Below are 144,179 nucleotides of genomic sequence, written 5' to 3'. Positions count from 1 at the left end.
TTTGGTACGGTGTATAGTCTTGTAAAGATTGCCCACCTTGCCCCCTTATAGTTCAAACAAAAAAATGCAGTTTATTTTGGGATGCTCTGGAAAATTCTCATCTCTTCTCAGTTTCCCTTGGACATTTTTGTGTAACTTCTAATTGTCATCACAATTATGTTAATTGGCGTTTGGAGAAATATTTTAAGGCTTTTGTGCTAATGTCTTTTCCCCATAGATAAGTAGAGAATTCTGCCCAAAATAATGCATGTTTGTAAATGTTTGATACAAAAATTTCTCACCAGGGGTCTTGGGCATGGTGCTTTTGGTGAAGTGTATGAGGGGTTGGCAGTGGGAATACCTGGCGAACAGAGTCCGCTTAACGTTGCAATCAAGGTGATCTCTCTCCTTTCCCAAATGCTTCTGTTTTTCTTTAAAAAACACTTTTGATTTTTTTTTAGATTATTGAATACAACCCTTTAATTTAGATTTCATCTTGGCACACTTCCCAATGAGCTGATATGTTTTTGTATGAATACTAGACTCTCCCTGAGGTTTGCTCAGAACAAGATGAACTGGACTTCCTTATGGAGGCTCTAATCATCAGGTACTAGACAAGTCAATTCTCCAAAATATTTACTCAAGCAAAGTCAACATATCCAGGGCTTTCATTCCCTATGTTTTTGCTTCTGCAGTAAATTCAGCCACCAGAACATTGTGCGCTGTGTCGGGGTCAGTCTGCAGGAAATGCCTAGGTTCATCCTGCTGGAGCTGATGACTGGTGGAGACCTCAAGACCTTCCTCAGGGATATGAGACCTCGAGTGGTGAGACATCAAGTAGCTCGTCATTGTTCATGTGGCAAATATAGATGCAATGTGGACAAGTAGTGGGACACTTTGCCTTGACATATTTGGAAATTGCCTGAAGAAAAACAGCTATTCAGAAATCACGTGTGTTGGTCATAATGGCCTGGCTCAGAAACTTTGTTGTAGTCCACCTGAAAGGTGTATATATATATATATATATATATATATATATATATATATATATATATATATATATATATATATATATATATATATATATATATATATATATATATATATATATATATATATATATATATATATATAGTGATATCATGAGAGTCTAGCTCTCCGCGGGACAGGACAAGTAGCGCAATGGGCGACAGATTTGGATACAAACAAAGGTTTTAATAAAGGGTTTCAGGGGAAATTCACAAGCAACAAAGGTTTGAATAGTGTCTCTTCCAATACTTAAATCAAGATAAAGTCTATTCTGAGGTGAAACTGAAGACAGAGTTCTTTTCCATGTGGTTCTAGGCCTCACCCCTCGTGACGTCCTTCTCAGGTAGCCTAGCCACCTTTAGCAAGAGTCCAAATCCAGTGTCTGTCGTATGGTCGCAACTGGCGATGAGTTTCATGCAGCAATCAGTTTCTCTACAGAGCACAGCAATCGAGCTTGTCTTCCCCGGCCTCCACACTCAGAGGCTCTATGCCTTAAGAGCCTTGCTTGCCAATCAAGCACTGATCAGCCACAGGTGTGTGGTTTGAATTGCTGCCTTCCACCAAATGGGGCCAAGACTCTCTCTGGGTGGAGCCATCTTAGGGGGATGTATTTGCCCTCTCGTGACAGCACAATATATATATTAAACCTTATAATAAGCACTATTTTCATAATACACACCCACCACGGCTGGCGGAGTGATATTCGGCAGAAGCACACGACCGAACAGCACCAGAGGTTAAGTTACCAACAGTCCTTATGGAAGGTGACTCTCCTTCCATAAGCCATCAACGACCATCATAACGGTAAATAAAACTTTATTTTACAGCACAGTTTATTTCTTTAATTGCAGTCCTCATGTAATGCGCCTCTTTCCAAAAAGCAATTCCCTTTGACCTTCGACCTCCAACGCCATTCCATCAAGCCATAAATGACCATCACAAATGTAAATAAAGTGACTTTATGATACAATGCAGTGTATTTCTTTCATTACAATACAATAGCACATTTATTATACATAGAATAAGGTATGTTGTGTGTAGTTTTATATATATATATATATATATATATATATATATATATATATATATATATATATACAGTAAAGTCTCGTTATATCGATATCGGATATATCGATAGTCCCGGTTATATCGATACTATTTCGATGCACCCACGGAGAAAATTACATGCAAACAGGGTCGGATATATCGATAGTCCCGGTTATATCGATATTTTTTCGGACTCCCTTGAATATCGATATAACGAGATTTTACTATATATATATATATATATATATATATATATATATATATATATATATATATATATATATATATATATATATATATATTCTCATCTCTATATATATATATATATATATATATATATATATATATATATATATATATATATATATATAGAGAGAGAGAGAGAGAGAGAGAGAGAGAGAGAGAGAGAGAAGCTAAACAACAATCACACTCATTTTCACACGCACAGACTACTTAATGTCTGTTGACACAAAACACAACATTTAATGCAAACATGTGGCACGTCAAAAATGCACTCTTTTATTTGCACTCATGTAAAAAAGTATAATAATGTATGAACTCAATGCACTGGTATGGCTGTTTCTCAGGAGCAGCCATCCAGCCTGACCATGGTTGACCTTCTCAATGTAGCACGAGACATCGCCAAAGGCTGCCAGTATCTGGAGGAGAACCAATTTATCCACAGGTATCTCAATTCCCACATTTTTTAAAGGCAAAACATTTGGCATACAGATGAGTTTCAGAATTTGTATTCTTAAGAGATCCCGCAAATAGGAAAACAATAATGCATACATTGTGAATATGGAATGCAAATGAGGGAAACAATCTTCCAAATTGCATGAACAACACTTGCTCTTCGGTTTAATGTGACGACACCTGTTCAAATGGAACAAAAGGACACATTTTCCCACGGATTCTATCGTTAAACAGACCGCCAACTGGGGGTTCTTTTAAATGGTTTATCTACAAGCCAACGCACAGTCTATTTCTTTTATATCCAGAGGCATTGTATTCAGAAAAAAATGAGTGTAGCCTCAAGATTTTAAAGAGCCTCCCTTTGAACCGCCAAATCATTGTGATGGAAACTCATGTGGAAGGTCAAGTATAAATCAATATAGGGAAAGGTCAAATTTCCTCCTACAATCACATCAAGACAGTTGAAGTCTATCTCCCTTTCAGGTCATGTATTAGCCATTGACAAACAAGGCCTATTAAACCGGATTTGCTCCCATGTGGAGCCGGAAATCCCCATCAATCCACCAAATGACTGCGTCTTCAAACAGAGCTCACTCAACCCATCTTTCTTCATGTATAGAAAAGGCACTAATACTCTCCTTGTGGACACTGACCACTTTTATGAAGGTGTGTTCACTTGGAGGGAAGAGTAAATAATTGAGGTCAGATAGACAAATATCAATGGAGAAGATCCCATCTTTCATTTGAAAAGGCTAGAAATTGGAATGAATCACTTCAGTGGAGTGCTACACTCAAGGCAGTAAAGTGCTGTGTGGTGCAGCCAAAGCTCTTTAAATAGTCAATAGTTTAACAGCAATCACAAAGAGAGTTCTTTGCAATGCTGCTTTAAAATGAGCCTTTGAAACTCGTTCTAATTCACTGTGTGTAAAGTCTCGAGTGAGAGGCCTGTTGACATTGTTTTATTAAGTGGCTGGGCTCCTATTACTGTGCCGCACGCACTCCTGTTCTGTGCCCTTCCCTGAAGGCCTGTCTATGATCGCTCTTGCTGCATTCCAAGGCTTGTCCTTGCCTACCAGCAGAATCAAATCATTAGCATGACTCCTTCCACGCCATTAAGCAAGCACTACAGCACTCGTATTAGTCTGCACCAGGGCATATTTGTGTGTATGTGCCCTCATGCTGCCTGTTATCAGGAGACCTAAGGAAAGAAGCATAACATGCCCATAGGATTGTTAGGTACCAAACGTTGGTACTCATGTGTACTACACTGTAAATTCTTTGGTAAAGACATGCTCGTTAAAATACTGTATTTTATGCACGATAAGGAGCTTTGGAGTGTAAGGCATAGTTCTAATGAATGGCCTATTTAAAAATATTTTCATACATCGGTGCACTGCATTATAAGGCACAAAGAAGAAAAGCTACAAAAGGGGCTGCTGCGGCATTATGCATCCACCGGATGGCGCTATGCTAATGGATTTACAATACAATACAGCCTTCAAATATAGGACTTTACAGAACATTTAAAATACTATGTCCAAGAAATCAGAAATCGGATTCAAATGTAGCTCCCTCTGGATGTACCAAAAAGATAAAAAGTCCATAAAATACTAGGTTTATTCCTTGGCCAATCATGGGAACTGGTCAGGAACACAGACGTGTAATATGTAAATACAAACAGTTACACCAAAAAAAAAAAAAAACTGAGAATGAAAGACCAAAGTTCTGAAGACTTTCAACAAAAAGGCACAAAAAAACTCAGGGGCTCACGTCTATGAAGGGCTAAATATCCGTAAAAGTCTTGCTTCTTCCGTTGTTTCTTCGGTGAGTACCTCTGCTTTTGATTATCTTCACTTCATAATGGCTGCCCCGGGCTCAGAAAGCTGTTGTGTGATTGTGCATTGATTAATCCATCCATCTATTCATTTTCCAGACTGTTTTTTCCTCATTAGGGTCGCGGGGGGTGATGAACCTATCCCAGTCGTATTTGTCACTACACCCTGAATTGGTTGCCAGCCAATCGCAGGGCACAAAGAGATAAAAAAACAATCACTCGCACATTCACACGTAGGGACAATTTAGAGCAGGGGTATCAAAGTCATTTTTTGGCACGGGCCACATTGTAGTTATGGTTTCCTCTCGAGGGCCGTTATGAATTTGGGGAACCCATTAGAATGTTTAAATCCCTTCAAATATTACATATAGAGCACACAGCAAATTAATGAATAACTCGTTTTCAAATCTGAAGTCAAGAATAATGACTTTTATTGTGGTTGACATCCAAAAATATGAAATTTTGGCTCAGATTTTAGCAATCATCATGGAATTTAACAAGTTTGATTTGCTTTCGCGGGCCGAAAAAAATGATGTGGCGGGCCGGATTTGGCCCGCGGGCCTTGACTTTGACACCTGTGATTTAGATTGTTTTATATTGTTTTCTACTTCTTTCTTACCTTTCATCTTCCTTTCATAACTTTGCTGCTGTGAAATGTACATTTCCCCACTGCGAGCCTAATAAAGGTAGATCTGATTCAAAAAGCCTGCCATGCATGTTTTTGACGGACCCATAGAAAACTCATGCGGGCCCAAGCAGAATATGCAAACACCGCGTGGGTCTTGAACTCATGATCTCTGCACTGTGAAGCCGGCGTGTTAACCACTCGACTACTGGGCCGCGCCTTGGTGAAACCACGTCAATTATTGTCGAGCAAAACTTTTAGGTTACAATTGGGTCCTGCTAATAATAACCAATAGTTGGCATTGGAACACCAACGGGGAAACAACTCAATCAGGAATATAAGGCGCTTCGGAATATAGGATGTGCTTTTGACTTTTGAGAACATTGAATGATTTTAATTGCGCCTTGCAGTGCGGAAAATACAGTACAATGATACCGCAGCTTAAGAAACGTAATTGGTTCCCAGAAAGTGTGTGTAAGGCTAAAACTGTGTCATACACACATTAATTTCCCATAGGTAACCATTAAAAATGAAATAATCAGTTTCCAGGTCCCCATAAAACACAATTTTCTACCAAATAAGCCTTAAAACTACACAAAATACACCTTATTTTATATAATAAATGTGATATTGTATTGTAATTAAAGAAATAAACTGTACTGTATAATAAATTCATTGACTTTGATGGTCATTGATGTAGTTCACTCTTGAGTGATGTTACCGTGCTTACTCGGCGATAATACCCTCACACACTGTCCCCTACTGGCTGCTTTTCATTAATCCAAATCAACAGAAGTTTTTCAACCTCTTCTATTGCCTGAGACCGTTGCTTAGACAACACAGAAATACCCTTGGCCACATGTAGCAATGGTGGACTTAGCATACTGGTACTGGGACGCTAAGTCACACAAACGCACACCTCGTTCATGTTTTTCGATGATTTCCTTCTTCTGCTCGACCGTCATTTTCTTTTGGTTCCTCTTCGGCTTAACACTAGCCTGTGGTGGGGTCTTTTTCTGTCCCAAAAAAGAAAAAGTACCCACTCCATAACAAACCACGTCTGTGCTGAGTGCACTCAAAGAAAGTGGGTGTGGAAAAGTAATCCGGCAGCCACGGTGGCGCTGTTCGGCCGTGTGGTTTAGTGTTCTTCCGCCAAAAACTAGTCCACCAGCCATTGCGGCGCTCCGTGTGTTTCCTCAAAAACTAGTTTATATGCCAATATTATATTCACGCAAATTTAATGTTCGTAAGGTGAAAAGTTTGTTAGCTAAAGTGTTTGTAAGCAGAGGTATTACTGTACTTCAATTGGACATTTCATCCCAGCTCACTAAACCAGAAGCCTCGTTGAGATAATGTAAGTAAGCAGACGCCGGGATATGTTGATTTTATTCCTTCCAGAATTATTCAATAGACATTTTTTTAATCATTTTCCGTCTCTCCGGGCACAATGAGGGGATGCAACACTGCGGACCATGTCATAAAAAAAGACCCTCTGTTCCACTCCATCTGCTATTACTATATCCCCATTGTGTCATTTTGCATCTACATTCATCTGAAGTACGCACATGCTGTGATCGGTCATCTTGCTTCCAGTCGTGTGTTTTGCAGCTCTGCCCCGGTCTCATGATTCCGTTAGAGCAGTGTGTCACATGCTGTTATTTTCATGTTCAATTCTGGCAATGTATTTGCTCTGGCGCCCGTTTGTCTCGCCTGATGAAGAGATGTATGCATTCTGCTCTTCCACGTCTCTTCTGAAGAAAGTCGTGCGACTCATGATTCAGTACAGTGTATTTTCCTGCAAACACAAGAGTGAGGAACGATGTGTGCACTGAAATAGTCTTACTCAAAAAACAACAAAACCAGCCATGTGAAAAGAACACTTTTATGTTTTTTTCTCATCTTCGTCACCGTTAGTATATGCTGCACTTGAATCTTTTCTCAAGATGCAAGTGTGCCAAACCATAAAAAGCACTGCCTATGAGTTTTAGCAGCAATGCTGATGGCAACGTGTTAGTTACACTCAGCTTCTGATTCAATGTGAGTGCATGTGCTTCTGTTTCAAATGTGAAAGGCGGGCAAATATATGAACTACTCTGATAAACTTCTTGCAAAGAGGAGACCTCAAGGAAGATGGATAACAAATAGTGTACATTTTGTACTCTGTGTTTTTTTATTTATTTAGGGATATTGCGGCTCGTAATTGCCTGTTGACGTGTAAAGGACCTGGTCGCGTGGCCAAGATTGGTGATTTTGGAATGGCTCGAGATATTTACAGGTAAGAATTTTCCATGACACAATCTGATTATATTCTGCAGATGAATTCATAAACATTGTTGCGGAAAAAAAAGCTTTTTTGTTTCACTTTAGTTGTATACTTGGAGAAACTTTTACTTTCACTGCGCATACTACACATAGCCTTTCCAGTACAACATCAAACTAGGTTGGTGAGTCCTGAAAGGCCTTTGGATGTTTGATAAAACTGCCTATCAATTATATCCTGTTAACAGCAATCTGCTAAAATGCACTGTGACGTGGGGTGCCACAGTGGTCCATTTCTCGACTCCCTTGGGCTAATACGATACTCTAACTTCAGGTCGCTTTTAATACTGTTTCCGGGGTCGCAAGGCTACAAAGACAGTATGTCCCCAAGTTCTAAAAGTCAAATGTTCCAGAACCAAAAGAAGAATTTATTATGGAATATTTCACATGCTTTCTAATGAGATTCAAAGTGCTATCGTGACAACCATGCCATTCAATTACGTAGTTACGGCCGTAGTTATCTGTATTATGGTATGATCATTGAGCTCATGTGTACAGTTGCTTTTGTTCTTTTGCCAAAAATTTAAAAAGAATCAAAAAGCGGGAATGACACTGTTTTGACAGAGGTTTAGACAGCAACCACAATAGAAGCCACTGTCAATCAATCAATCTGACAGTAAATTAGTTTGGCTGAGAAGGAGCTTTGGAACAAGTCTTGCGTTGGTTTTCATGATTGCACATTCTGCATGTACCCTAAATTTGTGACCACTCAAATACAGAGTTTATTTTAGAAATAGTTGCACTGTCCCTGAGGCTCATTAAGTTCTGTAAATGTGTTGAACTTGACTTCAAAGGGGCGATCTAGTCCGGCTTCTAATCACAGCAACTATCCAGGACCCAATGAGCATCTTGTGATTCTCATCTCAAACATTTTAACACAACCAGTGCAGTTCCACATGATGCCACGAGTGCCCAATTCAGCAGGGAAATCATCCTCGCCTTTCATCTGAGAGAGACTTGAGGAGGGGAAATGTGTCACAACATGCAGCTATATCATTGCTGCATTTTGTGGAAAAAAGCCATATGTGAGGATGGGTAAGGGTCCAAAGTCACATCCGGTTAAGGCGGTTGCTCAATTGCCACCAGGGTGCCACATTAGGAGAGTTTGATTTAATTGCTGATGTCAGTTTTTGAGGTGCTTCACCAAGATTTTGCTTTTATAGTGCCGCCTCCAGCAGTTGTGCTCTGACTGGGCTCATCTCTGCTTTTATGTGCAAAAAGAATGAGAGGGTACCTCACGCTCAGTGGCACTTCGCTGTCTGCGAACTCTCTTTGTCGTTTCCTAGTGTGGTCCTTATCTGTGCGACAAGGGACATGCAAGTCCTTTTAAGGCCATCACAGTGAGTAGGGATGGAGTTTAATGTCATATTGTTATATTCCAAGTGGGGAGCCACTGGCGCACATGCGTGCTGGTATTTTTCACTCAAACAGACTTGCATGCATGTAAGCATACAAGTGAATTAAGAAAAAAGTACAGCTTGTAAGGGCTCAGAGGTAAAGACAGTAATAAGAGCATTTCAGTGTCAAATGCACATGCCCTCCCCATGTTGCATGGCTTTTCACCGGATATTTAAACATTCTCACATATCATCTCATCTCATTTTCCGTACCGCTTATTCCTCATTAGGGTCGCGGAGGTTGCTGGAGCCTATCTCAGCTGTCTTCGGGCACAACAGTCACTCTCACACTCACACCTAGGGACAATTTGGAGTGGTCAATCTGCCTGCCATGCATGTTTTTCACATATCACCCATGCACCCAAATCATAATCCTTGAGAGTTTTGAAAGCCGCTTAGAAATTACATGTATTATTATTATTATTATTATTATTATTATTATTATTATTATTATTATTATTATTATTATTATTATTATTTTTATTATTATTATTATTTTTATTATTATTATCATTGTTGTTGGTATTATTATTATTATTATTTTTTTTTTTTTAGGTTTATTATTATTAGTATTATGGTTATTATTATTATTATAATGTAATAATAATAATAATATTGTAATAATAATAATAATAATAATAATCTTTTTTTATAATATTATTGTATATTATATATATATATATATATATATATATATATATATATATATATATATATTAAGACTAATGATATTGTTATGATGATGATGATTATTATTATTATTATTATTATTATTATTATTTACAATAATACAACAATACGATGTACTGTGGATATTATACCCACTGAGAGCCAAACAAAGAAGTCATTTACCTGCTGAATGTGATTTTTGTTCCTCAGCCTCAGTGCAGGATCGGGCGGGTCAAAGCGATAGACGGCACCTTTATCTGTCATCTGTGAGACGTGAATAATGTTTGTTTTTGTTGAAAGCTATTCTTCGATTTATCGATCAAACTATTGGCAGTCGAATCGCTCAATAAATCATGACGCCAGGTGTCTCACATTGGTGGCTGTGTCAAATGACTTTACTGTCATATCACAAGAGCACAGAATCTTTAGATTTACAATTACACTTGAGAGTCGAATTAACTGATCCCCTGCTGAAGGATCGAACTATCGTTCCCATCACGATTCCCACTGAATCAAGATACTAGAATTGTCCTGAAGCTGACACCTCGTGACTTAGATGTTGATGTGGGTTCATTCTTCATGGAGGAAACCAAGGTCGGGAACCGCGTGATCAGTCATGGCTGTCACTCAGAAAGCGCCTTGAGCAAGCAGGTCCGCATAAATTAGGCTTTGACCTCCAATATTGTTCACAATTAGAACAGCAATGCAATATTAAAAATGGCTAAAACCCAGCTTGACACGGAAAAGCTAAATCGTTTAAAAATATATGCCTTTTTCCCTTGATAGGTTAGCACTTTTCATGTGATTCCCTTTACTGATATATTTACATAATGCAAAAATGCATTTGGATCACAGCACTGACAGCTCAGAATTAATTATGCATCTCAGGTTTCTTTTATCCTTCTGTTTGAGGTTGTCGCTATGGTAACAGTCAAAGCAAGTAATTCTGGGTTTTCCCTTTTATTTTGATTTATGGCTGCATAACTGCATGTGTGTGTGTGTGTGTGTGTGTGCGTGCGTATGCGTGTGTGTGTGTGTGCGTGTATGTATGTGTGTGTGTGTGTGTGTGCTTGCGTGTGCATGTGTGTGTGCATGTGCGTGTGTGTGTGTGTGTGTGTGTGTGTGTGTGTGTGTGTGTGTGTCTGTGCGAGTGCATGTGCGTGTGCGTGTTCGTGTCTGTGCATGTGTGTAGAGCAAGTTATTACAGGAAAGGTGGTCGCACCATGCTCCCAGTAAAGTGGATGCCACCCGAAGCCTTCATGGAAGGCATCTTCACATCAAAAACTGATACTTGGTGAGCAACTCATTCTCTTTGCCCAATAAATAGTCACAAGGCTAAGCCCACCATCACTTTGACACCATGTTTCGGGTTTTTTTTGCATTCGCACGTGCGTTGTCGATGTCTGTGATCGCTGCAGTCCTCTGGCATCCCCAATTCTGATTGTTTTTTAAGTTTTCATCTTAGGTCTTCTAAATCTCCTCGTATCATTTATAGTGGTAGCTTTGATGATGCTTATGATATGACGTGATTGTTCTTCTCAGCCTGTTTTTTTCCCCTGTATGATCACCAGGTCATTTGGTGTTCTTCTGTGGGAGATCTTGTCACTGGGGTACATGCCTTACCCGAGTCGCAGTAACCAAGAAGTGTTGGACTTTGTAACCAACGGTGGAAGAATGGACCCGCCCAAAAACTGCCCTGGGCCTGTGTACGTAAATCTGAACACATCAATGCAAAGGAGTGAAAAGTGCTGTTCCAATAGTGAGGGGAAGGTGCAGGGCTAACAGGAGTACTCATCATGAAGAAATGTGAAAATATTTTTGAAATGTCAAAAACAAAAAATGGCCATGACCTATCATCTGTTAAGTAACGCAATTTTAGAGCTTCTACATAATCTTAAAACCTGGACTTGGTCATGTTATTTCACTCACAGTTAATCGCAATTCTACATTGTTCATTTGGTGCTGGTCTCTCCCAGAAGTTTTTGAGGCATTGAAGTTTTAAATGGCATTTTTATTCAGTATAACCTTGGTATGTTTTTTTTATTTATTGGGCAAATATAATAATAATAATAATAATAATAATTATTATTATTATTATTATTATTATTATTATTATTATTATTATTATTATTATTATTGTGTGTGTAATAATAATATAATAATAATAATTATTATTATTGTAGTATTTGTAATATTCATATATCCATCCATTTTCGAATTTGCTCTATCCCCACGAGGGTGCGTGCCAGAGCCTATGCCAGCTGACTTAGAGCAGTAAGCGGGGGACACCCTGAACCTGTTACCAGCTAATCACAGGAAACCTAGAGAAAAACAGCCATCAGTGCTCACACACCCATGGACAATGTCGAGCAGGGGTGGGCACTCCTAGTCCTGGAGGGCCACCCTCCTGCATGTTTTCCAAGTCTCCTTGTTGCAACACACCTGATTCAAATGAGCAGGTTCAATGTCAGGCTTCCGCAGAGCTTGGTGATTATCTGATTATTTAAATCAGGTGTATTGTAACAGGGAGACTTGGAAAACATGCAGGAGGGTGGCCCTGCAAGAATAGGAGTGCCCACCCCTGCTCTACATTGTCCATGGGTGTGAGGGTGAGCACGAATGGCTGTTTGTCTCTCTGTTTCCTGTGATTAGCTGGTAACAGGTTCAGGGTGTCCCCCGCTTACTGCTGATGAGTGCCCTGATGTAGAGTGTTCTATTAACCTACCATGAATGTTTTTGGAATGTGGGATGAAATCGGAGAAAATCCACACACACAAAGCACAAAGACGACATACACACATCATAGAGGAAGGCCAGAGCCGCAATCGGACCAGGAACTCATGCTCTGTGAGGCCAATGTGCTAACCAATCTCCTGTTTAAATGTTTGTTATAATGTAGTGTAATAAATATGAACATATTTCTCTACATTTCTCTAACATGACAAACGTTTGTGTTTGGTAATCATAATTACAGCATTGATTAGAAAAATTAACTGAATTTTGTGTTTGGGAGCCTTTGACTGAGTGAGTTGCTTGTTCTGTAGCCACAAAGGGACATAAGTCTTCTTGTGCCGGTCCCAAGCCCGGATAAATACAGAGGGTTGTGTCAGGAAGGGCATCCGACGTAAAAGCTTGGCCAAAACAAACATGCGGATCAAACCTCTAAAGATGGAGAACACTGATCCTTGCTGTGGTGACCCCTTGAAGGGAAAAGCCGAATGGAAAAGAAGAACTGAATTTTGTTGATGGACACACACTTGACTAATAAGCCCGACACACAATGCTAAGTAACAAGCGCTGTCTTTTTTTGTCTATAAAAGACAAAAATGGTACACAGTACAACCAGGTTTACGTTTCAGCCAAAGAAACCACAGGCACTTTTCATGTACATTATCTATTTATACTATATGTTGGTTGGTCGGTCCATACATCCGTCCAATTTGACTATGCTATGACTGCCATTTAAATTAAAGTGAACATGCGGCTTTTGATGCATGATGTAGAATACTTTTCAATGAGAATTCAAGTCCCACAGCCCTTTACTTTTGACTGCGCCTTGTTTGTTTTTTTTTTCCCCCCGTTTGTTTTGTTTTCTTTTGCCTTCGTTAGTCCATGTTCTCTCTCAGGAGTGGTTTTTGCCTGACGTTTTGGAAGTTGTAAACTTGGCTCACAATGGCCGGAAAGCAAGACCATCCTATCTATTCCAGCCATTGGGATTTGTGGCACATCAAATTTGATAAGGACTCAATGCACTTAATGCACTTCTCTGTCCATGGAGAGTTCTCACAATCTTTATTGATTTGTATATAGTTACTTTTAATGTTTTTCTTTTCACAATCGTTGTGTTTTTACTGTAGACAAATAATTACCATGCTCGCAAGAAATGCACATTTTTAAACTGAAACTAACACTTAAACTAATACAAACCAAAACAAAGGAAAAATATATAAAGACTCTCAAGCACTCTTAATAATAATAATAATCCATTTCATTTCTAAGCGCCTTTCAAAACTCTCGAGGACACTTTACAGTCACGGGATATTTTCTTGCGTGCAGGTGAGCAGAACTCCCTACATGAAAAGTAACATCAATGACAAATCCAAAGCGAGGATTACTTCGTAATCTTGGTCGTGTCATAAATAAAAGCCGTTTTGACACTGGGAATTTGTCCCTTTTTTTTGTTCGCTTATGACTGTTCTGTGTGTACCTGTGCAGGTTTGGAGGTGTAGGATCACCTCCAGTGTGGAGGCGAGTGTGAAGTTTCCGACACGATCCATTTTCCCCACACATTGTCAGAAGTCGAAATGGTTGCGTCACCCACTTCAGAGCATTGGCCCACTTGAGCAAGTTCTGTATGAAAGAGACAGGCAAATATATATAGCCTGCATATTGTCCAATTTGCCGTTGAAGAGGTGATAGATAGCAAGGATGCTTGTGTCATACTGGAGAAGGATTTGTCAATTGGTGAAACAGTCAATATGCTGCTTATATTTGGGAAGCTCACGGTTTAAACGTGTTTGATTAAAATCGCCCAAAATGATCAGGGGTGATTCTGGATATTTTAGTTCGAGATGGTTTACATGGTCCGCTAGCGTTTGTATACACGCGTTAGCATTAGCTTGTGGCGCGATGTACTCGCAAGTTTTTTTGACAACGATACTAGTGCAGCGTGTTCTACCGGAAACAAATTCCTTGTGTGTTCTACATACTTGGCAATAAAGATGATTCTGATTCTGATTCTGATTCTGATTCTACACCATCCCAGTCCTCACCCATTTTGCTTCTGAGATTGACATACCCAAAAGTTGGTCAGGATTCCGAAAGTGTAGTCTTCTCATGAGGGATGACATACTCAAAACTCAGTCCAAGTAGCACTTTAAAGGCCATTGAGGAAGACAAAGAAGCTATTATTGTTTTCGGATTCATTGCTACGTATCTCTTTCACTCCTTCAGTTTTATACTTGCTGCGGCTGTCCGAGAAAAAACTCCAACACGTAAACCAACATCATCTTATGAAACGGGATAGATAGGACATACACTGATTGAATAGTGACCTTTCAGTTCACCTTGCACCTGAATAAGCCCAGTTATAGAATTTTTGATTTCAAATTTTGGCAGTGTAGTGACCACAGAGTTCATCTCAAATCTGAGAGAAGTCAATTGAATGAAATAATGAGAGGACGCAGCCATGATTGATCTCCTTGAGAAAATGTTTTTTTTTAAAATGTTCTTCTGAAATAATTACTTCATTTGGAGTCGGGATGGGCTTCATATCAAACTATTGTACAGACTTTGTTTTTGTTAAAAGAGATTTAAATATAGGGAAATGACAAGGCTTTTGATGATGAACTGTTGAGTGGGTTAGTTGTATTAAGTTCATCCGGTCTATCCGGTCTACTTGATATCTAATTTATAATATATATATATATATATATATATATATATATATATATATATAAATATACACTGTAAGAATTGTTCAGTGGGTTTTTTTAAATAATGCTGGAATCAGTATTACAGAAAAGAAAACACTGACAGCACATTTTCAGTAAATTTGCTCCCTTTTAATTCCTCTTAAAATCTCTGGCCTTGAGTATTTTCCAGCCTTACTTAAAGGACAACCGACACCATTTTTTGTTTCCTAACTGACATCAGAAAAGCGTTTTATAGGATCGAAAATACCCAAAACACGCAGGCTGATATTTTTAGTCAAATGCAAAACACCAATAAGAATGAGTGTCTCAAATCAACTTCAAAATGACCTAGGAGATGCCAAGTTTCAGAAGGTCCCGCCCCCTTGTTCGTGACGTCACGCCGGGATGTCTTGCCTTGCTCTAGAATCAAAACAATGGCTACAGATTCGGAGAAGATGCGTTCTTGTTACTCATCCAATTATGAATATGATTCAAATAGTTCTGAAGAGGAAAGCATAAATGTTTGCAATTGATTAAAGAAGTCCTCCCGTATCAATTCAAGCTGTCAGGACTCCAATGTAGCGTCCCAGATAATGCAGAAGATGGCGCCCAAGCTACGTTGGAAAATTGGCTGATTTGTCTGCCAGGAATTTGTGTCAACTAGTATCAAATAGTAGTCTTAGTGTAACACGCAACGATTCACCATCGCATCATTTAAGTGTTTTCCTTCTAATTTCGCCATCAACACGGATCAACACGAAGTTTTCAGACTAAACAAAGTACGCAAAATGCATTGTGTGTCGCTTTCTCGGTCAGGGGCGTTCCAGGCGTGACGTCACGTCAGGCATCAACTCGAAAACAAGACTTCCTGAATATTCAGCCAGAGTCTTAAAATGTAAAATATAGCTATATGCGGTGGAATACGCTCAGTAGAAGTCATTCAAATTGATTTTACAAATTATGGACACAACTTGTCTGGAGGCATCGGTTGTCCTTTAAATTATGTTAAATTAACTCCAACTCCACCCTAAAAATGGCCCAACAGAGGATGTACTTCTTGAAGCATGGCCTGCCACATGAGGTGCTACAACATTTCTACACGGCTGTCATTGAATCCATCCTGTTTTCTTCCATCACCGTTTGGTTCAGGGCTGCCACAAAAATGGATCAAATCTGACTTCAACGGACATTTAGGACGGCGGAAAAAAATCACCGGCACCGCCCTTCCCACTCTCGAGGACTTGCACAGTGCAAGAATTCAAACAAGAGCGTGGAAAATCCTACTGGACCCTCCGCACCCTGCCCACCACCTTTTCCAGCTACTACCCACAGGCAGGCGGTACCGATCCATGCGCACCAAATCCAGCAGATATTTAAACAGCTTTTCCCCCCAAGCCATTAACTTTTAACCCAAATAAAACTGTATAGGGCCTAGTGCAGTGTGTTCTACCGGAAACAAATTCCTTGTGTGTTCTACATCCTTGGCAATAAAGGTGATTCTGATTCAGAAAAACAAACAAACATTCATTTGGTGAGGTGGGTAACCATCCATGGAAAAGGTTGTCTCTGGATGTAAGCATTCATAAAAACAAAATATACTGTAAATACCTGTTTGGACGCCATAAAGTGATGCATCCAAATTAGGTGGGCATTTGCTTAGAATCATCACATACTGTATCAGAGTTTTTCCAGCTATCTCTATGAACGCGGCAACAATGAGTTTATTTCTCATCAGTATTTTCTTGCGTATCCACAGGTACCGTATAATGACTCAAAGTTGGCAGCATCAACCTGAGGACAGGCCTAACTTCTCAACTATCCTGGAGAGAATCGACTACTGCTTGCAGGTAACAAGAGATTTTGATAGTAACCAAACACAGGGGTACCTCTACTGAGGAAATTAATTGGTTATGAAAGCAATGTCTCGACTTACAAAAATGTAATTTTGTAAATCGAGACGAGCTTTTCATGTAACTTTCCTAATCCATTCAAAGTTCCCCAAAATAGACATAAATGTTTGATCAAGCATGAACATGTGCAACAAATGTTAGTTTGTTGCACATGTTGATGCACCATAAATGAGAATTGTACATAATACAAAAAACAATGCAAATGATGGTCATTTTACTTTTGACTGCGCCTTGTTTGGATTTTTTTCCCCCGTTTTGTTTTCTTTTGCCTTCGTTAGTCCATGTTCTCTCTCAAGTCAAAGTCAAAGTCAAAGTCAGCTTTATTGTTAAACGTGCTAATATGCATGACATACAGCACAAATGAAATTAATGTCCTCTCGGACCCAGCGTGCAAGACATGCAAGGCACTTATAACGTGGCTAAAAGACATACGATTGACAACAGACAATACTTGTAATTTTCTATATAATATTCTATATAAAGTGAGGTAGTGTCATCTGGAAAGTGAGGCAGTGATGTATGTAAAGTGAGGTAGTGACATATGTAAAGTGAGGAAGTGACGTACATAAAGTGACGTAATGTCGTAATTGCAAAAACAAACAACAAGAAAGGGTTGAAGTGAGGTCTTGCAGAAAAAAATGAGAAAGAAAAATAAATAGAGTTCAGGATGATCGTACAGCATGTAGGGTGTACTCAGAGTTCGGCGAGTGTGGCAGTGGGAAGGGGCAGGCTGGGCAGGGGTGGGAGGGAGTTAAGTCTCCGGACTGCCTGGTGGCAGAAACTGTCCTTGAGCCTGCTGGTCTTGGCTCGGAGACTCTGCAGTCTCCTAGCCGATGGCAGCAGGCTGAAGAGGCTGTGGGAGGGGTGTGTGGGATCGCCAGCGATCCTGATAGCTCTGCGGGTGAGGCGGGTGTTGTAGATGTCCTGAAGGGGGGGGAGAGAGACACCGATGATCTTCTCAGCTGTCCTCACGATGCGCTGCAGAGTCTTACGGCAGGACACGGTGCAGGCGCCGTACCACACGGTGATACAGCTGGTCAGGATGCTCTTGATGGTACCGCGGTAGAAGGAGGTCGTGATGAGGGTCGGGGCTCCAACTCTTTTAAGCTTGCGGAGGAAGTACATGCGCTGGTGGGATCTCTTGGCCAGTGATGACGTGTTGTGGCTCCAGGACAGGTCTTCGGATATGTGTACTCCCAGGAACTTGGTGCTGCTCACTCTCTCCACTGCAGCACCGTCGATGGTTAGTGGAGCATGCTGGGGGCGCACTCTCCTGAAGTCCACAACAATCTCCTTCGTCTTCTCCACATTCAGACGGAGATTGTTGTCCTTGCACCACGTGGCCAGGCGGCTGACCTCGTCCCTGTAGGCTGTCTCCTCGTCGTTGTTGATGAGGCCCACCACAGTTGTGTCATCCGCAAACTTTATGAAGAGGTTGGAGCTGGGTGATGATGGTGAGCAGTCGTGCGTAAGCAGAGTGAAGAGGAGGGGGCTCAGCACACACCCCTGGGGGGCCCCTGTGTTCAGCGTGATGGTGCTGGAAGTGTTGTCGCCAACTCTGACTGCCTGTGGTCTCCCCGTCAGGAAGTCCAGCAGCCAGTTGCACAGGGAGGTGCTGATCCCCAGTTTGCTCAGTTTATCGTTGAGCTGTTGGGGATGATTGTGTTGAATGCTGAGCTGAAGTCGATGAACAGCATTCTGACGTAGGAGTCTCTGGTCTCCAGGTGGGTGAGCGCTGTATGGAGAGCAGTGGAGATGGCATCATCTGTAGAGCGGTTGGGCCGATATGCAAACTGGAAGGGGTCATGGTTGGGGGGGAGGGCAGCCTTGATGTGGTTCATAACTAGCCGCTCGAAGCACTTTTGAGGATGGGAGTGAGTGCCACCGGGCGGTAGTCATTGTGGCAGGTGTGGGACGACTTCTTAGGGACCGGGATGATGGTGGTGGCTTTGAGGCACGGGGGCACAACAGCCTGGCTCAGAGATGTGTTGAAGATGTCCGTGAAGACATCTGTGAGCTCCACAGCGCAGTCTCTCAGAACACGGCCGGGAATGCCGTCGGGACCCGGGGCTTTTCGTGGGTTGGTCCCTCTGAGGGATCGCCTCACGCTGTCCTGGGACAGTGTCAGCACCTGTTCGCCGGGAGGTGGTGGGGTCTTCTGTGCTGGAGTGCTGTTGTCTGCCTCGAAGCGGGCGAAGAAGTCGTTCAGCTGATTCAGCAGAGTGGTGGAGTTCTCACAGGTCTGTGGAGAGGGCTTGTAGTCTGTGATGGTCTGTATCCCACGCCACAGGTTCCTGGTGTCTCTGCTGTCTCTGAAGTGGTTGGCGATCCTCCTGGAGTGCTGTCTCCTCCTGATGCCACGAGACAGGTTGGCCCTGGCTGTTCTCAGGCCCAGCTCATCGCCAGCTTTCTAGGCAGCGTTCCGAGCCCTAAGGAGCCTGTGGACTTCACCCGTCAGCCATGGCTTCTGGTTGGCCAGGATGGTGACAGATCTGGTGACAGTCACGTCATCCATGCACTTCCTCATGTAGGAGGTAACAGAGTCTGTGTACTCTTGGAGGTCGGTGTGGTGGTTGTAGGTGGCCGCTTGTCTGAACATGTTCCAGTCAGTGTTGGAGAAGCAGTCTTTGAGTGCCTCTGACGACCCATCAGGCCACACCCTTATCTGCTTCTTGACTGGTTTGACGACTTTGACAAGTGGCCTGTATGCGGGCATTAACATAATAGTGGAGTGGTCCGAAGCCCCTAGGTGGGGGAGGGGGTAGGCTTTGTAGGCTCCTTTGTGTGTGGTGAAGACATTGTCCAGAATGTTGTTACCTCTAGTCGGAAAGTTAATGTGTCCATGGAGTGTGGAAAAACACTTTTCGGGTTGGCATGGTTGAAATCGCCAGCCAAGATAAGGAAAGCATCTGGGTGGGCTGTCTGTTGCTCGCTGATGTTCTGGTAGAGTTCATTCAATGCCGCGCTCCTGTTGTTAATTGAGCTCGGGGGGATGTAAACTTCTACCAGCAGTATGGCACTAAATTCCCTCGGCAGGTAGAATGGCCGACATTTTATGACCATAAGCTCCATCAGTGGTGAACAGTGTTTGCATACCACAACAGCGTTGCGGCACCAGGCATCACTGATGTAGACACAGAATCCCCCGCCGCGACTCTTCCCCCCCTCGATGAGCGCTCTGTCTGCCCGGAAGCTAGTTAGCTGGGCTAGCTGGATGGCACAGTCCGGTATGCTGTCGGTCAGCCATGTTTCCACAAACACTCTCAGGAGTGGTTTTTGCCTGACGTTTTGGAAAGGACAGATCCAAGGATATTGGTTTTTGTCATGTTTTTACAATCCTTCGAAAATGTTCAAGGCAAACATCAACATAGTGAGTGAGTTGGTGAACTTTTTTTCTTGGTCATTCACATTGACGTAAAACAATCAGAATGCCTCATGACCGAAAGGGCGAATGACGAGGATGCTGTAAAGTGACATATTTCGACACGTATGGTAGAAGTACGTCTTATCCAATGAGATGCAAGGATGATCCTCAGCAATACAAGCTAAGACAATGCTGCATTCAGGAAACTTGGTACTGCGATGGCCAGGCCATGCTGTATTTTTACTTGTATTACATGTATTTAAATTTATTTCATAGCATTGAGAAAATATTTTCCTGTTGACACATTTTATAAATTGAAAATTCCGTACGAAGAGACATTCGAAAGCAGAGGTATACAATCTGCGACCGCCGTCGTGTCTGTTGTATGGCTCTTATCATGATTTCTGAATGAGATAATAAAAGAGTAAATACATGTTATTACTCCACTCTCTGGAATTGAAAATCAGAAACAACAATTATCGAGACAAAGTATCTCATGGTTTACGAAGACACAAGAGTAATCGATGATGATAACGATAATACAAGAATTCAACCTCTGCTGTAAAGCCACAGTGGCCCATTTAATCACTGTCAACTTGATTAGATTAAGGCTGTAACCCAACTCCACACTTTGTTTTACACCTTCAAGAAAACCATATGTGGTGCCTCAAGGTAACTTTCATTATCTTTGTTGGCTGCCCACTGTTGTAACCACTATTCCTCAAAGGGTTTATGAAGACTTTCTCATGAGCACCTTGAAGCAGTAATCCATGCCTTTGTCACATCTTGGCTCGATTATTGTAATGCGCTTTTCTTTGGCGTGAGCCAATCCTCCATGAAGCCTCTTCAGCTGGTCCAAAATGCTGCTGCTCGCCACTTGACTGGTACTCATAAGAGGGATCACATAACTACTATTCTGCTATCCCTTCATTGGCTCCCTATACGTTTTAGAGTTATTTTCCAGATCTTATTTTTTTTGTTTTCAAATTTTAAAATGGCCTCGTTCCTCCTTACCTCTCCGAGCTCATCCTCCCCTATACACCTTCCCGGCGCCTCAGATCTGCTAACCAGCCATTATTAGATGTGCCAAAAACTAAACAGAGGCTCACAGGGCATCAAGCCTTTTTCTTTGCTGGTCCTACTCTCTGGAATGACCTTCCACTGAACATTCGCCAAGCCCCCTCGCTGCCCATCTTGAAAACTCGCCTCAAAAGTCATTTGTACTCTTTGGCATTTGACTCAGCATGATCCAGACTTGATCTTAGTTTTACTCACTGGTGCTTTGTACTGTCTTTGTGACTGCTTTATTTCCTGTATATGATAGTTGTCCATGTTAAGTGCTTTGTTACAGCTTCAGCTGTTGTTAAAATTCTTCAACATACAATAAATTCTATTGGATAAGACTTCATGAATACAGCACACACCTCCTATAGGAAATCCAAACATTATGGTGAGGAGGAAGTATTGCTTGATGTAGCACAGAGCATTCTGTGTCACATTTTTGTGGAATATTTCAACAATGCACCCCCCCAAAAAATAAAAATAAAAATGTAGAACAAACATGAACAAAGGAGAACAAAATGTCGGCTGACAAGAAGAAATCAGGTCTGGAAACATTAAGTAAGAGAGCCTCCCGGCTCCTACTTGATGGAAATTGCTTTGAATGATTTATTCCATGTGGAAAATCCAAACCAAATCCCACAATGCATTCATGTATTCATTTTCCAATGCTTAAATTGGGTTCAAGTTTGCTTCGCTTCAGCTAGCATTTATCCTGGCTGGTGGGAACACACTGTGCTTCATCGGTATTTCTTTCAACCCAACCCTGGAAATAATACAAAAAAGATAAATACGTTATTTCGGGCAGCGGTCACGACACTTTTTTGCCCCACTTGGTGCGTGGGAATCTCCCGTTGAGATAAATCTGTATCTTTAGTAGGACTCCTTATACTGTCTATTAATTTTAGCAGCCCTTCTCTTTTGGAAGTCATGGAACTTTCCAAAAATGTTTTCTTATTTTCCCTCACCTGGGTTTCATTTTAGGGGTCACTTATCACGTGACCAAGAAGCGCAACAAAACCAGATCAGAAGTGGGCTACAAAATAGTGTAATTTGCAGTAAACTATTATTTATATCAACAAAAAATATGAGTATATGTTAACTGTTTTTGTGTTGTTGTTAAATTTTATTTCAGACTGATAAACAGTAGCCAAAATGTAACTGTATAGTGCCACTTAGCAGTTTTTTTGACAACGATACTAGTGCAGCGTGTTCTACCGGAAACAAATTCCTTGTGTGTCCTACATACTTGGCAATAAAGATGATTCTGATTCTGATTCTGATAAAAATTATTCACGTCAAAAATTGTCAGCCAGGAAAACTATTTACTGGAAAAACTTTTAGCCGAATGAAACTACACATGGTCAACTACACTCTGTGTAATTCCAAATGTATATTATTTTAGTGGAGTTTTTGGTTATTGTGGCTCCAGTCTATTGCAGGTTATTCATTTGGAACTGAATTTCATGTATTCAGGTTCCCCGTGCTCTTCCCCAACTTTTCTTGCCTTTTTTTCTTCTTTCAAAGTTTGACCTGTCCAACCCTTTCATGCACCAATAATGATAACCTGCGACCTGATAACTTGGTAAGCTGTTCACTTGTCAGAGATGTTCAATCAGACACCGTGGGCACAGACTCGAACCCAGAAAGATCGTATCTTTACTGCTGGCAGGAGACGCAGCCATTCATGACAGACGCCTGAATTCTGCAGCCCTCTGCCAAGCTATTTATTGAGTATTTGCAAATTAACGTAATACATTAGTAAAACATAGTTTTCTTGATTAGAATACTACACCTCTTGAGTTCTAAGCACGAACAGCTGTAAGCAATAAAACATTGACTTTTCCATGAACTGATAAAGGTGTAACATAGCTAATAAGCTCTTCCTGTGAAGGAGTTTCAAGTCGTAAATTATTCCTGTGATAAAGGAGTTTCCCAAGTCCGAAATTCTGTCCAAGGCCAGATCTCCTAGATGAAGATAACAGTTTAACAAGCTGTGTGTGTTGACCTCACATTGACCTCAGGTTGTCTGTGCTTCAATTGTGTATTCGAGTCACACATGTTGACTAAGCATATAAAAGCATGAAACTTTTAAATATGATAAGTTCTTATTCTCTATCACCACTGTAGTCACTTGGGTTAGCTGGGTTAAATAAATTCGAAACCAAGAGGCTCCAGAGGAACCTTGTACAGAACGTGATGTCTGTCATTGATCAAAAAGAGTTGCCCCCGCAATGCAAAATATTAACTGTCAAACATGAATCTTTTAGGACCCGGACGTGGTGACCATGTCCTTGCCTATTGAATATGGGCCTGTCCAGGAGGAGGAGTGTGGACCCGAATGCGCTAATGATCCCACGGGGGCTGCTGTGTTAGTTGATGCTCAAGTGCCTGATGGGGAACTTACACAACCACATCCGCTCTACCGCTCAGAGGGGAGCCATAGAGAAGACAAGCATGCATGTGTGACGAGCACGGCGTCCCAGACCAATGCATCGACGCCATCTCAGGCCCAAGTATACCTCCATCAGCATCAGCAACCTCACTCAGAGACAACGTCTACAACGGTCACCTCTGCAGCAACCTCCACGCTCACTTCTAAGGAGTCCACCCAGACAGGCCCCGAAGGGGGTCACATCAACCTGGCCTTCAACCAGAGTCACCCCGGAGAGAAGGAGGGCCACAGTGGGAAGAGCAGCAGTCTTTGGAACCCTACGTACGGCTCGTGGTTCATGCAGCAGTTGCAGAGGAAGCAGCAGCGGCGGCAAGGGGGCGTGGGTGGGGTTGTGGGCGTGGGTGGCACTAGTGCCAGGGTACCCGGCGAAGGACAGGAGCATGTGGGACGGACTGTGGCTGAAGTGGCTGGCTCGTTGGGTCTCCAGCATAAATTTCAACATCAGCGCCAATTTCAGATGCTGCACCATCAACAGCAGCAGCAGCAGGGTCTTTGCAGACCCCTGTTAGCCCCTCCACCACCAGCCAACCAGTCCCAGCTCCTTTTAGATTCAGGCACTTTGCCACCCGGTCCCCTGTACAGACTGAGACGTTTCCCCTGCGGGAGTATCGGTTACGGCTACCAGGAGCCAGGTGTGTCACTAGAGGAGACTCCTCCACTCCTTCCCTCCCGACAGAGCGCGTCGGCAGCCCACCAGAGGACCCCGACATCGGTGTCTCTGGGTCGGCCCGGAATATCCGAAGACAGCCGACCACTCTTAGTCACCATGGGGACGGTGCAAGACGGCCGGCTACCCAGAATGGAGGGTCACAACGCCACTGTGCTTTAGCCGACATGCCTGTACAGTTTCATTCACTCCCTGACTCTGGCAACTGCGTTTCGGACTTCACAAGAAAAAGTTTTGTCAGCGGGTCTTACCTTTCTTTGGTTTCACCCTCTGCTTTGGAAACAACTTTGTAAGCATAAGAGCGAGCTCAGTCCATTAAGCTTTGATTATGAGAACCCCCGTGGGTGTGGAATCCGTATTTAACTTGAAAGCACACCAGAAAATACCGGAGGGCAAATTTAATTCAAAAGCTAGTTTTGGAGTCCAGAAAATTTATTTTTTCATTGCAAAGTAAGCATGACTGAGACCTCGCAGGATGGGATTTATAGCAAATATTAAATGTAACGTTTTTCTGCATCATTAACTGGTGGCCACCAGAATGGATGATTACGCTGATTTAAAACTCTCCAGTACGTCAACTGCAGACTTTAAGTCACAAACTCTAAAGACAAAGGAGACCAATTTCAAAGTTGGTGCTTCTGGCCATATGTTTCATTTCTTTTGCAGGACCTTAAAATTGCCCCCATTCTTCAAAGAGAAAAAAAGATGGAAAAAAAGCTTGGCAGTCAACTTCTAATTTTTAGAATCATGTTTGATTTATTTACAGATACAGTAAAGTCTCGTTATATCGATATCGGTTATATCGATAGTACTGCTTATTACGATACTATTTCTATGAACGCAAGGAGAAAATTTACATGCCGCAGGATCGGATATATCGATAGTCCGGTTATATCGATATTTTTTCCGACTCCCGAGAATATCGATATAACGAGACTTTACTGTATTTGTATTAAAGCAACAAAAAAAAATGTGTTTATTGATGTTTTGCTTGCTGGCTTATTTATTCATTTGTTTATTTATTATTTGGACGTGTCTTTTTTTTCAAATTAACAATGAATAAGCTCACAGTACAAGCCAAATCCATGTTGCACAAGTTGAGTGTCACATCCTATTCGAAGTCGTTTGAAATGATAACAACAAAAAGCAAGTTAATAAAAACCGAGAGAAAACAGATGACAACCATAAACTAGACAAAGTTCAACAAACAAAACTTTCAAGGAATGTTTGGTATCCTTCACAATGTCCTGTGACTGAAAAGTGACCTTGAGAGTTTTGAAAGGCGCTTATAAATGAGATGTATTGTTATCACTGTCTGAAACTCATGACAAAAAGTTAGCGGACACCAGGGCAGACAACTCTGAAAAGTTGCCTGCCTGGCCATAAAGTTGCCTGCCCCATTTATCACAACTTGAAATACAATAAGACGACGAATCGCAAAAAAAAAAAACAGTTACGAAATATAAATGCTTTTTTTTAAATAAAGAAGTACCTACCACAAATGTTCCCTTGCTTAATTTATGGTAAATATCCCTTGCTGAAGATTTTGCTCCAGTTGTCGTTTGTTGTCATGGTGCACAATGCAATGTTTGCGTTGCGTTTTCTGCTAAAAGCCACGTGGACTCCTCTTTCTAAGCGACTTTCAAAACTCTCAAGTACACTTTACAGTCACGGTATAATGGCACGAAACAGGTTTCTGATTGGCTGCCGAGCCGAGTATGCAAATTTCCAAACGAACGTTCGTTTGGCAATTTGCATACGCTGCACGGCAGCCAATCAGAAGCCTGTTTCGTGCTTCGGGTTGTACTGTGACTGTAAAGTGTACTTCAGAGTTTTTAAAGGCGCCTAGAAAGAGGAGTCCACGTGGCTTGTAGCGGTTTGCTTGTAGCTTTTTATTTACTCAATAAAGCAGTTTTATTTGAAAAAAATGTTTTGTTTTTTTTCTTGAAGAAGTTGTCGGCCACCCGGGCTGAGACGTTTTGAAAGTTGTACGCCTTCCGGACAGACTTTATTTCAAACAGTTATTATAAACCAAGATGATGCAAGTGATTCACCGATTCTTAATCTTGTTGCTGAACTTGAAATAAATCACCTATGCTGCTGTGAAAGCCCATCACAAACTCACATGCTGTGCTCATGACTTCATTGTGTTGAAGACTGAGGTCTTTCTTTCTTTATGGCTTCAAAAAAAAGTTTTTCTGTATTGTTATGAGTACTGAGTGGAAATTGCTGACTCATGCTTACCTTTAAATGTGCAATCTCAAAAGAACTCCGACATTTACGTATCTCAACTTTTTTTGGTCTGCGATTACTGAATGAATGCTGTGGAATACAAATGAGTATGAATCTACGTTTGCTCCTTGTATTAATACGCTTGTTAACATCTGAGTTTCGTTTCAAATCTGCCAGAGAGCCACGAGCTGTTGATTTCAGCGACAAGTGTTTGTCACTTCTTCCAAACGTCGTTTGATTGTATTTGGCAAGCGTGTCCGTCCATCTGTTGTTAAGCAACGACCTGCTGTCGCATGTCTAAGGAGCAATTAATACGTATGTTGACTATGCCTTCTCTCCACGGTGTGATCTTTGTAGGCCATCCGTCATTCTTTAATGTACAAAGACCTAATGAACCACGTCTGTAAATGATGTAATTAAAGAGTGTTGTACTAAGGCTGTGGTAAATGCTGTACATTGCCCTTGGGAAGACAGTCGGCAAAATGAATAAATTACTATCCACTAAGTTTCTTGAAGATATTTTTGGGGGTTTTGTTTTGGAAACATTTCAATGCAGTTTTTATTGGGCATGGACAGAGTTTCAGTATCTTTAAATAGAATGTGAAGGCATACATAATGAAACATTTGTTAAGAAAGTAAATGTTTTTTTTTTTGCTATGCGATAATCGCAATTTCACATTTCTCCTGTTCGGTCTGTCCATGGTGGCTTCACGTAAACACAACTCACATTGATTTTCGGAATGGAAAGGTAGATGTCCCGGTCAACGATTACACCATTCATGTCACACATTTTAATGCAAATCAAATTTTTGAGAAATGGCCACAGAATATTGATCTGCAGTATGATTGGCAACACTGCTCTTACACTGCTCTGTGCCCAAGCTGCGCAACTACTCTCTATGTTCCGGATCACATATCTGTTTTCATTAATGAAGATAAACAAAACACCATATAGGAGTCGTGTCACCGATGAACACCTTCATTCAATCTTGAGGATTTCCTCTGCGCCTGACTCCAGAAATTAATGCACTTGCTTTATATGCAAGCGATGCCAAGTATCTGGCTTGGACCCATGTGCATCATCAGAGTAACTGAACAGTGAAAAAAACTTTTATGTACTGATGGCATGGTCTGTTAAAAGTTGAAAGAGATACATTGATACCTCAGCTTACGAACTTCATTGGTTCTTAGAAAGTGTGTAAGGCAAAAAGTTCATCTGCCAAACATTTATTTCCCATAAGAAACCATTAAAAATGAGAATAATCCGTCATAGGTCCCATAAAACATAATTTTCTACTAAATAAGCCTTAAAATTACACACAATATATATTATTTTAAGTATAATAAATGTGCTATTTGATTATAATTAAAGAAATAAACGACCGCATAATAAAGTCATTTTATTTACCTTTATGATGCTTGATGTAGTTGCCTATTGATGATATACGAGTGAAATTGCCATGCTTTCTTGGCGATAATCCCCTCACTCACACAGTCCCCTGCTAGCTGCTTTTCATTAATCCAAATCAACAGAAGTTTTTCAACCTCTTCTGTTGCCTGAGACCGTTGCTTAGACAACACAGAAACACCCTTAGCCACACATAGCGATGGGTCAACTTAGCGTACTGGTACTGGGATGCTATGTCACACAAAGGCACACCTCGTTCGTGTTTTTCGATGATCTCCTTCTTTAGCTCGACCGTAATTTCCTTTTGTGTCCTCTTCGGCTTAACACGAGCTTGTAGTGGGGTCTTTTTCGGTCCCATAATAGCAAAAATACTCAATTCGATAATTAACCACGTCTGCACTCAAAGGTGGTGTGGAACACTAGTCCGCCAGCCACCGTGGCGCTGTCCGACTGTCACGGTTTGCAAGGTGGTGAAGGCGGGTGCGGATCCCAAAAAGCAGGCAGGAGGCAGTAGAAGGTTGTTTGACAAATTGTATTAAAATAAAGTCAGCAGGAACAAAATCTAAAACATCAAAATCATCTGAACGGAAAAAATACAAAGTATCAAAAGAAAACCAAGATTAAAAGTCCGCCAAAGTTAAACAAACACATGCACCGCACACAATGCATAAAATTGCATACAACAGCATACAATGACATTTAACAATTACCCGACACCGAATGGTCTTTTTAAGTGTCACTGATTGTAACGATCAGCACCTGTGCAAGTGCAGGCGGGGCCGACCCGTTGGTCTCCAACCAGATCATGACACCGACAATGTGTCACATCTCGTTGCCGTCCTGGGCGCGCCCCGCCCCTCCCATCACCTCCTCCGCTGCTCCCTGGAGACGGCCCCTCCCATCATCACTCACCTGGGCTCCCACAGCTGTTTGTCATTCACTGATTGTGCCTTCTGACTATATATGCCGATCGCACATTACCGTCTCCGTCGGAGAATTCTGGAAGCTACCCTCGCGACTACCTCTCCGTCAGGTCGGTCCTTGTCAGTTGCCCTCACTTACCTTCCCACTGTTTGTTATTTTGCATGCGTGTCTCAGTAAAGACTTTTTCCTGGAGACCTGTCTCGCCGTGTATTTCGGATCCAAACCGCCCCACCTTCCTTCGTCACTCAAGTCCTGCCCGCAAGCCTCGAGTGCCTTGACATAATTCTCCGACCACTGTCACATCTTGTCACCGTCCTGGCCGCGCCCCGCCCCTCCCGTCACCTCCTCCGCTGCTCCCTGGAGACGGCCCCTCCCATCATCACTCACCTGGGCTCCCACAGCTGTTTGTCATTCACTGATTGTGCCTTCTGACTATATATGCCGATCGCACATTACCGTCTCCGTCTGAGAATTCTGGAAGCTACCCTCGTGACTACCTCTCCGTCAGGTCGGTCCTTGTCAGTTGTCCTCACTTACCTTCCCACTGTTTGTTATTTTGCATGCGTGTCTCAGTAAAGACTTTTTCCTGGAGAGCTGTCTCGCCGTGTATTTCGGATCCAAACCGCCAACATCCTTCCGGCCCAGCGCATCCTGGGCGCCCTGCGGTGCGAGGTTGAGAGGAAAGTTCAGCATGCCCAGGGGACGGACCCCATCCCCAGGGGCTGCCTCGCGGATCACCTGTTCGTCCCCCCTCCTCTACGCACTGAGGTGCTCATCTGGGGGCACACCTCCAAGATAGCCTGTCACCAGGGGGTCAACAGGACGATCCAAATCATCGCCCAACGGTTCTGGTGGCCGGGGTGGTTCAGGAGGGGACATCACCCTCTTTGTGAAGGCCTGCCCGGCCTGCGCCCGTGGGAAAGCCTCCCACCAGCCCCCGGCAGGACTCCTCCAGCCACTACCGGTACCGTCCAGACCCTGGTCCATCTCCGTCAACTTTGTGACAGGCCTCCCCCCTCCCGTGGCAAGACAGTCGTCCTCACCGTAGTGGACCGATTCTCCAAGTCGGCCCACTTCGTCCCGTTAAGCAGGTTGCCATCCGCCATCGAGACGGCTCAACTCCTGGTTAACCACGTCGTCCGTCTCCACGGGATTCCGACGAACATCGTGTCGGACCGGGAACCGCAGTTCGTATCCAAGGTATGGAAGCGTTTCTGTCGGTCCCTAAGGGCGTCAGCGAGCCTGTCGTCTGGATACCATCCCCAGACCAACGGACAGACGGAGAGGAAGAACCAGGACCTGGAGGCAGCCCTCCGGTGCGTGTGCCTCCACAGTCCTGTGTTGTGGGCCCTCCACTTACCATGGGTGGAGTACGCCCACAACTCCCTGGTCTCCACAGCCACAGGTCAGTCCCCGTTCATGCCCGCCTGTGGCTATCAGACGCCTCTGTTTCCCACCCAGGAAGGCGAGGTGGAGGTCCCGTCTGAACATCACCTCAGACGGGCCCACCAAGTCTGGAAGGAGACCAGGGCCGCCCTGTCACGCACGGCGTCCCGGAACCAGCTGGTCGCGGACCGTCGTCGTCGACAGGCACCCAGCTACCAGGAGGTGTGGCTGTCCACGAGGGACCTTCGGCTAGCGGGGACTTCAGCCAAACTGGGCCCACGCTTCACGGGTCCCTTCCCCATCGAGGCCATCCTCAGCCCGGTCTCGGTGACCAAGTTTCCCTCCTCAAGCCAGTGGAAAACAGCTACTTAGCCTCCACCCATCCCCCGGATGTTGGACGAAGGACCGGTCTACACCGTGCGGGAGATACTGGAGTCCAGGCGCATGGGCAGGGGAGTGCAGTACCTGGTCAACTGGGAGGGCTATGGACCGGAGGAACATCAGTGGGTCCCACGTTCCTGGATCCTCGACCCATCTCTTACCCGGGCGTTCCATGCGGCTCACCCATCCAAACCTGGTGGGCCGCCAAGAGGAGTCCGTTGAGGGGGGGGTACTGTCACATCTCGTCGCTGTCCTGGGTGCGCCCCGCCCCTCCCGTCACCTCCTCCGCTGCTCCCTGGAGACGGCCCCTCCCATCATCACTCACCTGGGCTCCCACAGCTGTTTGTCATTCACTGATTGTGCCTTCTGACTATATTACCGACTCTCCGTCTACCCTGGAAGCTAACTGCCCCACCTTCCTTCGTCACTCGAGTCCTGGCCGCAAGCCCTGACACAATGTGGTTTGGTGTTCATCTGCCGAAAACCAGTCCGCCAGCCACTGTGGCGCTGTGTGGTTTGGTTCGTCCACCGAAAACTAGTTTGTATGCCAAGATTATATTCTTGAGAATGTAATGTTCGTAAGCGAAAGTGTTCGTAAACCGAGGCATCACTGTATGGTTTAGGTGTTGGCGACATTTACAGCCTACAATTAAAATGAATGAAGTGAAAGTTATAGAAGCCTGATATTTTTCTGTTTTTGTTTTTATTATTTTCTTGAACCTGTTCTGTTTTCAGTATTGAAGCAAAAATCCAATTGTAATATATTAGGATAGTTAATACAGTAAAGATAATAACAACAAACAAATTAATATAAAAAATGGGCTGGCCCTCGACAATGTTCTTTATTTGAATATTAGCCCTGTCTGAATTTGAGTTTGACTCCCCCCATTGAAATGCATTGTAAAAAAAGGTATATGATGCTTATAGGACAACCAAAACCATTTTTCTGTTTTCTAACTGACATCAGAAAACCGTTTTACAGCATCTAAAACACCGAAAATACGCCGGTTGATATTTTTAGTCAAACAGAAAACACCAATAAAAATGCCTTTGTTGCCCAAAACTGCCACAAATGAGCTCAAAACTGGAGAGATTCAGAATGTCCCGCCCCCATGTTCGTAACGTCTCGTCAGGAAACTCCTTCACAAACTGCCTTGCTCCAGAATCAAAACAATGGCTTCAGAGAGTTCAGATTTGGAAAAGAGCCCTTCTTGTTACTTATCCACTTATGAATACGATTCAAATAGTTCTGAAAGGGAATGCATAAGTGTTTGCGATCGATTAACGAAGTCCTTCCATAACAATTAGAGCGACAAAACTGGTGAAGGACACGACATATATAAAGTATATGAAGCTCCGTGAATTAGCAATACTGTATAACATCAACTTTGGTGATATGTGGCATATAAGGACGTGAATAACAAATAATAAGAAACAAGATGTCAACATCAATGCAGATTTAAATGTTGTGCATGCAAAAAAAATATTTAAACTTTCAAGATGAAGAGTTACGAACTTACATATGAATAGCCTTCTATACAATGGAGTTCATAATAAGAAAATTGTAGCGAATCGCAATTCACATCAAATCGAGAATTTAATCACGGGGTCAAGAAAAGCATTTGTGTTTGATTCAAAGAAAAGACAGACTGTCGGAATGACACGTACCAGGTTTTACTGTCATCGAAGCATCCTTTCGGCTACACCAAAGGCTCGGTCCACGTTCTGAAGAATGTAATCATCTTTGACTTGGAAGAGCTCCATTTTACATATACGTTGAACAAAATAATTTACAAGCTGGATGATCAACCTCGAGAGGAGCAGAAACAACACGAGAGGATGACAGCGGTTATTGAACGCTAACTCCGGTTAGCTCCTCGTTGTCCTTCAGCTTGTGCTCCACGGCTACGAGCTAACAGCAGCTGGATGTTTGTTCGATCGGTTTGCTCCACTATTATGATGATTGCTCTCTTTCACCACTTGAAGCAACTTTCTACCCATTGTCAGGCTGAGAGGATGACAGCGGTTATCCAAGCGGGGATTTGCATACTCCGGGGAGCTCCTCGGCTGGCGCTATACTGCTCTGGTCCGTTGGAAATGGCTGGTTTGTCCGCTGGGAATTTATGTAAACTTACACCTTCTTTATGCGTGTTACCGCAAATGGCTGCCATACAATGATTCACCATCGCGTTATTTATGTACTTTCCCTTGTAATTTCACGATCAACAGTGTTTTCAGACGAAACTAAGTACCCAAAATGCACTGTGTATCGTTTTCTCGATCAGGTGAGTTCCCTCTGGGATGTCACTTCCGGCATCTGCAACAATTTAAAAACAAGACTTCATGAATATTCAGCGCACATTTTAAAATGTAAAATATAGATATATGCGGTGGAATGTTTGTAAAATGTATAAGTTATTTGAAGTGATTTTACAAATTATGGGCTGAGAAACAGATCAAAGACATGTGAGTTCGGTGGATTAACAGAATCACTGTGTGGCATTACAGACAATAAACTGAGAGAAAGGCTACTCAGAGAATCAGATCTGGACCTGGAAAAGCCTTAGCACTGTGTAGAGCCGCTGAGACTGTTAAATCACAGGCTAAAGAGCTGCTAAATGATTCTAGCTGCAATGTGGATGCAGTGGAAAGAAATGCACACAGATTAAACAAAAACAAGACTGCTGAGATCAAAGCAAGAGTGAGACAACCCAACAAAAATAGGATACTCAAACAAAAATCTTGTACTCGTTGTGGTACGCAACATCCCCCAAAGCAGTGTCCGGCATATGGGAAAATATGTAAAAACTGCAACAAAGCAAATCACTATGCTCGTTGCTGCAGTAACCAAGACACGAAAGGCATGGTAGATGCAGTAGATGATCATTATGAAGTGGAGGAACTTTATGTGAATGCTGTAAAAGATGAAAGAGAAGAAAGAGATTGGATCACTACGCTGAAAGTGAACAAGATTCATCTAAAATTCAAATTGGATACTGGAGCCAATGTGAATGTCATTTCAGAGACTGATTTCATGAAGATCAGGCCGAGACCAAAAATACATAAAGCAAATATGAAAGTAACAGCTTATGCGGGTTCAGTCATACCAATGAAAGGAAAATGCATTGTGAATGTGACACATAAAGGCCAATTGTATAAGCTATCTTTCATCATAGTTCTAAGGGATGTGCAGGGTCTACTAGGATTGTCGGCATGTGAGAGACTACACCTAGTGAAGAGAGTTTTTGTTGTGGATAGACAAAAAGAGACAGCATATGATCAACTGATGGAGCAGTACAAAGACTTGTTTCAAGGGTTAGGCTGCCTACCAGGAGAACACACAATCAGAGTGGACAAAAGTGTGCCACCAGTGATACATCCATGCAGGAAAGTCCCATTTGCTCTTCAAAAGCAGCTAAAATCCGAATTGGACAACATGGAGAACAAGCATGTAATAAAGAAAATTGATGAGCTGACTGACTGGTTCAGTTCCCTTGTTGTCGTGGACAAAAAGAATGGAAAACTCAGAATATGCCTGGATCCAAGAGATCTAAACAGAGCCATCAAGAGAGAACACTTCAAGCTACCTACTCGTGAAGAGATTATGGCACAGTTTTCAAAGGCAAAGTATTTCAGCAAGCTAGATGCTTCTTCAGGATTTTGGCAAATGAAGCTGGATGAGCCAAGTTCCAAACTATGTACTTTCAACACTCCGTTTGGAAGATACAGATTCCTAAGACTACCAAAACAATCATCATGATATATGAGCACTTGGAAGGAGTTGATACCTCGATGGATGACATCATCATTTGGGGTGCCACCAGAGCTCAACATGACGAGAGACTGAAAGCTGTGCTAGAAGCAACAAGAAAAGCAAACCTGAAGCTGAATAAAGAGAAATGTCAGCTAGGTGCAACAGAATTGACATTTGTGGGAGATATCTTAAGCAGTGAAGGTATCAGACCAGATCCACGAAAAGTGTCTGCTATAGAAAACATGCCAAGGCCACAATGCAAAAAAGATGTGCAACGGTTTAATGGGATGATCACTTTCATGGGAAAATTCATACCAAACCTGTCAGAAAAGATGGCCCCACTGAGACAACTAACTGAGAAGATAGAATGGCAATGGAATCATGAGCATGAAAAGGCAGTACTGAAATTCTATGATCAGACCAGACCCACGAAAAATATATGATCCAGAAAAAACAATCAAAATATCATTGGATTCATCACAGAGTGGGCTTGGTGCAGTACTTCTACAAAAACATGAAGACTGGCAACCCGTAGCATATGCATCGCGTTCGATGACGGATCCGTAAACACGTTATACACAGATTGAAAAAGAACTGCTCAGCATCACGTATGCCTGTGAGAGATTTCATCAATTTGTGTCAGGACAAGAAATCAGCGCGGAGACTGATCACAAGCCCTTAATAGCATTGTTTCAAAAGCGACTAAATGACTGTCCACTCCGTATACAGTGAATGATGATCAGGCTGCAACGTTACTCACTGAAGCTTGCATACACCCCTGGAAAACTGATGTATACAGCTGACACGCTATCCAGAGCTGTTTACCCGAAAGAGCACTCGAAGGCTAAACTGGATGAAGAAGTCGAAGCTTACGTACACATGATCACAAGTGCATTGCCAGTTGCAGATGCAAAGATGGAGATTATACGGATGGAGACAAACAAAGATGAGACACTGAAACAATTGAAACAAATCATCAAAAATGGATGGCCCAAAGTCAAACAAAATTGTTCACCAGACGCAGCAGAATATTGGAACTACAGGATGGAGTTATCTGTAGTGGATGACATCATAAACAAAGGCAGTAAGATTGTCATTCCAAAGACTTTGAGAAGTGAAATGCTCAAAAAGATCCATGAAAGACATCTTGGAATTGAAAAGTGCAAGAAAAGAGCACGACAACTGATGTTCTGGCTCAGAACGAATCAAGACATCACAGATAAAGTGTCGAGATGTACAATTTGCCTCAAATATCAAGCAAATCAACCGGCAGAACCACTACACCCACACAAAGCACCAGAAAGACCATACCAGAAGGTGGGTGCTCAAGGTTTTCGTGTCAAGGTAAAGATTATCTTTTGGTCACAGACTACTACTCCTTGTATCCAGAGGTTTGCAGACTGCAAGCTACAACAGCAGAAGCAGTGATAACATGCATGAAGGCCATATTTGCTAGAAACGGGATTGCAAACCAAGTGTATGTGACCATGTGTCTGTTTTGTCTTTGTACTTGCATACCTCAGCATAACCTCAAGTCCACAGTTTCCACAATCCAATGGTTTGGTGGAAAGTTCTGTCAAGACTGTGAAACGGCTGATGTACAAGGCAGCAGACAGTGGAACGGATTTCTGCCAGAGCTTGCTGGTGTACCGCACAACGCCGCTCGATTGTGGTATGTCCCCGGCCCAGCTACTCATGGGACGCGTGCTGAGATCCAACTTACCCATCCCGGAAAACCTGCAAATCCAAAGGAAGGGGAGAAAGTGAGGAAGATCAAAGAACAACAGAAACAAAAACAAAAGTTCTACCATGACAGAGGAACACGGAACCTACCTGAACTACACACCGGTGACCAAGTACGGTACAAAGACAAAACAGACACATGGTCACAGAAAGGAAGTCAAAGTCAGCTTGTCAAATATGCTAATATGCATGACATACAGCACAGATGAAATTAATGTCCTCTCGGACCCAGCGTGCAAGACATGCAAGGCACTTATAACGTGGCTAAAAAAGACATACAATAGACAACAGACAATACATGTAATTTCTGTATGTAAAGTGAGGTAGTGTCGTATGGAAAGTGAGGCAGTGACGTATGTAAAGTGAGGTAGTGACATATGTAAAGTGAGGAAGTGACGTATATAAAGTGACGTAATGTAGTAATGCAAAAACGAACAACAAGAAAGGGTTGAAGTGAGGTCTTGCAGAAAAAAATGAGAAAGAAGAAAAAAACAGAGTTCAGGGTGATCGTACAGCATGTAGTGTGTACTCAGAGTTCGGTGAGTGTGGCAGTGGGAAGGGGCAGGCTGGGCAGGGCTGGGGGGGAGTTGAGTCTCCGGACTGCCTGGTGGCAGAAACTGTCCTTGAGCCTGCTGGTCTTGGCTCGGAGACTCCGCAGTCTCCGACCCGATGGCAACCGGCTGAAGAGGCTGTGGGAGGAGTGGGTGGGATCGCCAGCGATCCGGATGGCTCTGCGGGTGAGGCGGGTGTTGTAGATGTCCTGAAGGGGGGGAGAGAGACACCGATGATCTTCTCAGCTGTCCTCACGATGCGCTGCAGAGTCTTACGCAGGACACGGTGCAGGCGCCGTACCACACGGTGATACAGCTGGTCAGGATGCTCTCTATGGTACCACGGTAGAAGGAGGTCGTGATGGGGGTCGGGGCTCCAACTCTTTTGAGCTTGCGGAGGAAGTACAGGCGCTGGTGGGATCTCTTGGCCATTGATGCCGTGTTGTGGCTCCAGGACAGGTCTTCGGATATGTGCACTCCCAGGAACTTGGTGCTGCTCACTCTCTCCACTGCAGCACTGTCGATGGTTAGTGGAGCATGCTGGGGGCACACTCTCCTGAAGTCCACAACAATCTCCTTCGTCTTCTCCACATTCAGACGGAGATTGTTGTCCTTGCACCACGTGGCCAGGCGGCTGACCTCGTCCCTGTAGGCTGTCTCCTCGTTGTTGTTGATGAGGCCCACCACAGTCGTGTCATCCGCAAACTTTATGAAGAGGTTGGAGCTGGGTGATGATGGTGAGCAGTCGTGCGTGAGCAGAGTGAAGAGGAGGGGGCTCAGCACACACCCCTGGGGGGCCCCTGTGTTCAGCGTGATGGTGCTGGAAGTGTTGTCGCCAACTCTGACTGCCTGTGGTCTCCCCGTCAGGAAGTCCAGCAGCCAGTTGCACAGGGAGGTGCTGATCCCCAGTTTGCTCAGTTTATTGGTGAGCTGATGGGGGATGATTGTGTTGAATGCTGAGCTGAAGTCGATGAACAGCATTCTGACATAGGAGTCTCTGGTCTCCAGGTGGGTGAGCGCTGTGTGGAGAGCAGTGGAGATGGCATCATCGGTCGAGCGGTTGGGCCAATATGCAAATTGGAAGGGGTCATGGTTGGGGGGGAGGGCAGCCTTGATGTGGTTCATAACTAGCCGCTCGAAGCACTTCATGAGGATGGGAGTGATTGCGACCGGGCGGTAGTCATTGTGGCAGGTGGGGGACGACTTCTTAGGGACCGGGGTAATGGTGGTGGCTTTGAGGCACATGGGCACAACAGCCTGGCTCAGAGAGGTGTTGAAGATGTCCGTGAAGACATCTGTGAGCTCCACAGCGCAGTCTCTCAGAACACGGCCAGGAATGCCGTCGGGACCCGGGGCTTTTCGTGCGTTGGTCCCTCTAAGGGATCGCCTCACGCTGTCCTGGGACAGTGTCAGCACCTGTTCGCCGGGAGGTGGTGGGGTCTTCTGTGCTGGAGTGCTGTTGTCTGCCTCGAAGCGGGCGAAGAAGTCGTTCAGCTGGTTCAGCAGAGTGGTGGAGTTCTCGCAGGTCTGTGGAGTGGGCTTGTAGTCTGTGATGGTCTGTATCCCATGCCACAGGTTCCTGGTGTCTCTGCTGTCTTTGAAGTGGTTGGCGATCCTCCTGGAGTGCTGTCTCTTGGGCATCCTGATGCCACGTGACAGGTTGGCCCTGGCTGTCCTCAGGCCCAGCTCATCGCCAGCTTTGTAGGCAGCGTTCCGAGCCCTGAGGAGCCTGTGGACTTCACCCGGAACTGTTCTGCGTCAGGTCCAACCAAGGTCATACGACATTCAGACAGAGGAAGGTGCTGTTTTAAGAAGAAACCGCCGAGATCTTCTCAAAGAACCAACCATAGCAAGTCAACGAACAGAGACTGTAACAGAGACTGTTGTAACACCTCTAAATCCAGGACATGCTATCCGAAAACCCTCAACAAAAGTGAAACCACCTGAGAGACTGATTGAAACCATTTAACATGTTTTTCTAAGTGATCATGGTGAAAAAAATGATGTGAATGTTTCATGTGAATGTTTCATTTATTGTTGCAAAATTTAGAAAGACTTTATTCAAGTTTAAGTTTGCTAATTACTGACATAATTAAACTCATTACATTTGTTAAAAGTAAATAATTCAATTAAGAAAGGGAGATGTAATGATATGAGCAAATCGTATTTGCATGTTCTACTAGTGATGCCTGGCTTCAGATTAAAGGAGCATGCACGCTGCTGCAAGTCAGTCTGATGAGAGCCTACGAGAGCCACACATGTCAATTGCCTTCTCCCTCCAACCAACACAGCCGTCCTAATAAAGAACCTCAACTCTATCCAGAAGTTGTATCATTTACCGAACCCGCTTACACAAAGCAACACATTGGTTGTCCTTAAAAAATAAAATCGTATACATACAGCAATTTTGCAACTTTTTTTTTTTTTTTTTTTAACAAATGTTAAAACTCTTTGCAACAATTATTTATACTTATCAGTCTAGCCTTCTCATAATATAAGTAGACATCCCATACAGGTGTTTACAACACTTTCCCAAATGCATACATAACTAAAATACCCCCACACACACTATAAAAATATTACAATCGAGAACAAAACAGCATAGAAAATGCAATTATAAATGGAACTACTACTTTTGGATTTTTTAGGAACAGTTATGACGTGTGAATAAATCCTAATCAGTAAAACATAAGGGTCACAGATTACGGTATATAAATGTCTCGTGTTATCAACAGTGATTTACCGTAAATTGAAAATTGATTAATATCACTGGTCTCACACGGCAAATGTTCTCAACCGTAAGAATATATTTTCATCAACAGTATAAATATATTTTCAATGATGCACGCATTTGGATTTGCTTTATTAGTCTCGCAGTGGAGAAATTTACATTTATTAACCTTGGAAGTGCAAATCCGCAACGATCTTGTCTGCTTTTCGCCAGCGACACTTTCAGGCATCAATTGCACATTGGGATCAATACAGTAGTTGAATTTAAACACGCTTTTAATCCGTTTTCTACGGACAACAACATGTTAAAAAAAACATGTGTTGGTGAGCGTCTGCGGTTATAGCATGGTTTAGTTGTTTTTCATAAGAATTTAGATTTTCCGTCAAAATAACGAAAATTACGCCTTGATGGAACAAGTTGCTGCACAAAGCCAACGACGACTACACGATGTCTTTCTGTGTTCGTCCGCGTCGTGTTTTGTCACCTTTATCACATAGTTTGATGCTGCTGACGACCTTGCTTTATAGGCCCACACGTGGCTGTATATAACCATATGCGTGCGTGCGTGTATGTGTGTGCACGTACTCGTTGAGGTGGACAAATACGTCTGTGCATCCCCGGAGAGTGGCAATTAAAATATTAGTCGTGCTGGGTCTGTAAAGAAGACGGAAACATGTCAGACACGATTGACCAAGTGTAAGTTGAGATGCTCCACCTTGATGTATTTGATCAAAATTCCCGATTTATGTCTCTTGTGTAACTATAATTAATGTCACAGCACAGCGATGGTATCGCTTGCATCAGAAAGTCACAATAACATGCTGGAAACGTATTCTGCTTCTATGAGTTACTTGCTATCTATTTTTGAGATGTCGTCTTAAATATCTACATGGTCAATGTCAATTTAAAACATTACACGCCTCAACCGTAAATAGAAAAGATTGTACAACTCCTATGTTGCTTTTAGGTAACGTGTGCTTGAGTTATAAGTGCAGAATTATGAAAATACGTTAAAAAATATAATATCTTCTTTTCCATTCGGCTTTTCCCTTCAAGGGGTCGCCACAGCAAATCAGTGTCTAAAAAATATATCAATTTGTAAATTAGACTCCAGAAAATATCAAGCCTGTTACCCAAGTAGCTTGTCAGGTTCTTGATCCCTTTATTTATTTATTTATTTATTTATTTATTTATTTATTTATTTGTGGTGGGGCATCAAGAGAAGTACCGTATACTGTTTTCCTACACCGTAAATCTCTCAGAAGGGCCCAACACATGTCAACAGAGGTTTGAGATTGGATGAATTCATGAGTTGTGCCATTATTCTTTTATCTTTTAGGACTTTACTGGTTAGCCCTGCTGTGGAGAGCTCCAGTATGGAGCATTGTCCTGCATAAAAAAAAAAAATTAAAAAACACTGCATTGTAAAGATGTAGCCAGGCTTGAAGAAAGTGTCTTGCAAAAAAGGGCAGTTTGTGATCTGTCCTGATACTTTGGCATCCAATCTGAAGTGGAGCTCAGTGCCTGTTACTTGTCCACACATGGGCCAGCCCATCTGGTCCATCAAGAGGCACTCGCTTTGGCAATCCATAAAACCTCGGAATAACATTGCCCCTTTGGCTGTGTCTCTGAGCTGACTATACCCTTTGTGTTATTTGGGACTCAATCATTGTGTAAAAGTGACCTGGTCGCTTCACTCGCCCGCGTAGATATTTGAATAGACTATGTTTGGCATTTTGAGACATGTGGTATTGGCCTTTTTAAAATTCAGCTTGATAACAATGTAACCCTTAAATGCAGAAACAACAATCTCCATCATGGTTTTTTTTCCCTCAAGCGTTGTTCATTTTTAGGCGTGAAAAAACATGGCAGTTGATGGCAGCGCACATGAGGGTCCATTGGTGTGGTTGATGATCAACTGCGACTTGGAAGATTAATTCAAATGAAAGAAAATAATGTGAATAGCTGTTCACACTGGAAACTGTCTCTAAAAGAGTTAAACTTGTTTTCTTTGCCTTGTAATTGTTAACTTTCTAAGATGCTACTGTGCCTAGGAACTCCCTGTATTTTCTTGTTTGAACTTTAAGGCAAGTACACTATTTCAGTAGTAAACTATTGACTCGAAAATTTGAGGGAATTTAAGTTTCCATCAAACCTTAGACATGATGCTGTGACTAGAAGCTGTCTGTGGTTTTTGTTGGAATGTTTAGAACTATCATGCTTAGAGGTTCTTAAATTAGGTTAAGTTTGGCATTTGTATCAAAAATATTTATTTAAAAATTGTCTATTTTTTGTTCTAAATGTCAGTTCTTAGCCTCCTTGTTAATTACTAAAGAAGTCTCATTTGCATGCTAAGTTAGCATTTTGTTCCCTATGCCTCAGAAGGATCAAATCAACCATGTTAAACGTGTCCGAGCCTCACTATATAATGTGTGTCTGTAAATTGTTTAGCTGTCAAAAAATGGCCAACCTTCAGCTCAAAGGGCTGACGGCAGAGGACGAGTTCCCAGATCTCAGTCAACACAACAACCACATGGCCAAGTTCTTAAACATGGACATGTACAAAACCCTGAGGGATCGGACCACCCCCAATGGATTTACTGTAGACCGCGTCATCCAGACAGGCGTGGATAATCCAGGTAAATCACATCCCACTCTAGTCCACTTGAGCATGCAAACATGGCATTGTTTGATATCACATGCTGTGATGTGTGTAGGTCACCCCTTTATTATGACTGTGGGCTGTGTGGCCGGAGATGAGGAGTCGTATGAGGTCTTCAAAGAACTGCTTGACCTTGTCATTGAGGACCGACATGGAGGATACAAACCAACAGACATGCATAAAACTGACCTCAATCCAGAGAATCTCATGGTAAAGTATCACATGGAACATCCAGTGCTGATTTAGAGTATGATCACAAAATTCTCTTTCGTGAAAGGGGGGCGATGATCTGGACCCGGAATATGTTTTGAGCTCCAGAGTCCGAACAGGCCGGAGTATCCGTGGCTTCTGCCTGCCACCACTTTGTAGACGAGGGGAGAGACGGGCCGTGGAGAAACTATCTGTTGAAGGTATAGAAAAAGAAGTGGGGTTGCATTTTGTGTTGACCCTGTGGCAGCCACACTCTTCAGTCACCCCTTGATAATTCATGTTATATTTTAGCTTTTTTAAATCACAAAATTATATAAAAAAGACTGAAAAGCTGAACTGTTAACCATGAGATTTGGTAGAAAAGTGAAACATCCAGAACATGAAAAAAATATTGAAAAACATGATTGAGAATCCTCGGATGCCAAATAGTGATGAGTCAACTATTGTTAGTATAACTATTGTTGTATAGTTGTAATATCACCACTCACCACTAGATGGCTGACCTATATTAAATCAGTTTCAAAAATAGTCGAAAATATCAGTTTGTCAATTTTTTTTCTTTGCGGAAAAATCTGTTCTAGTCATTCACTGCCAGGCATGTGCAAAAATGTGTCCTCCAGTGCCAGGGTTGTTGTTATTTTTCATCAGAAAAAGAGTTCATTTCTAAATAATATGGGTCTGGAGTTATATGAGCTTGAAATGAGGATGGCGGTCCAAAATACAATGCAATATACATAATAGTTTATATAGCGCTCTTACAACAGCTGAAGCTGGAACAAAGCGCTAACATGGAAAAAGGGAAAGGCTGCCCCCTTGTGGAAGGGAAAATACATTGCCAGAGGCCATGGTCATTGCTTTATCGGCACCCAAACAAGAAAAAAACGAAACCTGAACAAATTCGGGAATCGCACTCTGTCATATTTTCAATTCCCAAATAAATTTGTGAATGGCAGTGAATGAGTTAATATTTGTTTGTTGTTGAGCAGTTTTGTGCCATCCTTGAATGGCAATTTTCATAGAACAACCTCTGCACTGGGAAATTAGTTGTGCTTGTTGGACTTGTTGGATCTTTTAAATGTGCATGAAAATGTGTTTAGAGGACGATTTTGCTCCTTTAAATTAAGTTCTGCAATTAATGATGAAGTGTGTGGTCATATGTGGGCCCTCTGGAGTACTGATCAAAAATTGTAGCCCCCCACAGCAATCAAGTTGTCCATCCCTGGTCAATAAATTACTCAAAAAAATCCTTTCTGCAGTCCTGGGTTCGCTAACTGGAGACCTGCAGGGGAGGTACTTTTCCTTAAGAGACTTGTCAGAAGCTGAGCAGCAACAGATGATTGACGACCACTTGCTATTCGACAAACCCGTGTCTCCGCTGCTGTTGGCTTCAAGAATGGCCCGTGACTGGCCTGATGCCAGAGGCATCTGGTGAGACGTTCTTTTATGTATGTGGAAATGGAAAAAAGAAAAAAAAAACGTTTTGTCTTTCAAGGCATAATGAGAACAAGACGTTTTTGGTATGGGTGAATGAAGAGGACCATCTACGAGTGATCTCGATGCAGATGGGTGGGAACTTGAAGGAAGTGTTTACTCGCTTCTGCACCGGACTCACAGAGGTTTGGTCAACCACACTGAAATTGTTGATGAAAAATGAGTTGAATGCTATGAATAATGTGCTCGATGTGTTTTTTAGATTGAGTCTTTGTTCAAGAACAAAGGCTTTTCTTTCATGTGGAATGAGCACCTAGGCTACATCCTGACTTGCCCATCCAACCTGGGCACTGGTCTCCGTGCTGGTGTGCATGTGAAGCTCCCAAACATGAGCAAAGACTCTAACTTTGAAGAGGTCCTCAAAAGGCTGAGGCTGCAGAAACGTGGAACTGGTATGGTTTTGCTTTATCGTGGGTGTTCCAGTCATTTGGGGTCCGTCCCTGAACTTTTGTTCGCTAAATTCTGTCATCTATTTACCCAATAGGTGGTGTGGACACTGATGCCGTGGATGGAGTCTTTGACATCTCAAATGCCGACAGACTCGGCTTCTCTGAGGTGGAGCTGGTGCAGATGGTTGTCGATGGTGTCAAGCTGCTAGTGGAGATGGAAAAGAAACTTGAGGCGGGAGAGTCAATCGAGGAATTAATGCCTACCCAGAAGTAGAACCAACCGTCTGTCCCCACCCTCCCTTAGAATCCAGATGACTTGTCCTTGTTTCACCAACACCCTCAATAAAAAGTGAGAAACCAGGGCTTGATGTTATGAAATGTCTGAAAATTTAAATAAAGTCTTGAAGTTGTGTGCTTTACAAGAGTTTATACAAATTGAATTGAATGTCTGCGAAAAGTATGGAAGAAGAGTACGAGGGGGACTTTTCTCAAACAAAGGAAGAGAGCAAACATCAACGGCTGGAAGGTACGTTTAAGACACATCAAGCTGTGTTATATAGAGCAGGTTAGGACGTCAATACTTTATAGTCTTCTTATACACCGTACTGCATTATTGAATTTGCTCATGGCCCCTTAGGTCACTGGTGAATGAGTGAATAGATGAATCAATGAGCTGTAAACGTAGACTTTGAATCCTGTTTGTGATGTAATATAGGGAGAGACATGCCCATTTCATGGTAAGATCAGCATTGTCATCAAATGGTACTTTTGCTCTTTTGATTGTTGCTGTGCTGATGACCATTTTGTGTTTGGGAGCCTTTTACTGAGCGAGTTGCTTGTTCTGTAGCCATAAAGGGACAAGTCTTGTGCTGGTCCAAGCCCGGATAGAGAGGCTTGTGTCAGGAAGGGCATCCGATGTAAAAGCTTGGCCAAAACATGCGCATCATACCTCTGAAGATGGAGTTTACTGATTTGCTGTGGCGACCCCTTGAAAGGAAAAGAAGTTGTGTGCTTTACATGAAGTTAAGGTATGATTGCTACTGGCTTAATTCTGATGGTTTGAGTCGCTGTTATGAAACAAGTGGCATCTGGAGGCAAGAACATGGCAGCTGAAAATGATGAGAACAAACGTGTTTGCCATGTCCAGATTGACGACATTTGCAAAGACAGCACAGATGGTCAAATAACTGGTTAAGAAGGTGCATTCTATTTTGAAAATTGGGATCCTCGCAATGGTTTATTTTAAACTAAATTTCATTGGGCCAAACATTGTTTTTGTGTGCAAATTTGTTAAAATAGCTTTATTGTGGTTGACCTTGGAGCAAAGAAAATGGATGACCTGCAAATTGCAAGCAATGCAGCAGCTATAAAAAGGCCCAACTTGTGAAATAATAGGTTAGAAGAATTTCCAATCCCCGATTTCCTTAATCCATTACGCTTTAGCCTCACAATGGTTGCGATGGTTCAATACCATCCCAGAACTCCTCATCCCCAAACTTCTCCGGCTTTGTGTGTCCCCTACGATCTGCCAGTGGACCCTCAGCTTGCTGACAGGACGGACACAACAGGTCAGACTGGGAAATATATCATCCACAACACGAACCACGAGCACTGGAGCCCCGAAGGGATGCGTCCTCTCCATTGCTCTTCTCTCTCTACACAAACGACTGCACCTCAACGCACCCAGTTGTCAAATTCATAAAGTTCGCAGACGACACCACGGTCATCAGTCTCATCAAAGATGGCAACGAGTGCGTACCGACAACAAGTGGAGCAGCTGGAGCTCTGGTGCAGCCGTCAACCTGGAGCTGAACACGCACAAGACAGTTGAGATGATCGTGGACTTCAGGAAACATCCATCACCACAGCTACCCTCACACTATCCAACTGCTTGGTGTCAACCGTTGAGACCTTCAAGTTCCTGGGAATCACAGTCTCCCAGGACATGAAGTGGGAGGTCAACACCAACTATTCTGAAAAAGGCCCAACAGAGAATGTACTTCCTGAGGCTGCTAAAAAAGCATGGCCTGCCACAGGAGGTGCTGCAACATTTCTACACGGCTGTCTTCGAATCCATCCTGTGTTCTTCCATCACCGTTTGGTTCGGGGCCGCCACAAAAATGGACAAAATCCGACTTCAACGGACAGTTAGGACGGCGGAAAAAATCATTGGCACCGCCCTACCCACTCTCGAGGACTTGCACACTGCAAGAATCCAAACTAGGGCGCGGAAAATCCTACTGGACCCTCAATCCCTGCCCACCACCTTTTCCAGCTACTCCCCTCAGGCAGGCGCTACCGATCCATGCGCACCAAATCCAGTAGACATTTAAACAGCTTCTTCCCCCAAGCCATTAACTCATTGAGCTCTTTGAACTCTTTCAACAGTAGCCAAAATGGAACTGTATAGTGCCGCTTAGCAGTTTTTTACGACGATACTAGTGCAGCGTGTTCTACCGGAAACAAATTCCTTGTGTGTTCCACATACTTGGCAATAAAGATGATACTGATTCTGATTCTGATTCTGATGTCCCAGCTGTTGGGACACCCAGAAGCCAAATGGGGGTTGTGATAAAAGACCCACATTTTCAAAGGCAGCTCCATGCAGAATTTTCCTCTTGTTAAATTTACTCAATATTCTATTGTAAGATCCGAGCATTGTCATCAAATGGTGAGTATAGTTTTTGCTTTTTTGAATGTTGCTGTGCCATTTTGTGTTTGGGAGCCTTTTACTGAGCAAGTTGCTTGTTCTGTAGTCAGAAAGTCGTCTTGGGTCTTGTGCCGGTCTCAAGCCCGGATAAATACAGAGGGTTGTGTCAGGAAGGGCATCCGATGTAAAAGCTTGGCCAAAACATGCGGATCAAACCTCTAAAGATCGAGGACACTGATTTACTGTGGCGACCCCTTGAAGGGAAACGGCGAAAGGAAAAGAAGAAAATTTTATTGTGCATGAATGTCTTGAATGTTGACAACTCGACATCAATTGCAGCCTGGTCAAATTGGAAGGCCCCTTCTCAAGGTTTGTTTTTGTTTTTAATTTTTCCTTTCGCGACTGGGGGTTAAGGTCTGGAGATGATATTAAGCAGGTGAAGCCTTTTGAATCATTGAGGGCTATCTGAATACTGTAAATGTATCTTTTATTACTAATGTTATTGTCATGGCCTTCCCCTCCCCCAATCAGGTCCAATCCTTTTCCAGTAAAGACATTATCAAACACAGTAAGCAACCTCAACCCAACTATTTACCATATTTTCCGGTGTATAAGGTGCACCCCAAAGCCTTGAATTTCTTCAAAAGATGACCCTGCACCTTCTACGCAGCCTTATATGTGAAATAATATTGAGCCACAACAGGTCTCACAACTTTTGTCAGCAGGCACATCTCAATTTCACCCTGTAGGAGTGCGTAACCCCAGCCTCTGCTGTAGCGCCTTCTAATGTGGAGTGCCTTTTGTATTATTGGAAGACCCTTTTCATTTATTTAAGGTGCGCCTTATAGTCTGGGCAGCTTATAGTGCGTAAGTTTGAAAATACACAATTCATTTTCTTATACACCAGAAAATACGGTACTTACACTTAAGACTGTTTATAAGCTCTGCAATTTCCTAGCTGTTGATGTTATTGAGAGATTCACAACTTTGTTTACTCATCTTACACGAGTATAACACCCTCCCCCCCAAAAAAAACTTAAAAACATCAATTCACCCAGAATAGTGCTGAGCGAATTCTCATGACAACCTCCAAACATGAACCCATTTCTTCTTCAGAAGCTCCACTGATTCCCATATCCTTCCGAAGCTCACAAAAATCGCGGGCAAAAATGAAAGTTTTACGTTTTGTGGTGTCTATATAAAGCAATTGGCTTAGGGTATGCACATTTGCACCAGTAATCGGAAAATCTGTCCTTAATATTTTTTTGCTCCAAACGGGACTGTCCAGAGCAGGAATGAGCAACTTAATGACTACCCTCCCAAGTTGTAATCGCATCACTCACATCAATCAGTCGCACTCAGTTCAACAGTAAAATCACATGCACATGCGTGCCTTATTAACATCAACTGCAATTAACGGTAAGTATTTTGACAAAATGTTTCATGTTAATCATTTATTTTGAATTTAACATGGGAGTTAAGATACATATTCAATGACCTGTGGCTACCATAATCATACTTCAAAGATAATGAATAATGATCCCGTGATGGAAAAAGCTCAAAATAACATGTTACCCTGCATACTGGAAAGTACTATACAGAACAAGATATGTGAAGTCCTGATATGCTGTAAATAGCCCCAGATTGCTAGATGCTAAACTTGGGAAGGACTTGTACTATCGAGTACCACTTCAAGCTCTGCTTTAAGTTGCATTGCATACAACAGCGGGCTCTTTCGACATTGCACCTGTTTGTACCCTTTACATACAAACCCAAAGGTACAGAAAGAATCCCTTTTCCCATTTAGACAATTCTGAACCTAAACAGTAGTTATTTGTACCAAGGGGTCTAATTGTGAACCCTACAGAGTATATATAAAAAGGGCCTTGGAGAGCAAAAATGGACCTATACAGTAAACTACTTTTTCAGTGTATGAGTCCCTACAGTGCAATGACCCATACTGGCTCAATCTGTTGTTGAGAAGAAAAAAACAGCCATGCTCGGTGCAGCATTTCAACACTGCCAAACAGTTGAGCATGTCTGAAGAGGCAATTGGAGCATTGCCTGTAAATAAGTTATACCAGGAAATCATCCATGGGAGTTGACAGCAATCCTCTAGACGGTTTGGATGACTCAGAAAGTGTCTTGAGTTTATATTCCTTGTAATTATTACTATGAAGAACAGATTTCTGGCTTTCATCGTCTGTTTTATGAATAGCAAAATAAAGAAGTTCATAAATAAATAAGGGCGGCCCGGTAGTCGAGTGGTTAGCACACCGGCTTCACAGTGCAGAGGTCGCCGGTTCGCGTCCCGGTCCGGCCTCCCTGTGCGGAGTTTGCATGTTCTCCCCGGACCCGCGTAGGTTTTCTCCGGGTCCTCCGGTTTCCTCCCACACTCCAAAAACATGCATGGCAGGCAGATTGACCACTCCAAATTGTCCCTAGGTGTGAGTGTGAGAATGACTGTTGTATGTCTTTGTGTGCCCTGTGATTGGCTGGCAACCAATTCAGGGTGTCCCCCGCCTCGTGCCCGAAGACAGCTGAGATAGGCTCCAGCATCCCCCGCGACCCTAATGAGGAATAAGCGGTACGGAAAATGAAATGAAATGAAATGAAATGAATAAATAAATAAATAACAGACAGACAATATATACAGTGATCCTTCACTACTTCACAGTTCACTTATCGCGGCTTCAGTGCATTGTGGATTTTTTGTCATGGGAAAACATTTTTTTTAATTAATGGCATGCAAATGTGCAAACAAACAAAATAAAAGAAAGAACGCTGCAAACAACACTGCAAACAAAGCAGAATAAAATCAAACACTGGCTTTGAACAGCTCATAGATCAGGGGTGTCAAACATACGGCTCGCGGGCCGGAACCGGCCCCTAAGGAGGTTCGAGCAGGCCCGCAGGATAATTTGAAAGTAGAAAAATGCACATGGAATTAATATTTTTAATTCGCTGCAATTTGTCGATTATCCGCTAAGGGGCGCATTCTTTCCATCAGAGCAGAAGAGTAGACTATTTATTTACAGAGATGCACTGAAAACCTTTGTGCTTGGTGTGTTTGCAACAAGTTTCGGTATTGAAGGAATATAATATTCGACACCACTACGAGACTCATCACAGTGAAAAATATGACAGGTTGCAAGGACAACTGAGAAGAGAAAAGATTAACGAATTGCTGGCGGGTCTGAGGAAACAGCAGTCAACTTTCATCCGTAGCTGAGAAGTCAATGAAGCAGCGGTAAAAGCCAGCTACCTAATTGCTAGCGAAATAGCATTAGCATCGAATCCGTGTTTCGACAGTGACTTTGTTAAACGATGCATGATGAAGGCGGCTGAACTTGTATGTTCCGAGAAGCGACAAGCTTTTGCCAATATTAGCCTGACGAGGAATACTATAGCAGAGAGGATTTATTGCATTTTCCGTGGCAATTGAGGAGAGCACTGACATCACAGACGTGGCCCAACTGGCCATATTTATTCGAGGAGTTGATGAGACATTGACTGTTACTGAGGACTTTCCTGAGTTGGTGCCAATGATGGACACCACAACAGCCGAGGACATTTTCGGCTCTGCCGTTGCTGTATTGGACAGAGTTGGAGTGGACTGGTCCCGCGCTGTCAGACTGGCTACAGACGGCGCGTCATCCATGGTCGGAAAGATAGCAGGTGTCGCGACAAAGTTCAAAGACAAAGTACAAGCCTTTAATGGAGGAGATCGTTTCTGGACATGTCACTGTATTTTGCACCAGGAGGCATTGTGTTGCAAGTCGCTGAAAATGGAACACGTCATGGAGGTGGTTGTTCGCACTGTAAATTTCATCCGGTCCAGAGGTCTGAACCAGCGTCAGTTTGACAAACTTCTCAGCGACAGCAACATTACCCACAGCCTGCCATACCGCACTTTAATGTTAGTCAGCAGCTTCAAAACAAAAGTTCTGTGATTGAATTCTACTGTTCATACAACTCCACAAATTTTAAGTATGTATTGTATGTGTATGTATGGTTTATGTATGAAGTTTACAGATTAACATGACAGGTGAACACTTTCTTCATTACACAGTTAAAATCACTCTCCTTAGTTTGTAAGGGGTACACAGGGATTACATTTAGATTTTATATGCGTATGTGTAAGTGGTTTAAAAATTCCCTTTTAATCATTTAATCTTAAAGTGCATTACTATATTTTTCAGTACCAATTAAAGTCTTGTGCCTTTGTACAATCAGTGGGATCAGTTGCAATGCATATTTGTGAATGATAAAAGTAAATTGCACATTTGTCTAAGGAAATATGAGGTGTTTCATGAAATGTTTTGTAAATTTCATTAAATGTCAATATTTTCCTAATGTTCTTGTGCTTCTTTACATCAAAACAAAGGAAATACATGATATTTTTGCTATTTTTAGCAGAGTATGGTATAATTTTAATGGTCCGGCCCACTTGACATCTCCCTAGGGCCCTAGGCCGTATGTGGCCCGCGATGCGAAATGCATTCTGCTTCTAGAAATTGGGCCATGTCGGTTTATAAAAATCTTCTTGCTAAAAAAAAGAAAGAGTGCCAACAACTACCGATAACAATGTTCTTCTCTTGGAGAAAGACTCCTTCAGTAGAAAAAGATGCTACAGCGCAGCGGAGTCAGGACAAATAGGCTCAGCAGCAAAATATTGTTTTACAACACTGTTCTTCAAACTTTCAAACTGTTTCATTATGTAGTGTGTACAGGTTTGCATTGTAAAAAAAAAATAAGCTGACTACATTGTACTTCGCGGATTCCAACTATAGCGGGCTATTTTTGGAACTTATCTCCCGCGATAAACGAGGGCTCACTACCCCGGTAGTGTTGATATTTTAAACTAACTCATTAAACAGACAAGGACCACAATTTTAGTACCTCTAGAAGTAATTTAAAATATTTTGTCCATAAGCCTATTTTCAATCAAATTATATCTTCTGATGAGCATCACTGACGATGTTTACATGCAGTCGATATCTGCTGAAGGTCAACATTTCTGAAACATTCAAAATCAACCACACACTCGCACAACACCAAATCAATGGCCTATTCGACAAGAGGTAACCCAATGCCATTTACAAGATCCAATATTCGGGTGAGGAAAGGAGTTTGATTCAGACTATTAATCACCTGAATAAGAGACTATTTTAGTTTTTACTCTGATTGACATGTCCTTTAAAAACCTGAATGCTGCAAATGTTTGGGTTTTAAAAGGGTTATTGACTTCACTGGCTCCCTATACATTTTTGAGATCTTTTCAAGATTGTATTATTTGTCTTCAAATCTTCAATTGGCCTCACCCCTCCTAGACACGTTCCCGATGCCTCAGGTCCGCTGACCAGACATTGGATGTGCCAAAAACTCAGTGGTGGGCCATCAGAGCCTGCAAAGCTTTCTCTGCTGGCCTAAAAATATCTGAATCACAGACAAATGTGACTTATATTTTGTCCATGAATTATTAAATAATTCTAAATTGTCTTTCAGCTTTCTTTCATTGCTTTTCCCCTGTTGTGCTGCTTCCAGATGTGTGTTTTTGTATTTAAGCATTTAACCAATCACATTTCAGCCATCATTTGTTACCAGCGTTAGAAATCTACCTGGAGACCTTCACAATCAGTTCTGCAGGCTGTGGAGCATAAAAATCAGTGGTGATGAAACTGTTGCATTAACCAATCCGAGTTGACAACCCAAGGCCTGATGGAACGCGCTGGCAACATCAGTTTTCACAAATTATCATTGGCTCTTCACTTGAATGGCTAGTCACTAGCCAATCATTGTATCACTAGCTGCTAGTAAAGAGCATACTGGCTAGCACACTGTACTGTATCTGTCGCGAGCTGCATAAGAAAATACATTTTGTGTATGGAGTTTGGATGTTCTTTCCGGGTCCGTGTGGGTTTTCTATGAGTCCTGTGCTTTCCTCCCACATTCTAAAAACCAACCCGCGACCCTTGTGATGATAAAGCGGTCTGTAAGATGAGATGAGATAAGGTAACGCGATTGATAAATATTCATACAGTTGTCAAACCCTGCACGCTGATATGTCAGTGGGTTTGGCCTCCAGGCTTTTCTTCTCCCAGGGATAAACGGGAGTGGCGAGGAAAATAATAAATGCTAATATTTTTGTATGGCAAATAAGATGCTGCAGGGGCTTAAGTAGGGCAACACAAATGACTGATGGAGATACATTTTAACTAACTGGCTCTATAGCGTTGCTGTAGTATAGCATCTTGTGTCAATTTACAGGGGCTACGCCAACAACGTGAATTCTATGAGTGCCAGCTGGGTGAAGAAAGCACCATGCAGTTCTGCTCCACGGTCTTCATTAGTTCATTTGTTTTCCATTCGGGATCCCTTTTTTCGATTTTATTCAAACAGCAGACGGTGCAACTTTATGCGCCGTGATAGGGTACTGAGTTGTCTTTTATCGTTTGAATAAAGCATTGAATACAAGGCTTTAGGGACACTGCATACCTGTCAAGCTTGTCTAATAGCTGCCCTTATAAATGATTACAATTCCCGTATAAAAGTTGTCGTACGCCGTACATTATTTGAAATGATAAAAATACGCTAACACAAGCGGAAATGCAGTTTACCGCGGATGTGCACTTTATGCTTTCTCAGAAGATAATTTCATCATTTGTTACTTTGTGAGAATTTCAGCATTCATGACTTTGTGGGATGCCGCTGGATCAGCACTAGATACGAAGTGTTTGGTCAATGGAACATGAGACTTGCTTTTGGCTACATTTTCCACGTTTCCGGCAGTTTTAAAGTGGCTCTTTAGATCGTAAAATCCACTTGCATCAACTTTTACATCCTTTTTACACGGAACACAGAACGAAAACTGAGGACCTTTTGTCGACGATCTTATCCATGCAGCGTATTCACCTTGCAGACTCTCCCATTCTTTTTGGTGGCGACTCGATCCTAGAGTTTTTCTCTTCTTACTTGGCGGTTGTCCCATGCTTACTTCTATGTTATAATGAGTTGATTCCTCGATGGCAACACAAATGCCCGACTTCAAATATGGAAACGGAAATACAAAATCAAACGAAAACAATGTGACGCGCATGCGCATGTCATGCTTCATCGACAAAGACTCGATAACCACAGACATTTTTTAATCGTATAAGAGATGAGAAGGTTTCTTCAGCCGTCATCTGTACAATTTTGAAGGTTTCGGACGTTTCGCCTCCTATCCAAGAGGCTTCGTCAGCGAACTAAAGACTGACTGGTCGTATCGGCCCTATTTATATATCCCTAATGTCCAGGCATGGCGGCGCCGGACACAGCTATGATAGGTCCCTACTCTCAGGTTGGGGGGAGCAGAGGACCCCTCCCTGTGGCCTCACTGATTGTTCCTACATTCCTGAGTAACGACTGGCCTATTTCCCCCACTCCCACCGGTATCACCTCATCAGCATAACGAATGTTGCCTAACCTGTTTTGCCTAAGTAGGCTAACGATCCAAATTGAACCTCACCCCACCAGACCGGTTTAAAGAAGGATTTTGTTGTTTTATAAGAATCGCTTCTTTTACCCCCCTTTCAAACCATCTATGTCAGGGGTGGGCAAACTTTTTGACTCGCGAGCCGCACTGGGTTCTAAAATTTGACAGAGGGGCCGGGCCACGAGCATTTGGAGGGAGTGTTTGGGCCGGAAATACTAAACCTAAAGAATTAAAGGACAACCGACGCCTCCGAACAAGTTATGTCCATAATTTGTAAAATCACTTCAAATGACTTCGACTGGGAGTATTTTACAAAGATTCCACAGCATATAGCTATAGTTTACGTTTTAAGACTCGCGCTGAATATTCACGAAGTCTTGTTTTCGAGTTGATGACGATCCCCATTTGACGACACGTTTGGACCGCCCCTGACCGAGAAAGCGACACACAATGCATTTTGCGGTACTTTGTTTAGTCTGAAAACTTCGTGTTGATCCGTGTTGATGTCGAAATTAGAAGAAAAACACATAACGCAATGGTTGTGTGTTGCACCAAGATTTGATATTCGCTGACACAAATTCCCAGCTGACAAATCGGCCCATTTCCAACGGAGCTTGGGCGCAATGTTCTGCATTTTCTGGGTGCTACATTGCTGTCATTGACGGCTCGAATTGATATTGGAGGACACCTTTAATCAATTGCAAACATTGATGCTTTCCTCATTAGAACTATTTGAATCATATTCATAACTGGATGAGTAACAAGAAAACATCTTCTCCGAATCTGAAGCCATTGTTTTGATTCTCGAGCAAGGCAAGACGTCTTGGCGTGACGTCACGAACAAGGGGGTGGGACTGGCCATTTCCGGATTCATTTTGAAGTCATCTTTATTGGTGTTTTTCATTGAACTAAAAATATCAGCCTGCCTGATTTGGGTATTTTCGATGCTATAAAACGTTTTTCAGTGGGAAACAAAAAAAAAAAGTGACGGTTGTCCTTTAAATGCAGTGTGTACAAACCTCATAGCACAGTAAGAACACTACAACCCAATTTATTAACTGTATTTCAAATGTGAATAATATCCCTGATCAGTTAATAAATTTTTCACAAGGAATATGGCGTTTACATACTATTTCGCAGATACTTGGAGGAGGAAATGGAAATAGATTAAAATAACATATGCACTGTGATTTATCAAGATCGCGTCTGTTTTTATTTTCATTGAAGTTTTCATCGAAGGGGCAAAGTTAAAGAAATCAACATTTATTGAAAAATGGAATCACTTTCAACATTCAAAACATATTACACAACGAAATATTCAAGCTCAATAATACCTACTTGTGTTAAATTCCGCCAAATCATGGATGGATTGTCCTGACCGCGCGCTCTACAAACTCTCCACTGACGCCCTCGCCCTCACGCACAAACAATACACGTGTACGATCGCCGAGCACACAGACATAGGCTACTTGCAGTTGAAATTTGCATACTCGGCACGGCAGCCAATCAGAAGCCTGCTTCTTTCTTCCGGATTTTCGCAAGCGTTATAAAGTTATAAAGTCATGTTCCAAAATAGATGCACAGAACCTCAGCCCAGAAGAAAGATTCAAAAGAAGCTAACAACATGTGTGACGCTAAAAAACGTAAATTTATATCAAACCGTGACTGTAAAGTGTACGTGAGACTTATGAAAGGGGCTTCGTGGCTCGGAGGAAGCAATGCAAACGTTGCGTTGTGAGCCACAACGAGAATGGACTACTGCAGCAAAATCTACAGCCATGCACATTTACCGTAAATTAAGCAAGGTAGAATTTGCAGTAGGTACATTCTTGATTTAAAAAACTTTATACTTTGTGACAATGTTTTTTAATGTGATTAGTTGTCTCATTGTGTTTCAAGTTGTGAAAAATGGGGCAGGCAACTTTTCAATTATCTGGCCTGTTCTCTGCTAACTTTTTGTCATGAGTTTCAGACACTGTTTTTACTATAACTTGAACAAGTTCGGCGGGCCGGATTAAAAAGCATAACGGGCCGTATGCGGCCCGCGGGCCGTAGTTTGCCCATGCCTGATCTATGTTGTTTCGCTAAGATTTTAACCTCATTGTCGTCAAATGAGTGGTTGCTAGCTTTTAGGTGCAAATGTACTGCCGATTGGAGCCCACTTGTATTATTGAAATATTATATTATATTATATTATATTATATTATATTATATTATATTATATTTGAAATAAGTTGGAATTTTATGTTGCCAAAGGACAAACCGATAAACACGTTAAGGCAAAAATTAGTGCATCCAAAAGATAGGCTACCAAATGAAAAACAAAGTCATGTAGTTTATTCCATACATTGTAAGAATGAAAATTGTAAAGAGCAGTACATTGGGGAGACTCAACAAATTCTCAAAAAAAGACTTGCGGGTCCGGGGAGAACGTGCAAGCTCCACACAGGGAGGCCGGACCGGGACGCGGACCGGCGACCTATTCACTGTGAAGCCAGTGTGCTAACCACTCGACTAATGGGCCGCCCTTGATTTTATGCCGTTAAAAGTTCTGAAGGCTGTATCAATAGTGATTGAATGTGGGAGGATGGGCTAGTTCCATTGATTTTTTTTTACCTAGCATACAATTGAGGATACTAAATTATGATCATATCATACATTTCATTTATAAGCGCCTTTCAAAACTCTCACTAAGTTCACTACACAGTCAAAGGATACGTTTTTCTGACGGCGAGCACCGGCAGCCACACGTGCCAGCAAGAGCTATATGTCAGTCATGAGACACCCATTATCAGATTTTTTTTCTTTTAGGAATATACAAATAAGTAGATGGATTAGGGACAGACAACAGTGAAAACAGTGTGACCAAGTGTCATGTTTGATTTGGATTTTTGTGAATTTCTGAATTGAGCGACTGGCTGCTTCATCTAAAATGTACATAATCATAGTAAATTACAGCTTTTTGTCAAAAGTGGATTTAAAACCACTTGTATCTTTTATTTCTTTTGTCTCACCTTGAATTTGAAGGAGTATAAACATTTTAAGAATGCAATTCCAAATTGTCAATTTGTTCCCATTTACGCTCTTTATAATTGATGTATCAGTTAAATGCTCTGATTACTTTACAATTTTATTGCAAGAAAGCATTTCATGAAGATGTTGCCACAAAGGGACATAAGTCTTCTTGTGCCGGTCCCAAGCCCGGATAAATACAGAGGGTTGTGTCAGGAAGGGCATCCGACGTAAAAGCTGGGCCAAACCAAACATGCGTATCATACCTCTGAAGATGGAGGTTACTGATTCGCTGTGGCGACCCCTTGAAGGGAAAAGCCGAAAGGAAAAGAAGATACTTAGAGATTTGTTTCTTTTTCTTTATTACATTACACCTTAAAGACGGAGAATAAGGAATACAGGGAAATCTTGTACAACAAAATCATGTTTATAACAATGTTTTTTTTTTCACAAAAGGGGACTTTTCACTAGAGCAAATGGCATCTGAAATGTAAACACTCTCTCTCTCTCACACACACACACACACACACACACACACGCACAAATGTATACATATTCCAATAGTGCATAAATGTCTTCCAATAGTACATAAATATGAGCATATACTTATTTGACACTTCATATAGCCATTGTAGACAGAAACAAGGGAAGGAAATGGCGAAATTTACGATCAGCATTCACTTTTACTTTCATCAAATTATTGCACAATGTATTTTACTTGTTTCCTCCATCTTTCATTTTATTACTTTGATCCTGTCTTCAAACCTTAAAGCATTTTTTTAACTCCGTGGTCTGCACAGGTTCGTTTTTTTTGGCCATTTTAGCAATGCAACATTGTTTTAGCAATGCAACATTCTTTAACAATGACATATACATTGGCTTCCGAACTTAATTGGTTCCCAGAGTGTGTCAGGCGAAAAGTGTGTATCCCAAAAATTAATTTCCCATAGGGAACCATTAAAATGAGAATAATCCGTTCCCAGGTCCCCATAAAACAATTTTCTACTTCCTGATTTTCTAAGCCTCAGAAACTACACAAAATATACCTTATTTTATGTACCGTATTTTAACGACCATAAGGCGCATATAAACATCTCAGATTGTTTTCAAAATGTGCAGTGCGCCCTGTAGTGGGACTCAGCTTAGTTTTCGCGGACATATAGCAAGGTGGCCGGAGTTGGAGGAAAGACTGATGGAGAATAATAATTTATCATGTTTAAAAGTGCTGTGCTTTGCTGACCAACTAAACAATGGGCCTACAGTCAAAGCGCAGATGACCACAGTAAATCTGAGTGAAACAGACACGGCAGGGTGAACTGTCGGCTACATCTAGGAGGTCTGGCCTTGAACACAATTTGGGGTTTGGGATACTCCTTTATCACCGAAGTTATTTACGGCTTGAACATCCTGCACAGGCGCCAGGTTACAGACTAACGGTTGATGGAGGGGACAACCAATTAGAGTGTCTATGTTTTATTGCTTACATCTGTTGTTGCTCAGAACGCCCAGAGGCGTGGTATGCTAATCAAGAAAACTATGTTTTACAAGCATCTCCATCTATGAAGGCCAGCCAAAGAAGAGTGGAGATCCGATATCACCACCATGTGGACTGGAGTGGTATCACTTCTTTAAAATGATAGGGAGGATAAGCAGACATTCATAAAACGCATCAATTCACAGTACGCCACCCGGTAAGAAGCTCACATGCGTGCAAGGGGAGGATGAAGAATACTGTACGCGCAAACAGTGCTGCAACTTCTAAAGTGGGGAGTTGATCAATCAAGGGTACCTTCACAGGAACCCAGAAGTGGGCTGGGATTCCTCAACAGTTAATCGCAGTTTTGTTTTTCTTTCACATTTGTCTGTATCTGAAACATTACGCCAAATACAAGCTTGAATCCTTACAGATAACTAAATGGCCTATCAATTACTTTATTGTATGTCCTCTGAAAAGTGTCGTTTATGAGGCGTTTGCTTGTCGCTTTGTTACAGCTGCAGCCGCCGTTGTGAAAGCTCCATTAAAATAGACATGTATAGTAATAGTAATATCGCTATTATTATTATTATTAGTGTTAATTTAGCAGTTTTTAGCTTTCGTGAGCTTAAAAGACTTTGAAGTTCTGTTTGTGATGTAATATAGGGAAAGATCATTTAGATATACTGTGACTGGAAGATAAAGCATCTTAAAGGACTGGAGTTCTGTTTGTGATGTAATGTAAGGAAAGAGATGCCCATTTCACCGTAAGATCAGAGCATTGTCATCAAATGGTGAGTATAGTTTTTGCTTTTTTGAATGTTGCTGTGCCGATTACCATTTTGTGTTTGGGAGCCTTTTACTGAGCGAGTTGCTTGTTCTGTACCCACAAAGGGACATATGTCTTATTGTGCCGGTCCCAAGCCCGGATAAATACAGAGGGTTGTGTCAGGAAGGGCATCCGACGTAAAAGCTTGGCCAAAACAAACATGCGGATCAAACCACTAAAGATGGAGGACACTGATTTGCTGTGGCGACCCCTCGAAGGGAAAAGCTGAAATGGAAAAGAAGATCACTTTAATTTACATATACTCTCAATAAATAGCTTGGCAGAGGGGCGCAGAATTCAGACGTATGTCATCTGATGACTGCGTCTCCTGCCGGCAGTGGGGACAATCTTTCTGGTTCTGAGTCTCTGTCCACGGTGTCTGCCTGTCATATCTTTGACAAAGACTCGAGCAATGGATCGTCGAGCAAAGAGCGAGCGGAAGGAGCGTTTCGACTGTCACCATCCGACTCAGAGCAGTAACGCTAGCGGAGGAAATGAAAATTGAACATTTCCGAGGAGGTCCGTCTTGGTGCTGGCGTTTTATGAAACAGTGCCATTTTTCCATCCGGACAAGAACTACGGTTACGCAGCAACAGCCGGCGGATTATTCAGAAAAGTTGGCGAACTTCCGGTCCTACTGCGAGAAGCACATCGCCGACAAGCGCAACCAGCCGAGCCACATCACCAACATGGACGAGGTACCGCTAACTTTCGACATCCCGGTGAGTCACACGGCGGAGAAGGGAACCAGCACGGTAGTGATACGCACAACGGGGTACGAAAAGGCTTCGTTTACTGTTGTGCTTGGCTGCCATGCGAACGGAGAGAAACTGCCGCCGATGGTGATTTTTAAAAGAAAGACTTTGCCTAAAGTGACATTTCCAGCAGGCGTCATTATTAAGGAAAACGAAAAGGGCTGGATGGACGAGGATATGATGGAGTGGATGAGGCAGGTGTATGTAAGGAGACCGGGTGGTTTTTTTCCACACATCACCGTCACTTCTGATTTGTGACTCTATGCGAGCGCATCACACAGACAATGTGAAGCAGAAAGTGAAGCAGATTGAACGCTACGCTTGTGTAGGGGGTTAGAAACGACCTCCGTTACTGTATGTTAGTCGATTAGACTACCAAGTCAGGAGAGGGCGCTACGCGCCTGTGAATGGAATAGAGGAAGGTGATGTAGGCTCAGCTCACGCATGCGCAGTTGTCATAAATGTCGTTGTGTGAAGCTGATTAACACGGTTGTATCGTGTCTTTTCCTCGTCGTTCACAGGTATTCAAAATAATAAGTGTTAGACATCCTCAAGATGTTAAAGTAATTGGGGACTTGTTGGGCGATGCTATATATGAAACCTTGTTTTGTGGCTTTGATGAATGTTTTGTGGCTTTGATGAATTCGGATTTTTGGATGTCAATTGTAGTTCCCAGTACAACACACAGACGTGCATAAGCATGTGCGAATGTGGAGGATATATATATATACAATGTATAGATGTTGAATGTATAGATCTACACATGTGAAATGTAAATGTGAAAAATGCCGTTGTGTGAAGCTGATTAACACGGTTGTCTCGTGTCGTCTTTTCCTCGTCGTTCACAGGTATTCAAAATAATAAGTGTTAGACATCCTCAAGATGTTAAAGTAATTGGGGACTTGTTGGGCGATGCTATATATGAAACCTTGTTTTGTGGCTTTGATGAATGTTTTGTGGCTTTGATGAATTCGGATTTTTGGATGTCAATTGTGGTTCCCAGTACAACACACAGACGTGCATAAGCATGTGCGAATGTGGAGGATATATATATATACAATGTATAGATGTTGAATGTATAGATCTACACATGTGAAATGTAAATGTGAAAAATGCCGTTGTGTGAAGCTGATTAACACGGTTGTCTCGTGTCGTCTTTTCCTCGTCGTTCAAAGTGCTACCTGCCTGTGACGCCTTTGGACCGACCCAGGTATCCCCTAGGCCTGAGGCCGGTTGCAATTGGGGGCTCGTCCGGGATCCGTGCCGCTAGTGGGCAGAGTGGGAGCTGCTACAGAGAGAACCTGTGCCTAAAGCTTCAGGGAAGACTGTAGTGCTGTCCGTTCTTCAGAGAAGAGAGGCTTCAGGGTCTAACGATGGCTCCCACAACTCCACGACGGGTATTGATTTTCAAGATCCAAAAGAGACTATTAGCTTTGAATGTCAATCAGCTACTAACTGTTGCCAGCGCAGTGGATGAGAGTGATACTGAGGACCTTGCGGCCCTTAGTGAACCAGAACTGTTTGATGTGATTATTGACTACGTCAGAGGTGACAAATTAAGATACATAGAAGATGAAGGCACGTCTCAACTCCTTCACCTCGATGACATGATCAGCGAGCTCTTAGATGCCCCGGAGGAACCTACTGGGGAAGGAGCTGACCTGAGAGGAGGAGTTGAGGTCACACCTCTTCCACCGAGAGACATCCCCACACCGGTCAGGAAAGTCACCACTCCATCGCCATTCAGGATCATCGCCAACAGTTCAAGTGGTGCTCCTCCTGAACATGCCGGCTTATCCTCCGGTATGGGGGAGCAGGTGGTGAAGTACACGGATGTAGCGGCTCTGTTTCCACGGAGGGAGTTCAAAATTTATGGTGGTCAGATTTCTGACACCGGGTCTGAACTGTCATACCGTAGCCTGTGTAGACAAATGGATGAGGGACTACGAGAAGGGTTTAGCGAGTCTGAGGTTATCCGCACTGTGTCGAAGATAACTAAACCTGGAACATTCCGAGACATGCTAAGTGATACAGAGGGTCTTACAATGTCACAGTTAAAAACTATTTTACGATCACATATCAGAGATAAGAGCAGCTCTGAGCTCTTCAACGAACTCAGTACCGCTCAGCAGCGAGACAGTGCGTCCCCACAGCAATTTTTATATAGACTGATGGGTTTGAAGCAAAGAATTATGTTTGAGTCACAACAACCAGGTGCAGATTTTGGTTACGATCAAAAACTTGTGCAAGGTACATTTCTGCACACACTCTATTAAGGGCTAAATGAGAAGAATTATCATGTCAGATGTGATCTCAAACCATTCCTTACCGATTTACAGGTTCGTGATGATGTCCTGTTAGAACGACTTACCAAGTCCACAAGTGAAGAGGCTGAGAGGGTGAAACGCCTCAGTACTGTGACTAAAAATAGATCTGTGAATGTCCATGCAGCTCAAACTAATCAAACTGACCAGATTAACCAGACCAAGGTTGACTCTGAATTACAGGCTAACCGTGCTGCCATTCTCGAGCTGACTGCACAAGTGACCGCACTGACCAAACACTTTGCCCAAGTTGTTAAACCTACAGAATCGGCGCCTCAGGTAGATCCATGTCCGTCCCTGACTCGATCCACGACGCGACCACAGAAACCAACGAATGAGACTAGGGGCAGGTGTCAGGCCTGTGTGCGGAAGAACATTAAGAGCTGCCCTCACTGTTTCATTTGTGGTCAGGAAGGACATAGAGCTGTGGGCTGTCTGCGAAGAAAGGCACCGGGAAACGGGGAAAGGTCACTGGAGTGAGGCTTCCAGTGATCAATGCCAATGATAAGCCTCCAGTGCAAATCAACGTGGTTGAACCAGTCACATCCATAAGTCTGACGACGCAGTGTCAGTCAACATCAAAAAAACATGTAGCACAACTAATTGGCAAGCGATGTATGGTCTCATGTGCACTCAATGGGGTCCCAGTCCAAATGCTGCTTGACTCAGGGTCTCAAGTGGCCGTGGTGAGTAGGGCGTGGGTAGAGGAAGCACTGCCCAACGTAACCATTCAGCCACTTTCATTCCTATTTCCGGACCAACCGTTTGAGGTATCTGCAGCGAATGGCACAGCGGTTCCCTTTGATGGATGGGTAAATGTGGGGTTGCAGATACGGAGTGGAAGCCATGGACATGCTGACATACAAGTGCCCATACTAATCAGTACGAGTTGTGTGAACTGTCCTCTCTTAGGAAGCAATGTGATTGCAGAAATTATCAAAGAGAATAATGAACAGGTGGACATTGGAGCCATACTGAAAGAAGCCATGAGTGTCAGTGAACGCACAGTAGAGACCTTGATTTCTGTGCTTCAGAAATTGGGCCCTGATGAGACATTCATCCAGTACCCTGTGTGTGATGGGAAGAAGGGACTCATTATTCCTGCGGGCAAGGTATGGGAGGTGAAGTGCAGAGTCAGAGCATGCGACAATGGGGGGACAATGCTATTTGAGCCCAGTATAGGGAACAGCTGCCCTGAGGGGCTAGAGCCGTTCTACTCGTTAGTACATGTACCCAGTGGGCCGACAAAAATGGTAAAAATTCCCATTCAGAATGTTAGTAAACATGACATTCATCTTCCACAGAGAACTGTTCTCGGATCAATTGAGGAAGTTACTGGGGTCATGCCCTTGAAGGAGTGCTCCGACAATCCAAAGCCGCTAAACAGTCCCACCGTTCAAATCTGCTCGGCTCTGACCACAGACAAGTGGCATCCTCCGGTTGACTTGTCACATCTTAAAGAGGAAGAACAGGGGATTGCCAGAGACATGTTGTATGAAGAGTCAGATGTCTTTGCAAGAGGTGATGCTGATATAGGTTGCATTCCAAACCTGCAACTCAAGATCCAACTCACTGACAACACGCCGGTGCAAAAGCGTTACAATGCCATTCGTCTGTGTAAGCTCTCAGTCGTACAGGAGTGGTCCATCGATGAGAAGGTTTCTTCAGCCGTCATCTGTACAAATGTGAAGGTTTCGGACGTTTCGCCTCCTATCCAAGAGGCTTCGTCAGCGAACTAAAGTCTGACTGGTCGTATCGGCCCTATTTATATATCCCTAATGTCCAGACATGGTGGCGCCGGACCCAGCTATGATAGGTCCCTACTCTCAGGTTGGGGGGGGGGGGGGGGGCAATCGGCAGTACATTTGCACCTAAAAGCTAGCAACCACTCATTTGACGACAATGAGGTTAAAATCTTAGCGAAAGAACATAGATGGTTTGAAAGGGGGGTAAAAGAAGCGATTCATATAAAACAACAAAATCCTTCATTAAAGCGGTCTGGTGGGGTGAGGTTCAATTTGGATCGTTCATACAATAGCCTGCTTAGGCAAAACAGGTTAGGCAACTTTCGTAATGCTGATGAGGGTCGTTATGCTGATGAGGTGATACCGGTGGGAGTGGGGGTAATAGGCCAGTCGTTAGTCAGGAATGTAGGAACAATCGGTGGGGCCACAGGGAGGGGTCCTCTGCCCCCCCCAATCTGAGAGTAGGGACCTATCATAGCTTTTTAAGTGTTTCTCAAAACATTTACTGGTTTTTCCTGTTCTCACCAGACCGGTTTAATGAAGGATTTTGTTGTTTTATATGAATCGCTTCTTTTACCCCCCTTTCAAACCATCTCTGGGTCCGGCGTCACCATGTCTGGACATTAGGGATATATAAATAGGGCCGATACGACCAGTCAGACTTTAGTTCGCTGACGAAGCCTCTTGGATAGGAGGCGAAACGTCCGAAACCTTTACAATGCCATTCCAAAACCCCTTTATCAAGAGGTCAAAGACTATGTGCAAAACCTACTTCACCATGGTTGGATAAGAAAATCCACTTAAGCATACTCATCTCCTGTCATCTGTGTTAGAAAAAAAGAGAAAAGCTTGCGCCTGTGCGTTGACTTTAGGGAGCTAAATCGCAAAACTGTCCCTGATCGTCATCCACTCCCACGCATTCAAGATTTGCTAGATAACCTGGGGGGCTACTCTTGGTTCTCAATACTTGACCAAGGCAGCGCTTACCACCAGGGCTTTGTTGATGACAGTTCCAGGCATCTAACGGCTTTCAGCACCCCTTGGGGGCTGTACGAGTGGCACTGCCTCCGATTTGGCCTAACTAATGCGCCAGCAGCCTTTCAAAGATGTATGGGGGAGGTTCTTGATGGCCTGAGGGACGAATGCTGCTCTCCTTATCTAGATGACGTGCTCTGCTTTTCAAAATCATTTCATGAACACGTAGAGGACCTGAGGAAAGTGCTTAACCGGCTGCGGCAGCATGGCATAAAGCTACGTCCGAATAAATGTGAACTGTTCAGACGACAAGTGAGGGACTTGGGTCATCTCGTGTCAAGTGATGGTGTCCGCATAGACCCTAAAGACCTGGAAGCCGTTTTGCAGTTAAAAGAGAGAGAACCACGCAATGTAGGGGAAGTCAGAGCTCTATTGGGGTTCTTGGGCTACTATAGATCCTTCGTACAGGACTTTGCCAGGATTGCACGGCCGCTGTTTAAACTGGTAGAGGGGGCCACTCAGCCTGACCAGAGGCCAGTTCACAACACCGCTGCACGCCAAAGGAAATTCACCAAGTTAGGCCAGCTTCCCTCTGGTAACCCTGTTGGATTATTTGTTATCGTTCGCCCTTGGTTCATTGCTTCGACGGGTGTAGATGGAGATCGATGGTTAAATCATCAGGGAGCCAGGTCTTGAACAGAAAGTTGATTTAATTGGGAGAGCACGGGACATCGTGGTATCGGCCGCGGAGGGAGCAGGAGAGAGAGAGAGAGACGAACGAGCTGCAGGAGTATTTATGCGGCGCATAGTAATGACGCGACAGGATGTGACGTAATGAAAATGCGACATCGTGTAGGCAAGATATGACGTATAAGGAAGTTCAAAATGTAAACAAAGACTACAGAGCGATGTTTAGAGATGTTTGTATGGCGAATTACCCTAACAACCCTGTTCAGTGGGGCCCCGAACACAGTGCTGTGGTCTCCCGCCTGGTAGATGTATTGACCGGTCCACCTATTTTAGCCTACCCAGACTTTAATCTGCCCTTTGTGTTAAATACGGACGCATCCAATGAAGGTCTGGGGGCTGTGCTTTATCAGCAGCAGGGAGATAAACTTCGCGTTGTTGCTTATGGATCCAGAACACTCTCACCTTCAGAGAAAAATTATCATCTCCATTCTGGAAAGCTTGAGTTTCTGGCGTTGAAATGGGCAATCTGCGACAAATTTTGAGATTATCTCTACTATGCACCCACATTCACTGTGTACACGGACAATAACCCCCTCGCGTACGTCCTAAGCACGGCCAAACTCAATGCTGCCGGACATCGCTGGGTGGGTGAGTTGGCGGATTTCCACTTCACAATAAAGTACAGGCCAGGCAAGGCGAATGCTGATGCCGACACACTGTCGCGTTATCCAGTTGGAGGGACACACAGAGGAGTACACTGAAACTTTGCCCCCAGACGTGGTTTCCACCATATGGCAGGGGGACAAGGCTGTGGCTGAGGAGGATGTGCCATGGATGGCTGTGTTGCAACTCACCTCTGATGGTGAGGATTTTCTTCCTGTGACAGTCCCCGTTATCACTCCAGATGATATCAGAGCTGCTCAGGAAGAGGATGCGTCAATCTCTGAGGTAATGACACTGAAGAGGAGGGGATGGAACCCCAATGACAAAGATAAAAGACAAATGGGACCAGAGGCAAGGAGACTAGTACACGAATGGAATAGACTGAAACTGGACAAGGGAATTTTCTACAGACAGGCGGGGAAATGGAAACAGCTCGTTCTCCCTAGTAAGCTGAAGTCGACGGTGTTTAAACACCGGCATGATGACATGGGTCATGTTGGAGCTGACAAGGTGATCAACCTTGCAAGGCAGAGGTTCTATTGGCCATTCATGCAGCACGAAATAGAAAACTACGTAATTCGCCAGTGTTCCTGCATTAAACAGAAACGACCCACCATTCCGGAAAAAGCACCCATGGGCAACATCACTACTAGTGCCCCATTTGAGCTAAAAGGAGGCTATGAGTATATTCTAGTCCTGGTAGACCACTTTACTCGTTTCGCACAAGCCTACCCGACTAAGAATAAGTCAGGCAAGGTTGCTGCTGAGAAAATCTTTAGTTAGATTTTATTCCACGGTTCTCTTATCCAGAGAGACTACATCATGATCAAGGTCGGGAGTTTGAAAACAGTCTATTCCAGCGGCTTCAACAGTTGTCTGGCATTGCGCATTCCCGAACCACCCCATACCATCCGCAGAGCAACCCTGTAGAACATCTGAATAGAACACTGTTACAGATGCTACACACTCTCCAAGAAGAAAGGAAAGCTGAGTGGAAAGACTATTTGCCTCATGCAGTTCATGCGTACAACTGTACAAGACATGAGTCCACTGGCTATTCACCGTTCTTCCTCCTCTATGGAAGGTCTCCCCGGTTGCCCATCGACTTAGTTTTTGGTCTGACAGCTGACGAAGAAGTAAAAAGCCGACAGGAATATGCACGTAAGTGGGCCTGTCGAATGCAAGATGCTTACAGAATTGCCTCCGAGAATAGTCAAAAGAGCTCTGAAAAAAAAGAAGAAATACTATGACCGTGGTGTTAAAGGCATTGCACTCCAGCCAGGGGATCGTGTACTTGTCAGGAACCTATCTGAGAGGGGTGGACCTGGCAAGCTCCGGGCTTACTGGGAGGAAAAAGTCCACAGGGTCACTGAAAGAGTGGGAGATGGACCAGTGTACAAGGTTCGAGCAGAAAACGGAGACAGAACTACCCGTGTGTTGCACCGTAATCTCCTAATGTCTGTCAATGATTTGCCAGTTGAACAGCCAAATAAACAGAAAAAACAGCTAGACAGACAGGCTTATAGCAGGGAAGCAGTTGGGCAGGAGTCTGGATATTCAGATGAAGAGGAGGCATGTTCATACAATCTCCGACGGTTACCTGTGTATACAAGGAAGACAGGCAGTCATCAGGTGTCTCAACCTGAACCGCACAATTTCAGAGCTGTGGCATCAGAAGTCCACCCCCAGGCACAAACTACGGAACCAGAGGATGGGCAGCAGCTAGAGGAAGCGTTTCCATTGGTCGTACCAGCATCATTACCAAAACCAACACCAGCCTGCCTGCTGAGGGAAGCCCGGAACAATTTGTAATGGATGATAATGAGGGTGATGCAGGAGCGCCGGCGGAGTTGGTGGAATCGGACACCGCGTCACAAAGTGGAATGGAATCGCTGCCACAAAGGTCTACTCGTACTCTAAGACCCAGAGTGATATTCACATATGAACACTTGGGTCATCCATCATACCAGGCCTGGAGACCTGGGGCAAATGTGTTGTATACTTGCATGCCTTACCCCACGACTCATTATCTAGTGCGACCTGAACCCTATTGCTACCCTACCCTGACGGTATGGACTTGAATGTAGTTGCATTTGAATGTGATTGACACCACCCTACGGAGACCAGACAGATGACTGCTTCTACTGGTACTTGACTACTTGTTGGTATAGTCAAGATGTTGGGGGACATCTTTTAAAACAGGGGAGAGTGTAGGGGGTTAGAAACGACCTCCGTTACTGTATGTTAGTCAATTAGACGATTAGCTGATTAACACGGTTGTCTCGTGTCGTCTTTTCCTCGTCGTTCACAGGTATTCAAAATAATAAGTGTTAGACATCCTCAAGATGTTAAAGTAATTGGGGACTTATTGGGCGATGCTATATATGAAACCTTGTTTTGTGGCTTTGATGAATATTTTGTGGCTTTGATGAATTTGGATTTTTGGATGTCAATAGTTATATAGGTATAGTTCCCAGTACAACACACACGAGCGGGCAGACGTGCATAAGCATGTGCGAATGTGGAGGATATATACAATGTATAGATGTTGAATGTATAGATCTACACATGAATGTATTCTGATATTGAAATTGCTGAATTGATGTTTGATGAGTAAATGTGAAAAATGCCGTTGTGTGAAGCTGATTAACACGGTTGTCTCGTGTCGTCTTTTCCTCGTCGTTCACAGTGCTACCTGCCTGTGACGCCTTTGGACCGACCCAGGTATCCCCCAGGCCTGAGGCCGGTTACACTTGCTGTGGTTCCGGGTGGGTTGACCAAGGAACTCCAACCGCTGGACATCGGTGTGAACCGGCCGTTCAAAGTGAGGCTGCGAGCGGCGTGGGAGCGATGGATGACCGAAGGAGACCACAGCTTCACGAAGAGTGGTAGGCAGCGCCAGGCGAGTTACGCCACAGTTTGCAAATGGATTGTGGATTCTTGGGCTAACGTGTCTGCTGGAATGGTGGTTCGAGCTTACGGAAAAGCCGGCATTATTTCCGAGGAGCCGCACGGCACAGAAAGGAACTGACAGTGAGGAAAGCGAACCTGCCATGTTGGATTTAGCGCAACTGTTCGATTCTGTTACCGGTAATGTGCTTGTTTTTACCATGCCGACGCCTATTGAGCGATGATCACAAAATGTTCTTACTTTGTCATTAATAAATAAAGCACTACCAAACTCAGTTTTGCTCTCGATCTGTTTTTTAAATACGCCTGTATGTTGTGGTAAGGCGGACGCCCGTATGGCAGTAGAGGATATGTACCGGTATATAAAACTTGCATCCTTTCATCCGGTGTGCCCAATGTGTGTGTTAAATACAGAAATGGCACACATACATGAGACTGCGCCTTTTCACACGGTGCGCTCTTTGGTCGTGAAAATACGGTATAATAAATGTGCTTTGGTATTATAATTAAAGAAATAAACTGTATTGTATAATAAAGTCGTTTTATTTACCTTTGTTGAAGGCTTGATGGAATGTAGTGGCCGGTTTCATCAGCATTAAACACTTGATGAGGAACATAACCTTCTCCTTTTACCATCTTGAGGAATGAGTTCCTCAACAATTGTGTTCTGTTTAGCTGGGTTGATAGCTTTTCGGGTTGATGGCTTGTGGAGTTTGTTTGTGGTTGATGGGATATTTTAACCTTGCAGTCTACACTCTGCCTCTTTAATGTTTAAACACCACCCCCCCTCACTGCTGCGTTCTTGACCAATCATGTGTGGCTTTAACCGAATACTGGGGGCGGGGAATAGAAGACAAAAACAGAATTGGTGACTAAAGTTGTCCAATGGGTTACAGACCATTGCAATATCATATACGACTTCTTTAATTTGCATTTAATAGAGGAATGATCTGCTCTTATACGTTTCGCAATGTACTCCCTTGCGTTGAAAGAAGAGTCAGTCAATGGTTGGACTTTGACCTCCACTTTCTTTCAATTGCAAGCAGTCAAGCATGGACAGAAGCCCGCTGAAGAACCTTTTGCTCCAATTGTGGACCACACACTATAATTAAATGCAAACGTGAGTGTTTTACAGATGTGGGGCTCTGTTGCACATGGACAATGGATGACTTGCGGGATACTCATAACGGCAATTAAAAGCCACCAAGTTCAACTTCAGACAGTTAAGACGATTGGATTTGTTCTCTTGAGCTGATTTAACGGAATGTCTTTGACGACTGTACCTCATGCCGCCTTATCTAAAGGAATATAGAGATCGTTCCTAATCAATTTCATGTTTCTACAAATGTTGATGCTGTTTGTATTATAAAACAAAACAAATTGCTTGATACATCGTCTGTGCACTAGAAATCTAACACGGCACCAGATTTCACTGTTTCACTATGCATTCGCATACCAAACATATTGCAATTCAGTGAGCGTGACACATTGGTGGAAGCACCATAAATGCTGGAAGTTACGTGATGATGTCGAACAAAACCCTATTCCTGCAATTCCAAACTATTCTCCATGTCTTCGTAGAGGGCTTCTATGAGATTGGCCAGCCTGCAGTCCAGACCTGTCTTCCATTGAAAATGTGTGGCGTTATGAAGTGAAAAATATGACAACGGAGACGGCCAGCTTTTGGACACTTGAAGATGTAAGTCAAGCAAGAATGGGAAATAATTCCACCTATAAAGCTTAAACAATTAGTGTTCTCATTTCACAAACTTGTTGAACTTTGTTCAAGGTGAGGTAAAATAGGAATAAATATGAGCCTACTGTTACACTATACTAAAAAAATGAAGTCCAAGCTAAGAAAATAGGAAGTGAATAAAAATGAGTGTAATTATCTCTGTCAAAATATGTGATTCAAACTGTTATTTTTGTATTCAAGAACACAATGCAATCAAACCAAGTTTTCAGGCCAAAACATGATGCTCTGTTTAGTCATCCTATGTTGATGTAATTGATAAAAAGGAGGCAAAAATCTTTGATTTAAAAACGACTTTGAGTTCTCCAATGTTCTAATGTCGCCTGATTATTTTTTAGCCTCACAAAAAGACTGAAAGAGTTTAGGAATGTATTCCATTAATCATCTGAAAAATATGACAGCCATATGCCACAGGTTGTTGCCAATAATTAAAACCTACAGCCACGAAAGTACCTCGAGTCACAGCGTGTTCCTAACCCTATAGTCTGATAAACGTGTTCTCATCTAATAAATTAATTATTGACTGTGCAATTTAATTAGTAGTGCAATGATTAACATCTTGTTAAATTCCTTCCGCTGTTTCCCACAGAAACAATTTCAAAAGGGAATTCAAAGCTAAATTGTTAAAGTGCATTAATTCTGTTTTCTAAACAAGTAGCTATGCAAGTGTTGCTTTTAGTTAGTATATTAAAAAAAGTCATGATAAATGCTTTTCTATAGGTGGACCGTGGATACGTTTGAAATCGTTTGAAAAAAAGTTACATTTCTCAACTGTTTTCATCCACCAAGCGGGAACCATTGATACCACGATAGGTAACACGGCTTGGACGGACAAGGACGCCGTGGTCCGGGCGGCAGGTGAAGTAGCGGCGGCCGCCGACTGAACCATCGTTCTTTCCCTTGGGGCTTCGGAGCTCCAGACCCAGCCAAAGGCCTGGAGCAAAGTCAGCTGTGCCCAAATAACGGATGCAGGCCATTTCATGGGCACTGTTCAACAAGACTTGCATGCCCTCATGGAGGCGGACCTTGTTGTCAGAACTGTAGATGGTTCCGGCGCTGCTTCTTGGAAGACTGCTGCTGCCTCCACTCAACGTGCTCCTGCGGTGACAATGAGGGTCGGAATGACACCTTTGTTTTTTTTGTGTGAGGTTTTGGGGAGCCGTGACAAATGGGTGCATGAGTAGGGTGGGCGATAAAAGTTCATGATGTCATCATATAAAAAGTAAGAGAAGCTCAATACATTGCACCATCCATAGTTGTACAATTTAACTCAATCACTGCCAGACATGCAAAAATGTGTCCACCCCAGTGCCAGGGTTTTTGTCACTTTCACTCAAATTCCACGACCCACACGATATTTAATTTTAGGACTACATAAACACTCAATGCAGCGTAAGAAACCGTAGACTCTATTCTTTCATCAGAAAAGAAGTTAATTCCTAAATGATATGGGTCTGGAGTTATATGAGCTTGAAATGAGGGTGGCTGCCCAAAATACAATGCAATACATATGTAAATACCGTATTTATTCCAGTATAACGCGCAAAATTAATAAACATGAATGCTATAGTTACACGTTATATTAGCTCGTCGCTATCTACATAGCTAGCTATTATCTACCTGGCTATCTAGCTGGTAATGTAGATGTCTATCTATTAGCTAACTATTAGCTAGCTATCTAGTTAGTTGTCTAGCTGGCTATCTAGCTGATGGCGAGCTATCTATTAACTAGTTATTAGTTAACTTTCTATCTATTTAGTTAGTGAGTTATTCCGGGTTGAGTGAACGCTGGCGTGTGTGGCTGCCGCTGCTCACCGACAGGAAAAAACATATCCTCTGACTGTAAAGTGACCTTGAGAATTTTGAAATGTGCTTGTAAATGAAATATATGATCATGATGATGAAAATGTTCTACCTAAAAAAGGAACTCAAAGTTTGGGTGCACGTTATAAACGAGACCTGGGAAAAAATATATATATTTAATGCTTTATCCCTTCTGGGCGGGAGCAGTATTTCCATGGCTATTCTTGCCCTTCAGTTTCGATGCTCGGAAAGACCCGGATTATGCGCATTCCTTTTTTTTATTGTTGATTACCATTTCTTTAGCTCCGCTTCATTTCCGTTCCACGCATCGCCCACGCTGAAACGTGAGTTAAGCATTGCTGTTTTGCACAATTACCAATATCCAGAGTTTCGATTCAGTGTTTGCATCATCATTCATTGTTTACATTGTCAATAAATGATTTTTATCACAATGCTAGGTCTGAGCCGAGAAAAAGAGAAAAAAAAATGTATACAGATTTTTTATTGAAAATTAGGGGTGCACGTTATACATGTGTGCGCGTTATACTCGAATAAATACAGTATTGGTTTATATCGCACTTTAACAACAGCTGAAGCTGTAACAAAGCACTAACATGGAAAAAAGGGTAATGAAATGCCCCCTCAAGGAAGAGAAAAAAACATTGCCAGATGCCCACGAGAAAAACCAAAACTCGAACAAATTCGGGAATGGCACTCTACCATATATTTTCAATTCCCGAATACATTTTGGAATGCCAGTGAATGAGTTAAACAGCTCTGCAAGGGAAAAAACATGTCTCAAAAAGTACGCAAAACCTTGCTGGCAATGGTGACAGAATACTTGTTCATACATCCTGAGGCTTTCGTTGACATTGCATCCAAAAAGTTAAAAATGTGTCTCAAACTCATGTTTATGAAGAAAAACATTGAAGTGCCACTTTCCCGCAGGGTCATGATGACTGAAAACATTTAAAGGACAACCGACGCCTCCAGACAAGTTGTGTCTGTCATTTGTAAAATCAATTCAAATGACTTCTCCTGAGCGTATTTTAAAAAGATTCCACGGCATATAGCTATATTTTACGCTTTAAGACTTGCGCTGAATATTCAGGAAGTCTTGTTTTTGAGTTGGTGATGATACCTACCGTGACCTCACGGTAGGTATCGTCACTGACAGAGAAAGCGACACACAATGCATTTTGGGTACTTTGTTTGGTCTGAAAACTTCGTGTTGATGTCGAAATTAGAAGGAAAACATAAACAATGTGATGGTGAATCGCTGTGTATTGCACAAAGACTACTATTTGATTGTAGTTGACACAAATTCCCTGCAGACAAATGAGTCCATTTCCAATGGAGCTTGGGCTTCATCTGGTGCATTATCTGGGACGCTACATTGGAGTCCTAATGGCTTGAATTGATACGCAAGTACTTCTTTAATCGATTGCACTGTGAGACTAATAAAGGCAAATCCAATCCAATCCAATCCAATCCAAAAACATTTATGCTTTCCTCTTCAGAACTATGTGAATCATATTCATAACTGGATGAGTAACATGAAAGCATCTTCTCCGAATCTGAAGCCATTGTTTTAATTCGCTAGCAAGGCGAAGACGTCCTGGCGTGACGTCACTAACAAGGGGGTGGGTCCTTCTGAAACTCGCAATTTCCGGGGTCATTTTGAAGTAGTTTTGGGACACACTAACTCATTTTTGTCACGTGCGAGTTGACAGCTGCCGCTCCCGACCTCCGCCAGCTGCTGTCAATTCCCTCATCTCTGACACGAGGACATTTAAAGCAGACGCTGGCACTGACCCAGTGTCGGAAGATACAACGCCTCGCCCCTGCCTTGAACTGCTCTCTGTATGAGTGTTTGCTTCGCCCGAGGTATTTATTAGCCGCCATCGCGTAAGTCTGCTACTTTCGAGATCGTGCGCTGTTTGCCCCCTCATGTGCCTTTTTATTTTCCCCGAGCTTGTGAGGCTGGACAGATCGCCCCCGCCCGCCTACTCGCTGTGCTCTGTTTTGTGGTTTTCTGTTCTACACGTTTTTCCGGGTCCGTGTTATCTCGGACCCGCGCCTTTTGTTAATAAATCCTCTGCCAGCACCAACGTCTCTGCCGCCTGCTTAGGGATCCTTCCCATTCTTTAACGTTCCGAGGAGTCATCTGCCACTGTTGCGGTCGAAACATGACAGTATCGTCCGACCACCATGGATCCCGCAGACAGAGACCGGATCTTATCCGCCCTAGCTCAGCAGGCGGAGCAGATCAACCAGTTGGTGCCGGCCCTCGCTGAGGTCCGCAGCGACATCGCCCGATTGGCCCACCGGGTGGAGAGAATTTAGACCGGTGGTGTCCCCGCCTCGGTGGCCCTACCTCCCATTCGCCGGGAGCCCAACATCCCGCACCCCGCGCGCTACGGAGGGGAGCCTGGACGCTGTGTGCAGTTCCTGTTGGAATGCTCCATCGTGTTCGACCAACAACTCTCCGTATATCCCACCGACGTGGCTAAAGTGGTGTACGTCACCAGCCTGCTTGCCGGCCCGGCGGCCACTTGGGCGTTGGCCATCTGGGAGTCTCAGCCGGAGCTTCGAGCCTCCTTCCCAGACTTCGGCGCCGAGTTGCGGCAGGTGTTCCACCACCCGATGAGTGGGCAGGAAGCAGAGGGCCAGCTGTGGGTCTGACACCAGGGCGCCCGATTGGCGGCGGAATATTGCGTCGCCTTCCGCGTCCTGGCCGCCGCCAGCGGGTACGACAACCGAGCCCTGCGGGGGATCAATGTTCGCCCTAAGCTGCACACAAGAACATCCATGATGGGAATTCCGGCTCTTTTCATAGAGCCGGTTCTTTTGGCTCGGCTCACTCATTTGGCTCCCAAATGGCTCCTCAGTTTGTGCGTTTTTTTTTTTTTTTTTGTTGCTTAAATTAATTAACTCCCCAAAATCACGTAAAATTATGTGAAAACCGAATTATTCGTAAAAAATACACTATATCAAATATTTTTATTTATATGGCTTGATTTATATGTGCACAGAGAGCATCCACGAACTTTCACTTTCCCTGTGGTTAGTCTTGTCTGATGATCAGCTGTCACTAATTTGCTTTTCATATTAATAATATTATCATAACAACTAGTATAAGATATAATAATTGAATAATAATAACAACATAATGTCAACATTTGTCCACCTGTCTACCCTAACCCCCCTCCCCTCTTCTTCTCCTCACTGCTGCGTGTGTCTGTAATTCGCCCCTCCCTCCTCTACCACGGATATCGACCAATGTGGCTATAACCGAGGACTGGGGCGGGGAATAGAGGACAAAAAGTCGGCTCCCATTTCCGGCTCCTTGTTCGGAAGCGGCTCTATTCATTCACTTCAGAGATCCGGCTCTAAGAACCGGCTCGTTCGCGAACGACACATCACTCGTACGCATCTGATGTTGCTCACAGTGGTCCTCAGTGTGCTCAGTGAGCTTGAAAGTCTGCTCAGACACATGAAAAATTAGAGGGAACATTGTGGGGGATGTTCCGGCGCGGGCTGAATGCAGCGCTGAAGGACGAGCGAGCCACCCGCAACGAGTGCTCCAGCCTACGCGAACTGATCTCACTCACGCTGCAGCTGGACAATCGTATGCGAGAGAGGAACCGGGAGCGTGCAGCCCAGGGAATCGAGGGGGCGGCCTCTGGACCTCCCTGCGCGGAGGGCATGCTGCAGCGGAGCCCATGGAGATGGGGGGCGAAAGGGCCTCACCGCGGCAGCTGGAGCAACGAACTACCGGGGCCACTTGCCAACTCTGCGGGAAGTCGGGACACAGGGCCCCAGACTGTTCGAGGTAGGGGTTCCCGGGAAAGCCTCCCAGTTACTGTAAGTCACCCAAGTCTCCCCAACTACGGATCCCGCGTAGGTCCGCGGGCGGGTTCACGTCGCGGAGACTCGAACTGGACGGCGAAATCCACAGCCCCACCAAGGCCATACCCGTTCGAGCCTTGATGGAATCGGGGGCCGACGGCTGTTTTATCGACCCTCGCGTCGTTTCTGCGTTGGCTTGTCGAGCTGGGGTTGAGTCGGAGCGTACTAGATCTCGACGGTCGGTTACTCGCCGAGGTTACACAAGAAACCGCGCCGCTTCGACTCCTACTCTCGGGCAACCACGTGGAATACCGTCGTTTTTTCGTGATGCCGTCCCTTTCGGTCCCGATCGTCCTCGGCTTACCTTGGCTGGAGACTCACAATCCGGCTATTTCGTGGGACGGACCGACCATTGAGGGGTGGAACCCCCTCTGCTACGCGCACTGCCTCAGGTCGGCCGCGGGCGGGTTTTTATCATCTCGCAGCCACCGCCCTGAGGTTATTAGCTTAGAGGGGGTCCCGCCCTGTTACCACAACCTACGGCAGGTGTTCAGCAAGGACAGCGCCCTATCCCTGCCGCCACACCATCCCTACGATTGCGCCATCGATCTCCAGCCTAACGCACCACTCCCCAACTCTCGGCTGTACCACATCTCCCAACCCGAACAACAGGCTCTCCGGGAGTACATTGACTCCTCTCTCGCAGCCGGGCTGAATCGGTCATCGCGTTCACCTTTCGGAGCGGGGTTTTTCTTTATCGCCAAAAAGGACAAGTCGCTGCGCCCGTGCATGGACGATCGTGGACTTAACGAAATAACGATCAAGAATAAATACCCGCTCCCGTTGATCGACTCTGCCTTCGCGTCGCTCCAGGCAGCGACCGTTTTCACGAGACTGGACCTCCGGAGCGCGTACCATCTCATTCGGGTTGGGGAGGGGGACGAGTGGAAGACCGCGTTCAAGACGTCACTGGGAGATTTCGAGTACTTGGTGATGCCGTTTGGCTTAACCAATGCACCCACAGTGTTCCAGAATCTTATTAATGATGTTTTGAGGGATTTTATGAATGTTTTCTGTTTCATATACTTGGATGATATTTTAATTTTTTCAGAATCCCTCGAGGCACATCGCCAGCACGTCAGGCTGGCTGCTGCAGAACCGACTCTTATCAAGGCTGAGTTCCACACCTCGTCCCTATCCTTCCTGGGCTTCATCGTGGAGCGGGGGCAGATCCGGGCTGACCCCGCCAAGACCGAAGCGGTGGTAGAATCGCCCACACACAACTCCCGCAAACAATCCTGGGCTTCGCCAATTTCTACCGCTGCTTCATCCGTGATTACAGCCGGAAGGCCCTCCCCCTCACTCTACTCACCTCCATCAAGACCCCGTTTAGGTGGACGGAAGAGGCCGACGCCGCGTTCCGTCTGCTTAAACGGGCATTCACCCACCCTCCAGTCCAAACACACCCTCCAAACACTGTTGCGTTTGGAACGTGACAATTTTTATTGATGTTTTGCATTTGACTAATAATATCAGCCTGCGTGTTTTGGGTATTTTATATGCTATAAAAAAAATTTCTGATGTCAGTTAGGAAAAAGAAAAAAATGGTGTTGGTTGTCCTTTAAATGTATTGCCTTATCATATTTTTCTCTTCACATAACAAACTGATGATGATGAAATATGAAGTAAAAAACGCTTTGTCCAACTATTGTCAAATATATTTGAAAAAAATTGATTGGGACCCCCTGCCCCCAACATTTGTTATCTCAGTTATTACATGTGAAGACAATTAATATTTTTGGAAGCGATTTTAGTATGTAAGATAAAGTGGCTTGCTTTACAGGCCACGTAAAATGTTGTTTAAATGATCTGGTCCAGGATTTGGTTTTCACATGAGCTAATAGATTAAACGTTTCAGGGATGGGAAGTGGAGAGATGAAAGGTGGATTATAGGCCAAGGACGGAACGCAACTGCAGTATCCATTTTCCCATGCTCGAGAATAATGGCCATGATCTCGGAAAACCCACCTGGTCACGGAGTTTCTCCTGCTCGTCTGCTTGGGTGGGGCAATGGCAGATGAGGTGCTGGAGCTGCGGCGAATCACCCCTGCATAATAATCACAAGAATGCGTATGTTCCGCCAAAACACAATGAATGCAGACACATTTCAGACGATGGCTGCAATATGGACGGCACTCACCACTGATTGATAGATGGTTGAGATGTGACGAGGAGAGCTCTGAGAGGCAATCAACAGATCCGTGGATGCTGGAGGTGGGCAAAACAATAAACAGATGTATCATAAGGAGTCACTTGTAATTCAGTAACTGTCAGTGTATACATTTTAAATTTCAAAGAAAAATAGATTACTTGAGACGATTGCTCGCTGTGACAGAAGCAAAAAGTGCTGTGACATGAATTTCCGCACTGTAAGAGTAATAAAGGATTATTTTATCTCCCTGCAGCAAAAGGAACATTGTTTGTTTTCCTAATAGCATGTTGGAGCTGCTGACAGGAGAAGAAAGGGGAGGTTCAAACCTATTGCTCGATGGAGAGAAAGTGAAATTCCCCTGAAGACGGAGAAGCACGTGTATGGCTGGGGGAAAAAAGTATATGCCTTAGGGTTAATTAGGGGGGAAACGAAACAAAAAAGGACATGAAAAAAGGGAGGGCAAATACAAAAGTTTAAACTTGCCTAAAGCAGCTCCTATTTCATTGAAGGTGTAAATAGGAGATTAAAAGAAACAATGTTGAGGGAGTAATGAAATCAATAAAGAAACGTGGAGAAGAGCATTGCTGAAAAGTCCCTGAGGGTCTGTGAATCATTGGTGTGCCAGAGTAAGATTTCCCCTACCTTGATTTGGAAGTAATACCAGCAAATTAACTGGCATGTGACAACCAGTATATATAGTGAAAACGAGTTTTTCCAGGCTCTCCCGAATTAGCACCTACTTTCGCACTTCATATACCGATTGAGTCATTGCTTCATCTCCAGGCAACTGCTCTAAAAAGTTGATGATAAAATGTGTCCGCAAATTGGACGTATGCAAACTCATTGATGGCTCTTAGTGGCATGATTTTTTTTTTTTTCCCAAGATGAGATCCTGGATTACGATCAGCAAGAGTGACACACACACTCCATTGGGCAGATTGATAGCACGGTTGAGTAAATACAAGTGAAATGCATCTAATAGCTTCAATAGCTGTAATGTATTTGGGACAAATTCATGATTGTGTCAGCCAAGAAAAGGGCCTCTGTTTCATCAGAAATGGAAAATTTAGACAAGATACAAGATTGCTTTATTTGTACAAATGAGGAAGCCAGGAGGGCCACACATGAAACTGCTACCAAATGATAACGTTAGAGCACAGGTGTCAAAGTCAAGGCCCGCGGGCAAAATCCGGCCCGCCACATCATTTTTTTTCGGCCCGCGAAAGCAAATCAAACTTGTTAAATTCCATGATGATTGCTAAAATCTGAGCCAAATTTTTGGATGTCAACCACAATAAAAGTCATTGTTCTTGACTTCAGATTTGAAAACGAGTTATTCATTAATTTGCTGTGTGCTCTATATGTAATATTTGAAGTGATTTAAACATTCTAATGGGTTCCCCAAATTCATAACGGCCCTCGAGAGGAAACCATAACTACAATGTGGCCCGCGGCAAAAAATGACTTTGACACCCCTGCGTTAGAGGCTTAGATAACACTTCTGGACTCTGGTTGTCTCATCTCCTTTCTCTCTATTTTACTGCTCTTGTGTTTCATTGGCTGCTGTTGTATTCTATATTGGCTGTTGGTCCCTTTGATCAAGACTAAAGCTAGGGAAGTGGTGTGCTCAAGAGGGGTTTTTGGGTGACTGGATTTTGAGTCTAGGTTCCTCTAAATTCTGCTCTCACCTTTTGTTGTAGGGCATTCTGGAGGAGGTAGGCAACAGACGGACGTTTGCTAACCTAAAAGCTATGATGGACAGCCCCTCCCACCGCCTCCTGCCCGCCCTGACAGCACTGGGTAGCTCCTTCAGCCAGAGACTGTTACACCCGCGCTGCAAGAAGGAGAGGTACCGCCGCTCGTTCCTACCGATTGCTGTCAGGCTTCTCAATTCTCAATAATCACATGTGAAGAAAAAAAACAGACACTTGTACTGTAAATATGGGTTGATGCAATACAGCTACACATATCAATATGCCTTTCTTGATACTTGCACTATGTACAGTTTTTTTATGAAACGGTTTTGCACATTTACAGTATACATCTTAGTCTGCTGACAGTTTTATTGTACTTAGAATATCTTGTTGTTCTATCCTATCACCCCCCATCCCATCCCCATTCAAATTGCTGCTGTGGACTGCAAATGTCCCCATTGTGGGACGAATAAAGGTTTTCTGATTCTGAATGCAGTCAGATCTATGTTAGGCTGAACAAAAGGTATACATTGTCCTTAAAAGTACTTTTGACCTGTCTAGAAATCAAAGCATGAATCTTGTCGAATTTCTTCAATTCCAACCTAAAGAAAACATGTATTGTGGTCCCCCTAGCTTCTTATTTAATGGCAGCAGTCTCAAACTTGGGTTGAAATTGGACAATGATTTTTAAATTGGACTGTCAAATCGGTGCTATTATTAAATCCAGTGTTTTTCCTCTTAGACACCTGGCTCGGGTAGATCCCCTCGTGTTTCATGGTTGCATGTACTCCTCGGGCCCGCATGGGTTTTCAACAGGTCCTCCTGTTTCATCCCACATTCCAAACACCTGCATGGCAGACTGACTGAACACTCTAAATTGTCCCTAGGTGTGAGTATGGGAGCGAATGGTTGCTTGTCTCGGTGTGTCCCGCGATTGGCTAGCAACCAATTCTGGGTGTCCCCTGCCTAGTGCCCGAAAACGGCTGGGATAGACTTCAGCACCCGCCACGACCCTCGTGAGGATAAAGCAGTCAGGAAGATGAATGAGTGATTGATTGGGAATACACCTACTAACTCTGGGAAATAACTAGTCCACAGTGACTAGTGAGCAAAAACTAAATAAATAAAAAATATATAATCTTGCCCTTGAGGGTTGTGAGCCATGTCAAAGCAACTTGATCGCTTGCTTATTAAGTGTGTTGGCTATTCAACATTAGTTATTTGTCACCATTGGTATTTTTGCTGGATAATTATTTAAAGTGGACATGTGATGGTGCAGTACAGGTAGCCATTGAAAGAGATAGACCACACTCACAATAACATTAGCACATTAGCTTTCAACGACCACATCGTGGGGCATGCTATTTTGAAGAAACAAAAGGAAGAAAAAAAATACTGTTGATATAAAAAATTATAATTATTGCCATTACATTGCATCAGTAATTGTTGTTACACAACATTTTTAAACAACCCTAAATGACTACAGAGGACACAGATAAAGTCTGTGAAATATTAGTTTAATATTAGGTTAAATTAATTGAAGACCGATGGGATGATGAACTGGCAGCACAAGGACCCAAAAGAAACCGTCCATAGGATGAGTTTGGAGTTACAGACGCTCCCGACTTATGAATATTTGAGTTACAAATAACGGTACGTACGAACATTTTTGTGGGTATGTTGAAAAATGTTCGGACAGAAATGCTGTAAATTAGATTTTGTAGTGCGCGCCTTTTTCAGGCCGAGCTCGTTTGCGATTGGCTGTGTACTGTGCTTCTCGTACACGCACACAAACAGACACATTGGAGGTTTTTAAGGGCTGGGTGTTTACGCGACGGACACCAAGGCTGACCAATCAGCCCCCAGCTAGGCTGAAATGTTGCCAACGAGTTCAGGACCCGATCCGCTGAGCTCGCTTACAATTCGCTGCGTAAAGTATGTGGGCGGGGAGGAAATCCCTCTTCCCAGTTGACGCTCCAAGTAGGAGGCGCCGAGCTCACTTAGGATTGGCTGTGTAGAGTATGTGAGCGGGGAGGCTATCCCTCTTCCCACTTGAGATTCCAGGAGGACGCGATGCATAACAAGAAGTAATGGCTGCTGGCATATAATTTAATTATGTGCCAGCAGCTTCAGTAATGGCTGACTGAAGACCCAAGGATATATGTCGTCGTACTACAGAAAGTATGCATTTATTTTACGACTGTTAGAGCGTCTGTGTCTTATACTTCCCCATTCAGTGTTTGACTTAAAGGACAACCGACGTATCCGGACAAATTGTGTCCATAATTTGTAAAACTGCTTCAAATGACTTCTACTGAGCGTATTTTACAAAGATTCCACCGCATATAGTTATATTTTACATTTTAAGACTCACGCTGAATATTCCGGAAGTCTTGTTTTTGAGTTGGTGACAAGTCCTCACCCTTGATAGTCATTGATGGCTTATGGAAGGAGAGTCATCTTCCATAAGGACTGTTGGTAACTTAACCTCTGGTGCTGTTCGGTCGTGTGCTTCCGCCGAAGATCACTCCGCCAGCCGTGGTGGGTGTGTATTATGAAAATAGTGCTTATTATAAGGTTTCATTTTCATAAATTTGACGTTTGTAAGATGAAAAGTTTGTAAGTTAAGGTGTTTGTAAGTTGAGGTCTCACTGTACTTGCGTATCAATTCAAGCCGTCAGGACTCCAATGTAGCTTCCCAGAAAATGCACAAGATGCCTTGCTACGTTGGAAATGGGCTGATTTGTCTGCTGGGAAATAGTATACTTGGTGCAACACAAAAGGATTCACCATCGTGTTATTTATGTGTTTTCCTTCTAATTTCGCCATCAACACGGATCAACACAAAGTTTTCAGACCAAACAAAGTACCCAAAATGCATTGTGTGTCACTTTCTCGGCCAGCGGCGTTCCAGACGTGACGTCAGGTCAGGCATCGTCATCAACTCGAAAACAAGACCTCCTGAATATTCAGCGCGAGTCTTAAAATGTAAAATATAGCTATATGCCATGCAATCTTTGTAAAATACACTCAGTAGAACTCATTTGAAGTGATTATGGACACAACTTGTCCGGAAGGCGTCGGTTGTCCTTTAAATTCAGATTTATCTAAATGGGAGATTCCCACACCCCAAGCCACTCTGCATAACATGTGACGATGGTGAGTCATATTTTTTTAATGTACTTTTTAATGTATTTGCGGTGCATCTTATTTTGAAGGCACGTTGAAACAGTACCATAGTGACCAGAGAGTGTTGCGGCCAGATAGGACGTTACTCGTGACATTATTCGTGTTCATTACTATGTGCACCACTGTTTTCATGCAGGTCATCATAGAACAGTATATTGTTGTGTCTAATTGTAACACCTGAAAGGCCGGTCCCCTGAAAATGTTGTCTGGTATTAAACCGGTCCGTTGGGCAAAAAAGGTTGAAGACCGCTGCTGGAAATGATGCAATAATCCAATAGAATGTGAATGTAGGGAAACGGAGGACAACCTCTGTGACTGGACGCTTCCAAATGCTAATTGCATGATTAAACAGAGATGTGCGCTCAGCCAATTGGTCAAGATGAAAGAAATATCTTGGATGTCATTTTGCTTTCCCTTATATTTCAGATTTCAAACCATATCTGCAATCCATATTTAATGACAAGGGGTCACCACTGTTGACTGTGTGACTGTGAAATTAAATGCAGTAGTTGGGGCAAAATCAGCTATTTTATCCACTCAGAGGAAATTCATTAAGTCAACATGAGTACAAATAATACTGTCAATAAATCAATCAGTTGTATTATTGGAGCCAACATCAGGGTATTCTGACATTTTTAAATCCAACAAAGGTGTATTCCAAATGTAACTTTGCAGATGGCCGCTCACCGTTGAACACGCGAAGGAGGAGCAAATACGCCATGTTTTGGTGGACAATTAAAGTATCTGACTCCACCCACAGATCCGTCGTTCTTCCCACTGGGTGTGTCCAGTGCGATGCCCAACCAAAGGCCTGGAAGGAGAGATGCAGTGTCAAATGAATTTAAAGAAGACCCAGCTTAATTCAGATGTTCAAATACTTTTAGCAGAGTCATACCTGTCAACCTCCACGGCTCCATGCCCTTACAAACGGGCGTATTTTCCCTTACAAAATACAAAATAATCGTACACCATATTTTTTTTTCAAACGTGTTTATTTATGTAGTCTAACATTTTATATTGTACATGTGTATCGTTATATCTGTACATGTTCTTAATAAATGATGAAATTACAAGTGTTGCTTAATTACTACAGTGTTCTCTATTGTATTCTGTTGTATGATCGATATGTTTTCCAGACTTGTACGTTTTTGGCGTGGCTCTTTGTATCAAAATGCATCTTAAATCATAGAAACCGGAGGCAGCTAGTTTCACATCTTTTTTGCAAGCAACACAATAGGAAAATTCCACACATTTCTTCGAAACTTGTATCAATCTCTCATATCGTCCTGACTTTCGCTTTATTCACGTGTGATCGGAATGATGCAATGGGAAATCCCCAGGCGGCAGACGCGTGCACACAGTAGCATCAAACTGCTCGCTTTGTTTGAAAAAAAAAACACGATACAGAGATAGAGGCTACCGCGACGAACTCGTTTGACTTGATTGATTTGCCGTTTCGTGATAGTCGGTGTACACCGGATGGTACCCATAATTGACACATTTGCGTTTTTCCATACAGATTGTCTTGTAGGTCGTGCACGTCTTAAGATGCATAATAAACGTACTATGTACGGCAAAAACGTACAGGTTGACAGGTTTGGAGAATGCTTGGTTGTTCATATAAAGTGATGATGGGTGGCGACGTAAATATTGTAAATATTATTTTAATGATGGCAATGGATGTCATTCCAAAATTGCGTTTTAAGCAGCAAGTTGTACTACAGTAAGAAAATGCAAGTGGCACATTGGGACCTGAACCTGAGCCCCCTTTGCAAGCTGCATATACTTATTATTTTATTTTGGTGTCAGGGCCAGTAAGAGGGTTGGGGTGGACTTGATATGGCCAAGTCTGAAAGGAAAGCTAAATGTTGTTTTGATTACCGCTCCAAGTTGAAGTAAAACAGAATATTGAACAAAGTTTACTAATTTCATTTCAGTACCTAATATGAGTTTTGATATTGCAATTGTCATACATCAACAAATTATGTTGAAACACATACAATGCAACAAGATATGTAGACGGTGCATATAAATAAAAATAATAACAGATCACAAGTATTGCAAAAAGGATTGAAGTCCTCCCAGAGGTTACAGGGAGACACTTTAACTGTCATGAAGGAACACAGATTAATTAACCTGTTAGATTCTTACTCCACATTATTAATGAGAAGACTGCGTTTAGATATGTGGGGGCACAAAAAAGAAAATATTCACAGTTGTAGAGGTTCCCCTTTAAACTTTGATCTTCCTCGGTTTCACTCGGTTTAAGCTGTTGTCTTCTTCGACCTCCATTTTAGTATGATGTGTCACATTCCAGCCGAAACTCTGTGTTGTGTGGCTCTATATAAGTGATTGATTTTCAAATAATCCCTGAATTATATGCAATGAAAAACATATTAACTTGGAATATTTGGTGACTTTTCTGACTTCAAAAGAAGAGGAAATAAACTCAGGAGACTTCCTTAAAAATAAATAGATGAATAAATAAAAAACTACCAAAGGCAAGTTTTGCCTATTGCGGATTCTTCATGAGATCCCTTTGGAGAGAACATAACGAATCAAAATAAACAAACTAGAAAGGGCAGACATAATTATTTGATGGAATCCTGAATATTTCATTTGAATGCTTTATTTAGGGTGTTTTAACTAAGCCTTTATTAGTCTCACAATGGAGAAATTCCCAATTCACAGCAGCAAAGTTATGAAAGGAAGAAGAAAGGATTGGTGTCTGATTCTGATCCTTTGGGTGAGTCAATGTTTTTGTTCCTAACATTCAACAAATTTGACATGGTTTCCAAGAGTGTAGCATCTTGCTAATCGGTGCAGCTCTTGCTTTGTATGTACCTTTCCTAAGCCAGCACCTGGGTATAGAGTATATGTCGGGCTCACGATTAAATCGCGCTTTTTAAAATTATGAACACAGAAAAGTGTTCAGTCCAATTTTCAGTCCAATTCGATGTAAATCAAAATGAAAACTATATGATAGGGCTCTGACTATATTCCATAGTTTTGTGACTCAAATACCATTAACATACATAATTAACATAACATTGTTAAGGTCATGGTCACATTTTAATTCCTGGCCAAAGAGTCACATTAATGCTCACATCTTTCATCACTTTGCTGCTGTGAAATGTAAATTTCTCCACTGTGAGACTAATAAAGGCAAATCCAATCCAATCCAATCCAATCCAATCCAATCTGTGTAAACTCTCAGTCGTACAGGAGTGGTCCATCGATGAGAAGGTTTCTTCAGCCGTCATCTGTGCAATTTTGAAGGTTTTGGACGTTTCGCCTCCTATCCAAGAGGCTTCGTCAGCGAACTAAAGTCTGACTGGTCGTATCGGCCCTATTTATATATCCCTAATGTCCAGGCATGGCGGACACAGCTATGATAGGTCCCTACTCTCAGGTTGAGGGGAGCAGAGGACCCCTCCCTGTGGCCCCACTGATTGTTCCTACATTCCTCACTAACGACTGGCCTACTTCCCCCACTCCCACCGGTATCACCTCATCAGCATTACGAATGTTGCCTAACCTGTTTTGTCTAAGCAGGCTATTGTATGAACGATCCAAATTGAACCTCACCCCACCAGACGGGTTTAAAGAAGGATTTTGTTGTTTTATAAGAATCGCTTCTTTTACCCCCCTTTCAAACCATCTATGTTCTTTCGCTAAGATTTTAACCTCATTGTCGTCAAATGAGTGGTTGCTAGCTTTCAGGTGAAAATGCACTGCCGATTGAGGCCCACTTGTATTATCTCTGCTATGTTGATAAAGTCTTTTTTTGAGAATTTGTTGAGTCTCCCCAATGTACTGCTCTTTACAATTTTCATTCTTACAATGTATGGAATAAAATACATTACTTTGTTTTTCATTTGGTAGCCTATCTTTTGGATGCACTAATTTTTGCCTTAACGTGTTTATCGGTTTGAAATAAGTAGGAATTTTATGTTGCCAAAGGACTCTTTGTATTTTTTCAGAAACTCCTGCAATGTAAGGTACTGCTACTCCTCTCCTTTTTGTATCTTGATAATTATTGGTTTCATTCCCTATTCTTTCTTTCTGACATTTGTTAAATGACCACTGAGTGTAGTTAGTGAGTGCTCTCCTGATATGTTTTGACTCCTTTTCTCTACCTTCAATGCTAGTTGGTATTAGTTTAGCCCTATGCTGGATATGTGGACGATACTTTTGTCATAATTAAAAAACAAGAAATTCAATCCTCCACAGATCACCTCAACTCTGTAGACATCAACATTAAATTTACTCGTGAGGACATTAAAGAGAACCAACTCGCCTTCTTGGATTGTAAAGTAATTATAAAAGAGGACAGAACGCTAAAAACAGAAGTCTTTAGGAAGGCTACGCACACTGACCAATACTTGCTTTTTGACTCTAACCACCCTTTACAAAACAAACTAGGAGTTATCAGAACCCTCCAGCATAGGGCTAAACTAATACCAACTAGCATTGAAGGTAGAGAAAAGGAGTCAAAACATATCAGGAGAGCACTCACTAACTGGATATATAAATAGGGCCGATACGACCAGTCAGACTTTAGTTCGCTGACGAAGCCTCTTGGATAGGAGGCGAAACGTCCGAAACCTTCAAAATTGTACAGATGACGGCTGAAGAAACCTTCTCATCGATTAATGCTCACACTGATAAGAATTCAACAAATACCAGCAGGAATTGTAAGATGTGAGTGCGTCAAATGCTGACCTGGAGCAAAGCTCGTCTTCCCATGGAAATGGACGACACCACTTCTCCGGCCAGCAACCAGCACCCTATCCCCGAGACGCATTTCAGGACCATGCACAGAGCTGCTCGCTGACTGAGTTTGACTTTGATAGCCTGGCAAGGAAATGATCAAAAAGCTTCTTGTCAGATATATAGCAATAGCTTTTAGATTCGCTCTGTTGTGATGTGATGAAATAATTCCGACCAGTTGTAGCATTTGCAGCTATGCCAGAAGAGGGATTGAGGCCAAGAGAAGGTGTGGCCCATGGACTTCGAGAAATATTTTCCCATTGTTGTCTTGCAGTAAGACGTTGCCTGTGACGCGGATGAAGTCGAGGACGCCATCCATGACGAGATTCCAGTGAGGAAGACGAAGAGGAGAGTGAATGGGCGAGACCACCTGTGATCCAATCAACAACAAAAATGTCAATGTATTTTCTCATAGCTCCTAAATGCCGACCATTCGATGAAATTGTCAGCACTGCGTCCCATTTTGCTGTCTCCAAGACAAAAACATTACTTCCTTCTTAATGGCACCATTCATCCATGTCTGTATGGGTATCTAAGTACAGTGATAACTCAGCTTCCGAACGTAATTGTGTAAGGTGAAAAGTTTGTTTTCCAAACATTTCTTTCCCATAAGAAACAATTAAAATGAGAATAATCCGTTCCCAGGTCCCCATAAAACATAATTTTCTACTAAATAAGCCTTAAAACTACACAAAATATACCCTATATTTATGTATAATAAATGTGCTATTGTATTGTAATTAAATAAATAATCTGTACAGTATAATAAAGTCATTTTATGTACCTTTGTGATGGTAGTTGTCAATCAATGATGAACTTCCAGGTTGCCCCTTGATGATATCCGAGTGAAGTTGCCATGCTTTCTCTGCGATGATACCCTGACCTACACTGTCGCCTGCTAGCTTTTTATTAATCCAAATCAACAGAAGTTCTTCTTTTGTGTCCTTTTCGGCTTAACGCTAGCCTGTGGTGGGGTCTTTTTCTGTCCCATAATAGCAAAAGTATCCTTGATAACAAACCACATCCACACTTAAAGAAAACGGGTGACGAAAAGTAGTCTGCCAGCCACTGTGGCGCTCCGTGTGGTTTGGCTCTTCCGCCGAAAACTAGTTCGTCAGCCGAGACTATATGCTCGCGAATTGAATGTTCGTGAGGGGAAAAGTTTGTTGGCTAAAGCGTTTGTAAGCTGAGGTATCATTGTATGAGCATCACATGAACCTTTTTGGGGCTTCAAACAAATATTTTAAATATTCATTAATGGACCTTTAAGAGTGTCACAGAGCATGTGCATTTATATGGAGATCGCTGGACTATAGTTACTGACATGAGTCATGTCAGGGGTCTTCCAAATCATTTTTGTCTTAGGCCATATTGTAGCTGCGGTTTCCCTTAGAGTGCAGTTATGACGGTGAATGTTGTGTTGAGTAAAGGAGTCCAAGATGGCGCCCGAGCCTTGCTTTTTGTTGTTTTTGTGTTTTCTTTTGTCACTTTGTGTTCTTGTGCGTCGTGTGGAACGGAAACGGATTGTTTTTCAGCATTTTTGACCACGACATTCATCAAGGAGGAGACTGTGCTGAGCGGTTGCGCCTTCTCGGCAGCATGTACTGTTTTTGAATGGGAGGAATGTCGCTGCCATTCGACTGTCATCGCTGGACACCACAGGGGCCATTGTGCTTTTTTTGCGTCTGTAATGGGCAGCATCTTCACAGCCCCGCTTTGTTCAGTGGAAGGTCGGTGCTGTTGGACAGTCTGCGGCTGGATGGATAAATGGCTTGAGGAACCCGCAATAAGAAGGAAGGAGCGTCAGCGCAGAGCGCTGATGCGTATATGGAACTGTCGCGGGATGGAATTGAAGCTGATTTATGTGGGACAGGAGATGTGAGACAATCTCTTTTCGTCAATGGATGCTACAGCTGCGTGTTTTCTTTCAACATTTAGCTTGTAGTCGACGTGCACATTCCACCATGATGTCCCTGATCCACTGGCGAAGAGACGCTTTGATCCTCTCCTCTTTCATCTGGAACTGCTTTATGTAACAAAGAGGGTACAGAAAGTGCTTAAGAATGAATGTCTTTCAGTGTCTTTGTGTTGTCATGTTATTTGTTATTTAGTTTTTTTTTTGTTCTTTTGACTTCAAGACGGCGCCACGAGAGTGGCTGCCTTTCCAGCAGCTCCTGTGTTTTGCTTTTCTACTTTCATTTCTTTCATAACTTTGCTGCTGTGAAATGTAAATTTCTCCACTGCGAGAATAATAAAGGCAAATCCAATCCAATCCAATCCAATCCAATGCAATCATCTCCACGTATGCATTACAGAAACAGCACACAACAAATTGATGGATACTTAGTTTTGAAATCAGAAGTCAAGAATAATGGCCTGTTTCAACATTGTTTGTCTTCATGTAATAATGGGTTTGGAAATGAGAAAATGCGTGCAATACTGTTATTATGAATTACAAATGACAATTTTAAATTTTGGTTTTTAAAATGATGTGGCAGGCCGGATCTAGACCCCCGGTCCTTAACTGTGATAGCTGTGATTAAGGTCAACTTTTGATCATCCTGATATCAACTTCTGGTGTCCTTTGGTTCCACTGAAAGAAAAGAGGGTCAACCATTTTGTATGCTCTTCTTGTCATTTTTTGGAAATACAGTGAGACCTCAACTTAAGAACTTAATTGGTTCCCAGACAGAGTGTGTCACGCGAAAAGTGTGTATCTCCAAAAAAAATTCCCATAGGAAACCATTAAAATGGGAATAATCTGTTCCGTTTCCATAAAATATACTTTTCAACTAAATAAGCCTTAAAACTACACACAATATACCTTATTCTATGTATAATAAATGTGCTATTGTATTGTAATGAAAGAAATACACTGCATTGTATTATAACGTCACTTTATTTACATTTGTGATGGTCCTTGCTTTTTGTTGTTTTTGTGTTTTCTTTTGTCACTTTGTGTTCTTGTGCGTCGTGTGGAACGGAAACGGATTGTTTTTCAGCATTTTTGACCACGACATTCATCAAGGAGGAGACTGTGCTGAGCGGTTGCGCCTTCTCGGCAGCATGTACTGTTTTTGAATGGGAGGAATGTCGCTGCCATTCGACTGTCATCGCTGGACACCACAGGGGCCATTGTGCTTTTTTTGCGTCTGTAATGGGCAGCATCTTCACAGCCCCGCTTTGTTCAGTGGAAGGTCGGTGCTGTTGGACAGTCTGCGGCTGGATGGATAAATGGCTTGAGGAACCCGCAATAAGAAGGAAGGAGCGTCAGCGCAGAGCGCTGATGCGTATATGGAACTGTCGCGGGATGGAATTGAAGCTGATTTATGTGGGACAGGAGATGTGAGACAATCTCTTTTCGTCAATGGATGCTACAGCTGCGTGTTTTCTTTCAACATTTAGCTTGTAGTCGACGTGCACATTCCACCATGATGTCCCTGATCCACTGGCGAAGAGACGCTTTGATCCTCTCCTCTTTCATCTGGAACTGCTTTATGTAACAAAGAGGGTACAGAAAGTGCTTAAGAATGAATGTCTTTCAGTGTCTTTGTGTTGTCATGTTATTTGTTATTTAGTTTTTTTTGTTCTTTTGACTTCAAGACGGCGCCGCGAGAGTGGCTGCCTTTCCAGCAGCTCCTGTGTTTTGCTTTTCTACTTTCATTTCTTTCATAACTTTGCTGCTGTGAAATGTAAATTTCTCTACTGCGAGAATAATAAAGGCAAATCCAATCCAATCCAATCCAATGCAATCATCTCCACGTATGCATTACAGAAACAGCACACAACAAATTGATGGATACTTAGTTTTGAAATCAGAAGTCAAGAATAATGGCCTGTTTCAACATTGTTTGTCTTCATGTAATAATGGGTTTGGAAATGAGAAAATGCGTGCAATACTGTTATTATGAATTACAAATGACAATTTTAAATTTTGGTTTTTAAAATGATGTGGCAGGCCGGATCTAGACCCCCGGTCCTTAACTGTGATAGCTGTGATTAAGGTCAACTTTTGATCATCCTGATATCAACTTCTGGTGTCCTTTGGTTCCACTGAAAGAAAAGAGGGTCAACCATTTTGTATGCTCTTCTTGTCATTTTTTGGAAATACAGTGAGACCTCAACTTAAGAACTTAATTGGTTCCCAGACAGAGTGTGTCACGCGAAAAGTGTGTATCTCAAAAAAAAATTCCCATAGGAAACCATTAAAATGGGAATAATCTGTTCCGTTTCCATAAAATATACTTTTCAACTAAATAAGCCTTAAAACTACACACAATATACCTTATTCTATGTATAATAAATGTGCTATTGTATTGTAATGAAAGAAATACACTGCATTGTATTATAACGTCACTTTATTTACATTTGTGATGGTCATTTATGGCTTGATGGAATGGCGTTGGAGGTCGAAGGTCAAAGGGAATTGCTGTTTGGAAAGACAGGCGCATTACATGACAACTGTAATTAAAGAAATAAACTGTGCTGTAAAATAAAGTTTTATTTACCGTCTTGATGGTCGTTGATGGCTTATGGAAGGAGAGTCACCTTCCATAAGGACTGTTGGTAACTTAACCTCTGGTGCTGTTCGGTCGCGTGCTTCCGCCGAAGATCACTCCGCCAGCCGTGGTGGGTGTGTATTATGAAAATAGTGCTTATTATAAGGTTTAATTTTCATAAATTTGACGTTTGTAAGACAAAAAGTTTGTAAATTGAGGTGTTTGGAAGTTGAGGTCTCACTGTATCTGAAATCTAATCTTGTGTCTTTGTTTGAAATATGGAATATGGTCAATTCATTTATTTATCTGCATTCATTATCTTGCATATGATATTAAAAACAATACCAGAATTAATCAGTTGGAAGAATTGTAGCGCGCTGCAAATAAAACACTGTGGCCCAATTAATGTGAACTATGGCACCAGGTTTAAAGTGCAGAATTGATTAATTCATCCACAATCCTTTCTCATGACTGGTCCCATGAAAAAACAGTCGACATGGAACAAAGGCAAGTTGAAGTTATGCTATGAACATGATTTTTGTTCATGGCCAGCATCAGAGATGTGCCTTTCCTTTGGATTAGAAATATCTGTGAATACAAAACATTTCTTGCCGCTTGACATTTAGCGTTCAGGGACCTTCTGTATTTTCATGCCTTGCAAGCACTGCATGAGGCAATCTGCAACACAGGATTTAGTTGTTCCTGTTTTTGGTTATGTCCACGGCATCCGTCAAATCCTGAACTATAGCTGACAGAGCAATGGCCTAAAATCGTTTGGGGATTTGAAGACGAGTCTTTCAGAATGACCCAATACCAAACTAGCTACATTGTTAAGATGGTAAGTCACAAAAAGCCTTGACTATAAATGTCTAACAAAAGCGCTGAGAAAGTTTGCTCATAAATTAGTCTGGTTCCTGGGGAGTACTAGGGTGCTGACATGCACAACCTCACGTTTCTTGCCCAACGCACATACATACACACTCACACCTCGTGATGAATTGTCACATAGACGATTCAGCCTGTCTATGCCCCGGTTATTAAACTCTACTTAATTGGACTATCAATCACAGTTTTCCATTGGCTACACTCAGGCCCGCAATTCCAGTCACGTAAAGATCAATCAGCCACCAAAACCTCTGAATATTACGCCTGTACAATAAATCAGTAAACCCCGGAGGACCCACAAACTACAAAAATCCACTGCGACAAGTTTCAACTATACTTTAAGGTCACTGGACTGTTACAGGCCGATGTTGGTAAAGAAAGGGATTTAATTCATGCATTATCTCTGTCAACCTTCCTTTTCAATGCTGAGCAATATTAACTTATCTACATCATTTATCTTATGCAGGGGAACAGCCTGATATTGGGCAGGGCACATTTTGAGAGGAGACAGAGAGACACTACACAATAATAATAATACGTTTAATTTCTAAGCGCCTTTCAAAACTAACAAGGACACTTTAGAGTTATGGGATAAGAACTTTTTTTTTTTTTTCTGGCAGTCATTCACGCCAGCGTTCACTCTAACCGGAAGTAACACAGCAGCAAAATTCTGAAGAGGAAAGGAAAGAAAGAAGAAGAAAAACAAAATACAGGAGCTGCTGGATAGGCAGCCACTCTTGCGGCGCCATCTTGAAGTAAAAAAATACAATAAAATAAAACTAAATAACAAATAATATGACAACACAAAGACACAGAGTCATTCATTCTTCAGCACATGCGGTACCATCTTTGTGACATGAAGCAGTTCAGAATCAGAATCAGAATCAGAATACCTTTATTCGTCCCACAATGGGGAAATTTGCAGTCCACAGCAGCAATTGAAAAGGGATGGGGTTGGGGTGGGGGTGAAAGGATAGAAAACAAGATATTCTAAGCATAACAAAATAAAGTGTCAACTGTATACTGTGCAGATGTAATGTGCAAAACCGTTCCATAAAAAAAAACTGTACATAGTGCAGAATCAAGAAATGCATTTTGATATATTGCAACAACCCATATTTACAAGTGTCCAGTTTTTTTTCTCTTTTTTTTCACATGTGATCATTGAGAATTGTGAAGCCTGACAGCAGTCGGTAGGAACGAGCGGCGGTACCGCTCCTTCTTGCAGCGCGGGTGTAATAGTCTCTGGCTAAAGGAGCTACCCAGTGCTGTCAGGGTGGGCAGGAGGGGGTGGGAGGGGCTGTCCATCATAGCTTTTAGTTTAGCTAGCGTCCGTCTGTTGCCCACCTCCTCCAGAGAGTCCAGCGAGCAGCCCACGACAGAACTGGCCCGCTTGACAAGGCGCTCCAGTCTTTTTCTGTCCCGGGTGGTGATGCCGCCTGACCAGCAGACAATGCCACAGTGGATGGCTGATGCCACCACAGAGTCATAGAAAGTCTTTAGTAGTGACCCCTGAACTCCAAAAGACCTCAGTTTCCTGAGTAGGAAGAGGCGACTCTGTCCCTTTTTGATTAGGGCATCCGTGTTTGTTGACCAGTCCAGTTTATTGTTGAGAGTAACACCCAGGTACTTGTAGGAGGTCACCCTCTCAATGTCCGAACCCTGGATGTTCAATGGTGCAGGTGAGGATTGTTTCCTGCAGAAGTCTGTTGCGTCACACGCGTGTATGATTTTGAAGTGCGCTTTTCAACACTTTCATGTCTTTCAATTCCTTGATCTCCTTGATGTGCGTATCACCCTGACGCATAGCACACGCTTGCAAATTGTATAAAAAGAGCTGTCGCGGGACAGAGAGATGGGGCAGAATCATCTCGGACTCACGCCCGGCTATTCGCCGGGCGTCGGACGGACATCTCGGCACGACTTGCTCAACTCCACGCCACGATCAAGCTCTGCGCGTCACCTGCCTGGGAGATCTGACAACGAACCTACTTACAAATAAAGAGAACCATCAAACTCTTTAAGTCCACCACCAGCTCCTTGGTTTTCCCCGTGTTGATCTGGAGGTGATTCTGCTGGCACCAGTCCACAAAGTCCTTTGTCAGTCCCCTGTACTCCCTATCGTCTCCCTCTGTAATGAGGCCGACAATAGCTGAGTCGTCAGAGAACTTCTGAAGGTGGCAGGTTGGGGTGTTGTAGTTGAAGTCCGAGGTGTAGAGGGTGAAGAGGAATGGAGCCAGGACTGTTCCCTGCGGCGCTCCGGTGCTGCAGAGAACCCTGCCCGACTCACAGTTCTTTACCCTCACGTACTGTGGCCTGTTTGTGAGGTAATCTGTAATCCAGGATGTGAATACAAAACATTTCTTGCCGCTTGACATTTAGCGTTCAGGGACCTTCTGTATTTTCATGCCTTGCAAGCACTGCATGAGGCAATCTGCAACACAGGATTTAGTTGTTCCTGTTTTTGGTTATGTCCACGGCATCCGTCAAATCCTGAACTATAGCTGACAGAGCAATGGCCTAAAATCGTTTGGGGATTTGAAGACGAGTCTTTCAGAATGACCCAATACCAAACTAGCTACATTGTTAAGATGGTAAGTCACAAAAAGCCTTGACTATAAATGTCTAACAAAAGCGCTGAGAAAGTTTGCTCATAAATTAGTCTGGTTCCTGGGGAGTACTAGGGTGCTGACATGCACAACCTCACGTTTCTTGCCCAACGCACATACATACACACTCACACCTCGTGATGAATTGTCACATAGACGATTCAGCCTGTCTATGCCCCGGTTATTAAACTCTACTTAATTGGACTATCAATCACAGTTTTCCATTGGCTACACTCAGGCCCGCAATTCCAGTCACGTAAAGATCAATCAGCCACCAAAACCTCTGAATATTACCCCTGTACAATAAATCAGTAAACCCCGGAGGACCCACAAACTACAAAAATCCACTGCGACAAGTTTCAACTATACTTTAAGGTCACTGGACTGTTACAGGCCGATGTTGGTAAAGAAAGGAATTTAATTCATGCATTATCTCTGTCAACCTTCCTTTTCAATGCTGAGCAATATTAACTTATCTACATCATTTATCTTATGCAGGGGAACAGCCTGATATTGGGCAGGGCACATTTTGAGAGGAGACAGAGAGACACTACACAATAATAATAATACGTTTAATTTCTAAGCGCCTTTCAAAACTAACAAGGACACTTTAGAGTTATGGGATAAGAACTTTTTTTTTTTTTTCTGGCAGTCATTCACGCCAGCGTTCACTCTAACCGGAAGTAACACAGCAGCAAAATTCTGAAGAGGAAAGGAAAGAAAGAAGAAGAAAAACAAAATACAGGAGCTGCTGGATAGGCAGCCACTCTTGCGGCGCCATCTTGAAGTAAAAAAATACAATAAAATAAAACTAAATAACAAATAATATGACAACACAAAGACACAGAGTCATTCATTCTTCAGCACATGCGGTACCATCTTTGTGACATGAAGCAGTTCAGAATCAGAATCAGAATCAGAATACCTTTATTCGTCCCACAATGGGGAAATTTGCAGTCCACAGCAGCAATTGAAAAGGGATGGGGTTGGGGTGGGGGTGAAAGGATAGAAAACAAGATATTCTAAGCATAACAAAATAAAGTGTCAACTGTATACTGTGCAGATGTAATGTGCAAAACCGTTCCATAAAAAAAAACTGTACATAGTGCAGAATCAAGAAATGCATTTTGATATATTGCAACAACCCATATTTACAAGTGTCCAGTTTTTTTTCTCTTTTTTTTCACATGTGATCATTGAGAATTGTGAAGCCTGACAGCAGTCGGTAGGAACGAGCGGCGGTACCGCTCCTTCTTGCAGCGCGGGTGTAATAGTCTCTGGCTAAAGGAGCTACCCAGTGCTGTCAGGGTGGGCAGGAGGGGGTGGGAGGGGCTGTCCATCATAGCTTTTAGTTTAGCTAGCGTCCGTCTGTTGCCCACCTCCTCCAGAGAGTCCAGCGAGCAGCCCACGACAGAACTGGCCCGCTTGACAAGGCGCTCCAGTCTTTTTCTGTCCCGGGTGGTGATGCCGCCTGACCAGCAGACAATGCCACAGTGGATGGCTGATGCCACCACAGAGTCATAGAAAGTCTTTAGTAGTGACCCCTGAACTCCAAAAGACCTCAGTTTCCTGAGTAGGAAGAGGCGACTCTGTCCCTTTTTGATTAGGGCATCCGTGTTTGTTGACCAGTCCAGTTTATTGTTGAGAGTAACACCCAGGTACTTGTAGGAGGTCACCCTCTCAATGTCCGAACCCTGGATGTTCAATGGTGCAGGTGAGGATTGTTTCCTGCAGAAGTCTGTTGCGTCACACGCGTGTATGATTTTGAAGTGCGCTTTTCAACACTTTCATGTCTTTCAATTCCTTGATCTCCTTGATGTGCGTATCACCCTGACGCATAGCACACGCTTGCAAATTGTATAAAAAGAGCTGTCGCGGGACAGAGAGATGGGGCAGAATCATCTCGGACTCACGCCCGGCTTTCGCCGGGCGTCGGACGGACATCTCGGCACGACTTGCTCAACTCCACGCCACGATCAAGCTCTGCGCGTCACCTGCCTGGGAGATCTGACAACGAACCTACTTACAAATAAAGAGAACCATCAAACTCTTTAAGTCCACCACCAGCTCCTTGGTTTTCCCCGTGTTGATCTGGAGGTGATTCTGCTGGCACCAGTCCACAAAGTCCTTTGTCAGTCCCCTGTACTCCCTATCGTCTCCCTCTGTAATGAGGCCGACAATAGCTGAGTCGTCAGAGAACTTCTGAAGGTGGCAGGTTGGGGTGTTGTAGTTGAAGTCCGAGGTGTAGAGGGTGAAGAGGAATGGAGCCAGGACTGTTCCCTGCGGCGCTCCGGTGCTGCAGAGAACCCTGCCCGACTCACAGTTCTTTACCCTCACGTACTGTGGCCTGTTTGTGAGGTAATCTGTAATCCAGGATGTGAGGTGATGGTCGACTCCGGCATGCTGCAGCTTGTCCTCCAGTAGATTTGGCTGGATGGTGTTGAAGGCACAGGAGAAATCGAAGAACGTGATCCTCACCGTGCTCCCAGCATTCTCCAGGTGCAGCAACGCCGTATGGAGGAGGTAGTTGATGGCATCCTCCACACCGATGCTGGGCTGGTAGGCAAACTGTAGATGAAAATGGAGAGGATCAAAGCATCCTTTTCAGCAGTGGATCAGGGACGTCATGGTAGAATGTGCACGTCTACTACAAGCTAAATGTTGAAAGCAAACACAAAGCTGTAGCATCCATTGACCAAAAGAGATTGTCTCACATTTCCTGACCCACATAAATCCGCTTCAATTCCAATAAATGCCCCTCCCAAATAATAATAATAATAAATAGAAAAGTTAAAAGTAGTAGAAAAATTTTTAACTCCTTCACTGGCAGATGACGACAACATTATATACGAGACAGATTAAAAAGCGCACTGGATGGGCAGTGCTCCAGTCAAGATGGGACAATGAAGACAGAAAATAAGACAGGATGGGAAAAGTTACAACTAGATCACTGGAGAAAAGCAGGAAGCCATGCATTCCTACCGGTATGATGTCACTTATCACACCTGTAACACATGTACACAAATGAGAAGACAGTCCAGCAAGGTGAGGGGATCGCACAGCCCTTGTACATCAATTCTAGTAACCCTGAATCAAATCGCAAGAGAGACTTGTGATTCCGAGGAGGATGAGACAGACATTTAAATGGATTGGATTCTTGAAACAGCGTTGGAAGCATTCAACTGGGTTACGTTTGGAAAGAGCATCCATTCATCCATTTTCCGATCCACGTTATCTAAACAAGGGTCGCGAGGGTTTGGAGCACATCCTAGCCATCTTCGGGCAGGAGGCGGGGGTAAAGAGTTTGATGGTTCTCTTTATTTGTAAGTAGGTTCGTTGTCAGATCTCCCAGGCAGGTGACGCGCAGAGCTTGATCGCGGCGTGGAGTCGAGCAAGTCGTGCCGTGATGTCCGTCCGACGCCCGGCGTGGGCCGGGCGCCTGAGCGGGTCTTTTCAAGTCTCTTTGAGTCTGTGAGTCCGAGATGAGTTTGAGATGATTCTGCCCCGTGGTTCGCCCAATCTCTCTGTCCCGCGACAGCTCCTTTTATACAATTTTCAAGCGTGTGCTGTGCGTCAGGGTGAGACGCACATCAAGGAGATCAAGCAATTGAAAGACATGAAAGGGTTGGAAGGCGCACTTCAAAATCATACACGCGTGTGACGCCACAGGGGTACCCTGAACCAAATGCCAGCCAATCCCAGGGCACACAAACAACCATGCACTCTCACATTAACACTGATGAGAATTTGAGTGTTCAATCAGCCTGCCTTCCATATTTTTGGAATGTGGGAGAAAATCGCAGTACCTGGAGAAACCCAATGAAGGCACGAGGCGAACATGCAAATTCCACACAAGAAGGCCGGGATCAAATGAAAAGCATTATAGGGAATTTATGTTATTTTTTTGTAATTGTCAGCACTGGCTCCCTTCATTGGCCCTCTATACGTTTTTGAGTTCTTTTCAAGATCCTATTACCTGTATTTTGTTTATTATCTTAAATTACCTTGTGCCACCTTACCTCTCCTAGCTCATCTGCCCCTACACACACCTGCTCAGGTCTGCTGACACGACATTATTAGAAGTACCAAGAACTAAATGGACGCTCAGAGGGGATCAAGCCTTTTCCGTTGCTGGTTCCTCTCTCTGGAATGACCTCCCACGGAACATTCAGCAAGCCCCCTCGCTACCCACCTTTAAAAATCGCCTTAAAACTCACTTGTACTCTTTGGCATTTGACTTAGATTGACTCTGATTTGTTCTTAATTTTAATTGATCGATTACTTTATTGTTGTGTATACATTCACTTCCGGGACGAGCGGACGCTGCTTTCCCGCGTAATGTTTTTTACCTGTTTTTTACCTTCTTTTAGCCTTTTAAACATCTTTTTAGCTTTTTTATGGTTCACGAACCTCTGGAATTACCAGACAGTCACCAAACGAACGTTGGCTATCGATCCATCTCATGATTCCGGTCGCTTATCCGGATCACTGACGAAGCCGCGTTATCACCTCCACCCACCTGTTCCCGCTGTCGAGGACTACCTGGCCGCTGCCTCCCTCTGGGTGTTACTGGTGAATATCATGGCGCTTCTCCATCGACCTGTTGGGCGGCTACAGTACTCGGCGGCGGAGCTGCTGAAGTTCCGCTCCCGATGGACGAGCGTGCCACCGGCGATTCTCCGGTTTCCGGAAATCGCTCGTCGCCCTTCACGGAGGTATATCCACCGCGGATCACGTCACGGCTTTCACCTCGATGGCTCCAAGGATATCACCTCCCTGTGGTCATCCGTCCGCCAGCCGCGCAGAGGGAGTAGCCGCACGATCGACCACCGTATGTTAGCCGGCCTGGCTAGGTCGGCTAATGCGCCTCGTCGTGGGGACGCCACCAGCGTCAACTTCGGCCTCCTCAACGTCCGCTCGCTTAATCCTCACCGTGCTCCCAGCATTCTCCAGGTGCAGCAACGCCGTATGGAGGAGGTAGTTGATGGCATCCTCCACACCGATGCTGGGCTGGTAGGCAAACTGTAGATGAAAATGGAGAGGATCAAAGCATCCTTTTCAGCAGTGGATCAGGGACGTCATGGTAGAATGTGCACGTCTACTACAAGCTAAATGTTGAAAGCAAACACAAAGCTGTAGCATCCATTGACCAAAAGAGATTGTCTCACATTTCCTGACCCACATAAATCCGCTTCAATTCCAATAAATGCCCCTCCCAAATAATAATAATAATAAATAGAAAAGTTAAAAGTAGTAGAAAAATTTCACCTTTGTTTTTAGTGCCGTTGACATCATGTCGCTTTTTAACTCCTTCACTGGCAGATGACGACAACATTATATACGAGACAGATTAAAAAGCGCACTGGATGGGCAGTGCTCCAGTCAAGATGGGACAATGAAGACAGAAAATAAGACAGGATGGGAAAAGTTACAACTAGATCACTGGAGAAAAGCAGGAAGCCATGCATTCCTACCGGTATGATGTCACTTATCACACCTGTAACACATGTACACAAATGAGAAGACAGTCCAGCAAGGTGAGGGGATCGCACAGCCCTTGTACATCAATTCTAGTAACCCTGAATCAAATCGCAAGAGAGACTTGTGATTCCGAGGAGGATGAGACAGACATTTAAATGGATTGGATTCTTGAAACAGCGTTGGAAGCATTCAACTGGGTTACGTTTGGAAAGAGCATCCATTCATCCATTTTCCGATCCACGTTATCTAAACAAGGGTCGCGAGGGTTTGGAGCACATCCTAGCCATCTTCGGGCAGGAGGCGGGGGTAAAGAGTTTGATGGTTCTCTTTATTTGTAAGTAGGTTCGTTGTCAGATCTCCCAGGCAGGTGACGCGCAGAGCTTGATCGCGGCGTGGAGTCGAGCAAGTCGTGCCGTGATGTCCGTCCGACGCCCGGCGTGGGCCGGGCGCCTGAGCGGGTCTTTGCAAGTCTCTTTGAGTCTGTGAGTCCGAGATGAGTTTGAGATGATTCTGCCCCGTGGTTCGCCCAATCTATCTGTCCCGCGACAGCTCCTTTTATACAATTTTCAAGCGTGTGCTGTGCGTCAGGGTGAGACGCACATCAAGGAGATCAAGCAATTGAAAGACATGAAAGGGTTGGAAGGCGCACTTCAAAATCATACACGCGTGTGACGCCACAGGGGTACCCTGAACCAAATGCCAGCCAATCCCAGGGCACACAAACAACCATGCACTCTCACATTAACACTGATGAGAATTTGAGTGTTCAATCAGCCTGCCTTCCATATTTTTGGAATGTGGGAGAAAATCGCAGTACCTGGAGAAACCCAATGAAGGCACGAGGCGAACATGCAAATTCCACACAAGAAGGCCGGGATCAAATGGAAAGCATTATAGGGAATTTATGTTATTTTTTTGTAATTGTCAGCACTGGCTCCCTTCATTGGCCCTCTATACGTTTTTGAGTTCTTTTCAAGATCCTATTACCTGTATTTTGTTTATTATCTTAAATTACCTTGTGCCACCTTACCTCTCCTAGCTCATCTGCCCCTACACACACCTGCTCAGGTCTGCTGACACGACATTATTAGAAGTACCAAGAACTAAATGGACGCTCAGAGGGGATCAAGCCTTTTCCGTTGCTGGTTCCTCTCTCTGGAATGACCTCCCACGGAACATTCAGCAAGCCCCCTCGCTACCCACCTTTAAAAATCGCCTCAAAACTCACTTGTACTCTTTGGCATTTGACTTAGATTGACTCCGATTTGTTCTTAATTTTAATTGATCGATTACTTTATTGTTGTGTATACATTCACTTCCGACCCGACATTCACTTTGGCTGCCGCTGCTTTCCCACGTAATGTTTTTTACCTGTTTTTTACCTTCTTTTAGCCTTTTAAACGTCTTTTTAGCTTTTTTATGGTTCACGAACCTCTGGAATTACCAGACAGTCACCAAACGAACGTTGGCTATCGATCCATCTCATGATTCCGGTCGCTTATCCGGATCACTGACGAAGCCGCGTTATCATCTCCACCCACCTGTTCCCGCTGTCGAGGACTACCTGGCCGCTGCCTCCCTCTGGGTGTTACTGGTGAATACCATGGCGCTTCTCCATCGACCTGTTGGGCGGCTACAGTACTCGGCGGCGGAGCTACTGAAGTTCCGCTCCCGATGGACGAGCGTGCCACCGGCGATTCTCCGGTTTCCGGAAATCGCTCGTCGCCCTTCACGGAGGTATATCCACCGCGGATCACGACAAGGCTTTCACCTCGATGGCTCCAAGGATATCACCTCCCTGTGGTCATCCGTCCGCCAGCCGCGCAGAGGGAGTAGCCGCACGATCGACCACCGTATGTTAGCCGGCCTGGCTAGGTCGGCTAATGCGCCTCGTCGTGGGGACGCCACCAGTGTCAACTTCGGCCTCCTCAACGTCCGCTCGCTTACGGGAAAGGGGTGTCTTATCCAAGACATTCTAATTGACCGTAAGCTTGACTTTTTTTGTATAACTGAGACTTGGCAAACGGCGGGAGACTTCTCCGAGCTCAATGGCGCAACTCCACCAGGCTTTGTTTACATTGCTAAGCCCCGCCTCTCAGGCCGCGGAGGTGGACTTGCGATACTTTACCGCAAGAACTGGAGAATCCTTCAAGTTTCTATCCAGGAAACCCAATCTTTTGAATGCCTTGCGTGTAAAATTTCTGGACCCTCACCCACCATCATAGCCACTGTATACCGTGCACCAAAACCACATTGTGACTTTCTAAAAGAATTCTCTGAGGTCCTCACACACCTCTCCACCCTGTCACCGAATGTAATTATTCTCGGAGACTTCAACATCCACATGGACAATTCCACTCTTCCCCTCACTAAAGACTTCACCTCCTCACTCGACAGCTTTGGTCTGCACCAATTCTCGGATTTTCCCACCCACATAAAAGGCCACACCCTGGACCTCATCTGCATGTCTGGCCTTACCCCTAAGAATTGCACAACTGATGAAATCCCTATAACAGACCATTTCCTGGTTTCATTCAATGTTTCCATCACTCTCTCTCTCCCCAAACCACCCCGTGTCATCACATATCGCAACATCAAGGACATCAACGTTGCCACCCTTGCTGAGATGATTGCCACCCTGACTCTGGACCACAACTCTTCTCCTGATGAACTTGTCTCCCGGTACAACGCGGACCTCACGAACACCCTCAACGCCCTTGCTCCTGTAAAGTCCCGGTCTGTTCAATTTACCCGACCTGCACCCTGGTTCACCCCCCATCTCCGCTCCATCAAGACAAAGACTCGCCAACTTGAAAGACTTTACAGGGAGTCCGGGCTCACTATCCACAAGGACATGTATGCAACTCACCTTACCCTTTATAAGGACTCTATCTCACGCGCAAAATCGCTATATTACTCTGGACTCATTGATTCAAATTCTGGTAACTCACGGGCCCTCTTTTCCCTCTATCACAAAATCACACAATCTCCTATCTCTCTCCCCGCACACTTTTATTCCTCTGAGACATGCAACACTCTGCTGATGTTTTTTAGCGAAAAGATCAACAAAATCCATCAGCACCTCGGGTCCTCTGTCCGCCCCCCTTCTCCCAGCCTTTCTACTCCTTCCAAACTTTTTTCCGCTTTTGCACTCCCCCATCCCTCTATAATCTCAGACATTATCACTAAATCCAAGAACTCCTCCTGTCAACTCGACCCCCTCCCCACTATCCTTATCAAGTCCTGCCTACCCTCTCTTCTCCCATTTATTTCTACCATTATTCACTCCTCACTATCAACTGGAATTGTTCCTATCCCACTCAAAACCGCAGCTGTCACTCCAATCTTGAAAAAACCTGGTTCAGACCCAAACGATTTCAATAACTTACGTCCAATTTCCCACCTTCCATTCATCGCCAAAATTCTTGAAAAGACAGTTGTGTCCCAGCTTCACTCACACCTCACTCACAATAACCTCTACGAACAATTCCAGTCTGGTTTCCGCCCCCGCCACAGTACTGAATCGGCTCTCATAAAAATCACGAATGATCTTTTTATGGCAGCCGATGCGGTTCACTCTCCATCCTCATTCTTCTCGATCTGACCTCAGCTTTTGACACCATTTCCCACCCTATCCTTCTCGACAGACTTTCCACCCTAGGCATCACCCACACCCCACTCCGCTGGTTTCATTCCTATCTCTCTGATCGCGCACAATTCATCCAAATCAACTCGTTCACCTCACGGTCCTCTCCGGTGTCCTCTGGTGTGCCTCAAGGGTCTGTCCTGGGGCCACTTCTCTTTATTATCTACCTACTTCCTCTTGGCAATATTTTCCGTAAGTTTGGCATTCACTTTCACTGCTTCGCGGATGACACCCAACTCTACCTCTCCAGCAAACCCGACGCTTCTCTACCACCTTCATCCCTCTCATGTTGCCTCTCAGAAATTAAATCCTGGCTTTCCCATAACTTTCTCAAGCTCAACAGTGAAAAAACTGAACTTCTTCTTGTCGGTACCAAATCCACCCTCCACAAAACTAACAGTTTCTCCCTCACCATTGACAGTTCTACCGTGTCCCCCTCCCCTCAGGTCAAGAGTCTGGGTGTCATCCTCGATAGCTCACTTTCCTTTCACTCCCATATTAATAACATTACTCGGTCTGCTTATTTCTACCTCCGTAATATTAACCGTCTCCGTCCCTCGCTCACCCCTCACTCCGCTGCTATCCTCATCCACAGTCTTGTCACCTCCCGCATCGATTATTGCAACGCACTTCTCTTCGGTGTCAATCAGAAATTTCTCCATAAACTCCAACTCGTCCAAAATTCTTCAGCCCGGATCATCACTAAAACCCCCTCCTTTCACCACATCACCCCTGTACTCCAGCAACTCCACTGGCTACCGGTTAAATATCGTATCGAATTCAAAATACTTCTGTTTACTTTCAAAGCCATCCATAACCTTGCTCCTCCCTATCTTTCTGACCTGCTTCAAATCTCTGTTCCCTCTCGGTCCCTCAGATCCTCATCCTCCCTTCACCTCTATGTGCCCTCTGCCCGTCTCACCACGATGGGATGCAGAGCTTTCAGCCGCTCTGCTCCCAAACTCTGGAATTCACTCCCACCCAACATCCGTAATATTGACTCCCTCCCTATTTTCAAGGCTCATCTCAAAACCCATTTGTTTAAAATTGCTTTCAATGTCTAATTCTCTCTGCTATTTTATTATTTATCATTTTACTTATGGTTTTATTGTTATGTGCTGTGTTCTATTGTTTTTATTGTAAAGTGTCCTTGGGCGCTTGAAATAAAATGTATTATTATTATTATTATGTGTCACGTCCGCACGAGTAGGCAACAGATGCCATAGGATGACGAGAAAAGGGGAGCTGGATCCATAATACTTGATGGAGACAGTATAGTTTAGTTTTTTTTGTTCTTTTGACTTCAAGACAGCGCCGCGAGAGTGGCTCCCTTGCGACCAGCTCATGTATTCTGTTTTTCTACTTTCATTCCTTTCATCACTTTGCTGCTGTGAAATGTAAATTTCTCCACTGCGAGACTAATAAAGGCAAATCCAAATCCAAATCCAGTAAAGTCTCGTTATATCGATATTCAAGGGAGTCCGAAAAAATATCGATATAACCGGGACTATCGATATATCCGACCCTGTTTGCATGTAATTTTCTCCGTGCGTGCATAGAAATAGTATCGATATAACCGGGACTATCGATATATCCGATATCGATATAACGAGACTTTACTGTATTAGTTTAACTGAAGGCTTTTAATAGTCCATACTGTTGGTGTGTGGATGTAAGCATGAATTGATTTGTTTACATGCGCCTTGTGATTGTCAAGGAAGACCCCCCCCCCACATGCCTCCCCAGAATTGTCTAAAAATCCACATGTTATACTTGTGCCATGAATAAAGTACCACAAGATGTTATCACATCAAACATTAACCTCACAATCGTGTTTCATTTTGATGATGACACCACAGAACCAGTGAGGGTCAAGAGCACCACATGATAACAACCATAAAACCACAAATCAACATTGAGGGAGTTGTGCAACAAAGCTATCATAAGTTCACAATGATTGCAAAAGAAGTATTGCGGTTGTGAGGTAGAATATTTCCCAAGAGATAAATAAACAATGCAGTTAATATAGAATGGAGGGTGATAACAAGACGACTGTCAAGCAAAATACTGTATATATCTCCCACTGAGCAATGGGAAGGTTGCCTATGCTGCAATATTTCACTTTATGTCCCAAACCACTCAAGCGACCGCATAGAGTTATTTTTTCAGCTAACATAATATTGGGGCATCATTTATTGACCTTATGCAGTTAACATAAATTTTTTTTGTGTGGTTGTGGTTCATGCATTTATTTTGTTTTTACGTGGCATGTAACTGGAAACAATGATTATTTATTTTCTTATTTCCCCAAATACTAAATATGCTTTGAAACAGGTTTTGGATTTTTTTTTTTATTGCTTTGTGTGTGCGTGTGCGTGTGTGTGTGTGTGTGTGTGTGTGTGTGTGTGTGTGTGTGTGTGTGTGTGTGTGTGTGTGTGTGTGTGTGCGTGCGTGTGCGTGTGTGTGTGTATAAACTCCTATAGGAATACAGTAAATGTTTCATTTTACACAAAACATTCATCCCAGATAGAGTACAGTATATAAATCCTTATGAAACTAACATTACAAATGTTCAACATTTAATTCAACACAAGCGCTGTTACACTGCATTGCGAGGCTGGTCCATATTTAAAGGACAACCGACGTCTCCGGACAAGTTATGTCCATAATTTGTAAAATGGCTTCAAATGACTTCTACTGAGCATATTTTACAAAGGTTCCATCACATATAGTTATATTTCACGTTTTAAGACTCGCGCTGAATATTCCGGAAGTGTTGTTTTTGAGTTGGTGACTCACGTTACGTCACTGAAGGAACGCCCCTGACCGAAAAAAGGACACATTGTAGCAGTCCTTCCATCATGTCAATGCATTTTGCTGTACTTGATTGGTCTGAAAACTTCGTGTTGCACCAAAATGAGGCAGAAGAGGGCGACAAAGCTCCGTGTAAGGAATTAATCAGCCTGTGGAAACGAGGTGATTAATTCCATACATGGAGCTTTGTCGCCATTTTCTGCCTCTTTTCTGGGACGCTACATTGCAGTCCAGATGCCTCACAATGACACGGAAGGACTTCTTTAATCGATTGCAAACATGTATGCTTTCCTCTTCAGAACTATTTGAATCATATTCATAACTGCATGAGTAACAAGAAAGCATATTCTCCGAATCTGAAGCCATTGTTTTGATTCGCCAGCAAGGCAAGACGTCTTGGGGTGACACCACGAACAAGGGGGCGGGACCTTCTTAAACAGGCCACTTCCGGGTTAATTTCTTTTTGCAGATTTTGGACACTCTAAGTCATTCTTATTGGTGTTTTGCGTTTGACTAAAAATATCATGCTGCATGTTTTGGGTATTTTAGATGCTATAAAACGTTTTTCTGATGTCAGTTAGGAAACAAAAAAGTGATGTCGGTTGTCCTTTAAGAATGAATTGGGGGGAACCAACAGTCAGAGAGTATCAGGATTGGGGGAGCTCTCGTCTAGAGAGGGTGAGTGCCACTCATCCTCCACCTATTGGGAACGCAAGGCTGCCATCTTGATGCGAGATGCAAGGTGACACCCCCAACAAATATGTGGGCTGGCTACTGTGTTGGGATAACTGGCTGGGATGATAGCTTCTTTGCTCACTTGGCAGGGGGGGTCGATTGTAGACTACCGTGGGGGTTGAAATGGGACGGATGGAGGCACTGGGTCCTTGCACACTGCTTTTGTTGGCCGATTTTGTGGGGCTCAATGCTGCTGGTATAACACCAGGGGAGTGTGGACATTGTTAGCGCCCTGGCGGACAGGATGGCCTGCATCGCCACCCCGACACCACAGAAATTCCAGTTAATCTCTGATATTTACTATGCATGTAAGAGGATGTCAATTCACTTGCATGTTCCTTAGGTTACACCTTAATTACTATACATAACTCTGAAGACTTTGCAAACTCCGCAAGCTGTTAACCTCACTTGCATTCCGCAGCTGCAAACTCAAATTGTCCATCACCCTTAACAGTACTGCACCACATAAAATTCCACTTTGGTATGTGATTGTAGTCGGTGGTGTATATAATTGCTTTTTTCCCCTTTTAGCGGGTTTATTTTTTACCTGTCCTCTGTGTTAGATTATGAATCTTTCCAGATTAAATCTTGTTCTTCTTCCCGGATAACGTAGACTAAATTTAGACACATAAATGAGTGGTTTATAATAAACATTGAATGTTTTAGAATGTGCATATATAAAATAGTCCTATCACACTGTTTTATATTTTTTCTGTTACTACCCATTTCAACCTTTATTCTGACTGGCTGCAATTGTGTTTTGTGGATTTTTTGTTGATTTTTTTTGGAAGGAGGTAAAATGTTTACTTTTAGTTTTCAATCTCTATAAGAGGACCAAATCGCCAAGTTGGGTACACTGACTGCTTTTGGAAAGGATCTCCTCTCAGTTCGCAGCCATACTCTTAGTGTAGAGAGAATCGAGGATAAGTATGTTGACAGTGAGATTATCGGATTGACGTTAGATTTACATACCTGAACAGGGGTTACTCTTTGTGGAAATGGCGGACAGGCCGATGCGACGATGCCATGCGGGTGCGAGACACTTATTGGCACTTTTATATCTTTCCAAAGGTTTCCTTATCTTGGAAAGAGGAGCAAATACACCTGTACCAATAAATAAACAAATAAATAAGATGCTCATGGTGCTTCATTCAGGGTAGTTTTGTTAATTAATTATAGTACAGTGATCCCTCGCTACTTCGCGGTTCCTTATCGCGGCTTCAGTGCATCCCGGATTTTTTTTCAGGGGAAAAACTTTTTTGTTTTATTTTTTATTTTTATTTTTTTATTAACGGCATGCAAATGTGCAAACAAACAAAGTAAAAGAAACAACACTGCAAACAAAGCAGAATAAAATAAAACGCCTGGCTTTGGACAGCTCATGGAGCATTCTGCTTCTAGAAATCGGGCCATGTCGGTTTATAAAAATCTTCTTGCTAAAAAAAAGAAAGAGTGCAAACAACTAGCGATAACAATGTTCTTCTCTCGGTGAAAGACTCCTTCAGTAGAAAAAGACGCTACAACGCAGCGCAGTCAGGACGAACAGGCGCAGCAGCAAAATATTGTTTTACAAGACCGTTCTTTAAACTATTAAAAAGAGGGTTTTTTTGTTTCATTCTGCAGTATGTCCAGTTTTGCATTGTAAAAAAAATACTAATTAAAAAAAAGCTGACTACATTGTATTTCGCGGATTTCATCTATCGCAGGCAATTTTTGGAAGGTATCTCTCGCGATAAACGAGGGTTGTACTGTACTTTATACTGATTGATTGAGGACTTGTATATTGCAGCGGGACAAAAAAAAAACTAAATATGAATAACAAATGAATATATGAGAAGGAGCTGATCTCTAAAACTAGTAAAAAGTAGTTCTACGACATACCATGTTTGAGTTGACAGGTAAAATACTGGATGCCCGCCACAGAGCCATCATTCTTCCCCTCTGGCTTGTCAAGCACGACTCCAGCCCAGAGACCACCAGAGAACTCTGTGCTACCACAGAATTGCAGAGTTCCAACCTATAAAAGAAGCAGAATATGTGCTTGAGTCAAGGTGAAAACAAGGAATTTAGTTATTTACAAAACACACTAACGCCAAATTACTGTTTTACAACTGCAGTTTTACAACTGCAGTTTGTAAGATCTTGTCTAACCTAATTTGGCATTGAAAATGGCTGGTTACATTGATAAGGGGAAACATCTGACCTCTGGGTAATCTTACCAAAACATGTTGGTAGGGGTGGACAATTTTGGGACAAGAAATAATCACGATTATTCTGATTATGGTCAGGAAGGGCATTAGACGTAAAAGCTTGCCCAAAACAAACATGCGAATCAAACCTCTGATGATAAAGGACACTGATTCGCAGTGGCGAACCCTGAAGGGAAAGGCCGAACTAACTGATCTAAATAAGAATTATTCACTGATTTCAACTTTCAGTATTTACTAAAATGACCTTGTAAAATACAGTAAAGTCTCGTTATATCGACATTCTCAGGAGTCCGAAAAAATATCGATATAACCGGGACTATCGATATATGCGCGCGCGCATGTAATTTTCTCCCTGCGTTCATAGAAATAGTATCGTAATAAGCGGTACTATCGATATAACCGATATCGATATAACGAGACTTTACTGTATGTGAAATTCAAGCTTCTTGCTTTTTCATGCTGTTACATCCACACCTTTGATACCTCATTCATGGCACATATTAAAGCGCTGAATCACTAAGCAGTACTGCTCTCTTTTTATAAATGTATTTTATTTCGTTTATTTTCTCAAGTTATGGGGCTAACCAAAGATCTCAGGGATTGCATGTCATGCCATACTTTGGCATCATCATGATGAGTCTTGATCTTGGTTTTATTCCCTGGTCCTTTTCACTATCTTTGTGACTGCTTTATTTCCTGTATATCCGTGTTAAAAGCTTTGTGACAGCTTCAGCTATTGTTAAAGCGCTATATAAATCAATATGTATTGTATTGTATTGAATGGCATGTGGAAGTGTCCTTGGGTGTTTTGAAAGGCGCTTGAAATAAAATGTATTATTATTATTTTAAATGCGGGTGTGGGTTTGCTGCTCTGATGAAAAAGTCCTTGGTTTCTTGTATCCTTTTTTTTGAGGACAGGAAAAACTCCTTGAGTCTAAACTCCTTCAGTCTCAACTTTAAATGAGAACCGACGCCTCCGGACAAGTTGTGACCATAATTTGTCAAATCACTTCAAATGACTTCTACTGAGCGTATTTTACAAAGATTCCACCACATATAGCTATATTTTACGTTTTAAGACTCACACTGAATATTCAGGAAGTCTTGTTTTTGAGTTGATGACGATGCCTGAGTGACGTCACGTCTGCAACGCCCCTGAACGAGAAAGCGACACACAATGCATTTTGGGTACTTTGTTTGGTCTGAAAACTTTGTATTGATCCATGTTGATGGCGAAATTAGAATGAAAACACATCATAGAGAAGTACATTCCTGTACTTCTCTATCAGCATTCTTAAAGCAAAGTCGTACTCTTTTTTGACATGAAGCCATTCTGCTCATAGTCTAGCTTCAACTACTCTTTTCCAGAGTTTCATTGTATGGCTCATCAACTTTATTCCTCTGTAGTTAGTACAACTCTGCACATCTCCTTTGTTCTTAAACATGGGCACGAGTACACTTCGTCTCCATTCTTCAGGCATCTGTTCACCATCTAAGATCTTGTTGAATAACCCAGTCAGGAACACCACCTCCACCTCTCCAAGACACTTCCATACCTTGATTGGTAAATCATCAGGCCCGAGTGTCTTTCCCCCCTTCATCCTCTTCAGCGCGCTCCTCACTTCATCCTTGCTAATGCTTGCTACGTCTTGGTCCACAACAGTCACGTCTTCGACTCTTTGTTCCTTCTCATTTTCCTCATTCTTCAAAGTGCTCTTTCCATTTTGCCATCGCACTACTGGCACATGTTAATACATTGCCATCTCTTTCCTTAATCACCCAAACCTACTGCAGGGCCTTACCATCTTTGTCTCTCTGTCTCGCCAGCCTGTAAAGATCAGTCTCACCTTCCTTGCTGTCCAGCCGAGCATACAAGTCATCATAGGCCTCTTGTTTGGCCTTTGCCACCTTTATTTTAACCGTGCGCTGAATCTCCTTGTACTGCTGTCTACTCTGCTCCGTACTCTCACTGTCCCACTTCTTTGCTAACCTCTTTCTCTGTAAACACTCCTGCACCTCCCCATTCCACCACCAAGTCTATCTACCTTTCTTCCACTCGATACGCCAAGTACTTTTCGACCTGTGTCTCTGATTATGTTCGCTGTAGTTTGCCAGTCATCTGGCACCTCTTGCCCACCCAGTGCTTGTCTTACCTCCTTCCTAAATGTCATGCAACACTCTTCCTTTTTCAACTTCCACTATTTTGTCCTCACTTCAGCCTTTGGTTTCTTCATCTTCCTCACTGCCAGCGTCATCCTACACACCACCAACCTACGCTGTCTGGCTACACTCTCACCAACCACTACTTTGCAGTCACTGATTTCCTTTAGATGGTGCCGTTGACACAAAATGTAGTAGCTCACATCCTACTTGTGGGGCATCCCCACAAACAACATTGAACATTACACCTTCAATTTCTAGCTTCAGACTCATCATTCTATCTGAGGCTCTTTTTACTTCTAAGACATTCCTAACAAACTCCTCTTTTAAGATAACCCCAACTCCATTTCTCTTTCTGTCTTCACCATGATTGAACAACTTAAACCCTGACCGTAAGCTTCTCGCCTTGCTCCCTTTCCACCTGGTCTCCTGGACACACCGTGTGTCTATCTTCCTTCTCTGCACCATGTCAACCAGCTCTCGACCTTTACCTGTCATTGTTCCTACATTCAAAGTTCCTACTCTTAGTTCTACACTCTTGGCGTTCCATTTCTCTCTTTTTCTCCGGGCACACCTCCCTCCTCTCCTTCTTCGACCAACAGTAGTCAATTTTCCACTGGCACCCTGAAGGTCAACAGTACCAATGGCGGCCATTGTTAACCCGGGCCGCCACCGATCCGGTATAGGATTCAGAGGTTTGATTCACATATTTGTTTTGGCAAAAATGTTTAACGTCGGATGCCCTTCCTGACACAACCCTCTGTATTTATCCGGGCTTGGGACCGGCACAATAAGACACTGGCTTGTGCCTCCTTGTGGCTACATTCAAATCTTATTTACCATACCGTAATTAAACAATTTCCTTCTTTCTTTAGGGTACAGGTCTTTTTTTTTAACAGACAACTCATACACCAAAAGTCGGAAATATTCATTTTCCTTGCACTTCAGAACGTATTTGTAAACACCTTCTTATAATCAAGGAAAGATTTTTGAGAAAATAATTAACTAAATAAGATGAAGCACAAACCTTCTTTCCGGGTATCACCACACGGTCACCAAGTTGGATTCCCATGGAGGTGAGATTTATCAGGGCTTTTTCGGAAAGAGCAGTAGGGGTCTGGTCTTGCAACGTTAAAGGCAAGGAGCTGGACTTTGGCAAAGCCACTCTCAGTAAAGTCTGCAGCTCTTTGGCCAGAGCAGCAGCATCTGCCATCTCTAAGGGCATGTTGAGAGGATCAGGAACAACATCGGCTGGGTTCTGGCCTTTATCATTCTATAATATAAGACCAGAGACGATCCAAAATATAGTTATTACATTAAAACGTTCATCCACAGAGATCGTTTTATTCATAAAGCCAAATCTCCTCAGTGATTGAATTGGGAAATGTGAGAGTAGTAGAAATCAGAATCAGAATCAGAATCAGAATCATCTTTATTGCCAAGTATGTAGAACATACAAGTAATTTGTTTCCGGTAGAACACGCTGCACTAGTATCGTCGTAAAAAAAAACTGCTAAGTGGCACTATACAGTTCCATTTTGGCTACTGTTGAAGAGGTCAAAGAGTTAATGGCTTGGGGGAAGAAGCTGTTTAAATGTCTGCTGGATTTGGTGCGCATGGATCGGTAGCGCCTGCCTGAGGGGAGTAGTTGGAAAAGGTGGTGGGCAGGGTGCGGAGGGTCCAGTAGGATTTTCCGCGCCCTTGTTCGGATTCTTGCAGTGTGCAAGTCCTCGAGAGTGGGTAGGGCGGTGCCAATGATTTTTTCCGCCGTCCTAACTGTCCGTTGAAGTCGGATTTTGTCCATTTTTGTGGCGGCCCCGAACCAAACGGTGATGGAAGAACACAGGATGGATTCGATGACAGCCGTGTAGAAATGTTGCAGCACCTCCTGTGGCAGGCCATGCTTCTTTAGCAGCCTCAGGAAGTACATTCTCTGTTGGGCCTTTTTCAGAATAGTTGGTGTTGACCTCCCACTTCATGTCCTGGGAGACTGTGATTCCCAGAAACTTGAAGGTCTCAACGGTTGACACAAGGCAGTTGGATAGTGTGAGGGGTAGCTGTGTTGATGGATGTTGAAGAGATCCAACTCTCTGAAATGCCGTCAGCCTTCAATTAGCCAAACTTGTGTTCATTGCTTGCATACATGTGTATGAGAGGATACTTGCTAAACTGGCTATGAAAATAATATCCATTCATTTTCTGAACCGCTTTCTCCTCAAAAGGGTCGTGGGGTATGCTGGAGCCTATCCTTGCTGTCATCGGGCAGCAGGTGGGGGACACCCTGAATTGGTTGCCAGCCAATCGCAGGGCATACTTAGACCAACAACCATCTGAACTCACACTCACACCAAGGGACAATTTGGAGTGTTCAATCATCCTGTCAGGCATGTTTTTTTGGTGGGTATACAAATAAAATCTACCCATGCATGGGGAGAACATGCAAACCGCATAAAGGGAGGGCATAGTCAGGATCGAACCGACAACCTTTGCACTGAAAGTTTGATGTGCTAAACACTGATCCATTAGGCTGTTAGACTGTTTCTATACACAAAGCTAGTAGTAGTAGTAGTAGTAGTAGTAGTAGTAGTAGTAGTAGTCGTAGTAGTAGTAGTAGTAAACAACCTATTACTTTATTTCTAGTTTTGTCTATACGGGTGTATGTAGTTTATTAGATAACTTTGCGTATCTGTAAGGTGTACCGTTATTAAACATCTTTATTGTCAGTCTGATTTCATGTTACACCCTCCTAATTGCTGATAGGCCCGAGCGATATGATGTCATTACTGCTGTATGTATAAAAACAGGTGAAAGGGGCGGCTCTATCTCTTTTGGCTTTCCCACCTTGACCAGACATGTCTCTCTGTTGTCTACAAGAATAAAGTAATCTTTTTTGTTCACCACTTTGGTCCCTGCTGATGTTTCATCGTACAACTCCATAAAACCCAGAACCAGAAAGAGATCCATCATTTATGTCAACACAGGCCACCTATGAAGACAATACACAATATAATTTTGGAACTTCCCACACTGGCAGCTACAACCTTATTCCCTCAATAGTGCTCCTTCATGCTGTACATATAATGTTATTATTAGCTGGGAGACACAGGCACATATTACAGAAAAGTTACTGCACTAGTACTCTATAAATCCTCCAGTGCATGATCACATTATTCAAGGGTCGGGTGCTGATTTTTACAACACTTGCGTCAGCTCAAGTAGTCATAAAAACATACTGTTGGCACTCTCTTTTGTTTATGTTCATATTTTGTCTATCGCTGATCGTAGCGGAAGTGTGGGGAAAAAATGCTGACCATTGCGGAGCAAACTCAAGTAGATGTTTCAGTTCGGAATAAACACAAACAGCAAAAAAATAATAATGCCTCAGATTGGATGAAGGGATTTGCCTGATTGCAGCACAAAGTTCTTTAGTGACACCCAGTGGAGATTTGGTGCAGGGTTGAGGATCATTTTTGCTTTTTGCAATGAAAAATATTTTTTTAAAGACAGTAATTGTCAATTTATGTTGGAGAATCATGCGTTGTGATTTTGTGTTTTTGTTTTAGTTTGTCTCTCTCACACTAGTTTTGCTTTTTTGAATGTTGTTGTGCCGATGACCATTTTGTGTTTGGGAACCTTTTACTGAGCGAGTTGCTTGTTCTGTACCCACAAGGGCACATTAGTCTACTTGTGCCGGTCCCAAGACCGGATAAATACAGAGGGTTGTGTTAGGAAGAGCATCCAATGTAAAAGCTTGGCCAAAACAAACATGCGAATCAAGCTTCTGAAGACGGAGGACATTGATTCGCTGGGGCGACCCCTTGAACGGAAAAGCCGAAAAGAAAAGAAAAATTCCCAATTTATGGTTTGAATCATTTGAATATAAATGAGGAAATGGATAATATTGCTTTATTTCATGTCATCATTACAATTGCTTGCAAGAGTGAGAGCCAAACTGATTAAACCTTGTTTGTTTTCTTTTTTAAATCAACAATTATTTTTCAAAATAAGCCAATGATAAACATTTTCAGCAGTATTCTACAATAAAAGATGTCACAACAACAAAAAGAACAGAAAAAGGAAACAACAGTTGCATCTTGATAGAGTTGATACCAAATTCATGTTTTATAATAACCAACACAATGGAATGGGAAATTGTACAAAGCCTTTATTGTGGTCATGTGTTACCGTGAACATGATACCGTGATCTGGCTGTCAAAGGCAACCTTAGAACTTTAATAATTTTGGTTTTTTTCAATAAAGTGATGACACCCTTTTGGAATTCATGCTCTGATTCCAAAATAATTCAAAGTCCAGCGAGCCAGCCAGAAAGACAGCCAGTCGCAGAATAATACAATAATCACCCCCAAAAAAATTACGAATTTAGGAATGCTTTCAGCTCTTGTGTGTGCGGAATAGAATACGTACTTGATTTACGAGATTATTTGTAGAAGGCTTGGCTTGTGCATGGTTGATCATACAAAAGAGTTTTACGATGCAAATTTCAGTTCGAAAGAGTTTTTGGTTCAGCATTTTCTGTGTTTGATGACCGTTACAAAAAAAAAAAGAGTTTGATTTTTAATAGACTGCAATTGGTATTACAAACAAGCAGGGCGGAAAAAGTTACCCTATGAAATACGGTTGAGTCAATTTTAAGAGTCCTGATATTGATTATACTTTCCTTTTATTGAATAATTATTAATAATGACTTGAAATATCATAATGCAGGAAGTAGAGCCATCATCTTGTCATCATCCTGCACCATATGACAACAGTCAGTCTTTGAGCATTCAGCCTGTAACTTTATGTCAGGACAGTAGTTTTTTTATTCATTTAATGATCTTTGTTCCATCACGTTTTCAACTTTGTTTGCTTGTTTGTAGACTCAGGCTCACCAGACACTACAGTTGGTATTATTTGACTTCTTCTTTGCCTTTCGGCTTTTCCTTTCTGGGGTCACCACAGCAAATCAGTGTCCTCCATCTAACCTGGTTTTGTGCATCCTCTTCTCTCACACCAGCTACCTTTATGTCCTCTTTGACAACATCCACAAACCTCCTCTTTGGTCTTCCTCTCGGTCTCCTGCCTGGCAGTTCAAGATTGAGCATCCTTCTCCCGATGTAGTCACTCTCTCTCCTCCGTATGCATGCCCAAAGCATCTCAGGCTGGCCTCTCTGAATTTTCTCTCCAAAGCCTCTAATATGTGTTGTCCCTCTGTCCTATCCAACCTGGTCACTCCCAAAGAAAACGTCAACATCTTAATCTCTGCTACCTCCAGCTCTGCTTCCTGTCTTTTCGTCAGTGGCGCTGTGTCCAGTCCAAACATCATGGCTGGTCTCACCACCATTTTATACACCTTTCCTTTCATCCTAACTGAAACGTTTCTATCACACATCACACCTGACATTTTTCTCCAGCCGTTCCAGCCTGACTGGAGACGCTTCTTCACCTCTTTTCCACACTCTCCATTGCTTTGGACAGTTGTCCCCAAGTACTTAAAATCATCCAACTTCTTTGTCTCTTTTCCCTGTAGCATCACTCTTCTTCAACAGTAGCCAAAATGGAACTGTATAGTGCCACTTAGCAGTTTTTTTTGACGACGATACTAGTGCAGCGTGTTCTACCGGAAACAAATTCCTTGTGTGTTCTACATTCTTGGCAATAAAGATGATTCTGATTCTGATTCTACTTGGGTCCCTCTCATTCAAACACATATATGTAATCTTGCTGCGACTGATCTTCATTCCTCCACCTCTCGAGTTTCTCCGCCACCTGTTCCCTGTTCTCGCTACAGGTCACAATGTCATCTGCAAACATCATGGTCCAAGGAGATTCTTGTCTAATATCGTCTGTCAGCCTATCCATCACCATAGCGAATAAGAAGGGGCTCAGAGCTGACCCCTGGTGGAGTGCCACCTCCACCTTGAATTCTTCAGTCACACCGACAGCACACCTCACAACTGTCTTACAGTCATGATACATGTCTTGCACCGCTCTTTTCAGTCACTCGCAATACCACAGCTCTTCTGTCGGCAGCCTGTCATCCGCTTTCTCCAGATCTACAAAGACACAATCCAATTCCTTCTGACCTTCTGTGTACTTCTCTATCATTCATTCTTAAAGCAAACACTGCATCTGTCGTACTTTTTTTTGGCATGAAGCCATACTGCTGCTCACAAATGTTCACTTCTGCTCTTAGTCTAGCTTCAACTACTCTTTCCCATAGTTTCATTGTATGGCTCATCAACTTTATTCCTCTGTAGTTACTACAATTCTGCACATCTCCCTTGTTCTTAAAAATGTGCACCAGTACAATTCATCTCCATTCTTCAGGCATCTGAGTTGGTGTTATTTGACATGAGTAAAAAAAAAAGAAAAAAAAAAAGAAAAAGAAAGCTTACCAGTAGACACAAACACAAAAAAGATATAGTTCTATGGTGTGGGGTCAGATTCCAATCATTGAGTTGTTCTGCTCAGTGGCGATGATAATGTCAAAATGACAAACTCAGTAGCTTTCGTGAAAATGCGGTCATGATGAATATGCTCTGCTCGACGAATCTGTTCAAAAAATATTCAAGTGACCCATACTGTATCGGTACAGCCCAATTGGAACCACAACTCTCAGAACTGCCAAGCACTGCCAAACTGACCCTCATGACATCACGTAACTCCTGCACTTTTAGAAAGATGTTGAGATCTGACAAAAATGCAGGAACTTGGCCTAAATTAAGTGTGTGGTAGAAATCAAAAACAACTTCACTCCTCATGCTGTAAATCTTGGCTACAGAACTGTTGATACAGAAAGTGCAAATATATACTGGATTAAAAAAATAAAAAAAGAGACTTAACTTGTCAAGGAGCTCAAACTAGGGCGACAATTCACCTTCCAATAAACCTCCCAACATGACAAAGAACCAAAGAACACACCTATGACAACACAGAATGGCTTTGAAACAACTGGATGGGATGCCGTGCCCAGCAGGAGACTTGATTGGAAATCTCGGGAGGGCCTGAAAATGGCTGTCCATCAACATGCTCCCACGCTGAGTGAAGAAAGAATACAAAAACAACAAATATCCCAAAACAGCCAAAAGTCTGTATTTACCCAGGGTTCCACTGAGCAAAAACAAATGCAAAACAGATTTTGGTTTTCCTTGTACATTCCAAAACCTTGGTACCCGGCCCTCACGCCTGGGACAGGCTCTTGCACACCTACAAGCCTAATCAGGTTATGTGGTATACAAAATACCTGGATGATTTTGCCATTACGAGGCAGCACAATGATGGGGGTGGGGAACAAAAAAGTCATTCAGATTTTTTTTTGTGAAAGGCAGCAACCTACCTGAAAAAATAACATTAACTCATTCACTGCCAGACGTGCAAGAATGTGTCCACTCCAGTGCCAGGATTTTTGTCATTTTGACTCAATTTCCAGGACAGACAGAATATTGAGTTTTAGCACGATAGAAATATTCAATGCAGTGTAAGAAACCTTAGACCAGGGGTGTCCAAAGTCGGTCCTCAAGGGCCGTTGTCCTGCCTCTTTTCCAGCTTACCCAGGAGCAACGCATCTGATTGAAATAATCAGGACCGTTTTGATGCTGCTTCAGAGCTCGCTGATGAGCTAATCATTTGAATCAGGTGTGTTGCACCTGGGTCAGATGGAAAACTGGCAGGACAGTGGCCCTCCAGGCCTGGAGCTGGACATGTCTGCTTTAGACTCTCTTCTTTCACCAGAATAAGAGTTAATTCCGAAGTTATATGGGTCTGGAGTAATGAGGTGCAAGTGGGGGTGGCTGTACAAAAGGCAAATGCTGCCCCATCGTGGGAGGGAAAAACATTGCCAGAGATCTGACCAGCGTTTTATCAGCAAACACCGTAAGATAAAAAACCAAAACCCAAACAAATTCATATTTTCAATTGCCGACTGAATTCGGGAATGTCAGTGAATGAGTTAAACAGATATTAAAAATAAGAAGAGTCAAAATACTGAGACAATCAGTCTACCAGCATAGTTTGCCATTTTCATATGACGCTGCACTAAATGCGTGGTTAGGGTGTGGAACAGAGAGATGTACAGTGAGACCTTGGCTTATGAACTTAATTGGTTCCCAGACAGAGTGTGTAAGGCAAAAAGTGTCTATCCCAAAAAAAAGTTCCCATAGGAAACCATCGATGAGAAGGTTTCTTCAGCCGTCAGCTGTACTTTTTTTGAAGGTGTCGGACGTTTCAAAGTCCGACCGAAAAGTTCGTAAGGCAAGGCGTATGAGCCCCCAATGTACTTCACTGTACTGTAGTGATGTAGAAAAACACCAAAGTAGACACAGAGGTCTTGGGAACTTACTTTGAAAGCAGGATTGGCCCCCATCTCCAAGAGACATGAAACTGCCGATGTGCACAGGTTAGATGCAGCAATGTGCAGGGCGGTGCCAAAGTCAAAATCACGACAGGTTGCGTCTATGTCTTCGAGAAACAGAAATGAGGACAAGGTTTTTCGTTTGTGTGATTTTTCAACAATTTTGTGTGGGATGTCTTTCATTTCATTACTCATCAAGATTTTGTTTGAGTACGAAAATGATTTCGAGTCAGCACTAAATCAAATAGTGAAATGAAAAATCACTGAAAGAACAACCGACACCATTTTTTTTGTTTACTAACTGACATCAGAAAAACATTTTATAGCATCTAAAATACCCAAAACACGCAGGCTGGTATTTTTAGTCAAATGCAAAACACCAATAAAAATTACTTAAAGTGTCCCAAAACTGCCACAAAATGAGCTTGGAACTGGGCAGATTCAGAAAATCCCGCCCCCTTGTTCGTGACGTCACTCTTGGTCACACACTGCCTTGCTCTAGAATAAAAACAATGGCTTCAGTTTTGGAGAATATGCTTTCTTGTTACTCATCCAGTTAGGAATATGATTCAAAAAGTTTTGAAGAGGAAAACATAAATGTTTGCAATCAATTAAAGACGTCCTGTATCAATTCGAGCCGTCTGGACTCCAATGTAGCGTCCAGAAAATGCACAAGATGGCGCACAAGCTCCGTTGGAAATGGGTTTATTTATCTGCTGGGAATTTGTGTAAACTTCTTACACCTTCTTTATGCGTGTTATCGTAATTGGCTGCGACTCACAACGATTCACCATTGCGTTATTTATGTAGTTTTCCTTCTAATTTCGCCATCAACACGGATCAACATGATGTTTTCAGACCAAACAAAGTATCCAAAATGCATTGTGTCACTTTCTCGGTCAGGGACGTTCCCTCTGTGACGCCACGTAGGGGATCGTCATCAACTCAAAAACAAGTCTTCCTGTATATTCAGCGCATGTCTTAAAACGTAAAATATAGCTATATGCGGTGGAATCTTTGTAAAATGCGCTCAGTAGAAGTCATTTGAAGTGATTTTACAAATTATGGACACAACTTGTCCGGACGTGTCGGTTGTCCTTTAAATATGTTGTGTTGAGACCAGTGTGTTTAGATTGGTCTCGTTGCGGGCTACGTCTTCGTTTCAAATTTGTGTTTGTTTAGATCATAAAGTAGTTGGCATTTTTCAAAAGGTTTGTGTCACCGAATGCTGAAATGTATTGTTGACAATATTCAGGCATAAGTTCAAAATAAGCGTATTTCTATGTCAGAATATGTGTAAGTATTTCCTAAAGTAAGTGATTGTTGGTTGAGGACAATTTAAAAACAGTGCAAGCATGGGCTGAAGCAAAGAGGGCATGTACATGATTGCGTTCCCTCCAGAAAATCATGTCAAATCTAAAGTACTTGATTGATAAAACATTTTCGAAAAACTATATGAAATACAATATTTAGACAGACGTATGGATTTTGTGACAATGACAGAGAAGGAAAGAGAAAAATGGACTTGTGAAAACTTTGCTATGTTTGGAAAATGACTTTTTTAAAGGCTGTGGAGGAGGATATTGATCTCAAAGCAAAATCCTAGTTGTTTGAAAGTTTGGGGCCTCTAAATGTCATACCGAGCTGTCGACAAGGAATCCAGCAGTAAGATAGATGACATTTTATTGGGTCCAAATCAAAGTCAAAATGAAAAGACAAATGAAAAGACAAAGGAAGTTTGCAATGCACATTGTGCCTACAGTTTTGATTATGTATTTATATGTGAACAAACAGGAATGGAAGATAATGATCCTACGGAACAGTAAAGTTGAATATTTTCTAAATTCACTCGAGAAAGGCATCCTTTTTTTAATCCCTTCTGCATTATCAGCAGTCTATAGAATGTAGAATGGAAACAGGAAAAAATATTTAAGGATGGATGGATGGATGGATGGATGGATGGATGGATGGATGGATGGATGGATGGATGGATGGAAAGCGAATGATTGTATAGAATGACTAATAAGATTATTTGCAGTGGTTGGTTTACGGATGACATGATGAGCATCAGTTAATTCACAAGAGCGGAAAACAATGGACGGCCAAAGTCGATGTAAAACATATTGACTAGACTTTTAAAACATTGGTAAGCATTGAACGTCTTGCTCCTTATTTAACTTTTACCTCGTGAGGAAAAAGTGAATTGAACTCCAGTGAGTTTTGCAGTTGGATCGTCAAAGTTGACGAGCCGAGCTTTCTGCGTGATAGGTGATAGCAGACATTTTTAATTAAATACCTTCTTCAAGTTTCCACATCTTTAAAAGTCTAATCTTGTGGTAACTGTTAAACAATCTGAGCATGACGACTGATTGTGTGGCATTTTTCTTAGGGGCCGTAACAAAATTGTAGTTGACGGAAATCCTGTTGGTATCCAGAAGGGAAGCAAACCAGCTAATACACTGTTTCCCGAACCGCGTCTGTCATTTCCATTCACTCTTGACAATTTAACATATCACTTAATACTGAGGGATATATTTTAATGGCCCCACAAGCCACGCCATATCTTACCTCCAGGCTGAGCGGCCTGCAAAACCACGCGAATGAGCTGGGGCACATCAAAGTAGGCAGCGTAATGCAGAGCCCTCATGTTTGTCCAGCGGGAGCGGATATTTGGATCGGCTCCCAGTGCGAGAAGGTGGCGGGCAAAACCAGCAGCTGTATCTGCATCACCTAAAGAAAGAAAAAAGAAAAAAAAACACAAAAGTTTAGGCGGTGATTGTAAGCTCTTTGCAAGTGCATTCTGCACACAAATATCTATATATATATCGATGAGAAGGTTTCTTCAGCCGTCATCTGTACAAAAGTGAAGGTTTCGGACGTTTCGCCTCCTATCCAAGAGGCTTCGTCAGCGAACTAAAGTCTGACTGGTCGTATCGGCCCCATTTATATATCCCTAATGTCCAGACCTGGTGGCGCCGGACACAGCTATGATAGGTCCCTACTCTCAGGTTGGGGGGGGGGGGGGGGGGGGCGGGACCCCCCCCTGTGGCCCCACTGATAGTTCCTACATTCCTGACTAACGATTGGCCTATTACACCCACTCCCCCCGGTATCACCTCATCAGCATAACGACCCTCATCAGCATTGCGAAAGTTGCCTAACCTGTTTTGCCTGAGCAGGCTATTGTATGAACGATCCAAATTGAACCTCACACCACCAGACCGGTTTAATGAAGGATTTTGTTGTTTTATAAGAATCGCCTCTTTTACCCCCCTTTCAAACCATCTATGTTCTTTCGCTAAGATTTTAACCTCATTGTCGTCAAATGAGTGGTTGCTAGCTTTTAGGTGCAAATGTACTGCCGATTGAGGCCCACTAGTATTATCCCTGCGATGTTGATAAAGTCTTTTTTTGAGAATTTGTTGAGTCTCCCCAATGTACTGCTCTTTACAATTTTCATTCTTACAATGTATGGAATAAACTACATTACTTTGTTTTTCATTTGGTAGCCTATCTTTTGGATGCACTAATTTTTGCCTTAACGTGTTTATCGGTTTGAAATAAGTAGGAATTTTATGTTGCCAAAGGACTCTTTGTAATTTTTCAGAAACTCCTGCAATGTACGGTACTGCTACTCCTCTCCTTTTAGAATCTTGAGAATTATTGGTTTCGTTCGCTATTCTTTCTTTCTGACATTTGTTGAATGACCACTGAGGGTACCCACAGTTAGTGAGTGCTCTCCTGATATGTTTTGACTCCTTTTCTCTACCTTCAGTGCTAGTTGGAATTAGTTTAGCCCTATGCTGGAGGGTTCTGATAACTCCTAGTTTATGTTGTAAAGGGTGGTTAGAGTCAAAAAGTAAGTATTGGCCAGTGTGCGTAGCCTTCCTAAAGACTTCTGTTTTTAGCGCTCTGTCCTCTTTTATAATTACTTTACAATCCAAGAAGGCTAGTTGGTTCTCTTGAATGTCCTCACGAGTAAATTTAATGTTGAAGTCTACAGAGTTGAGATGATCTGTGAAGGATTGAATTTCTTGTTTCTTAATTATGACAAAAGTATCGTCCACATATCTAAACCAGTGTCTAGGTTTTATCCCTGGGAAGGATGTGAGGGCCTGTTTCTCCATCTCTTCCATGTAAAGATTAGCCACTATGGGTGAAACTGGTGAGCCCATAGCACAACCATGGATTTGTTTATAAAATTTTTCCCGAAATTGAAAATACGTAGTATTAAGGCAGATTTCTAATAATTGGCAGATGTGATCCGGTTTCAGTTTGGTTCTTTCATGCAGAGAAACATCCGCCAGCAGCCTCGTCCTCACCACTGAGACTGCTGCTGGGGTTGGGACAGATGTAAAGAGAGAAGTCACATCGTATGATGCCAAAGTTTCCTCAGGTTCCAATATGAGGTCTTTGATCCTCTCTACAAACCCTGTGGTGTTCTCTACGTGGTATTCTGTGTTACCAACCAACGGAGCTAAAATAGTTTTTAAATATTTGGCTACATTGTATGTAGAGGAGTCAATGCTACAAACAATGGGTCGGAGGGGGAACCCTTCTTTATGTATTTTTGGCAGGCCATAGATACATGGCGTGGCCTCTCCCGGTATAATCTAAAATACATCTGTTTGTCTATATGTTTTCCTTTCTCTAGCTTTTGGAGACAGTCAATCATTTCTTTCTTGTATCTATTGGAAGGGTCCCTTTTTAGTTGCTCATACGTGTTAGAATCACTGATTAACCTATTTATTTAGTCTTCATAATCCAATGTGTTGAGCAGCACTGTGCATCTGCCCTTGTCTGCTGGCAAAATAGTAATATTTTTGTCTTTTTGTAGAGTAGTTAACGCCTTTCTCTCTTCTAATGTTATGTTGGACGGAGGAAGTTTGGCACTACTGAGAAGAGCTGATATTTTAATGCGTAGATCATCTGCCTCTGCATACGAAAGTTTGTTATTTTTAATAGCCGATTCAGTAGCTGTGATATAATCTATTGTAGGTATAGTTTTAGGAGTCACTGAGAAATTTAAACCTTTGGTAAGTACCGCCTTTTCTGTCTCTAAGAGATCTCTGTCTGACAAATTTTTGATCCAATTCTCCCTTGCAAACTGTTCATACCTAATTTTACGCGTGTTTACCAGTAGCTGAGATTGTTTCAGTAAAAGTAATTTTTGAAATTTACCCTTTTGTCTCTCTTTGGTTTTGCTGTGGTGCCTCATATAACCGGATTTAGTAAATTCACACACTTCCTGATAGATTTTGTGGGTAAGATTAGTTTGTAATCGCTGATAATAAGTTTCTATTTCTGACTGTTTGTTTTTTATCTCTATGTTAAGTCTCCTAATTCGCAAATTTAGAATTTTCCTAGTATAATTTTGTTGCATTTTATCGGCTAAGTATCCGGGTTCCAGGGGTGCTTGCTTCAAGCATTTAGGAATTAACCGGCTCTGTCTACATCTAAGATTGAATCTGAGGTGGTTCTTTAAATCAGCTAATTTAAAGGTGGCCTTTTCTAAGTGGGGCCACAGGGGGGGGTCCCGCGCGCCCCCCAACCTGAGAGTAGGGACCTATCATAGCTGTGTCCGGCGCCACCAGGTCTGGACATTAGGGATATATAAATGGGGCCGATACGACCAGTCAGACTTTAGTTCGCTGACGAAGCCTCTTGGATAGGAGGCGAAACGTCCGAAACCTTCACTTTTGTACAGATGACGGCTGAAGAAACCTTCTCATCGATGGACCACTCCTGTACGACTGAGAGCTTACACAGACGTATCTATATATATATTAAAAAACATCCTCGTCTCACCCACCATGGGTGGTGTCTGTCCCCCATTTCAGCTCGGGTCCTCTACCAGAGGCCAGGAAGCTTGAGGGTTCTGCGCAGTATCCGTGCTCTTCCCAGCACTGCGCTTTTCTGGACCGAGATGTCCGATGTTGTTCCCGGGATCTGTTGCAACCACTCGTCGAGTTTGGGGGTCACTGCCCCGAGTGCTCCGACCACCACAGGCACGACTGTCACCTTGACCTTCCAGGCTCTCTCAAGCTCCTCTCTGAGCCCTTGGTATTTCTCGATTTTCTCATGTTCCTCCTTTCTGATGTTTCCATCACTCGGGACCGCTACATCCACGACAACGGCTTTCCTTTCCCCTTCATCTATGACCACGATATCTGGTTGGTTGGCCATTACCATCTTGTCAGTCTGTATCTGGAAGTCCCACAGGATCTTTGCTCGGTCATTCTCCACCACCTTGGGAGGTGTTTCCCATTTGACCTTGGGGTTTCCAGTCCATACTGTGCACAGATGTTTCGGTAGACTATGCCAGCCACCTGGTTATGGCGCTCCATGTAGGCTTTCCCTGCCAGCATCTTACACGCTGCAGTTATGTGTTGGATTGTCTCAGGTGCCTCTTTGCACAACCTACACCTTGGGTCTTGTCTGGTGTGGTATATCCCTGCCTCTATGGCTCTGGTGTTCAGGGCCTGCTCTTGGGCAGCCAGGATGAATGCCTCTGTGCTGTCATTTAGGCCAGCCCTCTCTAGCCACTGATAGGACTTCTTGAGATCAGCCACTTCTGCTATGGTTCGGTGGTACATCCCGTGTAGGGGCTTTTCTTCCCATGACTGTCCCTCATCCAGCACCTCATCCTCTGTTCCCCATTGACTGAGACATTCTCTGAGTACATCATCCGTTGGAGCCTTCTCTTTGATGTATTCATGGAGCTTGGATGTTTCATCCTGGACAGTGGCTCTCACACTCACTAGTCCCCGGCCTCCTTCCTTACGGCTTGTGTACAGTCTCAGGGTGCTGGACTTGGGATGGAACCCTCCGTGCATGGTGAGGAGTTTTCGGGTCTTAACATCCGTGGTCTGAATCTCTTCCTTTGGCCACCTTATTATTCCTGCAGGGTGTCTGATCACTGGCAGGGCATAGCTGTTTATTGCCTGGGTCTTGTTCTTGCCATTGAGCTGGCTTCTGAGGACTTGCCTCACCCGCTGGAGGTATTTGGTCGTAGCCGCTTTACTTGTTGCTAGTTCGAGGTTGCCATTGGCCTGTGGTATACCGAGGTACTTGTAGCTGTTTTCAATGTCTGCTATTGTTCCTTCAGGGAGTGAGACCCCTTCAGTGTGGACTACCTTGCCCCTCTTAGTCACCATCCGACTACATTTTTCCAGCCCGAATGACATTCCGATATCACTGCTGTAGATCCTGGTTGTGTGGATCAGGGAGTCTATGTCCCTTTCGCTCTTAGCATACAGCTTTATGCCATCCATGTAGAGGAGGTGACTGATCGTAGCTCCATTTCTGAGGCGGTATCCATAGCCTGTCTTGGCGATTATCTGGCTGAGGGGGTTCAGTCCTATGCAGAACTGCAGTGGGGAGAGTGCATCACCTTGATATATGCCACATTTGATGGACACTTGCGTTAGCGGCTTGCCATTGGCTTCAAGTGTGGTTTTCCACATCCTCATCGAGTTTGCAACGAAGGCTCTCAGGGTCCTGTTGAGCTTATACAAGTCCAAGCATTCAGTGATCCATGTGTGTGGCATCGAGTCATATGCTTTCTTGTAATCAACCTGTGCACAGCCTGCTGTGCACAGGTTGGTATGTCGGGACCTGCAGTCTTGAGTGACTGTTCTGTCAACCAGCAGCTGATGTTTGGCACCTCTAGTATCTCTACTAATGCCTTTCTGTGCTTTGCTCATGTATTGATCCATGTGTCCACTTATCTTAGCCGCAATGATGCCTGACATGAGCTTCCATGTTGTGGAGAGACAGGTTATTGGAAGGAACTGCACCCTTTGAGGAATCCTTCATTATCAGGATTGTTCGCCCTTCGGTTAGCCATCCTGGGTGAGTCCCATCCATCAGCAACTGTTTCATTTGTGCTGCTAGGCGCCCGTGGAGAGCTGTGAGTTTCTTTAGCCAGTAGGTGTGGACCATATCCGGGCCTGGTGCCGTCCAGTTTTTCATACCTGAGACTCTTCCTTGTATATCTGCCGCTGTGATGGTAACTGGGTTCTGTTCAGGGAGGTTGCTGTGCTCCGCTTTCAGAGTCATCAGCCATTGTGCACTGCTGTTATGTGCGACTTCCTTCTCCCATATGCCTTTCCAGTATCTTTCAGTTTCCAGCCTTGGAGGGTCTGCTCTGCTGTTAGAACCCTGCCACTGAGCGTACACTTTCGCAGGTTGTGTTGCGAACAGCCTGTTTATTCTTCTGGCCTCATTCTCTTTCGTGTACCTCTTTAGGCGACTGGACAAGGCCTGGAGCCTTTGTTTGGTAGTTTCGAGTGCTTCAGGTATGGTTATTTGCATGAACCTCTTAGGTATTGGCCTTTTAGTCACACCTCTCTGGATCACCGTCAATTGACTCACATCTTTCCGAGCTGCCTTGATTGTGGCTCTCATGGTTGCTCTTGTAGCCAAGCATCTCTAATATCGTTGTACTAAATTCATCCTGTCTACTTGATAACTAATGTTAAGCAGATTCCTTACTTACAGACAGTGTATTGTAGGTGTTCAAATACCTATTTGAACACCTACAATACACTGTCTGTAAGTAAGGAATCTGCTTAACATCTCTAATATCACTGATGCTGAGGTGTATATCAGCTCATTGGTTTCCGTGATCGTTCCGGTCGGGATCGTTCTCAGTGCTGCATTCACAGTTTCCATGAGACTTTCAGGTGGTACTTCACATAGCCGTTGTAATCGTTGTCTTCGTTGCCCAGTTTTCATTCTTGCCATTATCTTATCTCTCTGGTCAGTTGCTGCCTCGCTCAGCATTTCATTCATTGGGGCTTGCCTCCCAATCTCTGGTTGAACCTCTTCCTCTGATGTGGCAGCCTGGGGCTCTTCACCTAGGAATTTCTGTTGTACCTCATCAATCTCAAGTTGTGATTGCAATTGCCTTCTTGTGGATATTGGAACACTGAGCTACTAGTTGTTTCGTGGTCAACTGTGACTGTGGGTTTCGAAGTAACCATTCAGCCACCATTCTCCGCATGTAACCCATCTGACTAGGGTTGCTTGAGTTGTAGCATTCCAACAGAGCCATGTTATCGCATCTCGTCCATCTCCGCTTTGTTCCAGTAGCCCATTTTTCATCAGGGTGCTCTGATTCCCCAGCACCTGACGCAGACCTTGTTTGGCCGGGCGACGTCTGAGCCGGCATGTCATTCCATTTATTGTCTCTCATCATTTTATGAGGTAGGCATTAGCGTGAAGGGTCTTGGGATTCGAACCCTCGTCTCCCATATGCCAAACCGATACCTTATCAACTGAGCTATCCAGCCGCTATTTATATACAGTAAAGTCTCGTTATATCGATATCGGATATATCGATAGTCCCGGTTATATCGATACTATTTCTATGCACGCACGGAGAAAATTACATGCAAACAGGGTCGGATATATCGATAGTCCCGGTTATATCGATATTTTTTCGGACTCCCTTGAATATCGATATAACGAGACTTTACTATATATATATATATATATATATATATATATATATATATATATATATATATATATATATATATATATATATATATATAGTAATGTCATGAGAGGCTAGCTCTCAGCGGGACAGGACAAGGAGCGCAATGGGCGACAGGTTTGAATGCAAACAAAGGTTTTTATAAAGGGTTTCAGGGGGAATTCACAAGCAACAAAGGGAAGAAGGGAAAAAAAAACTGGACACTTGTAAATATGGGTTGTTGCAATATATCTAAATGCATTTCTTGATTCTGCACTATGTACAGTCTTGTTTATAGAACGGTTTTTGCACATCTACATTTGCACAGTATACAGTTGACATTTTTATTTTGTTATGCTTAGAATATCTTGTTTTCTATCCTTTCACTCCCACCCCAACCCCATCCCTCTTCAATTGCTGCTGTGGACTGCAAATGTCCCCATTGCGGGACGAATAAAGGTATTCTGATTCTGATTCTGATTCTGAAGAATAGCGTCTCTTCCAAAACTTAAATCATAATGAAGTCTCTTCTGAGGTGAAACTGAAGACGGAGTTCTTTACCATGTGTTTCTAGGCCTCACCCCTCTTGATGTCCTTGCTAGGTAGCCTAGCCACCTTTAGCAAGGGTCCAAATCCAGTGTTCTGTGGTATGGTCCCAACTGGCGATGAGTTCCATGCAGCAATCAGTTTCTCCACAGAGCACAGCAATGGAGCTTGTCTCCCCCGGCCTCCACACTCAGAGGCTCTCTGCCTTAAAAGCCTTGCTTGCCAATCAAGACATGATCAGCCACAGGTTTGAATTGCTGCCTCCCACCAGACGGGGCCAAAACTCGCTCTGGGTGAAGCCATCTTAGGGGAATGTATTTGCCCTCCAGGACCCAGCCTCTCGTGATATCACTATATATATATATATATATATATATATATATCAGCAAATATGCGTAATAATAAAAATAACTTCTCATTTGGCCTTGATATTTGATAAACATGATACTAACCAATGCCCGGTGCCCCTGCCTTGCAGCAGTAGTGCAGGAGGCTCATGTCTGTCAGACCATCTCGATCATTTACACCACAACCTCTGTTCAGGATCTGGGCAAAAGTAATATGTAATACAAAAATATTAGTTCAAAACCAGGGGAGTCAGTGAAGAGGTTGCAGCACTTGTCAAGAAGTGCAGACTTGTATAAAATTAATCAATGAAAGAAATGATGTTCTTGCACACTTGTAAATTGTAAAATTCCACATGGTCACCCTTGACACTTCATTTGGAGCACAAGTACTGTATTTTCCGATGTACAAGGCCACCCAAAAGCCTTCGTTTTCTGATGACATTGCGCCTTATTTGAAGGTGTGCCTTATATGTGAAGTAATATTGAGCCACAATAGGTCTCGCAACTGTCAGCAGCCACATACTCCATTTCCCCCTGTACATAGAAGTAGTGTGTAACCTCAGCCTCTACTGTAGCACCTTATAATGATGTGTGCCTTATATTTGGAAAAGGCTTATATATTTATATATTATTTTTGGAAACATTTTTTCATTCATTGAACGTGCGCCTAATATACGGAAAAAAGTTTGAAAATACACCATTTGTTGGAGGTGCACTTTCTACTCCAGTGCGCCTTATAATGTAGACTGGAAAATACGGTAGCATGCGGATGTCAACGAGTGCACAGTTTTGCCTCAATAGCAACATGTACTATTGTTGTCAACTGCCACTCTAGTGCAACAGTTGTCCTTCTCGTGTGAAAAAAAAGACTTTTGCGAGGGTAGAGGTGAAAAAGGGTTACAGCATTACCTCATTGCCAATCAGATCAATGTTCTTCTGAACCTGGGGAACCCATTGCCTAAGGACAGCAAACAGTTCCGGGATGGTGGTGGTGGGCTCTTGCAGAACCTCCTTGCACTGCGGCTCGCTGGGGTCAAAGAAGGAGAATTCTGCCCATGGTTGGTGGGAGAACACAAACCAAGACCATACGTATCATTTTGGCTGAATCCCGATATTTTCCTCTTAAAAAAGTACTTTAACAGGCGGCTTCGTGTTAGGGAGTTTGAGTGACAAAATGTCTGACTAGCTACACTGCAGAAATGGACAATAAATGTCTTAAGAATGGGTCTCAAACTTTTCTGTAGAAAGTTGCAGCGAAAGGCAAAAGATAAGATTCTCTTCGACTGCTGAGTTTCCAAAAAATACACAAAAGTCTATTAACAGTATAAAAAAGGTCAGCGGAATTCAGACCCACTGAAAATATATTTATTTGAATTTGGAATTGACTTTTTGCAGTCAGTTGCATGTTTTTTTCCGGTCTTTATTCTATTCCTGATTCAACAGAGACATTTTACTGCAATATTAAAATCCATGTATATACACATTCAATATACTTTTATAGTACAGTGGTACCTCTACTTACAAAAAGAATTGGTTCTGGAAGAAATTTATTTCCTAGAAAACTTGTAAGTGCCTCAATCCGTTCCAAGCTTCACCAAAATTCAGACAAAAATGTTTTTAAAGCATAAAAAAAGCATCAAAGCATGGATAAAATGCCTCTTACTGTTAGACTATTGCACAGGAAATGAGAGGTGTGCATAATCTAAAGTAACAAATACCATTGATGGTCATTTAAAGGACAACCGACGCCTCTGGACAATTTCTGTCTATAATTTCTAAAATCACTTCAAATGACTTCTACTGAACGTATTTTACAAAGATTCCACGGCACATAGCTCTATTTTACATTTTAAGACTCGCGCTGAATATTCAGGAAGTCTTGTTTTCGAGTCACATCTGGAACGCCCCTGACCAAGAAAGCGACACACAATGCATTTTGGGTACTTTGTTTGGTCTGAAAACGTCATGTTGATCCATGTTGATGGCGAAATTAGAATGAAAACACATAAATAACGTGATGGTGAATTGTTGTGTGTTGCACCAAGACTACAATTTGATCCTAGTTGACACAAATTCTCAGCAGACAAATAAGCCCATTTCCAACAGAGCTTGGGCGGCATCTTGTGCATTTTCTGGGACGCTACATTGGAGTCCTGATGCCTCAAAATGACACATAATGACTTCTTTAATCGATTGCAAACATTTATGCTTTCCTCTTCAGAACTATTCATATTCATTCATATTCATATCTGGAAGAGTAACAAGAAAGCATCTTCTCCAAATCTGAAGCCATTGTTTTGATGCTCAAGCAAGGCAAGACATATTGCCGTGACATCACGAACATGGGGGCTGGGCCTTCTGAAACTGGCCACTTCCGGTTTCAAATTTAAGTACTTTTTAGACACTTTAAGTCATTTTTATTGGTGTTTTGCATTTGACTAAAAATATCATACTGCGTGTTTTGGGTATTTTAGATGCTATAAAACATTTTTCTGATGTCAGTTAGGAAACAAAAAAGTGACGTCGGTTGTCCTTTAAATGTTGAGATGTTTCATAACTTGAACATTTTAGAGACGTTTGTAAGTGAAGGTTCCACTGTATCTTTTTCTGATGTCAGTTAGGAAACAAAAAAGTGACGTCGGTTGTCCTTTAAATGTTGAGATGTTTCATAACTTGAAAATTTTAGAGACGTTTGTAAGTGAAGGTTCCACTGTATCCAAATATGATAATACCCTAAACAACTTGTGAAAATATTTTGTTATTATCGTGTCTTGGTGTGATTTTATACTTTTAATGTAGCCACAAGGGGGCACAAGCCAGTGTCTTATTGTGCCGGTCTCAAGCCCGGATAAATACAGAGGGTTGTCAGGAAGGGCATCCGACGTAAAAAATGTTGCCAAAACAAATATGCGAATCAAACCTCTGAATCCCATCGAGGTTAACAACGGCCGCCATTGGTACTGTTGACCTTCAGGGTGCCAGTGGAAAATTGACTACTGTTGGTCAAATAAGGAGAGGAGGGAGGTGTGCCCGGAGGAAAAGAGAGAAATGGAACGCCAAGAGTATAGATCTAAGAGTAGCAACTTTGAATGTAGGAACAATGACAGGTAAAGGTCGAGAGCTGGTTGACATGATGTAGAGAAGGAAGGTAGACATATTGTGTGTCCAGGAGACCAGGTGGAAAGGGAGCAAGGCTAGAAGCTTAGGGTCAGGGTTTAGGGCACCATCTAAAGGAAATCAGTGACTGCAAAGTAGTGGTTGGTGAGAATGTAGCCAGACAGCATAGGTTGGTGGTGTGTAGGATGACGCTGGCAGTGAGGAAGATGAAGAAACCAAAGGCTGAAGTGAGGACAAAATGGTGGAAGTTGAAAAAGGAAGAGTGTTGCATGACATTTAGGAAGGAGGTAAGACAAGCACTGGGTGGGCAAGAGGTGCCAGATGACTGGCAAACTACAGCGAACATAATCAGAGACGCAGGTCGAAAAGTACTTGGCGTATCGAGTGGAAGAAAGGTAGATAGACTTGGTGGTGGAATGGGGAGGTGCAGGAGTGTTTACAGAGAAAGAGGTTAGCAAAGTAGAAGTGGGACAGTGAGAGTACGGACGAGAGTAGACAGCAGTACAAGGAGATGCAGCGTACGGTTAAAATAAAGTTGGCAAAGGCCAAACAAGAGGCCTGTGATGACTTGTATGCTCGGCTGGACAGCAAGGAAGGTGAGACTGATCTTTCCAGGCTGGCGAGACAGAGAGACAAAGATGGTAAGGCCCTGCAGTAGGTTTGGGTGATGGCAAAATAGAAAGAGTACTTTGAAGAATGAGGAAAATGAGAAGGAACAAAGAGTCGAAGACGTGACTGTTGTGGACCAAGACGTAGCAAGCATTAGCAAGGATGAAGTGAGGAGCGCGCTAAAGAGGATGAAGGTAAAGACACTCGGGCCTGATGATTTACCAATCAAGGTATGGAAGTGTCTTGGAGAGGTGGCGGTGGTGTTCCTGACTGGGTTATTCAACAAGATCTTAGATGGTGAACAGATGCCTGAAGAATGGAGACAAAGTGTACTCGTGCCCATTTTTAAGAACAAACTAGATGTGCAGAGTTGTACTAACTACAGAGGAATAAAGTTGATGAGCCATACAATGAAACTCTGGGTAAGAGTAGTTGAAGCTAGACTAAGAGCAGAAGTGAACATTTGTGAGAAGCAGTATGGCTTCATGCCAAAAAAAGAGTATGACAGATGCAGTGTTTGCTTTAAGAATGCTGATAGAGAAGTACAGAGAAGGTCAGAAGGAATTGCATTGTGTCTTTGCAGATCTGGAGAAAGCGTATGACAGGGTGCCCAGAGATGAGCTGTGGCATTGGATGAGGAAGTCTGGAGTGACAGAAAAGTATGTCAGAGCGGTGCAAGACATGTATCATGACTGTAAGACAGTTGTGAGGTGTGCTGTCAGTGTGACTGAGGAATTCAAGGTGGAGTTGGGACTCCACCAGGTGTCAGCTCTGAGCCCCTTCTTGTTTGCTATAGTGATGGACAGGCTGACAGACGATGTTAGACAAGAATCACCTTGGACCATGACGTTTGCAGATGACATTGTGATCTGTAGCGAGAACAGGGAACAGGTGGCAGAGAAACTGGAGATGTGGAGATATGCCCTGAAAAGGAGAGGAATGAAGATCAGTCGCAGCAAGACGGAATATCTGTGTGTGAATGAGAGGGCTCCAAGTGCAAGAGTGATGCTACAGGGATAAAAGATAAAGAAGGTGGAGGATTTTAAATACTTGGGGTCCACTGTCCTGAGCAATGGAGAGTTTGGAAAAGAGGTGAAGGAGCGTGTCCAGGCAGGCTGGAGCAGCTGGAGAAAAATGTCACGCGTGATGTGTGATAGAAGGGTTTCAGCTGGGATGAAAGGAAAAGTGTATGAAACAGTGGTGAGACCAGCCATGATGTTTGGACTGGAGACAGTGCCACTGAAGAAAAGACAGGAAGCAGAGCTGGAGGTAGCAGAGCTGAAGCTGTTGAGGTTTTCTTTGGGAGTGACCAGGTTGGATAGGATCAGGAATGAGTACATTAGAGGGACAACTCATATTAGAGGCTTTGGAGAAAAAGTCAGAGAGGCCAGACTGAGATGGTTTGGACATGTCCAGAGGAGAGACAGTGACTATATCGGGAGAAGAATGCTGAGTCTTGAACTGCCAGGCAGGAGACCGAGAGGAAAACCGAAGAGCAGGTTTATGGATGTGGTCAAAGAGGACATGAAGGTAGCTGGTGTGAGAGAAGAGGATGCACAAATCCGGGATAGATGGAGTACATTGATTCGCTATGGCGACCCCTGAGGGGAAAAGCCGAAAGGAAAAGAAGAGGAGGTGTGATTTCATGCTTTTCATTTCCTGAATTTGCGGCGGAAAGGTCGTTGTGTTTTTGACGGGGCTTTGTCAGTTCAGTTCACTAAATGGGGGGATACATTTTTATTATATTTTATATTGTTTTTGTTTACCTATAAAATTATACAATCTGTAAACATTTTCAAAGCAAGCATATCATGAGTTTGCGCCTTTATGCATGCCCTCACCACAGTCGTCAGGCATTGGTGCAGAGGCCACCTGATGGATGACAGGCTGCTGATAAGGAGAAAATGTAGTGATGCAGTCCAGGGAAGCATCTTCCTCCACAGGCTCCGAAACATCCTCCTTTGTCATCTCCTTCTCAAGGCCAGTGGCTGGAACAATATAAGACGCCCTATTCTTAGAAACTAAGATCTAATCTCAAGGAAGCAAAAGATGACAACATTGGTAGTGGCAGTTCATTTCATGTTGTGGTTGATCTGTCACGCTGAGATCATCACATATTTGCAATTTTAACAGTACAAACTTACCCAAGTTGTGCCAAAGTCATGCCCTCCTCGTTATAAAGTTACATTGAAAGGTATGCCTTATAGCAGGGGTGCTCATTACGTTGATCGCGATCTACCGGTCGATCGCGGAGGTAGTGCTGGTCGTTCGCAGCGCGACAGTAAAAAAAACATTTGTCAGCCTATCAAACGTCCCGTCACTTGATTGACATACAGGGCAACCATTCAGATGACAACTGAATTTTTACCTTTAGGTCGCCGTGCATGCGTAAACAATGGCGCTAAACGCGGCAAAATTTACAAGCTCGTCAGCGAATTACCTCAGATTTTAAGCCCTTGCTAAAACATATGGTGATCAAAATGAGTGAGAAACCTGGATAAAGGGGGTAAAACATATTACTGTCACGGTTTGCAAGGTGGTGATGGCGGGTTCGGATCCCAAAAAGCAGGCAGGAGGGAGCAGGAGGTTGTTTGACAAATTGTATTAAAATAAAGTCAGCAGGAACAAAATGTAAAACATCAAAATGATCTGAATGGAACAAATACAAAGTAGCAAAAGAAGACCAAAAGTAAAAGCCCGCCAAGGTTAAACAAACACGTACACGATGCATGCTGCAACCAAGCAGCAAACAAACAATGAATCGGCACCGGATGATCGTGCCAGGTGTCCTTTTAAGTGTCATTAATTATAACGACCAGCACCTGCGAGGCTGCCGTCAGGGCTGACGTCGCTACCCGCTGGTCGCCAATCTGATCGGGACGACCAGCACCTGTGCAGGTGCAGGCGGGGCCGACAGCGCCCCCCATTGGTCGCCAACCAGATCATGACAATTACTTTCATACGGAATGGGAAAATGTGGAGCGGCATTTTCGGAATGTTCATGGAAAATATGACTTTGACTTCCCGCCGAAAAGCCAGCTGAGAAAGAGAACGGTGGACGAACTAAAATCCCAGTTGTCCTGACAGCAGTCATTTTTCACTCAACATACTTCAAAAGCGAAAGCCGACAACCAAAGCATTGTTCCGGGTGAGTCACGCCATCGTTAAAAACAATAAGTCCTTCCAAGACGGAGAGATGGTAAAAGAAGCATTCGTTGAAGCAGCTGACTCCTTGTTCAGAGACTTTAAAAATAAGGCAGAGATATTATCTTCAATCAAAGCTCTGCAGCTGTCTGCGCCGTGAAGCCATGGCTAAGGATTTAACCCAGCAAATGTGGGAAGACATCGGAGATTGTGAGTGTTCTCACTGCTGAAGTCCAGGGCTCATGGGCAGTTCTGTAACTTACTCACACAGAAAAGTACCCCAACATGAGGAAATGTGCTACCTCCTTGACTGCATTATTCGGCTCCACTGATTTATGTGAGTCAGCCTTTTCCTACATGAAGATCATCAAGTCCAAATACCGTTCCACCATGAATGATGAACATTTGGAAATGTGCTTGAGGCTGGCTGTCAGCAGCTACTGTATGGACTATGCATCCCTGGCTGATTCAATTCAGTGCAAGTCATCAAAGTAAACTCAGGTAATTACAAAAAAATGTTAATAGTTATTTATTATGTTATGTATATGTAGTTATTATGTGTGTTGTGCAATATTGGCTTATTCAGTTATGCAAGGTACATCAACATACATTGTACATACAACGATGAGAAGGTTTCTTCAGCCGTCATCTGTACAAATTTGAGAACCAAATTAAGAACCACCACAGACGTATTGTACATACAAAGAATCCTTAAAACATTTGAAAATAATTATGTTTTGCATTTTTGTCGTGGGTAGATCATTTTGACTTGGTAGTTTTTATAAGTAGCTCGTATGCTGAAAAAGTGTGAGCACCCCTGCCTTATAGGAAACATGAAAAATGTGATCACATGTAGTATACCAAATGCAAATCCTATGTAAATTTATGGGTGAAAAAATACTAATTGCAAAACGAAAAATAGATTGGAAAGCAGAAGGGAAAAATTACAATGTAAAAGATGGTAGTTTAACAAAATATGCAGGCTGAAAGCACACAGATCATCCCAACTAACACTCACTGTCCTGTTGGATATACAGTGAGACCTCAACTTATACGAACGCCTTATAATATGAACTTTTCATCATACGAACGTCAAATTTATGAATATTAAGCCTCATAATAACTATTTTCATCTTACGCACTTCGGTGGAAGTGTGTATACATAAATACATAATCTTCTGCGGAAGAACACGAAAGCACATGACCTTCGGCTCTGGCGGAGAGATCTTCGGCAACCGAACAGCGCTCCAGCCGACGCTACTTTGCACACCCCCTCTCATTGAATGCACACGTCCATCGCCTCCTTGCACCTTTTTGCTTATACTTTTACGATTATGGCACCGAAAAAAACCCACCACAGGCTTGTGTTCAGCCCAAGAAGAAACACAATAAAATCACAGTCGCTGAGAAGAAGGAGATAATTGAAAAACACGAATGACGTGTGCGTTTGTGTGATTTAGCGACAGAGCGCAGCTATGCTAAGTCCACCATCCCTACCATCCTTCGCAACAAAGAAGCTATCAAAGGTGCGTCTGTTGCAAAAGGTGTTTCCATGCTCTTAAAGCGACGGTCTCGGGCAATCGAAGTTGAAAAACTTCTGCTAATTTGGATTCACGAAAAGCAGCTATCCGGCGACAGCGTGAGTAAAGCTATTTTATGCGAGAAAGCACGGCTAATTCACGCCGATATCGCCATGCGCCAACCTGGAAGTTCGGCGCTTATTCAGGATTTTAAAGCCCGTAACGGATGTTTCGAGAACATCTGAGGGTGAGGAGGAGAAGGCAATGTTGGCAAAGTGGAATGATGTGCAGGCTTTTACCGAACAGTTCCATCCAGAAAAGACTGGCTATGACAATCATCAACATGATGAACGACAATGTGATGCCTCAGCTTCGTAAGACCTTACAAGTCAGAAAGCAACAGGTGTCAATTAAGAGGTTTTTAATCAGCAAAAAGGATGAGGAGTCTCCAAAGAAGCAAAGCGAAGCCACACCAGAGGTTAAGTTACCAACAGTCCTTCTGTGACTCTCCTTCCATAAGCCATCAATGACCATCAAAAAGGTAAATACAGCTTTATTTTACAGCACAGTTTATTTCTTTAATTACAGTCCTCATGTAATGTGCCTCTCTTTCCAAACAGCAAGTCCCTCTGACCTTCGACCTCCAACGCCATTCCATCAAGTCATCAATGACCATCACAAATGTAAATAAAGTGACTTTATGATACAATGCAGTGTATTTCTTTAATTACAATACCATAGCACATTTATTATGCATAGGATAAGGTAGGTTGTGTGTAGTTCTAAGGCTTATTTAGTTGAAAAGTATATTTTATGGAAACCCGGGAACGGATTATTCCCATTTTAATGGTTTCCTATGGGATTTTTTTTTTTCGAGATACACACTTTTCACCTTACACACTCTGTCTGGGAACCAATTAAGTTCGTAAATTGAGGTCTCACTGTATCTTCTTTCCCACTAAACTCCATATGAGAATCCAGGCCAAACAAATCTTAAATCAATGGAATGCTGAGTAAAACGTTCTACAATATTACTTCTTTGCAAACAGTGAGTACATACCAACAACAAGAACCATTGCTCCGATTAAACCCGACTAATCCCCTGACAGTCTGCTCGATTTACAGTCTGCTCTCTTTTCAAGACTGAAGGTGTTTCCATGACTGACGGTCCGTATCCGGACTGTCACTTCCACCTTTATTGTGCACCGTGAGTATGCTGCAAATACAGGTTACTGGTTAACAACTGTGAAGAGAATGAGGATGTGTAGTGTGACTGTTCACGGTGTACAATGGTACAGATGGGATTATGAACTCAGATGGCAATAGTTGGAATCTTATTCAAACAAAAAAAAAACGTATGCGATGATACAGTGACAGTATATTTCTGGACATGTTACACCAGTCTAACGCAGCATCATTTCTGAATAGCTTCTTTGAGAAAAGAGATGTTCAAATGAACAGCGGGTGGAACCCTCAGCATCTCAATTGTGAGAATCAGAGGTGCTAACCACTAATTCCCGTAAACTGCGCTGTGTTAAAATGTGTTTAGTTTTGTTTTGTTTTGAATGCATGCAATAAAACTGACTTCTTATTAGCTAACACAGGTTTGCCTTACAGACACGTTTTCACCTGATCAAAACATGTTCTCGAGACTTAACTTCTTTATATACTATACATTTTGCTCCGTGTGCCTGTGTGCACAGTGTAACTAAAGTCAATGTGAGAGGCAGTCATGACATTGCAGGCCTGAAGTTAGAAGACTTGTTTTCACTTCTATTTTGTATTCGATGAAACGCAGATGTCTGTCAAACGTCACGTGGATGTGAGTGGATGCTAGACGCGCTAGCACGAATTAATGTACCAGTGAAGCCTGGGTGATGAGTGCACTGCTGCCACAGAACGTCTGACATTATTCAAGCTAAGAAATGTCAAGTCGTCAAATATCCAACATTGCACGCCTCGATAATCTATTTAAACATAACGGGGAAAACGATGAGTGTCATCTCACGTTCATTTTCGCATATGATATAGCGTCTACCAGAAATATTTGACCAATCGTGAAAATATGTACGTACAGTGCACAAATAAATCAGCAGACAGAAAATGTGTCAAATCTTCCATTTTACCTTAACACGATAACCTTCATTTGCAATATCCATAGACGGGACATTACATCGGAAGGCGCTGCGCACGGAAGAAACATCCGGGTTTTGGTGACAGGCTTCAAAATAAAATGTATAATTTCAGGCCTGTTTGAACATACTGTACAGAAATAGTACGTAGAATTTTCATAAAAATGAATGTTCGAAATCACAATATAATCTGGGAAACAAGTGACAAAAATGTGTCATGAATTAATTTTATATCTTGGTTATAAGACTGAGGATAAAGAATAAAAGAGTAAATAGGAATTGCTTTGTGGAGTGCAAGGAAACACTTGGTTTGACCCTGTTAAGAAACTAAGATTGGGCAAATAAATATCCTACTTGTATGATCTAAACAAGAGAACCTTTCTAGACTCATTATTCTCCCAAATGCATCGCGAAAGCGCTGAAGATCTCAACAGGTTATGGGCCCAGGAGACGTTTGGGAGCCAGAAGTGTATCCATACTTGAAAGAGCGGTGAGCAAACGAGGCTATCGCTAACCAACTAAACAGCGGTTAAGATGGATCAAGGAAGGGCAAGCAGGCACCTTCGACTGGCATTCGCCGGAGATGAAGATAAGTACGAGATATGGGAAACAAAAATGCGGACATTTTCATTTATTGGGACTAAAGAAGACCGTGCTAAGCGAGCCGGCGACAAGTTCCGAAATGGCTAACGATGCAGAGAAAAATGCAGATGCATACGCCGAATTGATAAATATGCTTGATGATGTTCGGTTAAAATACTACAAGCTAATATTAGCATTTAACG

The 144,179-nt window shown here is 43.1% G+C and overlaps 3 protein-coding genes across 5 annotated transcripts in view; 2 read left to right on the top strand and 1 right to left on the bottom strand.

The window, feature by feature from the left end:
- alk (ALK receptor tyrosine kinase) overlaps positions 1–26,131 on the top strand; it is a 498,990-nt gene extending 472,859 nt beyond the window's left edge. Inside the window, exons 21-29 of the mRNA XM_089004720.1 lie at positions 285–375; positions 522–586; positions 675–804; positions 2,643–2,740; positions 7,393–7,485; positions 10,788–10,889; positions 11,167–11,301; positions 16,766–16,856; positions 23,613–26,131. Of these exons, the coding sequence (XP_088860846.1) occupies positions 285–375; positions 522–586; positions 675–804; positions 2,643–2,740; positions 7,393–7,485; positions 10,788–10,889; positions 11,167–11,301; positions 16,766–16,856; positions 23,613–24,626 (1,819 nt within the window). The 3' untranslated portion in view covers positions 24,627–26,131. The remainder of the gene's footprint in view (positions 1–284; positions 376–521; positions 587–674; positions 805–2,642; positions 2,741–7,392; positions 7,486–10,787; positions 10,890–11,166; positions 11,302–16,765; positions 16,857–23,612) is intronic.
- A 14,024-nt stretch (positions 26,132–40,155) lies between these two features.
- On the top strand, positions 40,156–44,878 carry LOC148893959 (creatine kinase, testis isozyme-like). The gene is made up of 8 exons (XM_089003639.1): positions 40,156–40,270; positions 42,026–42,213; positions 42,292–42,446; positions 42,514–42,646; positions 43,703–43,874; positions 43,939–44,062; positions 44,140–44,329; positions 44,422–44,878. The coding sequence occupies exons 1-8, from the start codon at positions 40,248–40,250 to the stop codon at positions 44,598–44,600; spliced, it is 1,164 nt and encodes a 387-aa protein (XP_088859765.1). The 5' UTR covers positions 40,156–40,247; the 3' UTR covers positions 44,601–44,878.
- A 25,402-nt stretch (positions 44,879–70,280) lies between these two features.
- Positions 70,281–143,477, bottom strand: LOC148893958 (CAP-Gly domain-containing linker protein 4). Of its 3 annotated transcripts, none has more exons than XM_089004478.1 (15): positions 143,389–143,477; positions 138,440–138,586; positions 133,782–133,921; positions 132,978–133,071; positions 125,067–125,228; positions 122,487–122,605; positions 115,173–115,418; positions 111,657–111,792; positions 110,748–110,879; positions 89,282–89,476; positions 89,059–89,190; positions 85,021–85,144; positions 79,439–79,506; positions 79,267–79,345; positions 70,281–72,681 (listed from the first exon to the last, which is right to left on the bottom strand). In XM_089004478.1, exons 2-15 carry the CDS (start codon positions 138,564–138,566, stop codon positions 72,351–72,353), a joined length of 2,085 nt encoding a protein of 694 aa, XP_088860604.1. In that variant the 5' UTR covers positions 138,567–138,586; positions 143,389–143,477; the 3' UTR covers positions 70,281–72,350. The 3 variants fall into 3 exon arrangements, with proteins under 3 accessions (XP_088860604.1, XP_088860607.1, XP_088860606.1); XM_089004480.1 differs by lacking the exon at positions 70,281–72,681 and adding an exon at positions 75,813–76,152; XM_089004481.1 differs by lacking the exon at positions 143,389–143,477 and having other exon boundaries at positions 70,281–72,711; positions 138,440–138,581.
- Positions 143,478–144,179: the final 702 nt, after the last annotated feature.

This window comes from Hippocampus bargibanti, linkage group LG09 (genome assembly GCF_051943395.1).
Source record: "Hippocampus bargibanti isolate YZ-2025 linkage group LG09, ASM5194339v1, whole genome shotgun sequence".
Classification (NCBI taxonomy): Eukaryota; Metazoa; Chordata; class Actinopteri; order Syngnathiformes; family Syngnathidae; genus Hippocampus; species Hippocampus bargibanti.
This window is presented reverse-complemented; position numbering and strand designations above follow the sequence as displayed.

Excerpts from the sequence above, each read along its gene's own strand:
- LOC148893958 (XM_089004481.1), bottom strand. The coding sequence starts at position 138,566 with ATGACAAAGGAGGATGTTTCGGAGCCTGTGGAGGAAGATGCTTCCCTG. Across the intron at positions 133,072-133,781 it reads TTGATCTGATTGGCAATGAG|ATCCTGAACAGAGGTTGTGG; the intron begins GTAATGCTGTAA and ends ACTTTTGCCCAG. Across the intron at positions 72,712-79,266 it reads AGGAGAAACTCCGTGACCAG|GTGTCATTCCGACCCTCATT; the intron begins GTGGGTTTTCCG and ends AAAAAAACAAAG.
- LOC148893959 (XM_089003639.1), top strand. The coding sequence starts at position 40,248 with ATGTCAGACACGATTGACCAAGT. Across the intron at positions 42,214-42,291 it reads GACAGGCGTGGATAATCCAG|GTCACCCCTTTATTATGACT; the intron begins GTAAATCACATC and ends TGATGTGTGTAG. Across the intron at positions 44,063-44,139 it reads TCTGCACCGGACTCACAGAG|ATTGAGTCTTTGTTCAAGAA; the intron begins GTTTGGTCAACC and ends TGTGTTTTTTAG.